General features: G+C 37.3%; 1 protein-coding gene across 1 annotated transcript; it reads left to right on the plus strand.

The window, feature by feature from the left end:
- Nucleotides 1–26,875: 26,875 nt before the first annotated feature.
- Nucleotides 26,876–106,948, plus strand: LOC131042139 (probable sodium/metabolite cotransporter BASS2, chloroplastic). Its single transcript, XM_057975458.1, has 12 exons — nucleotides 26,876–27,143; nucleotides 30,035–30,134; nucleotides 43,519–43,645; nucleotides 43,875–43,916; nucleotides 44,153–44,266; nucleotides 44,398–44,460; nucleotides 44,741–44,868; nucleotides 105,525–105,606; nucleotides 106,023–106,074; nucleotides 106,201–106,298; nucleotides 106,454–106,615; nucleotides 106,910–106,948. Exons 1-12 carry the CDS (start codon nucleotides 27,005–27,007, stop codon nucleotides 106,946–106,948), a joined length of 1,146 nt encoding a protein of 381 aa, XP_057831441.1. The 5' UTR covers nucleotides 26,876–27,004.
- The last annotated feature ends 37,231 nt before the right edge of the window (nucleotides 106,949–144,179 follow it).

Raw genomic sequence — 144,179 nt, forward strand, 5'->3', positions numbered from 1 at the left:
GTCCTTTCATCACATTTTTCCTAAGTCTTTTCATCACAAATATCATGTATGGTCGCAACTCGATCCCAAAAGAAAAAGATGGTTGAACAACAATATGGCATGCCAGACATTAGTGTCCTATATGAAGATCCCACGCAAGATCATACACAAAGTGGGCAACCTAGCGATCAATATCAAAGTCAAAATCTTGACATGGTTAACCAAGATGAACTTTGTCTGGAAGTGCAAACTTTCCTAGTGGATTCTTATAACCAAGAGACGATGGAAAAGTTTATTAAGCACAACCCTACTGCACTTCTGAAAACTCTCCTTGAACATGGAGCTCAACATCCACCTGAATTTAATAGATCTGCTCTCACCCAATAACCACAAGGAGACCTCGCTCACACACAAAGTGTTGCACCTACTATTCAAACTCAATCAATTGCAGCCCCATCAAACATCCAGGCTCAATCAATGTCACCCGCGGTACCTCCCACCGTGGTCTCCATCCCACCTTCTTCCTCCTTACCATCCATACCACTATCAAATCTGATCTCATCCATTCTCCAACAAACTTCTATACCACCTCCTTCTATTCAACCACAAATTTCTATTCCACAAACTTCCCTTCCTCCCAACAATGTCGCAAATTTTATCCCAACCGTATTCAATCCCGTCACAATAGTTGGCGGACCGCAACCAACTGTCCCTCAAACCCTAGTGACATCGGTCATCACATCCCACATTCCCACCTCCTCATCATATCAATATATTGGTGGTGGTGCACCTTCTTTGGTTCATCCAATTCTTGGGGCAAATACACTTCATCATTATCAAAGCCCACAACAAGACCTCATCAAAGAAATTCAAGACATGAAGAATATCATCAAGGACATGAAACAAAGGACTAATAAAAGGAAAACTTACTCGTTCGAAGAGTTTTTCCCTTGTCCTTATGATCCGTCTATATCAGTTGCACCATATCCCCTGGGATTTGAAATTCCTAAATTCACCAAGTATGAAGGCAAAGGAGACCCCCGCGATCATGTTTGAGAATTCCACATCTTATTCTAGGAAGTCTCCTATAGTGACCTTTATCTTCGCAGACTCTTTCCCAAGAGTCTCGTGGGAGATGCCTTGGCATGGTTCTCATCTTTACCACGAGGTTCCATTGTCTCTTTTCCAGACTTGGCAGAAAAATTTGTGGCCCACTATGCATACAACATGGGTAATGATGTTTCTATGATGGACCTATGTAATACAAAACAAAGGCCCAGAGAAACCTTCGCCAATTTCCTACAAAGATGGCAACATCTTATCAAGAAATTCCAGTGGGACATGCCAGAAAAACATCAAATTGAGCTATTCCAAAAGAACTTGGTGCTTGAACTTTCAAGACCTTTAGTATCCCAATGCATCAAATCCTTCAAAAAATTGATTGATAAGGGCCTCGCCCTCGAACGTGTCTTGTTGGAAGAAGGAACCTTGAAACATTACCAGAAGTTGACACAAAGTTCTTCCTCTTATTATAACGACAAGCCAAAATTCTAGTCCAAAAACAAAAATGTGGTCAATGATGGTATAACTGACGCAAAGCAGGTCCAAACTGTGGCCGCTCCCCCAAAATCCACCACCAACAATCATCAATTCAACAACCAAAATCAATCCCAAAAACCTCACAACAATGTCTCAATCCAGGGACGACCACCCCGATCAAATAACAGGACTCCAAGAGATTTCACTCCTCTAGCTAAGCCTATTGAAGTGGTGTTTCAAAAACTTGTCCAAGCAGGTGTAGTGGTTTTTCCATTCACTCGCCCATTTGACCCCAATCAACCTAAATCGAGATGGTATAATGAAAATGAGTATTGTGAATACCATCGTATCAAGGGACATGATACATGAAAGTGTATGAAACTGGAGATCTACATACAAGATCTCATTAATAGAGGTGAGATTGAAGTGGCAAATGCAAAACCTGGTAATAACAATGACAAACTCAAAATGTACCAGGAACCCTTCCCGAAGCATGATAAAGGAAAAGGCTCATTATCTAACACAATGGGTTATGACTACGCTAATCACATAACCGGTTTTGATTTTTTAGTAGGTCGCATTGAACCTGCAGACAATCATGTCAATGTCATAACCATCCAAGGAGTCAATTCTCCTTCTTCCCAAAGTAGACCAAATCCTGCTAGGATAGTCATTCAAGGCGCCATGCCTTCCACCTCCCATTTCTAGAATGACTGCAATGTAGCTACATGCCAAGGAAGAGTCACCATCCAAGGAGTTCCTCCCCCACCAAACCCCCACCCATGTCTTCCACTCGCCGATATGACCTCCTTGATCAACTTGGGAAGACACCTGCGCAAATCTCCATTTTGGAACTTCTCAAGACCTCCCCGATCCATAAAGAAATTTTGGAACAAGCCCTTCTCCAATCACACGTTCCAGATAACATCAACACCACCCAATTTCAAGACCTCATTGGAAACCTTGCTGCCCAACAGCACATTGTATTTAACTCCAAAGATGCTCCCGCAAATGAAGACCATAACAAACCTTTGCACATTGAAGCTCTTATCCACAAGCACAAGGTCAAACGTATCCTAATCGACGGTGGATCCGGGCTTAATCTATGTACATACAAATTAATAAAACAATTAGGACTTTCTGAGGATCTGATAGACACATCAGGAAGGATCACAATAAAGGCATATGACGATGTAGAAAGAATTTCAAAGGGCATGGTCACCTTACCTCTTCAAGTGGGCTCCATTACAATTGAAACCCCTTGCCAAGTACTAGATCTTGACCTCCCCTACAACATTCTCCTCGGGAGGCCATGGATTCATTCTTTGCAGGTCGTACCCTCCACCTATCACCAATGCATCAAATTCCCCTATAATGGAAGAGAGATCACTATCAAAGGTGATCCCCAACCTTTTCAATATTGCAAACTATTAGAGGGGAAGCATCTGTATCATTGTCCACTAAATAGACCCTCGCCTATGCCTCCATCTAACACATCAAATGTTGCCTCCACATCATCCCAACCAGATAATCAAATCAAGATCTTGGACAATGGCTGTGGAGAATACAAATTGGAGGATGTCTTATTAATAGGCAACCTCCCTCTCTCTCCTAAGTCATTTGACAAACCAAAAGAGATAAAAAAAAAAGGACCCAAAACCAGTCATGCAATGCCAAAACACCACCTTCCAGCAATGGGGCCCACTTGATAATGAGAGCCTCGAAGCAGATATCTCTTCATGGCTATACCAGGAAGAAGATGAAGATCCAACAAGAATATCCAAAGAAATGTACCCAAAAGCATCTACCATAGTTGAAAAAATGGGTTACAAAGGACATGGCCTGGAACTAGAGGAGAAAGGAAGAAAAACACCCATAAATCCTATCTCCTACAGATACAACAGAGGCTTGGGGTACACCCCGGTGCCTAAGATTACTATCGTTGGTGCTCCTTCTAGTCCTTCTTCGGATATCGAAAGCACTGACGAAGAGGAATTCCACGAAATGCCTTGTGAATATGAGAAAGATATCTTCTTGGACGCTTACATCAATACCATCACCCCCATAACCCCTCCCACTTCACATGAGCTACATCTTGTCCATCCTGAACTCATTGACTGGGGCCAACGAGACAAACCCACTTTAGATATCTGCGCCGACGATAATGCTCTCATTGCTCTCCTAACAACGCAAAATATGGAAGATTGTAGCAGAATCGAGGGTATTAAACTACACGAAAAGGGATACTTTGGTAGTTAGGTCAATTCCCTTAGCCACAAAAAAGATAATAAAAGAAAAAGATATGATTCCCTAGGTGAAAACGTCCCTGAGGCACCTTTGGATGAACAAGAAATAAAAACAAAGGGCGTATTTGAAAGTGAAAACCTGGAAAAGGCACTTGATGATGAGGGATTTGACCTCCCTACCATTGGTTACCTTCCATAGGACAAATCAAATTTGTTGATAGAAGAAACAGACAACATCAACATGGGCACCGAGGTCATTCTGAAAAATGTGCTCATTGCCAAATCCCTCACAGAAATCGAGAAACAAGACTTCATCAACTTCCTGACAGAGGTAAAAATCAATTTTGCATGGTCCTATTCTGATATGCCAGGGTTGGACCCTGCCTTGGTGGTTCACAATCTCGTCGTCTGCCCAGATGCAAAACCTGTAAAACAAAAATTGCGCAAAATGCACCCACATATTGTACTCCTGGTCAAGGAAGAACTCCAAAAGTTGTTAGACGCAGAATTTATCAAACCAATAGAATATGCTGAATGGGTCTCCAACATTGTACCTGTCGGCAAACCTGTTGGGGGCATCCGCATATACACAGATTTTTGAGATCTAAATATAGCTTGTCCTAAAGATGATTTCCTGCTCCCCAATATAGACATGATTGTGGACCTTACAGCAGGACATGAAATGTTATCGCTAATGGATGGGTTTTCTGGATACAACCAAATCAGGATAGCAGATGAGGATCAACATAAAACTGCATTCACAACACCATGGGGTACCTTCTATTACCGGGTCATGCCTTTTGGCCTTAAAAATGCTGGAGCTACGTATCAACGGGCAATGACAACAATTTTTCATGACCTCTTGCACAAAATTATGGAGGACTACGTGGATGATTTGGTAGGAAAATCCAAGACAAGACAAGAACACATCCCCATTCTAAAACAGATCTTTGAAAGATTAGAAAAATACAAGTTGCGCCTAAATCCCAAAAAGTGTGTGTTTGGCGTCACATCGTGAAAACTACTGGGATTCATTGTTTCCCGTAGAGGCGTCAAGGTTGATCCCACAAAGGTAAAAGCTATTATGGAAATGCCTCAGCCAAAAACTCTCAGACAACTGCACAGTCTCCAGGGAAAACTCCAGTCTATTAGGCGTTTCATTTCACAGCTAGCAGACAAGTGCCATCCATTTGCACACCTATTGCATAAAGACACAAAATTTAAATGGGATTGCCTATGTCAAAAGGCCTTTGAGAAATTAAAAGAATATCTAGCATCACCTCCTGTATTGATGCCTCCTGCTTCTGGAAAACCCCTTATTTTGTATATATGTGCTACTGCAGTGGCATTGGGGGCATTATTGGCGCAAACAGATGATCAAGGGACGTTGGTAGGATATGAACTCAATTACACCCCCATTGAAAGAGCATGTTTGGCATTAGTGTTCAACACATAGAAACTACGACACTATATGTTAAATAATAAGACAAAATTAATTGCTAAAATTGATCCACTTAAATATCTCTTATCCAAAGCTGCTCTCACTTGCAGAACTGCCAAATGGGTCATGCTCTTAAGCGAGTTTGATATTGAATATGTGGACAGAAAGGCAATCAAGGGACAAGTCATTGCAGATCAGTTGGCTGAAGCTCAACTTCCAGGCGACCATCCTCTTCTCATAGAATTACCAGATGAGTTCATTATGACTGTTACCACATCCTCCACATGGAAATTGTATTTTGATGGCTCCTACACTCAAAATGGATCGGGGGTAGGAATATTATTGGTCACACCTCAAGGAGATGGCATCCCCAAATCATACAAGATAGCCTTTGCATGTACCAATAACATAGCAGAATATGAGGCCCTCGTCACAGGTTTACGCTTGGCTATCCACTGGAAAATAAAGGAATTACAAGTCTATGGTGATTCCCAACTCATCATAAAATAAGTCAATGATGAATATCAAACAAAAGATGATAAACTCCTTCCCTACCATACCATGGTTGAAGATCTTAAGCAACATTTCACGACAATCAAGTTTGACCAAATCCCACGAACAAACAACAGGGCTGCAGATGCAATGGCCACCATTGGCTCCCTCCTTCAAATGCCAACACACAATTAGAAGTGCGAGTTCTTGGTCGAGCAATTGTTTATACCGGCATATGACCTACCAAAGTCTGAAATGGTGTGTGTTCTCGTTGGTCCCGATTCCCCTTAGTACCAAGAAACCTTCGTTTTCCTCAAAGACAACACCATTCCCCCACACCTCACCAAAACCCAACAGCAAACCTTCATCCGCCGATGTGCCCATTACACCATCCTTGCAGACACCTTGTTCAGAAGGCATTTTGATGGTTCCCTCCTAAGGTGTTTAGATAAACAAGAAGCAGAATGGGCATTACGTGAAGTACACGAGGGTATCTGTGGGGCACACTCAAGTGGACTCACATTGGCTGAAATTTTTTTGAGAACAGGATACTATTGGCCTAAAATGGAAGAAGATGCATACAATTATGTGAAGAAATGCATCCCTTGCCAGCAGCATGGCGACAAGATTCATGCACCGTCACAAGAATTGCAGCCATTCATTACACCATGGCCCTTCTCGCAGTGGGGGCTCGATCTCATTGGGAAAATCCACCCTTCATCTTCCAATAGACATAAATTCATTATCACCGCCACCGAAAACTTCACCAAGTGGGTAGAGGCTATCCCTCTTACTTTCACCACTAGCAAGCAAATATCCAAATTCATCCTGAACTACCTAATCTACCGATATGGCATCCTAAAAGTTATCATCACAGATAATGGTAAACAATTTAAGAACTAGGATGTCAAAGAACTCTACCAAAAATTCAACATCCAACACCGCTTCTCCACTCCATATTACCCTCAAGGCAATGGCCAAGCTGAGGCTTCTAGTAAAACCCTAATAAAAATCCTGAAAAAGACAGTCAATGAAGCAGGTTGTGATTGGCACCTCCAAATCCATCCTGCATTGTGGGCCTACCGCACCTCCATCCGCACCCCCATAGGTGCCACTCCTTATTCCCTAGTATTTGGTTTCGAAGCCATCCTTCCCCTTGAGATCGAGATCCCCTCTCTAAGGGTATTGCTGCAAAACATCCTACCAGAGGAAGAATACAGAATTGCCTGCTTACAAGAGCTAGAATTGTTAGATGAAAGGCGCCTCAAGGCCTTGAATCATCTTTAGGTATATCAAAACCGTCTGCGCATGAGTTATCATAAAAAAGTCAGAACCCGAGAATTCCAAGTTGGTGATCTTGTCCTCATGGAAAATCAGAAAAATCTACAAGAAAGAGAAAAGAAAGGCAAGTTCAAGCCTCATTGGCTTGGACCATATGTAATCATAGCGAAATATGGATCAGGAGCTTATCAGTTGGCTACTCCTGAAGCCGATCCTTTGGATGATCCAATGAATATCATGCACCTCAAAAGATTTTATGCTTAGTCCTCATAAAGTCTTAAATTGTAAAAAAAAAAATCAAGAATTTTTTTTTTTTTTAAATGAGAAAAAGATCCTGAAAAAATCGTCACTTTGGTGAAAACGTGGCAAACAGGCACCTTATGACACAAAAAAATTAAAAAATCAGAAAAAAGAAAAAAAAAACAAAACAATTCATCCATTAGTGAAAACCACTTAGTGGCGCTATGGACAAGTACCTTGGTGAAAACCTCTATGCAGACGCCAAGGTAAATAACCAGATCCACTGTCTATTATGTTGATACTACAAATCATCTGCCATCTAGCCCACCCATGCACAACATTCCTTCTTTTCCGCCTCCCAATAAAACATGTGTATGATGATGAAGTCTTCGCCTGAGTCATGAACAAGGAATGTCCCATTGAAACTGAGATTTTATGCCTTTGTGTGTAAGCTTCAAGAAGTCTTGAGAAACAATCCCAAGTCCATCCTAGTTCTACTCTTGGCAAGAGGTATCATGTGGTCGCAAGGAAGAGACTCGTTAGATTTTGTTAGATCTTTTCATATAGGCTTGCATCTTTTGCCCTATGACTGCCACTATTTACGACTGCCTGGGTTCTTCCATATCTAGGTACGTTATGATAGGTGCATATTGGGGCATATTTCATAGTATGGCATGTTTTGGATCCTTCTTGTATAAATCGGTGACCTGGTACTAGTGTTTATCAACACTTACCTTCTCATGTATAAGAGGTATCGGTGTGTTTGAGGGTTTCCTTGCACGAACCCACAACTCTGTATTAGTGTTTCTCAATACTTGCATTGTTGTGTGCAAGAAATTCCCGTTTGTCTACAGAGTCAGTCCACACCCTGCATTTCTCATGGCATCCTGATTTTTATAATCAATGGTGCAAGTCACTCAGGGCAACATCAAACTAGGTTGGCTCTCCACATTTGTTGTGCACAAAATCTCACCATCATTCCATCAAATCCCAAACTCAATAATCCCATGGAGTTCTCAATTGCCCCCATTTTCCTCCGCGGTCTCGCATCTCGTATTCTTCTTTCCAAATACCTCACGACTGCTTCATATTTGTTCCTCATCTATCCCTTCCACCTTAATTTTTCTTCCTCTATTTTTTTTCCTCACATAATCAATTTTGATTCTAATTCATTTCTTATACAGGATGTACCCTTCCTGAAACCAGATGCTCTGATCACGTCTTATATAGGATGAATCCTTCCTGAAACCAGACGTTGTGATCTAATCATGTCTTATACAGGATGAATCCTTCTTGAAACCAGACGTTGTGATCAATCATGTCTTATACATAATGTATCCTTCCTGAAACTAGACACTCCGATCATGTCTTATACAGGATGAATCCTTCCTGAAACCAGATGTTGTGATCAGTCATGTCTTATACAGGATGTATCCTTCCTGAAACTAGACAATCTGATCATGTCTTATATAAGATGAATCCTTCCTGAAACTAGATATTGTGATCAATCATGTCTTATATAGGATGAATCCTTCCTAAAACCAGACACTTTGATCATCTTTGTCTTATACAGGATGAATTCTTCTTGAAACCAAACTGAATCTAGATCTTATCAATCGAATCAAATCAAATCTATCGGGATATCAATTTCACAAAACTCCAAAGATCAAATACCTCAATTGATCTCCCAAGGGGGCATCACCATACCATAATCTATCAATCAAGAGTCGGGGCATCCTATCAAACCAATATCAGCATCAAAACAAGATTATTCTTTGAATCAATGTGTCATCACACCTCGCTTCAAAGAGGGGCAAAATGTAGACACTTAAAAAAAAATTATTTTAATTATTCCTCGCATAATTAATTAATTAATTATGTTAATTCAAATTCCTCTCAATATTAATTAAATATAATTAATATTGTCACTATAGCATATGATTGATTTATTTAATAAATCAATCCCTTTCTTTATTCTTCTAAAAAAATCAAATCCTCACAAATCTTCCTCTTAGCTAATTAATTTCAATTAATTAGTTAACCTACATGATTCCTACAAATCATCTTCTTAATTCATTCTTCTAGAAACTCCCTAAACTCACTTTATATTATTCTTCTAATTTTTTATTCCCTCCACTCATTCTCTCTCCTAGTCAAATTCTCCTACAAATATTAATCCCACCTAACATTTCCTCTAATCCCCCTCCTAATGAGTCGTTAATGGTTAATCATCATGATTAGCCACAAAGTCAACTCTTTGTCGTTTTCATCCAGCCACTAGCTTTAAATGCTCTTTTCCTAGGTGAATGTAAGATTTTTGAAATCACACATTCCTCTAGGCATCCCCTCTCCCAAGGAATTTTTAATTCCTTTTTATTCCTCCAATCCCCATGATATCTTTTTTTGGAGAATTTTTAATTCCTCCAATGCATCTTGTGGAGTGTGGAGATACGAACTGCCTTTAAGGCATATTTCTTGGTCTCCACACCCTCTCTTGGACCTTGTGTGAGCTCACAAGTAAATCTTAGCCCTTCATCTCGAATTCATCCTAGCCATTCGTTTTCCTCTCCTTTTCCTATAAAATAGGGGTCCATCCCTTCATTCAAAACATCTTGAAATCCAGTAAGTTTATGCTGCCCTTTTGAGCTCAAGAAATCATCTTGGCAACTTGATCATCTCATCCTTATCATTTTTCAAATCCATTCCATGTGTGCACAACATTGGAGAGCCATCCACATCCAGCAATCAAAGGAGCACATCAAGTGGAGCATTATCAAGGGGCGCCTTCACTTCATCAAGCTCAATCCGAAGGAGAAGGTAAAATAGCAAGGTGAAATGGTCTTTTAATGACATTTTATCATTCTGCATGTTTATTTTGTTATGTTTTGATCATTTGACCTTCAAATATGTTTTCCCCTCTTCATTACCCGCCCACAAAAATTTCCTGAAGAGGGCATCAAATTATTTAATAAAACTTGCCTAAACAATCTATAGAAAACATCTATAAATAGGGAGAGCCTGAACCACATAATTTAAGAGTGTCACTCTCCCAATAGTTGAGAGCCATCTATAGGTCTAATGACTAACCTTCCTATGAAGTTTATCCAAAATATCCCGCCACAACTTGCTAGGCAAAGAACAAACTGAAAGAGGAACTCCTGTTGGTAAGAGACATTGCATAGGGTGTCAAATGTTTCCATTGATGGCAACCAAAGTCAAATATCTCATCTATAGTGTGTGATATGATCCTATCGGAAGTTAGAATGAATATTTGGTTAGGTCTGATGAGCTAGAACAGTGCATCCGACATAATGTAGTATTTTGGTTAGCATTTCATTTCGATTGAATATTCTGTGTTGCGGAGCTAGAGGAAGATAGTTAGATATCTGGAGTACCTTATTCCAAAATCTTAGCCTCTGGTGATGGTTTCCGTGTGAGTTAGAAGATCTCATGTATAGGTTTTTGTGTTGAATCGTGTGGTATGACCATCTTGGATAGTTGATTATTGTGTGAAATTGATGGAGTAATTTTGGTGATTGTTTTTATGATCAAGGATGTTTAACCGACATTTGGGAAGCGTGTGGAAAATTCTTTTTGTTTCGCATATGCATTGAAGTTCGGATTGAGCCAACTGTGTATGCACATTTCATTATATTTTATGTGTTCTTGAAGCCGACATGTAGAAGACCTAATTTCATGTTGCAGATATATAAGTCTGATGGATATGAACATTTTGGATATCGGTGTTTGTGCAGAAAGCATTTGTCATCGATTGTGCGCAGTTTCACACGTACAAGTGAAAGATTTGTGCTTCGGTATATTGCAGAACAATGGAGCAGAGAAGTGTAAGCTAAAGTATGTGTAGTACGTATAATAAGGTTAAACAAAACTACAAAACTATAATTTGGCATTGGTAGATGCTATTCATTAGTTCATTTCACTCTTGTGATCTTTGTAATTGTTTGCACGGCAGTGAGCCTTCCTAAGGGTTGTAGCCCTCCTTTTGTAACTTGAGGAGTGAGCTCTAGGCACTATGCCCAAATGCATGTGCATTCCCTTATAATACTTGTAACAGAGTATTTATATTGTGGGTCTCATCCCCACCATAGTTTTTCCCTTGACCAGGTTTTCCACATACAAAATCTTGGTGTTATGGTGTTGTTGCTGATTACTTTGTGTTTTTGTATATTTCCTTTGTTCATATGCATTAAGTGCCTGAAAGAACAAGTAACTAATAAGGTTAAAAAATTGCAGAACACTGATTCACACCCCCCCCCCCTCTCAATGTTCCTTGATTCCAACAACTCCAAGATAAACAAAAGGAAGTGCGCCAACTTGAAACCCCAAAATTTGAGTGAACCTGGCTTGAATGAGTAAAGGAAAAAGAAGATAAAAATATTTATCTTCATTAATATTTTGTCCTAAAGTTGCCAAATAAATATCCAGATTTTTTCTAAAGTTAGAAAACTCATCAATTCTAACAACACCTATCAAAGTAGTTTCATCCACAAACTGAAGATAAGAATGAGGAGGAAGACCATTACCCCAATTCCAACCTTAAATCAATCCTTGTCTTACATGATACTTGATAAATCTTCCCAATCCTTCTATCATTAACATGAACAATGGGAGTTGGGATCACCTTTCTGAAGGACTCTAGAAGCACCAGATAGCTCTATGGACTCACTATTAATAAGAACAACAAAATAAGATGAAGTGATACAACTCATAACCTAATTGATCCACTCATTTCCAAAACTCTAGATTGTAAGCACTTTTTATGGGAAATTCTAGTTGACTTTATCATAGGCTTTGGCCATGTCCAATTTTATAAACATAGCCTCCTCCTTAGAAACTTCCATAAAATGAATATTTTTCATTGCTATGATAATCCCATCCAAAATTTATCTCCCAACAAAAAAACCTCCTTTCTCTTCAGAGATTGATTTGTTGAGCCATGGTTTAAGCCTTCCTGCAATCGAATTTGTGATTATTTTATAGATCACATTACACAAAGGTATAGGTTGAAAGGTTTCAAGAGAGTTAGCTCCTTGATTTTTAGGAATGAGAAAAAGGAATGTATTATTCACGACCCTTAGCATCTATTTGTTTCTATAAGACTCTTGCACCACCTCTAAGAGATCAAACTTAATTATTTCACAAAATTCTTGCTAAAATTCTATAGGAAAGCCATCTAGAATAGGAGCTTTACCCTTCTTCATTCCAAACACAAATTCTTCAACTTCAAGTAAAGAGATAGGTCTAAGTACATCTTCATTCATCTCATTAGAAACAATAGAGGGAATTCAATCAAGCACAAGACCTTCCTCCAAACTAGTAAAGGTATAATCGTCAATAAACAAAGCTGCAAATGATCTAGTGACCTCTTGAGAAAACCCCCTATAAAAAGATAGATGAATTCCCTCTGAAGAAATGAGAGAAGTGATTGAATTCCTAAATATTCTATCCTTCATTGAGTTGTGAAATAAATTTTTGTTCCTATCACCTTCTTGGAATCAATCAACTCATGACTTTTGCTTCCAATAAATCTCCTCACAAAGCTCCCATTCCTCCAATTCCTTCACTGGACATCAAAATCCTCTATATACAAATCCTCTAATAAGCCTTGAACTTTGATTTTATGAGTAATGACATCTACCTGAGATTGAGCATTCAACTTTCCCAAGAAGATATTACCAACACATTGCCTCTTTACCTTTTAAACTCAGACTTGACAAATTTTAGTTGATTGACAAAGGAGTACATTGCAGTATTGTATGTAGGATTCCCCTCATTCCACCAATATAGAACAAGGTCATGAAGGGAATTTTATTGAAGCCACGTCAATTAAAATTTAAAAAAAGGCTTTTTTGAGACTCAAAAATAACTAGCGGTAAATTTGATCAACCAATGGCCATATCCTCTCGAATCTAAAATCTTCAATCTAGTCACCCAATTATCACCCATCTAATAGTAAGAGATCAAAACTTTGTCTAATCTCTCTTCTATTTCCTCTACTCCAAATATTTTATTATTGCAAGTAAACAATCCATTGGTAGGTTTAACATACTACCTTCAAGATGCAATATTGTCCCTCAACGAACTTGCTAAAGGATGAAGCTTGATTTTGCCTTCCCTTTTATCATTCAAACTTGAGATCACATTGAAACCCCTTGCCAAAATACAAGGGAATAAAGGAGAAAGAGAGTGAACATATCTCATATGAGACCATGACAAGGATTTTCTCATAATATCAGTTGGAGCATAAACATTAGAGAAAATAAGATTCTCACCAGGTTCACAACTTACATCTACCATAAAGATAGAAGACCTACTATAAATACACCAAAGTGGGACAAGATTACATGGGTCCCAAAGGAAAGCCATACCCCCTTAACTTTCTCGAGCCCCAATAAAATAGAAATGACTTCCAGCAGAAATTTTAGATGCCTTATTTATCAGACCATCAATTGATAACTTGGTTTCATGAATAAAAACCACTTCAAGAGAATGAGATCAAATAAACTCTCGAATAACTTTTTGTCTGGGGATTCTATTCAACCCCCTTACATTCCTTAATAGGACAATCATTTCTGAGATGTAGAGAAATGTGAATCAATAGTCTTCAAAAAGCCAGACTCAACCAATGTCTCACTGATTAACTATCTTTCTTCCTACCCACCTTAGGAGGCTTCTTAGAATCATCCTTTTTGAGAGCTTTTTGATGAAGTACCAAAATAGGTGGGGTTACCTTACTTTTACTGCCATCCTGAGAATATTTCTCCAAATGGTTTTTAAATTCATGAAACCTATACAATTTTTCACTTCTTTAAAACAACTTGTCGCCAACTCACCAGAGGTCAACAAGGGGGTATCTGTTTTCATTTTAGCACCTAAACTTCCCTCTTATGAACCATTAAGAATAGTACTAGCCTTTTCTATTGGCATATGTGCAGAGTATGATGACATGATAGTATTGTATGTTGTAATTGATGTCAATACGCTAAAGTATGAATTGGTATACTGAAGTAAGCAATCTGGCAAGTGAACCGGTATGATGGTACAAGTGAAGCGGTATGATGAAGTGTGAACCGGTATGATGGAATGAACTGGTATATGCAGAAAGTGAACCGGTATATGGAAAGTTTGTATCAGGGTTTCTGGTTGATGCATTCCAAGTCTGTGTGATTCGACCGACGACATCTTGTGATGAGTTAGCATTGAAATGAAGAAGAGATCGTGTTGCCACGTCAGCCTTGTGTACATGAAGAATCTTCTTAAGGATCTTGCATGAAGAAGGTTGATTCCATCCACCTCAAGAATGTGCAAAATCTCAGTAAACAGTGGAGAGCATGTGATGGGCTATCAGCCTCCAGAAGCGGTGAAGAACGGACGATGGAGAATGTCTTGAGATTTGTTCAAGATTGTTTTACTCTATGCAATGTGATTAAATGGTTAGGATTGGACCGACTGTATTGATAACCTAGATGCTTAGGGTTTAGGGCTTATGCTACCGACCTAATTGTTATCTATGAGGTCGATGATGATTTGTATTGTGAAGTTGTTGGCAAATGTTATGTGTGTATCCAAGTGAAGAGATACTTGATTCTTGCCAGACCGGAGTAGTCAGTAGAGATTTGCAGAGTGTGATTGCAGAAGTATAAGAACTGAAGTGGATCTGCCTTAGCATTGAGTGTTGTTATCAGATCAGTGTATTGCCTATTGACTTCTAATCATTTCAACAGTTGGAAAATCCCTTTATCGAGTAGCTTTAACAGGCTTTTTGTAAATCCTTTAATAGGGTGACTCAAAATCATTGAGTTCTTCAAATCCTCTTGTGAGGTAACCTTTAACAGGGTTGTAACCTTTAACCGGGTATTTAGCCATCCCTTAACCGGGTGATCCCTAGCAGGATCGGTTCCTAACAGGACCTGTTGTAAAGTCCTTAACCAGACTAGGCTCCTAACAGAGCAGACGTCAGAAGAGTTCAAGAATAACTTGTGGGTATTCATCCCCACCGTGGTTTTTCCCAGTTGGGTTTCCACGTGAAAAATCAGTGTGTCATGTGTGATGCTTTTTCATGTGATGTTTTAGTGTTTTCTGTTAAGCGGCAATGCATGTTGATCCAGTGGTCATTATATTTCTGATGTATTACCTGTTTAAGCATATGGGTGAAGTGGAAATGAGATATTGGGTTTTAAGCATATGTGTGAAGTGGAAATGAGATATTAGGTTTTGTGAAGATCTAAGTGTTACCGGTTTATGACTTTTATAGTCACTGTGTTTTACCAGTATTGCCTTGATTTAGATCAGTGATGTTGTTCACTGGTTAGTGCAGTCTTTGCAGTTTAAGTTGTTAATGAAGTTTTTGTCCATACTGATTCACCCCCCCTCTCAGTATCTGTTGAGTATTTACTATTCATAATTATTCATCATTTTCAACATTTATTTGGCCTATCCCCATAAGTACCCGTCTAATGAAAATCCTATAATGGCCCCATCAAACTAATCTAGATCGTATAGAGTATCATACTTATTAAACATCTCATCAGACTGCTTATCTTTTAGAGTTCTCTTATGTCCTCTTTGTTTTATTATGGGTTTTGATTGATATGAAACCCTCTTTATCCTCGATCATAGGAGCTTTCTCTTTATCATGTTTAGGTAATGAACAAGCTATCCCATTACTAGAGGCCCCTATAGAGTTATATTTAGACCAAATCTACTGCAAACGCCCATATCTGTGACATATTTGATAGCGAAATGGAAAAGTTTCAGAGTTAATTTGTTGGATCCATGAATTTGATGCCAAACGAATTTCCATGGAATCAGGTAAAGGCTTACTCAATTAAATTTTAACATAAACGCGAGCACAAGTGATTACCTTTTTGTCCATAGTTTGTTAGAAAGGGCCCACTCGCTTGCCAAGTTGTGATGCAACCAAGTTGAAAATATCATTTCTCCAAAATTTCAGTGGGAACCACGAAAGATGCACCTAGATTGGAACCCTTGATTAAAGATCTTCTATAGGGTTAAACCTAACAAGCCATTAGCTTAATGAAGATACCAACTTGATTGTAAAAATAAGGCCCCCTTCAAAAGACTTATTTATGCTTAATATGAATGAAAAAACTGCCAAAAAATAACTATTGGCAGCCAACATCACTTCTATTTCCCCCTCCGAATTCCATGTGCAATGAGCCCATTATTCCAAAATGGGAAATGACACCCAAATCTTCAAGAACTTGCAAATCAATGCATGATTTGTCAAATAATTAATATCTTCATTAACAAAATCAGGTTGAATCACAAGAACAGACTTGTTATCACTCCTTGCAAGGCATCCATTTACCTTTGTAGGCCTAAAACCTCTAATTTATGAAGAATCTTCTCTCGTTATTCACAACAAAAATAGGATTTTCATGCATGATCGATGATGGACTTCTTCCAATCATGACATCTTAAAAGGCATGCACTCGTCCCCACATAAGATTCTCCTAACATGGTCATGCAAGGCCCGCACAAGAAAAAAACAAATATTAAGAGCACCACACAAAAACCCAAATGGATACCATTTGAGGGAACCAAAAAATGAAGGGGCATGAAGAGAAACAAACACCACACTCCACCAGTACACTCCTTGCACCAACTAAAGCACACAATCAACCTTCCAACTTAGGAGAGGAACACCAAAAAATAGAGTTTGTAGGAAAAAACGGAGCACAACAACCCATAAGAACCAACCAGAGGAACACCAAACCAAAGCCCCAAACTTCCCAGAACACTCTCTTACCCCACTCACCGACCCCCAAATGCAGCAATAAATAGAGAAAGATCACAAGCTAGTAAATCCTAGCCTACGCGGAAGAAGCACACACAACTCCGCATCATTCTGTCACCTTGTCACTTGTCACATTTTAGTTATATTATTATAAAGTTACAATCCTAAAAAAAATTCTAAATATTTTCTCAAAGAATTGGTTTTGTGAAATATGGCTTATAAGAGTCAAATTCTTTTAGCCAATGAAATAGTCATATATTATATTTGATAATTTAAACACTTAACAAATATGCATTTATACTATAGAAAATTCAATCTTATAATAAAAAAGAAAAATACAATATTCGAATTGGCCAAAACAAAATTGTTCAATCACTAGTAAAAAAAAACTCATTGCAATAGTACAAATCTAATGAATGGTACTAATAACATATACAACTATTGAAACAGTTTGTTTTCATTAAATTTTAATACTATTGATGGTTACACGTTTCAAATATGAAGTGAATAATCTTTTGAAATTGTAGAAACATATCTTAAATGCATCTATCTAAAAACACTAAACTTAAAGAGAGAGAGTTTGCTGATATAAATAGATGTTGACCATTAAAATTATTTCTTTTATTTAACTAAATATAATTAAAAGAATAATTTATCTTCTTTTTTTTTTAATTGGATATATCAAGTTTTTAATTTTTGTATTATTTTAGTTTTAAAGATTGTAAAAATGTATTAATATTGTATTGTCTACAACAAATAAAAAACACGTGCAATTGAAAAAAATGTTAAAGAACTTTAAAATTATAGGAAAATTAAATGGGTCTCCAAGTGTTATAATATAGTTTGTTAGATTAAATTTTGTGTACTATTTATTTATTTAGATTATACATCTTCTACTAAAAGTTTGCATTTATTTTAGGGATTGTATAATTTTTATTTAACTCTCTATGTATTATAATAATTAGAGCTATAACATTATTAAAAGTAGTAATAATATTATTATGATCAACATATTTATATTGTTGACTTTTGAATTACAATTCAAGGTTATCACAAATTTACAAGAACCTCAAGGCTTTATTACCATATGAAGAAGTCCTAATGAACCCTCAAAATCATCAAAAACAAATGAAACAACTTTGTCAATAGTTGACTTGACGTTCGTGAATTGGTTGGGACTTTATCAAAGTAGTATTGAAGTTTTTAAAACAAAATTCTGATAAATTGTCACGACACTATTGAAGAAGCTAAGAAAACAAATAAAGAAGCATGTCATGTGCAAAACTATGAAATTGAAATGATGTAAGAAATAGTGCAAAAATTTCACAGAGTATGTGGGGTCCTAGAGGCTTATTGTAATCTTCTACAAGAATTAAGATATGATGAATATTATGGAATGGGCAATGCTTTTGGTCTAGAACGTATATTTCATAATTTCTTGAATGACATATGGTACACAAACTCCACCTAACTTGTTGGAAGTTAGTTGCTTTTTGTGAAGTTGAACGAGAATATTGAAATGGTGAACATTAGTTGCTTTTGTAATGCTGAACAAAATGACTAAAATGATGAACATTAGTTACTTGTTTGTGTTCCCGAACAAGATTAGTGAACCAATGAACATTATGTCAAGCGATATGCTTTTTAAGCAAATGTATATGGAAAGGCTAAGTTGTTATTTATTAGATATTCATTGCACTATCATTGTACAAATCCACTTACAATATTAAATTTTAATTAACAGTAATCAAATTAATATTTATGTCTCCTTAACTTGAACATTATGTTGGACTATATGTTTTTTTGGAGCAAATATATATGGCAAGACAACCATTATTTACTACATACTTGTTGCACTTACAATATAGATTCTCCCTTACATCATTACATGTATATATAATAATTCTCAATCTAGTATTTGTGTCTTCTCAATTTTATGGCAAAAAAAACTTGATATGAGCAAAAAGGCATCATCCATTAAATCGGTTATGTAGTCTTACATATATGACATTTTGAAATTTTTATAGAATCAATTCCTTGTTGGAATCAAGGAACACTGAGAGGGGGTGAGGGGGGGTGAATCAATGTTCTGCAATTTTTAACTTTGTCAATTTGTCCTTTAAACCACTTAATGCATGTGAGGGAAATTAAAGTAAAGATCATCAACACCATAACACCAAGATTTTTACGTGGAAACTTGGTTAAGGGAAAAACCACGGTGGATTCAAACCCACGATATTAATATACTCTGATAGAAGTATAAAAATATTACATAAGGGAATGCACATGCATTTAGGCATTTTGTCTAGAGCTCACTGCTCAATGTTTACAATAAGGGCTACAACTCGAAAGGCTCAATGCCTTACAAAATGATTATAAGAGATATAGGAGTGCTTGAAACATTTAATAGCATCAACAAATGCCTGATTATAGTTTCGGTTAATCACAAAAACATATTCTTACTCTGCTCTGCAATACTACTCTGTTCTGATATTCTACAACATACCAGAGCACAAATCTTCACCTTGCACACATGAAACTACACACAATCGATCATTCACACATCCCATATAACCATCGATATAAAAAATGATCAAATAAATTCACCTTATATATCCACATCACAAATTTTAGGTCAATTCCATGTCGGCCCAAAAACCGCATAACACACAACATGAAACGTGTTACCCAAGTCGGCTCAAAACGATCAAAAATCAACTAAGCAGACCAAAACAAAATGTCCACACGCTTCCCACATGTCGGCGCACCAACCTTAAGCACACAAAAAACCACAAAAATTGATCTACAAGATCCGCATACTGAATTTCCACATGTTATCACCGATAGCCACCGTTCTAGCCAAAAACCAATCCACTGGATCTTACCAACCAACACAAAACTTAACATCAAAGGCCACAAACCTGGAATAAGGTAAATTGCATAACCATAATACATCTCCCAAATCCACAAAGCAAAATACTCAACCAAAATAATCCGCCAACCAACAAACTGTATATTCTGTCAGATACACTGTTTAACTCACCGACCATACAAATACTTGATCAATCTTCAATCAATCTCCCGAAATGATGAAAAAATGAACTGCGGATGCTAAATCTGATATGAGTTGTCATAAATGACAACATCTCAACATACATGTAGTGTCTCTTGCCAATAATCTCCCCCTTTAGCATTGATGGCAACACTTAGTGGAAAATGACCAAGTGTCTAACCAAAACCAAAGTACTATACACTCTGCAACCAAGAATCTAATCACCAGATTCCAAAGAATCAAAGAATCAAATAACTCTCCCCTAAGATCAACATTTTTCACTTCTCTTATGTCCCCCTTTGACGTTAATGGCAAAGGTAGGATACCATAAATTAAAAACTAAAGCCAAAAATGCTATACACATATGTACATACAGACTTCACAAAAACTTGAAAATATCTGCATACATATTCTTCAAAGAGTCCAAGTGACTATCCCAACCCTTTTACAGATTCTAAATTTTTTTATAAACCCACTGAAAAAGATAAGACTGCACTTCTATTGTCTTGAGATCATTTGCCTTGAGAAAATTCTGAGCATCTTGAAGAGCATTTAGCATTATATCCAATTTAGAGACAATATGTCTCCTAAGTTCTCCAACTCTGTCAATTAACCTTTCTCGATCATAGCTCAAATTCCTAATCTTCTCAAGCAATGAAATTACCCGATTTTCGTGATGGCTCAATGAATTTTACAAAGGATCAACTGACTTAGATATGCTTTCCAACTGATGCTTGTACTCTTGAGACTTTTTCTCAATATCTGCAGTGAACTTGTTTAGGGATAGGCATGATTTATTCAAGTTTCCACTTTCAGACATTGCATCCTGCATGCTCTTGACACAACCACCTAATGTGGCTCTATATTTTGGGATCAGTTTCTTCAAGGTGCAGAGCCTTTTGGCATTAAACTCATTTTGAGCTTTCTCCTCGACGGATTTCTCAAAATATTTAAAATGTGTATTTACATAATTAATTAAACCTTTTAATTGGCCAACTGGGGTATCAGATGGATCTTTCTAGAATGATGGCATGAGCTTCACCAAAATGTCGGATGTCATAGTCAACAACAAACTATCCTTGGTATGAGATTTTAAAAGATCCCCATTGGCTTTTGCTTGAGAGAGTGATGTCAGTTGAAGCTTTTGGATGAGAGACAAGGAGGCAATATTGATTGGTCCTTGAATGAATTCAGGATCATCTATTACCTGTTTCCCATTTTGTGCCTCTGCAATGTCTCTTACTTTGGATTCTTCATCAACTTTAACCTTCACCTTCCCTGTATATGTTTTCTGGGGTTTTCAGTCTTATCCATATCCACATCTACTTCCCCTGCATCATTTTCACCCTTATTCCCCGCAGTATCCTCAACTGTAACCTTTTCAAGAGCATTATCCTTTGATTGGTCTACTAGCACATTCAGAACATAAGTAGTCCGATCTGCCGGAGCACTTGCATCACCTAGATTGTCAACTTGTACTTCTAGAATAGATGTGTCCTTCATTGTTTTAGCTAATTACTCATATGGAGCATTAACTTCTGGAGTATTTACCAAATTATTATCTTTAGTTTCCTTAGCTTCTAGATTGTCTTGAGTTCTCTTAGGGACAACTTCATACTAGATCTTCGGCAAAACTTTTTGCAAAATTTTCTTAGTCTCTTTTGCAACTTTATCAATTTTACCAACCATAATCTTATTAACTCTAGTCTTACCTCGAATTTCAGGTTTAGCTAGGTTAATAATTCTAGCTATCTCTACCTTAGCTATTACCGAACATAGCTCTACCAAAACATACTCATTTAGCCTTCTTCTTTAATAGTCGTAAGTGTTCTTGCATCCAAAATTTCATATAAGCTCTTCGGGATTGCTGACAATAGTTCTATCAAAGCTTTACTAGATACATTCATATATTCTACAACTTCTTCCTCTAGGGTTCTCTTTCTCGATTTATAAAAGTTTCAAATTACCATCCTTAACAACTGCTTTTACAATTTGATCTAATGTGATAGGAGGTATAATAGTATAATTACCTTGTTTCAATCCCTAAAAAATTTCTGACTTTTGTTTCTTGTTGGATCTAGTTCTATCGAAAGGCTTCTCCTTTGTGATTTTAGTGGCTTTGACTCCTTTTGCCTTAAATTCTTTGGTAGCTTCATATGATTCGGTTTCTTCTTCATCAATAGTCACAAATCTGACTTGCTTTCTTTTCTTCTCTGCTCCACTGGATGACTCGACTGATGGTTTAGGCTGGCTTGTTGGCTTAGTAGGACCGAAGGAGGGGGTTGTGCTTCTAGTTTGTTTTGACTTAGGCTTAGTAGCTTCCACCTTGATAGTCAACTCCTCATAAAGGATATTCTCCTCTCTATCTTTTTTGACAACTTCCTTGGTTATCCCTATGCTTTTGGCAAAAGCTTCAACCTCTTCCTGGACTTTCTTCTAAATGACCAATTTCTTGAACTATTGATGTAGCTTTAGGCTCTTCTCCTTATAGGTTCCGAATATTTCTTCATTGGGGTCCACCGGTTGACTCACCAAATGTTGAGCATATAGTTCCAAAATCTATTCATCAACCTCATAGCCCATTGGTAGAATCTAAGAAGTTCGGGACTCCATTGCTTCCATCAAGCATTGGTCGGTATCAACCATGAAACATATGGTGTCTGCATATTTCTCCATGATGGTTTTTGGGATTGTCTCCCTCTCGTGCATCTCCTCCTGAAAGTTCTTAAAGTAACCCCATAAATTCTTGTTTTGGGCTTTGGAGTCACCAGAATTGTATAAATACTCTTGGATCTGCACTCCTACTAGCCTATGAAATGTCCATTATATGAGACCAACTCCAAAATCTCATTCTTGAAGTAGAAGAATATGCACAGAAGTAGGGTATCGTATTTGAAGGGGTTCTTCTTGTTCTCTTTTATTTTCTTGAAGTTTTTGATAAGCTCACTCCAGAGCAACTCACAAAGATCATATTTCTTATTCTCCCTTAACATCTCATATGTAGCGTATACTGCAGTACTAGAGACAAAGTTCATTCGATTGGAGTAGTAAATATTATAGCCTATCACCATAGATGCAAATCGGATATCATCCTCCAAGATGTCATCAATATTCATCGTTCATTTATCAAACTTAGACCCAGTTGTGTTGGTTACAATATCATTCTTTACCGTTTTCAGAGATGGCAATGCACCAGATGCACACAACCCTGTTACTTCCTGAATCACACCTTTAATGATCTTATGCAGCTTATCCAACCACATGAATTCATCGTGAACACGACTCAGGATGTATTGGATCCACTCCTATTCGTACGCCATCAGAAAGTTCACAAATTGAGCAAAACCCTTGCTTTCCAATCCTTGAAATTCAGATTTCAATATGGAGATTTGGTCAAATAACATGTTATTGAAAAGATTCATCATTTGGGAGATTCCCAATTATTCAATCAGACAATGTGTGGAAACCCTTATGTCTTCATTATGCAGGACTCCATAGGGCACAAATGAAAATGCACTCTTAGGGTCATCCCCCATTGAAATAAATGGATGATTTTTAAAGTTGGGACAAGAACACTCAGTGATATTTACAACTAGAGGGGTGGTGGTACCATATGCAGCCATTCTTATAGATTCAAATTTTAAACTTCAATCGAAAGAGGGTTTTCACCGATAAATACCTGTGGTACTGGATTAGGTCTTCTCACCAGATCACTTTGGAAATTGGTAGCACTAAATTTTGCTTGATCGCCTTCTTCGTAGAGCTCTCTAAGCTTCTTCTCCTCAATCACAAAGTGAGAAATGAAGAGGAAAAGTTACTTTTTATTCACCGTGGACCTAATTCTGCATTGTAATAAATGCACTATGTCCTAATTCTTCTGGATGATCTATATCTGTCAGGAATTCTTCTTTGGCTCTTCAGATCGGCTCAATTCTTCCAAAGATCCACCATAAATGTTTGCAATCATCATAAACACTTTTGCAACCTGTCGGAAATAGGCACAGATCTCAAACAGAGGGTTTGAAAGATTTGCATTATAACTCCCCCAAGGCCGAATGCCTAGGTTCAATTACCGGATGTAGTTTTAGCACTGGAATCGGGTGCGGACCCACTTCCTGTCTCTGAATCAGTCTTCTTAACCCATGTCTTCTTCATCTGATCTCTGATTTCTTCAACTTTTGCTTTTCCCTTCTCATCAGACTTCACATTCTTGTTCTTGTCTTCCGGACCTGTCTTATCCATATTTCTGCTTCTGCAATACTCAGCAATGTGACCGGATTTGTTGCAAGCATAGCAAACAACATTTCCTTGCATAGGCCTGAAATTCATCTGATTTCTTCTTGTTCTACATTGATTAGCAACATGTCCAAACATAGCACATGTATAACATCTGACATTTCTCCTATTCTGAAAGTTATTCATCACAGTTTTGCATACATTTGCCTTATGACCATAATTGTTGCATTGGAAACATTGACTGGTAAAAGATGAATCATTATTGATGATCCTATTACTGTACTGATGAGCCATATGACCAAATTTATTGCAAACAAAACAATTATCATTGAATTTGTGAGTATTAGGTTGTCTTACTGGAGGCCTTCTTGAGTTGTCGAGTCTTAGGATTGCTTTGACCGTATCTAGAGCTTTCTCCTTTCTCATATCCAAGAGCTTGAGTATCATTAGGATTCTTTTGACTGGCAAGCATTTCATCAAGCATGGCTGAACTGATCTAGAACTTCTCCTTGTATTCATTTGCAACAACAAGATCATATCTAATATGAATGATCTGCCTTTCAAGATCTTCCTCATGTTGTCTAGCATCTTGCAGGTCAAGCTTCGATTGTCCATTCTCACTCTCAAGTTTGCAATATTCTTCTAATTTGTCTTTCAAGGACTGAGCAAGCTTTTCTTCATTTTTCTTCCTTTCTTCAATCTCTTTTGTTAATCTCATCACAATAGCTTCTATTCCATTCATTTGGATTGTATTAGCTCTAGCAAGTCTATCACATTCTTGTGTCTTTTCCCTCAAGGCTTCTTCATCAATGCTTTGACTTTCTTTCTGCTTAAGCTGATCAACAATCTCCTTTCTCTTTTCCCTTGCTTTGTTTAACTGACCTTTCAATGTATTCTTCAACATCTTTGATATTTTCTTTCACTTGTCGATTCTCATCTTGTGCATGATCAAGATCCTCAAGAGGAACAACCAACTGCTTTCTAAGACTACCAGAATCCATTGATTTACCTTCTCGGATCTTCCTCAAGCTGTTAGGCTTCCTCCAAGGAGCTAGGCTCTGATACAATGTGTTGGAATCAAAGAGCACTGATTCACCCCACCGCCCCCCCTCTTAGTGTTCCTTGATTCCAACATTCTCTACTATTCAAAGAAATAAATATAGTTAGTGATGTCATTCCCAAAATAGCTTACATGCAAATATAATTTTGCAAGAACATTTAAGCTCCCTAAACCGTGACTACATTATTAACGGTGAATGATATTAGACTTATGTATGATGGGACTGTGGGCTTGAATCCTAATGTTTAAATATTATCTATCTCAAACTTTGGGCATAGACTTGAGCAGAATAATTGATATAAAGTAGAAATATTTGGTGGAGCACATAGACACAAATTATTCACACTACATGAATTTCACTTTTACAAATTTTTGTTTTGCAAAATCTACTCCATGGTACAACAAACTCATCTACGAGGAGGCAAAATGAAGAATGAATAATGCATGTCAATGGACAACATTAACTACACTCTACTCAATGACAAAGAAGACATCTTAGCAACCAACGATGAATATATTTCTTAAGAGTTCCAAAGAGAACACATAGGAATTAATCAACCTAATCCTACTTTTTTGGCCTCGCCGCTACACAAAGATTGTCCTATTTTATATACATACCGCAAAGTTCTTGGGCACACCAATCACTGTCATTATCAATGATCACAATATTGATTCTATTACAAAAAGGGTTGCCCATCAGTAGACTTGTTTTGAATTATAGTGAAGTGTTTGTTCAACATTTTGAAATGAAAAGGCCTAGATGATTGGAGGATAAGAAAGAGGATGATTAAGTGTACATATCATTGAAGTTACCAATACAAGATTTTGTATGTTTTTTGACTTGTGATAGTTGTAAAAAGGATATCTCAACGATTAAAGCAAATGCATTCGATGTAATTGATCTCTTAAGTTAACGGTATCTATGTATTATAAATAACTCTGTATTATAATTTTTTTTTTTCTACAACTTAACAATTTAAATTAACTTGCATTCATTCTTATTGACTTTCCTACATTTCAAAATCAATCTATTTATATTATAATTAATTAGTATCAAAAAATGCACTTTCACTTTTGTACGTACCCTCCAATATATCATTCAAAGTATTTTTTACTATCACCATAAACATTGCACCTCTTTTTTAGTGTAAGTGCTAATGATTTTAAATTCTATAATAAAACTTTAAATTTTTTCCATTTTGACATTTCAAATTTTTAAATACTTTATTAAAATCCTCCATTTCATTTCATATTTTGGGTGACATACCTTTTGAAAAGGCAAACAAGTGGCACATCCCCGCCACGTGGAGCAGCAGAAAATGGTAATGGTCACATTTCCAAAAGTAGAAATAGAATTTGGCTCCTGTGACTACTTTTTGGAGTCCCTCCACACCCATCGTAATGGCCTCCGACGTCCAAAATAATTGAGAAATGAGACCTTTACTAGGTACATTTTGTCGCTTATCCATTAATTTTCGATACAAACTCGCCCTGGCGGATATCCCGAGCAGAGCCTCCCCTCGTAAGAAAAACTGTCTTATGTTTCTCACTTCCATTTCCCCTAGGTTATATATTGCACGTCGAGAATGTAATATCTGTTTTGATTAACTGTGTTTTCGTGCGGTGACATTAGAGAAGATTGCACAGGGAGAACTACATGGCTTCAATGGCAGTTTCATACACACCTATTTCCTTCCCACTTCAGCAAAGCGGCAGAAAGCTTTTACCTTCATTTTCCCACTCAACGAGGATTCTTCTCTCTTCTTCCTCACTTCTCCGCTCACAATCCCCACTAAGTGCGTCTTTTCTATCCTATTTCTACATTTTTTATTTTCCCGTTTATGTAATTAGTCTCATAAACCAGGTATTCATGGTCAAAGTTGAGTATCTTTGCATTTAATAGGTAAATGAGTAAGGTAAGAGTAAAAAGACGGTCAATATTTTTTGATTTGTCAGATTTCCCTTTCGAACTACATTTGGCTTGGTACAGGGGGTTATCTTTTTTGTCAAATTTACCTGGCCTCGTCTATCGAGAGTAAGTTACATCCAGTATTTTGGATGTATAATGAGGTGTTTACCTAATTTCAAATACTATATTACGTCTTCTTGGGGATTTGAGCCTATTACTTGTTTGCTATTTAATTTGTCTTATGCCAAGCAGCACAAAAATAAATAAATAAGTAAATCCTATAACTTGTGAGGTAAATCTCTTTTCAAATGAGAAGGGGAAGTTCTCTTATAACTAGAACTAGTCCTAGACCATGGAATCTGGAGAAAATCTACAAGTATTCACACTGTGCACAATAATTCTTTCGGTATTTTTAAGCAAAATGAAACAAACTAAAGTAAATCTACCCTATCTTTTTGGCCTTGATAATGAGCACAAGATCGAAATCAACTCTTCTATCATGGACGAGATTTTATATTTTATGACACTAAATTGCATGAATCAATAACTAATGTAAACACAACACTGATTTGTGTGATTGGCTAAAAGCAGCAAGTCAATATATACAAAGATCTGCAAAATAAACTATCCAATGTCAACATAATATTTCATAATGAAATAACCTAAGCTAAGTACAAAGCTGCAACCTAGATGAACAATAACACCAATGCAAAGCCTGGCACTATTCTTCACATCACTTCATTAATAAAGTCTAAAACACAGTGATTATAAACACATACAACACAAATTCGACATAATTTGAATAATTTCAGTAGCCTAAGTGTAGCATCAACTATCATTATGTAAATCTTGTGCATATAACACTTATTTATAAATTTTAAAAATGATATTTTTAGGTTTAGGTTAAACATGAAATGATTTCAAAAATCAATTCTTTAAAGTTAGCTAACTAAAATAGTTGAAAATACTGAAAAATAGAGTACTGTAAAGCAATGACTATAGATAAAGCGTCTAGAATTAAGATAACTTAAAATAAGAATTCTACAAAATCTGCTCCAAAAATAGATCAATTGCTCTAAATATAGAATTAGCTAAAATAAGCTAGTTTGGGAGGTCCTTTTATCTACTCATCCATAGCTGAAAATCATTTTTAAATCTTTGGAAAACCTATGAAAATCAATTCCTTATCTCCTCTCACCAAACCTTGCATTTGAAAACTCCTTGCAAAAATTATAAGATGATGGCCTTCCCATATGACATGCAACCGTAACCCCTAAAAACTCCAACAAGAAGCCCTATAGTTTAACTACTTGAGCTCATCCCATTGTCGAATCAATCAATGTTATGTCTTGGTCATTTCATGAATCAGAAATCATGATCACATGCCACCTTGTTGGACATCTATTTCTTTGTATTTCTCATATCAATGACTGCACATTGTACAGTCCTTTTAAGGGGTTAAAAATATTAGTGGTATATCACAATTCTCAAAGTAACCACTACATTGGAATACAAAAATATAGGGATTGACACCTCAAGTATTATTTTTAGTGGATGGTAGATTTGCATTGGAAAGGGATCTTTATGAGTGGTATATTGTCATGAGAAGATGTAACCAGTTTAAACATGAGAGTGAATACAAGTGAGTAGAATTCTTGGAATAATCACGCTATTGGGGTGGGAAACAGGGGAATTAACACTGCGAGTCATTTTGATACTCCTAGCTTCTTAGTGCATGTCAGATGTGATTTGCTTTTAGAGGCATCTATATTGCTGACATATTGTTGTGGGAAGTTACATCCAGTTAAAACAAACCAGTAGTTGGTACACTTATCATAGTAACATACTGTGATGGTTCAGAAAGGTAGGAGTTTGCACCTCAAGTCTTTTGTACACCTGTACATCTCAGATTTCAGTGAAATGAGTCTTTATTGGAGTTAAGATAGCACGAGTTTTCAGGTAAACATGGTATATGAATATGGCACTTTGAGGTATGTCATAGTTCATGTCAGACATGGTTTGTTCAAGAGGATGTATATTAGTGGGATATTGTTATAACTTATGGGAAGATGCAACCAACCAGTTGAATTGTAGGAATGATAGTAAAATTGAAAAGTTCTCAAAGTCACCTCACTACTCGGGTGGAAAATATAGGAAGTAGCATCTCAAGTCTTTTGGGTGCTTCATGTGGCTGTAAACTGATTTAGCAAATCAATAGATCTGTGGATTTGTGTAGGATTCCTTGAGGATTGTGTTAGCTTCTATTTTACAGGATGAAAGATTGTTATTAGCAGCATATCTAATGATATCATTATGGTCTAATTTGATTTCCACATCTTTGCTGTTTGTTGGGTCCATAAATTGCTGGATGCAGATTCATTAGATGATACTTATTAAGGATAACTCATAATTACTTTTGGCCTTGACTTTCTTCTGTATTATAATTTTATACATGTGTGATTATTCAATAGCCATGTTAGCTACATGGCATCACATTGCTCATTTATCCTTGTGTGACCTCACTGTGTAGCTGTGAACTTAAGGATCTCTCTCTCTCTCTCTCTCTCTCTCTCTCTCTCTCTCTCTCTCTCTCTCTCTCTCTCTCTCCCCCCACTACCACAAATGATTGGGATCTTCTGTAATGACATTTTCAAATTACAGTGAGAATCAGATAAAGTTTGTGTATTTGTCCATTTGGAACTTGGAAGCGATCATGTAGTATCTTTTTTGTGTGCTAAGCATCGGGCTATCATTATTAAGATCAATATGATGTAACAGATATGCAAAGCAAGATTTTGGTGCATAACTATGAAATCCGTGAGCTTGGAATTGGAGCAAAAGGACTTGGAAGCTCATTTCTGCTGCAGCAATCCCCAGGGTATGTATTTTAACCATATTTGCTTCATGGATTTTTGTTGGTTTCTACGAGAGACGTAGTGAAAGCTGTACTACTATGTGTTCATGGGGGTTTTGGGATGATAAATGATACAAAAACATTTTTAATCATAACATTTAGTCATTTGTTTCAATTTCATAAAGCACAGATTCATTCCCTGCCTGATGGTACCTTTATTCTTCTTGGACACCAAAAGCCTTAAACTAGACACGGAATGCACTGGATATTGCCCCTTAAAGATAAAAGGAAGGTGCAGCTTGGCAGTTCTCCTGTGATCCAAAGACATGGACGAGGAGAAATGTGCCTGCTAATGAGTAAAATGCAATATGTGAGCTTACAAGGAATTTTCATCATGTGACATCTTTTCACTGGAAGTGACCACTTGTTGACATGAGAACACTGTGAACTCTTTCTTGGGCTCCTTATATATGCTCCTTTCAGCATATTTGAGCACAAAAATGTCTTTAACTTCCGTTTTTTGCATAATTGGATCACTTTCATCCCATTTATCCCTGACTATTTTTCCTTCTTGTCACTTTGCAAAATTTTTGGTGAGAGCTCATTGTCCTTTGTCATAGGTGTTCAATTTGTTAGGGAAAATTGATTTGAAGGATGCTTTTATTTCATACGAATAATCTCAATAAAATTCCATCTTCCATTCCTATTAGTTGATGGTAACCTTTCCATTCTGGGTATTCTAGCACATTTATGTATTCTTCCTGCTCTCCCAAATTAGGATGCTTGTGTCAGCAAATAAAGTAGTCTCTCCTTCTTGTTTGTCCAAAGGAATCTCAATTCCTTATATCTGAATAGACAAGGTTATGTAGTAACCATTTTTGAGGGTTTCTGTTTCTGTGGTTATCTTTTTCAATTTATTTTATTCTTCATATCTTTTTACCAACGATGAAGGTTTTTAGCCCGTTGGTTAACTAGATCCAGAAAAGTGAAGTGAGGGAAAGAGGTATATAAAGACTAAGGATAAAGAACATAAATTCTTTATTGGTGACTATCTCCTATTGAAGACAATTCAAGTTTATGCTGTAAAAGTTGTTTAAATTTTAACTTTTTTATAATCCATTCTTTCAGCTTTTATTTGTATGTAATGATCCTCTTTGTGTTGTTTTTTGGTAAATGTCTATAGAAAGTCTTCTGTGACATGTTCGCTTTTCTTTAAAGGTACTCATTTTAGATGTCTTTTGACCTTTCATCAAACTGCCTCTGCTTCCGTCTTGATATCACACTTGCCTAAACTTGTTTTGAGAAAAAATAGCATGATTGATAGAAATGTCATTGCATCCAAATAATATGATTCCCACAGCATTCCACCAATAGAATTTACATTGTGTTCTACTGACAATTCTCATCATGGTTTAAATTTTGTTTTAGGGAAAAGAAGGCTTTCCAATCTCCTTGAAGCCTTTTTAAATTGTGGGCCTTCAATATCGCCCATCTGTAAATTATATGCCAAAATAAATTGAAACTTCATTTCTTTCTATGGTGGACTGTTGTGGGGCAGGAGGGGTTCAAACCCTTTGTGTGGTGATCCTATGTGAATTATATGTCCAAATAACTGCTATTGCAATCTAGGTTCTTTGTACCATAAAACGGGGGCCTAGCTTGAGTTTATTTTGTCTTAAGGACAAGAGTATCACCTTTTTCCTCAGCATGCCATCTTTTCAATTGAAAGAAACTATGAATTTTTTTATTTTCCTATACTTCACAGCTTATAGCAAACTTGCATGAAGTCATGTTGCATATAGCAGTGAATTAACTGCAAATGTTGGATTTGAAAGACTATTAATCCTCACTCTATTCATTCTTCCGGTAATAGTTCAAGTAGTTTGGATGGAAACAGATGGACTTTCTGTCCTTTATTATGGTTTCTGTATAGCTCAATCTAGGCCTTCTGTTTTCATTTTGGTTCTGACATTGTCATGTATATTATATCTGTATGCTATTGACTTCTACACAATTGCAATACTATGGTCTATAGAAAGGGAGAGGTATAGCCAAAGGGAGACTTTGCTAGTTCAAATCCAATCTGGCTCAATCCATACTGGAATATTGTATATTGTACGTGATGTAAAAATGCCTCTTGTGATCTACCAATAAGAAATTAGGCATTTGAAATTATGTTATATTCATTCATGTTCTATTTTAGACGGTCATCTTTACAAAATGAAGACCGGTGATTAGGAGCACACTTTAAACAAGATCCCATAACTTGCTCACTAGCTTTATTATCATTTAATAACACCTAGAACCTCAAGTTTTTACTATCAGGCTTTGATGGCAATTTTTGTAATATTTATATATTAATATAGGGCGCTATCCCCATAAACGATAGCACTTACCATTAAAAACAAAACAAAACACCTAGAACCTCACTTTTAATATGGTGGAATGGGCAACGATTGTAAAGGGGGCTTTGAAATTGACAAGGATTTCGTAGAGGGTACATAGCATAATTTGTAGGATAGTATTATTTCCAATAGTGTATATGTTTTTGTCATCCCCCTCCTAAAAAGGTTGGCTCCGAGTTCACTCATTGAATAAAGGTGTTTTTTTAAATACCACACCAATACATTATTTAATTAATATTTAAACATGATATATAACTAATAAAATAATAAATATAAAATAAAATAAAATATGAAATATAAATATTAAATTAAAATGTCAAAATTCAAACCAAAAAAAAAGGTGATATTTAGCTTGGTGCCAAAAAGGGAATTCAATTTCAAACAAGTTGGCCTATCTTTTGTTGATTTCAAATATGTATATATGGGGTACTCAAGGCTTATCTTAAAGTGGGGAGTTGAGCTTCTTGCTCCTCACATAAAGGGTATCTTCAATAGGGTCATTCGAGATGGTTTTCCAGCAGATTGGACAACTAGCGTGGTTATCCCTCTCTTTAAGAGTGGGGATATCAACAACCCATCTAACTACCGCACTATTATTGTCAACCCCCTTCTAGGCAAACTTTTTGGGAGCTTGGTGGAGCGTAGAATCAGCAGTTGGGCAGAAGCGGAAGGAAAAAGGGCCAAAGGTCAAGCCGGTTTCAGACCTAGACACTCCACCATTGTCATTGCATCACTCTTCGGTTTGATAGAGAAAATATGGGACAATCAAGGGGAAGAAGCATATTGCTGTTTTGTGGACTTTAAGAAAGCATTTGACACAGTGCCTAGAGACAAACTTTGGAATAGAATGGAAGATTTGGGTGTACCTAACATATATAGAGCGGCAGTCCATAGACTATATGAGAAAGTTAGAGCTAAAATCAGAACTAGTGAAGGAATGTCTAAGTGTTTTGGTAGTGACATTGGCGTTAAGCAGGGGTGCCCTCTATCTCCGACTTTGTTTGGTTTATACATTGATAAATTAGAAACATGGTTAAACATGTCGGAGGGTGAAGGTGTTCATGTTGCAGGCTATGTGGTGAAATTACTTTTATATGCGGATGATCTTATCCTAATATCTAAAACGGCTCATGGTTTGAGAAATCACTTAAGAGCTCTAGAGCACTTTTGCTAGGAGGTAGGGATGGAGGTGAACATTACCAAAACCAAGATCATGATTTTCTCTTTAAAGAGGAAAGATAAGCAAATTACCTTTCTTTTTGAAGGTCGTCTGTTGGAAATTGTGAAAGAATACAAATATCTTGGCATTGAATTCCAAAGTAAACTTAGTTGGGAAACTTGTAGAGCGAAAAGGATACAGGGGGGATGGAAAGCATCATATTTACTTCAAAATAGGTGCAGAAAAGTTGAGTTGTGGGATTGGAAAACCAAGAAAACTCTTTTTGGTTTGCTGGTCACACCATTTGTTCTCTATGGATGCGAGGTTTGGGGAGGCAGCATGTCAAATTGTGGATGGAGACATTTAGAAAGAATTCAAAAACACCTGATCACAAGCAATCTCAAAGTTAAAACATCAGTGCCTTATGAAATCCTTTTAGTAGAAGCAGGTACTTTTCCGTTGGAGGCATCAGCTATAATCCGGTTAATAAGTTATCTAAATAAGGTTGAAAACATGAATAACCAACGGTGGCCCAAGATTGTGATGGAAGAGGGTCTTAATTGTAGGAAGAAAACTTGGATGAAACAAAACAAAAAGTGGTTGAACAAATGGAACATCAAGCTGCACGAGTGTCCTAATAGTAATGGGGAAATAAAGAAGTTCGTCATTGAAAAGTTTCAAACTGCCATGTGGACTAATCACATTGGTCGTAAAAAGGCGTATTACATCAAAGAGTTTAACCCAACTGGAGAACATGGTGAGAAAGCATATTTAGGGACAATTATTAAAGGGAAGGCAAAGCTATTACTTGCTCAATTAAGGACCGGTTCACATCATCTCAGATGTGAAATAGGTAGGTGGCAAAGACCCAAAGAGGTTTGGGAGGAGAGAACTTGCTTGTTTTGCAAGGCGGATGCTATAGAGACTGAACGCCACTTTCTCATTGAGTACACTGCTTACGATGATATTTGTGCTCAATGTGAGTTTATCTTGAAAGCCGACAACATGTATCATTTATTTGATGAGGACAAGATCAACCAAACTGCTAGCTATTTGGTCAAGATTCATAGCAGGAGATCAGACATGGAAAGGAATTCAAAGGGTCTAGTGCTGTGATTTTCTTGGTCCCATAGGCTGACCAGTCTCATGGACGTCACTTTAATCATTTATTCATTCATTCATTATCTTGGGGTATGTAGGAAGTTTGGATACTTTTACCAATTCGGTTACACTTTCAGGAGAAAAACCTTCTTTAGTGTGAGGAGGTTGGACGAAACCCTAACTTGCCTTCATTTACCATTTCCATTCTGCAATGCCCTAGTTTAATCTACTCATATCCTATGCAGGGCTGAAGCAAATTGTAAACAACGTTGAATCAAGGACACAAGCGACGTCCTAGGATTGAATCATTTGTGAGAAGACTTTGTAGATTTGAGCATCTTGTTGGGAAACAAACTCAGATTGAGCAATCCATCACCCAACATTGGTGTCCTTGCCCTTAGATCGCCAATTTGGAGCCATTCTTAATCACAAGAAGGTTGGCAAATCAATTTCCATCACCAGTCTAGAGGTCATGATAGGAATAAATGTAGATTAGATTTAGTAAGGAGACAAGAAACCCTAGGCATTGGTCCAATTTCCAACTTGGTTTCTAGGCAAAGGGCAAACTAAGTTTTAAGGTCAAGCAAGACCAATAACAAACATCACACACCCAAATTCGGGTTTGTTTGGCCTAACGACAACAAACAGTTTTGACTGGATCAACAATAAACTCCAAATTAAGACTCTCCACTTGAAGCATGAAACCCTCAAGCTGCAACGCCAAAAAGTATTAAGGATTAAACCTTTGTTAGGGTCCCCAAGAAAAGTGGTGAAGGTTTGACAAATTTTGTGCTGCCATTCCAATTCCCATTTAGGGAATATGTAACAACAAAACTTGTAAGGGCCTATTGGTTTTAGAATTTATATATAGTTACCTATGATTGTTATCTCTTTGGTTAAACAATTGTTGTTTCATTAATAGTTCAATGGTTTGAAAATTGTTTAGTCAATCCACCAAACCCTAGGACTATAACAATGGTATCAAGCAAAGTGACCACTATGCCAACAGCCTGGAATAATGTTGAATAGCACCCATTGACGTTAAGAGGGGTGTTTTCGTCTCACTAGAGTGCTTGGAGGTGGGCTTCCTTGTGGACATGTGGTTGTTTTGTAGTTTTGAGTCAATCTACATTGACCCATATTTCATAAGTGGTGCTTCACAAGAACACTTCTCTCATGAGCATGAATTGTGGTTGCTTTGTAGTTTTGAGTCAGTCTACATTGACCCATATTTCATAAGTGGTGCTTCACAAGAACACTTCTACTTCTTAAGTTTTAGATTTGTTTACATGGAGTTGATTAGTTGAATGGAAGATCTTATTGTTGGTTAATGGTGAAACCTATATGTTCATTCCATTTGGAATTTGTTGATTGCAAATTGCAGTGCTTGGTTAGTCTAAACTCATATTGAAAGCTTAACTTCAATTGCTTTATGCTCATTGTTCACGGCGTTGATGTGAATAAGTGATTTGAAAATCTTTTGTATACCCCTTGAAGATTGCATCATCTTTGTGTAGTTGTTTCCTCATGGCGAAACAAAGCTTGTTTTGGTTTCACTAAGTCAGCAATCATTTCTTGCATTGTTAGGTTTTAGATTAGATTCTTTATCCCTTTCTTTTTGATCTTTGTTTGGTAGAAGTTAAGTTAGTTCAAGTTCCAGCTAAGCGTAAGTCCCTTTGTGAGAACAACAAAATCACATCATTCACTAAGTCTATCCCACATAAAGTTGCATTGTTCGCATTGTAAACCTTGGGGTTGCTTTATTTGATCACATTGTTTAGCATTTGAGGTTTCCTTGTTCAAGAGAGGATAGAATACTTAGTATTTTATTCTGTGTTCGAGGTGTCATAAAAAACACATCAAAAATACCCTAATAACATTGGACACTAATCATAATACAATGAATACTCATATACAATGCTGATTTGTACATGCATGCTAATGGTGTGATTTCTTTTGTCAGTTGACTCCATGCAATCGTCGAAGTATGAAAAAGTTGGATGGATATAGTGTATATATCATTCTTAATCCCCATCATAATAATACATCCACATGCTAACAGTTATTGCCATAGTAAATATATATAGTCATGGGATGTTTCATATACGTATATCCATAATTAATTCTATATAGTTGCATGGGAATGCATGTTAGTATTATAATACCCTTGATCAATAATGATCAATGCATCGATATTGACATTTATTCACAGCTACATCCACAATTATAAACTATGCCATTCCATTTTACCATAGACAAGGGTAGCATTATACAACTACTAGTTAATCTTTTTTATTAGGGTTGAATAATCAGAAATCTTCCTCAAAGTTCACTCACAAAGAATCCCAACCAATAATTTATAAGACATTTCATAGCATAAAGGGAAGAGGAATTTTGTAAAATGTTTTAGTTGCACGTGCCCTTGTAGACATGTCTGCAAAATGTGGAAACATAGACAAGGCTCAAGAACTGTTGGCTATTATGCTTCAAAGAAAAGTTGTGGATTATGCACAATATGGATTTGTTGAAAAAGGCTTAAAAACCTTACAAGCAAAAGCTATTGGTGGTAAATGGCAGATTCCACAATCCATGCTGGTATATAACACATGTTATAATCCTTTTCTTATCTATAACTCATTTTTTGCGTATAACACTTACATGCTTTTTTAACGAAATTCAGGGTGTTGTTCTTATAATATCTGTAGGGATCCAAATCAAAGAGTAACTCTTGATTTGATTTGCTTATGAAAGAAGAATATGGACATATTTGGGATGGCCATAAAACTCATTATACAGAAACAGAAGTGAAGCATACAGCCAAGATTGGCAAAAAATAAAACTATACAACTGATCTTCACATTGATATAAAGTTATGACAGTCACGATAAACTTCTTTTCATATAGTACACACCATACACAGTCAACAGTGTCATATGCTCAAATTATACAAGATACAAGATGTTGATCTGAGGTTTTAAATTCTCTAAATAATGAATATCTCCTACAGTATGTAGAGTCATATGTGTACTGTCTTATGAAAATGACTGGAAATTTAAATAAATTGATAAATACATATATACAGATGTCTATTTGTATATATAATCCTATCTATAAATACCCATCTATGTACTAGTAACTAGTTTACCCAATGCCCTCTATGACTGGAATTCTCACAGCCCTGTATAAGTATGCAAAAGCTAAAACTGCATTAAATTTAGACTAAATTTATAGTTTACCAGCAACTGACATAAGGAGTTTTCTACTTGAATAAGACATCTGAACTGTTTGACAAAGTAAACATTTTCATGAACAATGATAAACAATAATTCCAGATTTCAAATCGCTCTAGATTTGGAAAAGAGTGAGGACAAAAATCTAAACATAAGAATAAGAAAATCCAACAAAAGCTTAAGTTGATATGGCCCTAGTGGCCATGAATGAAATGTGAAAGATCATAATTTTATATTACAGCTGAGTAATCAAAGATAGGGTATATTTATATACAGATTGACTCCACGCGCCTCCATGGAACCTCAAAGAAAAGTTTAGTTACGAAGATAACAAGTTTGGGCATAGAAAAAGGATATAGACAACTTGCCGATCCACTCTCAGGTCATGGTATTAGGCTCCATGTTTGTGCGTCACCTATAATCATCTTTGTTTAAGACTGAAATATCCCTCAAGTCCCATTTTTGCTGCTGTTGATATTACCTTACTATCTACATCAGTATTACAGTTGGCCTGTTTGGGGCAAGTCCACCTGTTCTTCTAGATAATTGAGATGTGGCCAATTTGGCTTGAGCTATTTGGAGAGATGATATCAGTGTATTGATAGTGCTGACTGCAATAGACCTGAGTCCAAGACTTCTTGACCTGTTGATATGGCCATTCTTGGTTTTTCTTAAACTACCTTACCTGAGTAGCACCTTAGTGGGGCAAGCCAGAGAGAGGAGAGAAAATACATGTACAATAAACTGAGCAGCCTGAGAAGGCAGATGGGGAAAAGGATGAACTGGCTGCTAATAGAGAAGTCACTAGTAATGAGGGTGGTGTTGATGGAGACGTTTTTGATTATAAGGGGTTTGATTGCTCTATAAACTATGACTTTGACTTTGATGAGAGCAGTCAAGGACACACAATTGATCTTATCTTGACCAAAGAAATGCCGTGTTGTAACTTCAGAAGATGGATTGAGTTTCATGTCCATTTTGATGAATTGTTTTTAGGGGCTTAACAAGACTTGAAGGATGCTGATATGCTGGCCTGGCAAGATCAGACAAGTAGGTGGTGAGGTTGAGGTCGTGTATAAGTTTGCTTAGGAGATTGAGAGGAACATTTTCAAGATGATTATGACGTAGAATAGTGTGAGATAATGGAATTTGTCCATTGAAGGTCGAATTGCTTGACCAACACTAAAATCATTTCTTCCTTCCATTTGTCTCATTATTGTTAGGTTATATTTTCTGCCCACATGGAGGCAGCATTATTAAATCATAATGAAGATCCTTGATCATAAAGCCGCTAAGAACAAGTTAGAGAAAGAACAATGGTCCAAGCTGGAGTTGCTGATTGAAAACAAACATTGGCAATCAGAACAAGTGGTGTTTAAGAAGAAGGAACAACTCGAGGCTACCTTTCAGCAATTACATACAGAAAATCAGACTTTATTGGAGAGGATACAGTCTCGACAAAATGTGAAAAATGGAAGGAAAAGAGTAATTTCTAATTGTCATTCTAATATGGACACAGTAGGATACCACAACTAGGAAGGTTAGTCATGGTCTGTGCTTGTGGTTGGCACTTACAGGTGATGAATATTTGTCCAACAAAAATGGCTCCTTGTGTTGACTATATGTTTACAATTGGACACTTTTGAGCTATCTTTCTTCATTATTCTACCTATTTGCATTGTTCTTGGTCATTCTCCCTTGTTATATTGCTATCTGTTTGTAGAGAATTGCACTTTGCATTATTTGTAAATACAAATATCAAGATCTTATTCCTATCTATGAGTTGTTCTGCTTCTATTGAGGAATATATATTCAGTCTGGTTTGATTGTGTATATTGTTTTCATTTCCTATCCGGCAAACGTGATTTCAGATGCTTTGGAAATAAGTTTCTTTTAGATTCAACATTTACGGATGACTAATGTTTTATCAAGACCTAGCAGTCAAAACGAGACAAATGTTTGCATGTCTGATCTGTTATGTGTTGTACGTGTGATTGAAGAATCCATTGATTATGTACACTGGAAACATTCATCTGTGAGGGTCTTTTGAACATGGATGAAGCTGAATTTAGCAATTTATTTATTGGCCTTATATCCTGACAAGATCTTTTGTTAGAACTTAGGGCACATTTTGATGATCAGGGATTGTTGCAAGGAGCTATGGCATACAGTAAGGTTGTAAGCTACAGATTTCCTTGGGAAGAAAAGTGCAAATGTATTAGAATATTTAATTATTATTTAATTAGTATTTTAATGGTCATTAGTGTAATTTTGCTTTATTTAGTTTTCTATTTTTGGCTTCTATTTGTAGAAGCAGTTGTTTCTTTTTAGAAACATCACCGCTTGTAATCGCCTATTTAAACGGCTCTATAATTGAATAAAGTTATCCAATTGTTTATTCAATTAATTTTTCATGGTATCAGAGCGGGTCGATGGGATTTTATAGGATTTGGAGAATTTTTTAATAAAAATTCCAAGCCTTCCTATCTGGATATAATTTCTAGAATTTTTTTTAAAGTGATTTTTTTTTATAAAAAAAATCAGATTGTTGTTTGTAGGCAAATTGTGGGCTTTTGGAAATTTTCACGCTCCTTTTTGGGAAAAATTCTAAATTGCTCTTTTCAGTTTGTGGGCGAAATTTTTTTAGGTCGAGGGTTACTGGTCGTATTTTTGCAGGGTTCAGCTAGGGTTTTTTGCGGGTCTGACACAGAGTATGTGCTAGGCTTTTTTTTTACTGGGTGAAGTTTTTGCTGGAGGGTTCACACAGATTTTTTTGGGCTCCTGCCATTTTTCTTGGCACGTCAAGGATTTTTCAACCCTGTATCCTCCATTTAGTTCATGATTTTTCACCTCCCGGCGCGATTTTTCTTAGTTTTTCATGACCTGCGGAGTTTTTTGGAGCTGATCGGCGTTTTTTTTTGGTGGTTTTTTGAAGTTGAGTGCGATTGTTTGTATAGAATTTTCGCGATTTATTTTTTGCGGGTTTCATACCTCGCGATTTCTACAATTTCCGCGACGGTTTATTCGCGATTTCCGGTGCTTGTGAAGACTTTTCGCGTTTTTTTATGAGGCGCGGTTTTCATTTCGCGATTTTCGTGGATTTGCAATGTTTTTCACAATGAGATTTTCTCGGCAGAGTCGGGATTTTTGCGATTTTTGCAGGTCTTCCTATTCACGATTTTTGTTTGACGGATATTTTCGCGATTTTTCTGCAATTTCATAGTTTTTTTTCTCCGCGATTTGCCACGAGGGTTTTCCATGTGCGATTTTTCATGCTTGCGACGAGAGTGATTTTCTCTGGAATTTGTGGGCATTTCTTATTGATCTGTCAAACCTCCTGCGACTAGGATTTTCAGCAAAACTATTTGGGTGTTTCTGGAAAAAAAATTGCTTATGGTTTTTATAATTTTTATCTATAAAAAAAATTGTTTGCTGGGTTTTAATAGTTTTTTCCACAATTTTTTTTTTTTGGTTTTACTGTTCTTTACAAAAACGATGATTTGTAAATCCAGCTTTTAGGGTTTTCACGATTTTTTCCTAAAAAATTGTCTATGGGTTTTTTGTTTTTACTCCACAAAAATCATGGATAGGTTTTCTGTTTTTTCGCCAGAAAAAATCATGGGAGGGTTTTGCTTGATTTTTCCTCAAAAATCAGGTTTTTATCTCGCGATGTCTGGAATTTTGCCATGTGATGTCTGGTGTTTTACCGCGTGATGTCTGATGTTTTACCACGTGATGTCTGGTGTTTTACCACGTGATGTTTTGGGTCTTGCTGCGTGATGTTTTAGGGTTTTGTTCGATTTTTTCCTCAAAAATCGTTTTAGGGTTTTTTGGTCCTGTTTAGGGCTTTTACCATTTTTTTCCATAAAAAATGATGATTTGTATCTTCAGTTTTGGAGGGTTTGCCGATTCTTCCTCAAAATTGTGGTTTTAGGTTTCAGTTTGGTTACCCAACATCAGGTTGGACGGATTTTGGTATTCTTGGTCATTTACATTTTGCAAATCCTGGGAGGGTCTCCGCCGCAGCAGAGTGTTCTTTGCGTTTGTGATCAAAAGACCTGCAGCGTTTTCTGTAGGGTAGTTCGTTGTTAGAATGACCATTAAGGGAGGGTATTAGAATATTTAATTATTATTCAATTAGTACTTTAATGGTCATTAGTGTAATTTTTGCTAATTTAGTTTTCTATTTTTGGCTTCTATTTTTAGAAGCAGTTGTTTCTTTTTAGAAACATCACCGCTTGTAATTGCCTATTTAAACAGCTCTATAACTGAATAAAGTTATCCAATTGTTTATTCAATTAATTTTTCAAAATGCACTTCCCATGCAGATAGTTGCCCATAAGTGGGGATCTGGTAATGGATGTTAAAACTAGAATTAACTGTTTCCTGCAAGCATGTAGAGCCTTTCTCTAGGGGGCGAAGGCTCAGGAGCTACCATTCTAGCTTTAATAGGATAGGGTCTTTTATGTAATTTTGATGCTTCGCCAATGTACCTTTCATGCTTTCTAGTGTATTATACATCACATCTTTTTTTTTTAAAGAAAATATTGAACACTGCATCCTTTTTATCTACTAGAGTCATTGCCTCACATTTCTTATTCCTGTTCTACGTAGTTGTTGTGCAATTATATTAGCAGTTTGTTTATGCTTTGTACATCTTCAAAAAGAATGCTTTATCTATTAAAAAAAGCTTGCAAGTGGTTTTTGCTCTGCTCTTTTCCTTGGCATGCTACTGGATTAGTTTCATGTAGTCGCTTTTATATTGATTAATTTCTTCTGCTTTTTGCTTTGTTTTCTAGGACATGTCTGCCTTAAATATTCTGAAACCTATGCTGGCATTGTGAATTGCATTTACCTATTTATCTGTTTGCTATAGTACTTTTGATATAATAATAGTTTTTCATTGTCAATTAAACTTAAAAATTATAGCTTTGATTGGGATACCAGTCACAAACATGCAACTTATCTTCACCATTTTGTTAGATTCTTTAATAATCCTATTTGTACTCTAATCCCCTGGAATGTACTCAGATAGTCCATTATATACTGTTCCTTCACATAACCATCTGCTCTGTATTTGTAACTAGTAAAAGCTCATTATTGTTGTTCTATCTGTTAGAAATTTTCCTGATTCTATCTCTAGAACATTGTAATAGATAATCTTTTGGTTCTGGAAGTAATAATGATTAGCGACTTTTACTACTTATAAAATGTTGCTAGAGTAAATTCTTTTCTCTCTACCCTAGACTGTCACTGGAGATAATAAACCAAAACAATTTTATATCATTCCACTTTAGTAGAGGGAGGGAGGATGAGAGATTCCGTTTGCATGATTGATAAACAATCATTAATTCCTCGATATTTTAGCATTCTCATAATTTTTATATAAGGAGGATTTGTTAGGAAAAGAAAATTTGTTCTTGTCACCTTGTGGATTCTTGTTTTTTTAATCTTTGCTGCTCCAAAATTTGGTGATCTTATAGATTATCAAACTAGACTGAAAGCATTGGCAGCCATGGCAGGAGGCAAGTATGCAAAGCTGAAATAAATGCTGCTGGGGATGCTCCTAGTGCAGCTTCTGGGGAGTTAAGTCAATTTGAGAAGGTTGTGGAGTTGTTAACTACTCTTTTTCCTGTATGGGTAAGCATTTGAAGTTTCCTGACTTGTTGCTATATTGCTTCAAGTACCTTTTATTCCGTTCTTCCCTTTTTGGATAATAATGAAGACATTGCCCATGAGTAGAACTTTCTAAATGCTGTCAGTTTGGCAATATGAAATGCCAGTAATCTTTTGACCTGTAGGCCTGTTATGATTATGAGAAATCTTTCAAATTCAACATTGATACTTTCCCATGGTGTCTTGTTTTCAGGTGATAATTGGCACAATAATTGGCATATACAAACCTTCAGCAGTAATTTCATACTTTACTCTTATGATGTCAAAAATTTCTAGTGTTTTCATGTTGAATCATTTTGTTTCATTGTTTCTTTTTTTTTGAATTCATGGTGGTTATTTAGTTTTGAAGAAATTATTGCTGCTATCATATTAAGATATTAATAATATTAAATTGGTTAGATATGCATGTTGACCTATCTTACCATTGCCTGGATAAGAATTTTTTTTTAAAGTCCTTTTATCTACATGCAGGTTACATGGCTACAGACAGATTTGTTCACTGTGGGTCTAGGGTTTCTCATGCTTTCAATGGGGTTGACATTAACATTTGAAGATTTCAGGAGATGCATGAGAAACCCGTGGACGGTTTGATACCATCTTATTTTATGATTTTACTTTTGGAAAATTGGGAATTCCTGTTTTAGGTAGTTACTATAGTTTTGGCAACTTGTAATAATTATGGACTGCTAAGCTGAATATATCAATCTATTGTGTAGGTTGGTGTGGGATTTATAGCACAATACTTTATAAAACCACTTCTAGGATTCATGATTGCTTCGGTAAGCTCTATTCAAATTTGTCAAATATGGACCTAAATTTAACTATAATGGTATTACAATGTCAGTTGAATACATGAATCAACCTCAGTGTTTGTAAATGATAAAGCTGTATATTCTGTTCTTTCCATACTAACAGGAACAACTAGTCTTTCCCATTCAAATGCAGCATGTTTTACTAAAGACATCCCTATGTAGAATTATCTGTTGGCTCATCAAGAATATTTATGTATCAAATAAATATTATTCTCACTTATGCTAGCATTCAATGCATGCATAACAGAGCCTGAAACTTTCTGCTCCTCTTGCAACTGGCCTTATTTTGGTGTCCTGTTGCCCTGGAGGTCAAGCGTCAAATGTTGCAACATACATATCTAAGGGAAATGTAGCACTTTCAGTGCTCATGACAACGTAAGTTTTTTCATATCTCCACTACACTGTTGTCCTTCGGTAAAACCATTTTTAAAAGTTCTATTAGATATTAGTTCCCTTATGCTGATAGATGAGAAATGAATCTATTCTAAATCAAGTTTTGTTAAATTACATGTCGAATGATATGGGTTCTATTCTCCTTTTGATAAATATATGCATATGTTCATATACAAGTATGTGAATGTCTTTAGCAATGTTTATGATTATGGGGTGTAGTCTTCAAATCTTTTATAAGATTTTTTTTTGGGGATCATTACTAATTACACAATAGTGTCTAGCTTGTCTGACTTTTGCCATTGTTACTTTATTCAACTAATGATTGGCTATTATTAGCAATTTGACGATGAATCCCCATGTTTGGATCTTGGTAATTTCTAAGACTGTATTGCCAAAATCAAATTCTTTTTAACCAAATTCTAATATGGGGGCTATCAAAAGGTTCGTTCTATATATTAAAGATTTAAGATATTTGATGATGACTTAAATGTAAAAAGAATAACAAAAGGCCCTTTTATAGTGTTTCTAATTGAAATATATCACTCCTTAGTTTAGTAATCTGTCAAAATGACCCAGGATTTTTGGTAGTACAACTGAATATTTCTGTCTGCTGAAAGATGCCAACTGAGATATTGGCACAATCTGATTTGTTGTTTCAATCAAGTTCTTTGACCAGCGAAAAATGTTTGGTTTTCAATGCATTGTTTTGTGCTTTTTAGATTTTTTGAGGTTTATGCTTGAAACTTTGATAATGTAGAAATGAATACAAGTGCAAATTCATAAAGAATAATTGACTAAAATTAAGTTGCAAACTTCTGATTTTATTTAACAGCAATGAACAAATGGAAATAAATTATTTTTTTTCAACAATCAAAGCCAATAATGGCCTACCGGGCATCTAGCGCTAGAATTGAAGGAGAATTATTGGCCTGAATAGGTAGAAAGAATGATAGAAGCCCTTCCAACTGCAACTAATAACTCCAATGAGCCTTATTCACCTCCAGATAATTACCAAAAACAGATCTATGAAGAAATCTCAGGTTCAGTGCAATTTCTAGAATCTTGCCAGGCAAGATCTCTAGGAATAACCAATTTTCCTCATTGTTTTGCTCACATAGCTCCAGAATGATGTAATATCACCAAACAAACCTTTGATATCTTCTTATTAACTGCTGACAATAATTTTTGAACAAAAACCCAGCTGCAAACCCCTCTATTTATTTTTATTGAAACCCTAGGCAAGCTGAAATGGTACGGCTAGCTGGGAACTGTACGATTGGCTCCAAAATGGCACAATTTTCAATGAAATCTCTTATTCCTGCTCAGATCTGAAAATCAGACCCTAATGATGCTGTATTACTCCAATTAGCTCTTGAATTTGGTTTTAATAACCTGATAAGAGCTTCCTTTGTTGAACAAATTGCTGATTGGTGCAAGGGATTTCGTCCTAACACCCTGGAATGGAGGTTTTCGTCCCCAAACTTGCTCCAAAATTCTGCCCAAGTGCTGTAGACCTGTTGAAGATGAAGAATTCTCCAAAATTCACCACAACCTAATGCCAAAATGAGCCTCCAAAATGTCTTTTTAACATGCCTCAAACCCTAATTCGAATTTGGGCTTAGGGTTGTACTTTTGGCATCATAAACCATGTTAAAATGTTTCTTTTTAAAAAAGAAAAACTTCCCCTAAGTGGTTTGACCCATTGAGGGTCTAATTCCTCATTAAAAGTGGCCATATTATTAAGTTATAACTTCTAGGAAAATGTGCCAAGGGGCCACTTTATTATAATATAAAGTGATTATATTATTTCACTTTATTATTATTTATTTAATCCAACTTAAGAAATATTAAATATTTCCCAAATAATTCAAAAACTGCTCATCTGGACTTTGAATCGAATTTTGACCGAAGCCACCTGTCCATGGATGAACTCTGAGTGTTGCAGGCTAATTAGCAGTGATCCCCCCTAAAACTAGGAATCCTCTTAGAAAGTAGGAAACTGTCTCCAAACATCTGGGAATGCTCAAAAGTGAACCAGCTCTGCTTCGTGGCCCTCCGGGTGGTCAACTAGTCAACTAGTAGTCTTCCCTAAAAAATAGGACCCCTCCCTAAAATTTAGGATATGGTCTCAAATGATCCCAAATGGTTCCTAGACACCCTGTAACCAACTCTTAGTCATTCTCTAAAAATAAGGATCCCTCCTAAAAACTAGGAACAGTCGTTTGAATGTCTGAATTGGCTCACAAAGCCCTCTGCAAGGCTCCATGACTCTTGAATGGGTTCCCTCTTCACTCCATTGGCCTACGGGAACCAAATGATAGGCCAATCCTTGCTCAATTGCATGTCACCTAGGAAGGGGACATTACATCTGCATATAAAGACGTTGGATCAGGATCATACTCTCAGATTTATAGCAGTGTAGGAAAATGGCCAATAACTTCATCCTGATTGTATGGACATCCTCCCTCCAATTTGTTTTAGGCCATACATGGCAGTGGAGGGGATTGATGTTTCTTTTATAGTTCTCATCATTTTGATTTTAATTATGTACTTGCTTTTGTCTCTTGGAAGTTATATGCTCATGTTTTAATACTGGCTAAACGTTTAATATTTAATATGACATTTATGGCATATTGATGTTTGTTTGAAAATAATATTGATTGTAGTTTTTATTTCATTTCGGATACTTTTCTATTAAATTTAAGTAATTTAAATGAATATTTTAGTTTGCTTCTCAATTGCCAATTATTTTCTGAAACTTTCCTGAGCTGTAAATTTAGGGGACTTTTGCTGAGTTTTTTTGTCATTATTTTGGTTAACTTTTTTGGTGGGGACAAGAATAGAAATGAACAAAAGTTGGTGTAAGTTCTTTTGTATCTTCATAATCTAATGGAAGTGGGGTTTGTGTTGATTTAGAATGTGCAAGCGTAATATAGATTTGCTTAGGAAGGTTGGTTCAAGAGGCTTCCAAAATGTTAAAGAATGTGCTTGGCAGTTTTTCCATAAAATATCAATAAACTAGCTGCATATGATAAGAGTTAGAAACAAGCAGGCAGCTCGAAGTATTTCTTATAAGTAATTGCAACTGTAGCACAGAAGAACCTATATTAAGGAGTCCTCCTACCTATACATTTTTTTTTGATAAGTCAAAATGAGGCAGGCTTTTGGGACCCCGTTGTCTATCCAAAAGCCAGCTTTATATAGTGCATTTCAAGAATTGAAGTGTCCTCTGGTCCTATGTGTTATTTAGAGTGTGAAAAATCATTTAGCTTAGGAAGGTTGGTGCAAGAAGCCTTGTGTGTATTAAAGGACATGCCTGATAATGTTTGTATAAAACATCAATAAACTAGCAGTACATCATAAAGAATTAGGAACAAATAGGCTGCTTGTAAAATGCCTTATCAGCATCTGCAGATGTAACACAGAGTTACTCATTATTAAGGAGTCCTAGCCATACGTCATTTTTTTGATAAGTCAAATGCAAGTCTATTAGGGCCCCTGCCACCTATCCATGAACTGAAGCAGGATAACTATACACTCACCCTTTGTTCTCTGCCTGCTTGACAAAACTGAGAAGAAACCAGCATTATTCTGAACAGGTTGCATAAGTTGAACTACATTAAAGTTTAAACAGACTTACATATTCCTATGTATGCATCAATTTTCTGAAACTGAAGTGGAAGAGACAAAACTAATAAAGACAATATTGTTATTATATACTGAAAGCATGGTATGTCTAAGAAAAACACTAAAGCACACCCTAAGAAACATCAGTAGGGAAGTTGAGGATACATGAGAAGTAAGTTAAGGCCACCAAATTGCTAGATTACACATTGAACTGGGGAGCATTGACAACATAAATGGAAGTGGATGGTGAACTTGGTGTAAGTTTGCAGAAATGAACTATGCTGATGGTTGTGCCGAGTTACGAATTTGTGGAGGCGTATCAATTGTTGCTTGGTTTTCCAACATAAGTCTTTAGTTTCTCAGGATACATTTCATGTAAACAAGAATTGTAAAAGATTTGTATAATGGTTGATGCTTTGTCAGTTCTTGCAACTTTTCTCACCTGCTAATCGTGCTTCGCCAAATGAGAATATATTAAGATATCATCCAAAATGCCTCAAGAAGAGAAACTTCTCCAGTTGCTTGTTGAGGAGACTGTTAATAAAACACATGAATGAAAGTGGTATTCCTTCGCTTAAACATTGCCTCTACAAATTTGTAGTGCATTTATTGCAAAATGCAGTTTTTATAACTGCCTTGGAAATATTTGGTCAAGGTTTGTTCGAGTGAATAACTTGGCACCGGTGCTATTACTCATTTGATCAAAGAAAGTAGTATTCCTTAGTTTGAACATTGCCACTAGAAATTTGTAGTGCATTCATTGCATCATGCAATTTTAGTACTTGTTTTGGTAGTATTTTGCTCCAAATATGCTTGAGTGAATAATTGCTACAAGTAAACCTGGAACACAAATAAAAGGAATCGAATCATTATTTCAAATGCTATTCTATATCTAATTGTAAACCTTTGATTAAGCTATAAGAGATTATGCGTAAAAGATGAAAGACAATACGAATCCGTCACCAAGAAGTCTCTTGTTGCACCTCAAGGGTGGATGTGCTCAAGATGAATTGGTGTTTGAGATAGGATGTAAGGTTAATGATATCAAATTTTCACAATCCATAATGCTCTTCATTATTGTTTCTGGATTCAATTGTGTTGGAGCTGTTCTATAATGTTTCGGGTCACACTCTGTGATCTCAATGCTCTTCATCATTAATTTTGGATTCTATTGTGTTGGACTTTTCATATAATGTTTCGGATCATACTCTGTGATACATCATTAGGATAATTGAGAGCTAGAGGAGAAGAAATGGTTTGTTATAGAATAAGATAAGGTAAAAAGAGGGGGAGTGTAAATGTTGCACATGGTTTGAGGAGAAAGTCAATAATTTGCAAAATAAATTAAGAGCCAAAAAATGTAGTAGAATTATTGAATCAAATACCTACTTTATGATTTTTGGTTGAGGTTGGTTTGAGCTGCAAGAGGCTTGAAATTTTACCTTGAATACTATAGCGATATAATCACACATCGCCCCATTGCAAATGGGGACACCTCACATTTTGCTTTTCTGCTCGGGGTTTCTAGTTAGGTGTCAGTCCTTAGTCTTTAGCCTTTTGATGAGAGGAGTTGAGGTCAGGTTGCTAGGAGATGTCGAAGTGGCAAAGTTGCAAATGTTGTTAGGAAGCAAGTTGTCAAGTTGCAAGGAAAGAGGTTAAATTACTAGGGTTTGTCATGGTCAGTGTGTCTATATGAGGTCAAGTAACCCAACAATCATTGAAAGCTTAACAGGCAAGATTGTCTAGGTGAGCATGTCATTTGACATTTTGTTCAAAGGAGGCTAGATGTTGCGCCCTGGGAAGTGGGACCTCAGGCTTACAAAATTGCCTTCCAATGATGAAATACATCCAAATAGTGAAGAACGAAGGCAATGGACTCATGGAAGTTTGAAGAAGAAAAAATTGACTAAGTCAAAATTTTTCTTAAATCATGGTCCTGATCCTAGCTTGCTCACCAAGAGCAATTTGTGCGAATGGACCCTAAAAGTGCACCCGTGCTAGAGAGGCAAGGATCACAAGATAATCTAAGGCAATGGTAGTAAGGGATCAAGATTGAAAAATTCGGGTGCGAAGACAAAATTTGGCTAAGATTTTTCTCAAGCCAAGGACCTTGCCCTGAGCAATGAATTTGTGCAAATGAAGCATGAAAATGCGCCCAAGCAAGAGAGGATTTGAGTAACATCAATATGGACATTTAAATCAATGATTTAGGCAAATAAGGGAGAAAAATGGTGATCATTTTGTGCAAATGACCCCCAATTTTGCGCCCAAGTTGTGTGAATACATGGTCAAATTGTGCCTTCACTAGCATTTGTGTAATTGACCATAGAAAATGTGCCCTCCTTTAAAATTTTGTGCAATTGAGCATCAAAAAAGTGTTCAAGCAAGCAAGATTGTGCAAATGGACACTAAATTTGCACCCTCACCTTAAGTCCTATCAAGCATTATAGTTATTAATTTTATGCAAATGAGAGGGCAAAGTGCACCCATTTTGTGCAATTGAAGGGGTGAAATGCACCCTAGCAAGAGCAACAATTTTGTGCAAACTAATCACGTTGGTTGAAAATTTTGTACACCTGGGGGATGTTCAAAATTGTGGTTTCAGCCATAGTGTGTGAGTATGATACTCTCCTAATTTAGGGAAGGCTCCCCCTATTTACAGACTAAACTAATCTAATATGGGTGAGACAACAGTCTTTCTTCTTCTTTCAAGAAAAAACTATACTCTTTTCTCTTCACAGAAAAGTAATAGCAATTGGAAATAAATAACAACAAATATAGAAATGAGACTTTTTTGTAGGATTTTTGGAACATAAAGGGAAGCAAAGTTTCCATGAAAGCACAAAGACCTCCGTTACTTCCCCGGGACAGGAAAACAGAAATGAAAGCACAAAGTCTTCAACACTTCTACTGTCCTATCAACCTTCTCAAAATGATAACAATGTACAACACATAGCAGCTCAAAGTTTGTCTATATGATGCACTTCACCTTACATGCACAAGTCTTAAAAATAAAAGTAGCACAAAGTCTACAAGTTATCTCCTTACTTGAGCTTTCCACACTAGCTTCAAATATGATAAGCAGCTCAAAGTTTGCAAGACCAAATCTGAAAACCAAACATATAACTCTAAATACAATTAGCAGCTCAAACTGTGCAAGATTGAATTTAAATCCCTCTTGAACAATAAAACAAAAATCACAATCAACTCCAGAAAATGTCGTCACATAACAACTTGAATTGGCACAAAGTCTCAACACAACTTGCCTCTTTTATTGAAAGCAATTTGATATACATCTAAGCTCAAAGTCTTAGAGTGCACATACAAACTGGCAGAATTTTGTTGCATTGCCAAAAGATAAAAATTACAATAGATCCCCTCAAGCATTTATAGGAGAGGAGCCTTGAGAAAAAGGTGGGAGGATCCTAACCAACTTGAGAAATTCTCTCAACCACCATGACTTATTCCAACTACAGTCCTTATCCAATTCAACTTGTAGTTGCCTTACATGTAATTACATTTTGACAAAAATGCAAGTAAAGTGACACTTGCAATTACAAATTTGACATTGCATGTAATTTGTCAAAACAAAATTACAAATGCATAATTAAGATTATTCTATGTGTCTGAAGACACGACTCTAACTACAGCATCCTTTGTCTGTGATGATCTTCATGTTGCTTCAGGATGTTAGAACTTGAAGTATTTTGGATCGGTGAAGACATCTTGAACCGAAAATGGGAATTTGCATCCTTAATGATCTTTGTGTCCTTGGCCAACGAACTTCAACCTTATCTTCTTGCTTGGGGTAGTACTAGCTTTTTAGGAGGGAAATCCTTTGCAAGGCTGAAGTAAGAAGCCTATCTTTGTCTTGAAAGCATTCTATAATTTGCATCCATGAATTGTTGTTGTATCTCTTCTTTGTATCATCCTCCAATCTTGAAATCTGCTTGCAAAATAAAGCCCATGCCTTAATTTATTGATTTGGTAGGTCGTGTGTGCAAACAAGACTGACAAGGGAAGGGATAAATTGATGCAAAAATGGGCTCACAAGGGAATTTTGGGTTCTGGAAACTGCATTACATGTGTGGAAAAACAAGAGCATTAACTTGCAATTGTGGAGAACAAACATGCAACTTCATATGTGTAATGGGTAACCACAAGTTTGCACTTGTAATTGGACCTTAGAGACTCATTTTCAAGTGTTTTTGAGTGCATTTTGGACCAATTTCGGGTTTTGGAAGGCTGACTGCAAGTGAAGATACAACTGCAGTTGGGTTTTAAAGTTCCGGTTGCAAGTGGACTTGTAATGGGAAAATTGATACCAACCGGTAATGGCAAACTTTATGTGACCATGGATAGATATGGAGAGGGACATTTTCATCTTGGCAACTTGGAAAATGGGAAAAACTCTCAACATTGTAATTTTTGTAAAAAGAAGGTTAACTCTTTTTACCAAAGGGAAGGACAACATAACCAAAGCTACTTGTAATCGGGTTTTGAAATCCCGAATACAAGTAAAAATGAAAAGGGGGAAAATCTTGCACATTCACAAATTGCTTTGCAGATAACTTATCAATTTGGGGAAGATCTTGAAGAAACCCGAAATCTGAGCAAGAGCAAATGCCCTAGATCAAAGCAATTGGACTTGAAAGAAACTGAAATGCTCTTTAAATAGGTAAGGAAGCCACCACATTATGATTGCAACCAACAAACCAAATCGGTTTTGCCTTCAAACCCTTTCCAACAAAAACGGCTTAAAAGGAGAGGTATTCTTGACTTCAAACACTCATTAATGGAGGACGTGTTTGCAATGTGGCAAGAAGGCAATTCTCATTCTCCAAAACGTGGCAATAATCAGCAAAGGTGTCTTCCAAAAGCGTGTCTAAAAACAGCTACAAAAATGCAAAATGTGTTTGCCCAATCCGTTTTTGGTGAAAAATGTGGCAATAAACATTGATTTCCAACGATTTTGCATGAATATATGACGGATTTAGTGGAGAAATGCCACAAGAAATGGATTTGGGAGAACAAATGTGCAGGTCGGGTTCTTCCTTTCCAACTCCAAGTAAAATGTGCCCTCCAAAAGATGCATTCGAGTTTCTAAAACCCCTTTACAAGTTTTAAATTACATCATTTTTTCCTTCAAAGGCAAATTCAGGTTTTAAAAAAAGAAGAACACAAAAATAAAGAGCAAAACAACTTGTAATAGGGAAATAAAATCCCTATTACAAGTTTTAAAAACATAAAGGAACAAAAAAACTTGTAATAGAGAAAAAGAATCCCTACAACTTAAAATCACCTAAATAGGAACTTCTAAAAGAAATTATAAGTTCTTTTTAAACTTATAATTTTAATTTCACTTGCAATTTGTCCAAAAAGTTCCTACAATGACTTAAAAGACATAAAAAGCAAGGGGGAAATAAAAAGTAAGTTACAAGTGACAAGATTAAATAAAGTGCACTTGTAATTGTTTTAAAATTTTCCTACAACACTAAAACAAGAGAAAATTAAAACTTGCAATCAAAGGAAAATTTCTCACTTGCAGTCATGAAGAAAAAACCCGAAATTGAAGAAAAAACATAGCAAACGAACTCGAAACGCGATGAAATTTGAAACGTGAATCGAGGATGGACCGAAGATTAGTCCAGTTCACCAAGGAGCAAATTTTTTGCCTCAGGAAGCATGCCGTAAGAGTAAAATCTTCAACCTACAGTAACTGCTCTGAAACCCGAAATTGCACAAAGAGCTAGGAAAATGAAGACTAAAACTCACCAAAATTTGGACAATGATGGCAAAGACACCCCCCAATGATTTGACACTAACAAATATGAGTTTCGCACCTCGTAAAACGTGCCTTGGAGACAAAAATGACACATTTTAAGCAAAAATTTGTAGGGGTTATCACATTTTTGAAAATTAAAAAATGAGGACAACAAATCAAAATGTGTGCACAACCAAGTAACTTCAAGTGAACGAATTGTGCAATTGATCATACAAATTATACCAACTTGTGCAAATGGTAAGACAATTTGCGCATTGCATTTTGTGCAAATGAGCATAGGATTTGCACCTTGCTTTGTGCAAATGGAGCATAAAAATGTGCCCAAGTAAGGAGGTGAAGGCAGGTTGAAATGTTCAGACCTTGATGAAAACGTAAGCAGGATTAAGCATAAGACTTCTCAGACCTAAATGGATGGGAAATCAGACCTAGACATCTGAAAGTTGACCTAAAATTGATCCTAAATTCGTCAATAAGCAGAGCAACATCAAAAGTCATTACTAAACAAGCCTGAATCAGACCTGCAAATTAGAAATCAGACCTAAGGCTTATATGTAGAGCAGAGCCGTTAATTTGGTGTGAGAGGTGATGAATGATGTCGAGTAGGGGGGTTCTTAACCATTCATGGGTAAACTTTTTACTCAGCCGAGTTAAAGGAAAAAGGTATTGATACTTAGGTGCTGACATGTTTTATGCAAGCTTATCAGCTATTTGCGCTCAATGAGTTAGGTGCTGACATGTTTTATGCAAGCTTATCAGCTATTTGCGCTCAATGAGCTGGGCAAATCCTCACTTAAATCCTGCTTAAGGAGAATCAAGCCCTAGATCGGCCTTATTGAGAAAGAAAATATAAATTTTGAAGGGTAAAGAATAAGTGTTGTGGCCTGCTGGCCTAATGGGGTATTGGATTAATTTGTTTTCCAAATCACTAATAATGCAAGCTGGCTAGAAGGGAGGAAAGATTAGTGTAAAGAGAGGGAAGCCTATAAAGAGGAGCGAATTATTTGTTTCAAACATCAAATCATTCACAGTGAATCTGGAGCAGAGGAGCAGACCAGTAGACCCAAGCAAATTTGTAGCAGAAATAAGGGTTAATTCCAGAAAGAGGAAGATCAATTTTAGAACTATGAGAAGACCTGATTCAAGGCAGATTTCAAATCAGAGATCAAGGGCGGAGAGGAAGTCAAATCAAATCATGACAGAATTCTCACAAAACAAGGAAACACCTCAAAATTTGACTAAGTCTAGACAGGAGTGCATTGTGCATGCACAACTGCATTTTCCGCCCTAAGTTGTGCAGCCCAATGTGTACAATGTGCTCACCTCAATGAAATGACAGATGCAGTGCTATACCTCACATGCACTCATACCTAGCTTCTTTGTGCACAGGTCCCCTTCAAATGTTCCCAGTAAGGTATAGGTAGTCAATCCTTGAAGGAGATAAATCAGACCTTAAGCAAGTGTACATCAAGACCTAAAATGGGAAACTCAGACTTGCAATCAGCAAATCAGACCTAGAAGCAAAATTCGAACATCAAGGAGGGAAAATCAGTCAAAATCAGATAGAAAACAGATTTGCAGAGTTTGAGACACACTTAAATCAGACTTGAAGGACTCAGAAATCAGAGATCAGACCTGAAACATAAGGAGATCAGACCTAGAGTAGTGAATTTTGACCTAGAGTCCTGAAGATCAGACTTGATTTACAGCCATGAATTAAGCAGTAGTTGTTTTGTATAAACATGCTCCTTAGGTTTACCTTCATGATGCAAATACTGGCCAAAATAATATCAGAGTTGTACATACACACATGCAAAACCTGCCTAGCTATGACTTATACAGAACAACATCAAAGACGCATCTTAGTTGTGCAATAAGATGCTTAAAATGTGTCTTTACATGTTGCAATGGCTACAAACTTACAAACAGTATCTAACAAGTGTAGAGAGCTTTATTCATTTTGTAAATGTTCTCATTCATACTTGTCTTTTAGAGCCCTGAAAGTCAATAGGGCATGTTTAAATGTTGCCCAAGTCTAAAGCCCTAAACCCCTTGTCTTTTACATCGAAAGTTTATAATTCTTCAGTGACCTGTTCAGCCCATAAAAACCTCCTGTTAAGTCATGACTTGAGTGTGTTCAATCGTTTGCCCACTGGTCTCGTTTGTTAGCCCCTTATATTTTGGCCAGTTTCCATGATTTCTTTTAAGTCTAAGTGTCGGGTAAATATTTTTATGTTCTATTATAATGACCCCTTGAGCCTTTCCATGTCCTAGTAAGCATGAAGTCTTCACGTGTGTTTTAAAGTCTTAGGTATGGTCACCTTGTGCTTCCACGGGGGTGACCCTTAACTGCTTGGACCCCTATGGGATTGCAGGTTGACATTTTAAAGAGAAGCAATAGACCATCAAGTGTTACCTCGCACCCCCGTGTGGTTGTGAATAACTTTGTAAGCCCAACCATGAGGTGGCGGGGTAAGGATTACGAGATGAGGAGTGAGACTGCTAATGGTCTACCTTGTGCCCCTGTACGGTGATGAGTATTGTTGCGAGCTTGATTGTGGGTTGGCGCGGTAAAAAGTAAATGTTAAGTGCATGCTACCCCGTGCCCCCACGCAGTCGTTGGCGGCTTCAGGATGAAGACTGTGGGCATGCGGGGTGATAAAGGTAGATGGTGGGACCGATGAACAGGAAAGATAGTCACACCCCACGCCCTCACAAGGAGATGGACTATAGGATAGCGAAATGTTGACACGTGTGCACATGGGCTTGACCTTAGAGATAAGAAGTGCAAAGACTACCACGGTGGGAGACTGCCATCTCGTACGGACAAACAAGATGTGATCAATCTCAGTCGTTTGCTAAATAAAGATCAACGGTTTAGACTCAAATTCAAACATGGCTACCAAATTGAAAGTGTTCTCATGATTCAAATTTATTGTGACAAGACTATGGTGATGTGCAGTTTGAGGACAATAAGTTTGCATGCTTGTGGTTTTATTATTCATTTTGCATTCGATAAATGCAAGTGAATAGAGCTCTGCAACAATGAAGGAGATATAAGTGACCAGCTAGGGTTTTCAGAAAGCGCTCGAACTAGGAAGTTGCTCTATCTTTTTTGTGGTGTTATAAGGTGAAATTGCTGGTTTCTTGATTAGTGCTATGCTTTGAAATTTTTGAGTCAATTAAAAGCAAAACCTAGTCTGTTCTAATTGTATACACTTAGTCAAAATGCCTAGAAGAAGCGAATCTTCACATAAGAAGAATGAACCCTTGAGTAGTAAGGATAAAGCCTTCGGTGAAAAGGAGGAGAAGAGGCCATTCCACCAAAACATATTGGACGTTTTGCCTGATTCAGGTATGGAATTAGGAGCTAAGGGGGTTTTCAAAGACAATTGTGCTAAGTATGGAGATGCTGTCATACCTATCTCGGGGTGAAATTTGTTTTCCTACTTTTACAAGATTAGGAATATGCCTATTCCTCTGTCAAACTGGTTCTTTGATTTGGCCAAACTAATTGTCCCAAATGTATTTGTCAAGATGGATTTACTTAGGGTTTTAGTAGGAAAGTATGACCATCTAACCAAAACTATTAGGAAAGTGACAGCTCAATTTTGGTGGTTACAAATAGGATGGCAATTATTGAGAGTTTTCAGCTAAATAGGCAAGCTTTAACTAGAATTGTCATAGGGAAGTTTGAGCAAGATTATAACTTGCACAAAAAAACTCTCAGGAGAGATGAAGTGCCCCATTACAAAAAGAAGATATGGAATAACAAAAAGTCACCAATATTTGATTTAGAGTGAACCTTTTGAGCTCATCTCATTTGAGGGGTATTTTGTTGTATCTTACTATGCCCTATTTCAAGTCCTAGGAAAAGATGCCTAAGATAGGATGCCAATCAGTTTGATGGTGATGGTCACGAGGATACAAAATTTAGTTGTTAATATGGGGTATGACTTTGCCTCATACATTTAGAAAGAGATTCATGAAGGTTTAATGAAGATGTAATGTCCCCTTCTAGTTAGACATCAGTTTCAGCAGGATTAGCCTATTAGTTGACACTCGTAGGCTAGTGAGATTGGATATGAGGCAGATATCTTGTCAGTGGTCAGTTAATTATTGCTCAGGATTTCTGTTGGTTCAGGTTTTGGCCTTCGTTTGGTTCAGTTTCACACACTATTTATAGTAAGTCATCTAGTCAGAGTTTCTATTTATATCCGGGCACTTGAACGGGTTTGGGTTGGCAGTATTGATCTCCAGTTTCAATGGCACGGAGAAATAAGGAGAAATGCCTAAGTTATAATATTTAATTATTATTAAAGGTAACTTTAATAATAATTAATGTTTTACGTTATAATATAATGTTATAATTGCACTTTTTTTTTGATAGGTAATGGGCCGAAGCCGATAAGGTGTACATACCCTACCCCCTTTGTGAGATTTGAACTCATGACCTCTATTTCAAGAGCACAAGTTCTCCACCACTAGGCCAACTCAGGTTGTACATGTTATAATTGCACTTTTAGTGAAGGGTCAAATCATCATTAAAAGGGGGCCATATGATTTAATTAATCTTGGGTGCCTATCCCAAGGTAATATCATTAAGTTATTAAAGTGCAAGTTTTTATAACATTAAAAGGTTTAATGGTGCTTTTTGGAGAAATTCGACCCCCTTCTTGGAAGTTATAAAATATTGCTGAAGAAGTTATTCATTTCATTCTTTTGGCATTTGATAAACTCATTCATGAATTCGTTGAGCATTGGAGAACAAAGACAAGGGTTTCTGAAAATCCAAATCTTTCTGGCATTGGAGAGCATAGCTTCTTCCGTGTAACAGCTTTCTGAAGGTGTGAGACTATCACCTTAAGTTTGCTCTTCTGTTGGCTTCATTCAGGAGTCAAGATTGTGCAGATTGGAGGAAGAATTTCAGGGGGTTTCACTCAAATCAAAGGTTCTATCTTAAGGAGGATTTAAGTCTGCGTTGGGGTGAACATTTGCACATTTTTCAAGGCCGTACGACCTGCCTTTTGCAGCCATTTATTGCAGCAAGGAAGGCGCTATTGGCTGGAGGGCGATTTTGATCAATAAAGACACAATAAATTCCAAGAAAGTTCCAGAAAGGGCGCTGGACCTTAGGAAAGACATTGGCATCAGTTTTGAAGGAATTCATTCCTGAATTTGGGAGAATCGAACCAATTAGAGGCTGCTTTATACCAGCTGAAGCACAGAAGTATTCTGTTCATCCTTTATCGGGTATGCATGTGTGTGTAAAGGTTTCAAAAATTATTGAATAATGAATATATATGGTTGCAGCAATCAATTCCTTCTGTATCTCCTTAGTTTTCAGTTTTGAGTATTCCTATGTATTTATTTGCATTGCTTTTTATGTCAAAAACACAAAAAAAGTTCAAAATTCGAAAAACTAAAACAAAACTTCAGCAGTTTCCATCATAGATTTAGAGCATCACCGTTTGAGAGGACTTGGAGTCTTTACAGAAGATAAGAGACAATATTAGAGTGATTATCTTTAACCACTACTCTCTTTTGTGTTAATTGATATTGCACTAGAACAGGTTAGAATGGAGTCAAAAGATGAGGATGAAATATGTTGATGATGATGGTAGGCCGTTACAAGTGCAATGTTGGAATTATGTGTGGGACAATAGATGGACAACAACAGACTATGTGACATTCCATGAATGCTTTGTGACAAAGGTGATAAACTGATGTGGGTTCGTTTTTGACAGATTACCACCAAAGATCATGCAAGTGCTGAGACCAAAAGCTGAAAGGCCTGATTTGTATAAATTTTGGTGACTGGTTCTTGTTTTCTGATTACACTATTATTAGAGTATATGGGTGCCCCCAAGCACCACATTTGTTGCCAAGAATCGTGTCTCCTCGATTAGCATTCTTGGAATTCATGTGGCAATTCATGTGGATGGAGAAGGATATTATGGAAGGTCAGAGAAAGGGCATCCAGATGCCTCATTCTAGATATTACGATTTTCCAATTGGATCAGAAGCTTTGCAAGCAGTTCAGGATCATTTGAGGAGCAAATATAGTTTAGGATGTGGAAAGCTGAGGGAATCTAACCTTGAAGGATTTATAAATTGGTTGAAAAATGAGCATGTGAAAAGAGGTCCATATTTCCATGAAATTTACTATGAAGAAGATATAATAAGAAACTGCCCTAGTTTTTCAAAAGTGGTACAAAAATGAAAGAAGTGGGCAATATTGTTTAGTATTGAATTAGAGAGGAGGAAATGGGATCCAACCCTCTTGTGTTTCTACCTTGAAGAAACAAATGAATTTAAAGGAATAGAGCTCATGCTGAGCAATTTTGAGCATATATATGGGAGAAACATTGCAGCCAAAGAGAAGAGACCTGTGGTAGGAGAAACACCAGAATATGTGCCTCCTAGATTAGAGGAGTTGAAGGCTAAAGGCATTAAGATTGTTGAACCTGATGATCAACTAGCACAAGAACCACCACAAAAAAGAGAAAGGACTGAAGCTGAACCTCCCATTGTGCCTTATGAGATTACTGAAGAGGTGGGAGAAATTGAGGAAGCTACCCAAACAATTTATGAGATGGCTATGGAAGAAGAGGTTAATTTACCTCTGAAATCACCTCCAAGAGAGTATGTCATAGCACAGGTACCTCAAGTTCGAGTAGATGTTCATGCATCGGTCCCCTTTGATTAGATTGATGATGAAAGAGTGGTGGCATCTACTCAATTTCTAGCAAATGATGAATTTATCAAGCTCTTGAATTCAAAGGCTTTTGGATAAAGATGAAGATGAAGGAACAAAGTGAGAAAGCGAAAACAAGCAAACAGGGATCAAAAGAACCAAAGCATGATGAAATGGTCACTCACTGAAATGAATCTTGATGATATTGATGTGATTCCTAAAGAAGCAAGAAAGATGGTGTAGGGGAGTGGTATGCTATTGATTCCAAATTGGAATTTAGAATGTTTTCTTGTTGGATCAAATCAGATAGCAAAAAGACCTATCGTTTGTTGCACAATTTGATAGTGAAAGAGGTGTTAGTGGAATAGGGTATTGTTGACGTGCAGTTTGTGACCACGACCAACATTGAATAAAGTTTCCCAATGGCTACTTTAGCCTCTCTTGATCAAAATTAGATGTATGCTATAAGATTGTAGGAAGATCATACATTGACTCCAAGTTTCCAACTGTGTACTAGCAACTTTACCGCGGATATAGACTCGTTTGGATTTGATGTTTGCTAGTAATCCAAGGGGACTTACGTTTGAATCATTCTTTCACTTTTTTGCTGTGGCTGGAACTTCATCATCGGATATAGCAATTCTGTGATGCTTCTGTTTCAAACGAACTGAACTGGACTGAACTGAAATTAATGGGGAAAGGGTTTAGGAAGACTAAGCTAAATGTAAGAATTCAATAGATGGCAATGCTTCGGATGAGATCAACCACACTTCACTTCGCCACTAGGAGACAACTACATGAAGCGGGTGCAATCTTCAAAGGTTGTGCTTGAAGTATTTTAAACCATTGATGAACACCATCAGAGAACAATGTTCATCCCAGGATTCAAATTCAGTGCACACATAAAATAGCTTAGTCCAACCTTGCACTGTTGATAAAAGTCATGTATCAAAAAAAGGTATGAGCAAGCGATTTTCACCTTAAAACACTGCAATCAACCTTGTTCATATAAATGCTTGAAAAAGAAAATTCTACTCTAAGTGAGGAAGGTGAAACCATGCAAGTTTGGAAAAATAACTTAAGCGAACACCATCAGAGAACAATGTATCATTGTGATTATCTCAATAACTTATCGCAACAATTTCATACAAATCTCCCTACCCTACAAATGAAGGGGTCACCCCCTTATATAGGCCTCCAACTTTGGTTACATGCAAGCCCTAATTAGGGTTTGAACCATAGGATTCCACACACATGATGCAACAAGGTGGGAATAAACATTAATGACCCATTATGCCCATTATCAATAAGTTACATTCTTGCCTAAAATGGCATCCATTGTGCATTAAATGCATCACTTCTTTCAAATTCGCCCAATGTGTAATAAATGCCCCCATCAAGCTAGATATCGTCCATTATGCTTTGAATGCTCCACCATCTCCAAAATCAGCTACATGCAATAAATGCTCCATTATGCAAAGTTCACCCAACATGCAAAAGATGCTTCATCATTTCATTAAGTATAACGACTGCCATGTATTGAATCAACCGCTGCCCGCCAACAGTAAATGCGCCATCATGCTGCCATGAATTCAATAGATCCTCGACATGCAAGCGGGCTCCATTGTCATAGAAACTTCTATAATTTTCTAGGTTGTGCTTCATTAATACGGAATATTCTCTTTGCATGTCGCCAACTCACTGATTGTGAAATTTTTTCCATTTTGGATTCAAAAGGATATTTTGAAAGATTTTCCTTTCCTGAAGGAATTTTGTCAATTTTGTCCACATGGAAATAAATCCTGTTCGTCTGGATTTTTGGAGAGAGGAAATTCTTGGAGAGAATTTTTTATTTGGAAGAAATTTCTTCGTGTTTTTGAGTTCATCTTGTTTTGTAGAAGATTTTTGATCAATTCATCACCTCTACTATTTTTTTAGGAATTTTCTTTGTTCCGAGCTCTGGAATTCAAGAGGGAGAAATTCTCTCCCTTGGCCAATTTTTTTCTCATCTTGAAATTTTTTCATCTTGGGCGAATTTTCTTCCTTGTGGAGGAATTTTGAAAAAAATCTTTGAATTTCTTGATCTTTGAATTTGCCTCCTGAACCTTGTTTCAATGCCCATTTCTAGCCTTGGGTGGAATTTGCACTTGGAGGAGGAATTTATGTCATGGAGAGAAATTCCTCCATAACCCCTTTCTAGCGCTCCCCTCCTGGGTGCAAATTAACTGTGAATGAGGAATTATAACTTGGAGGGAAAAAATTCTCCACAACATGCCTTTGGCCTTCTTCATGACTTTGGGCGCTATTCCACTATAGAGGAGGAATTTCTTGTTTGGGAGGAAATTCCTCCTGACCCCCATTTTGGCACCCATACTTCTCCGTGAGTGCATTTTCTACCTCATGCAGGAATTCTTTGCCTAGGAAATTTTCCTTCTCCACCCTCTTCTAGCGCTCTGATCCATACTTGGGTGAGATTTTCATGGTGTGCAGGAATGCTAACTTGGAAGGAAAAATCCTTTCTTACCTCTGTTTGGTGCCCACATTCATGCTTGGGCGGAAATTTCATCATGTGGAGGAATTTTGGACTTGGACAAAAATTCCTCCACACCCCTTGTTTGGCGCCCTCTACCTTTGCCTAGGCGCTAAAACTACCCTATGTGGGAATTCTTTATATGGAGGACAATTCCTCCTCTAGCTTTGTCTAGTGCCATGATTCCAACTTGGGCACTATTTGCATATGGTGGAGGAAATTTTGACTTGGAGGAAGAATCCTCCACAATCCCAATTTGACGCTCATCCTTCAACCTTGGGTGCAATTTCCATAGCCTTCAAGAATTTAGTTTTGGAAGGAAAAATCCTTCATGCCCTTTGTTTGGCTCTCTTGCTCAGGACTGGGTGAGATTTTGATGCTGAGGAGGAATATTTGCCTTGGAGGAAAATTCCCCCATAACCCTACTTTGGCGCTCATGTTCCTAGGCTGGGTGTTGATTCCTTGTGATGGAGGATTTTGACCTTGGAAGGAAAATTCCTTCCTTACCTTGTTTTGGCGCCCTCCATCCAGTTTGGGCAGAATTTTGCAATGGAGGAATATTGTCTTGGAGGAAGAATCCTTCACTACCCATTTCTAGCGCTCCTTTTCAACCCTGGGCGCCATTTGGACCTTGTGGAGGAATTTTTGCAATTCATTAACTTTCCTCCATAACCTAGTTTTAGCGCCCATCCTAGGCAATTGGGCAAAATTCATACCATGTGGAGAAATTTAGTCTTGGAAGGAAAATTCCTCCAAGACCTTCATTTGGTGCCCATCTATTTTTGGAACCCATTTTTGCCAAGGTAAAGGATTTTTCTTGATTTTCTTCCTTGACTTAGCCATTTTTCACCTTTCTAGATTGGGAGGCCATTTTTGGATTTCAAGTGGATTTTCGTGCCTTAAGAGATTTTTTGTGCTTTTCCACTTTAGGAAGGAATTCTAGACTTAGCCGTTTTTGATCAACTGTCTACTTTTTCAACTTTCCAGATTTAGAAAAATACTCTCAGGAATGCTTCGTCCTCAGAGAGTCAGGACATCTGCCTGTGATGAACCTGCCAAAAATAGACTCCTAAAAATAGTAAGTACTTCAAAATGTCAAAATTAGGGAAAATCGGGACAAGGTGACACAAAAAATAGAAACTGCTAAAAATAGCAAGTTTGATTTTTGGCCAAATAAAGACAATTCGGGACATAGTGAAACTTACTAAAAATAGTAAGTGCTTAGGATTCACTCAAATTTCATTGGTAGCTTCCTTGAAGGGTTTTGATTTCATTGCAACGCTCAAATTTTCCAAAACCCTAAGGAAAAGACCTTTAACCTAAGTCAGAAGGGCAAAACCCTAAAATAGACCAAACGAGTTCCAGACTTGGCCAAATTTGCTCAAATGACTTGCAGACTTGATCAAATTTCATCTAAACATTTGCAGATCGGGGAGACCAAAGGGATCGTTGGGGAAAGACCCAAAGAACCAAAACCAAAAGACCACAAGGACCTAAAAGTAGGAGGTCCCCATTTGCAATGGGGCGATGTGTGAAAACATCACAATAGGTATCACCCTAAGCTTAAAGCTTATCTCAATGGGTAAGGGCCCCAAGGATAGAGAAGCCAACATTGTTACTAGGTGTGCAAGAGACGAGACAATGCTATCATTAGGACGTTAAAGGATATCACAACTGTGGAAGTCACCAATATCACCATGCACTCAATAGTGTTTGCTAGGGATGTAGTGAAGTGTAATTTTGTGCCCTAGATTAGTAATCAGATTTATGTCCTTTAATTATGCCCTAGTTTGTTAATCAGATTTGTAACATTTTAGTAAATCATAATTCAGTAAACTCAGAAATGAAGGAAGTAAACAAGAGACAAACACAAATACCTTGGGAAAACCTCCAAGGAGGAAAAACCCAGCATTAAAGACCCACAGGTCAGATTATATATTCTCCCTTAATATCACAAGTACAATACTTATCTTCCTTGTCAGATCTGATCCCTTCTTGTATGACAGATTTGCACTTCTAAGCTCTTCAAGTCTGCACCAAAGATTGCCTTTGTCCTATTGGACAAGTTCGCACAAGTTCGCACCCTCCTAGTGTAAATTCGCACTTTTCATGCAGAGCTGATTCGCTGAATGCTTGAGATTGAAATTAATGTGTTTGACTTGTGAAATGTCTTTTATTTATATGCACCTTTAACCCTTATTTGCAAGTCGGCCTCCTTTAAGTTTTGGCGCCAATATTATTATGGCATGTGTATTTAGGATAGCGTGAGGAATAGGGCAGGGCCTAGACTTGGGGCACGTTACCCTTTAGGGCCCAGACCTAAAAGGGTTCGGATGTTGCCTTAAGGCAATCCGAACCCTATATAGCCCTAGTTACAAACAACAATCCAACAAAAGGAATTGGAAGGGATGAAGAAAGGGCCGATTGAAACGAATGAAGCCTATAACAAGTTATATATGGAGAATATAAGGTTAAAACATGCATTAGGAATCAAGGACCCCTCTCCAATTCCCTCAAATGCAATGGTTAGATATCAAACCCCAGTTGCTAAAGGAGATGCTTCTTTTGTTGATGAGGTAACTAAGCTCAAAGCCAAATTGGAAGATTATGTAGGTAGGTTAGAGCTTTTAGATGAGTTATTGATTAAGGCTAGAGCAATGGCCAAGGACAAAGCCTCAAATGTCATGAAACTCACACTCATGCATTTGTTGAAGAAATTTGTAAGCAAATTAGATGATGTGCACAACTATTAGCAATCTCTACTGCAAGACCTGCAACAATGTAAAACCTTGTTGCCTGTTCTTCAGCCAATGTATGACAGATGGTGACCACAAGCTCACACTATTAATAATTTAGTTATAGCCACCCAACATGTAGACTGCTCCACCTCAGATCATGCCTACTAGAAAGATGGTCAAAATGTTAATTGAAGAAGTCAAATTTATAGAGGGAAAGGTCCATACATTTAAGCATTAGTCAATTCTTGACCTATTGAATGAGCAAGACGAATTGAAGAGCTTGGAGGAGTGGAGGGCAGAATTTGATATGAGTGTGCCCACAATTCTTTTAGCAATTGATAATGGAAAGAAGTGGTAAATGGATACATATCACACTACTTTTAACACGATCATTGCAAGTGACATTGGGTACGAAAAATTTATAGTGGAAACCAAAGGCCACACTTGACACAATAAGTGCAGAGATAGCCCAGCTCGAGTACAACAGTTGCAGAATTACAAATGGCCTTCATAATTTTCTATAGCACAGTGGCACAAAAAATATGGTGTTATTGAGGATTAAGATAGGCACTACATGGTAGGAGGGAATGACTACATCTTCAATTACGTATCAGTTATCTACACAAGGACCTTGCTAGATCATCAGATCATGGGTACTTTACAATAATTGAATGAGGCTAAATGTTTTTGATGTGTAGGATCAATCGGTCATTAGATTTCAGTGCCTTGATCTTTCAAGTTTCCAATTGCCATGTTTGAGGGCTACAACAATTTTGTCTTCTTCAACATTTTTTAGTTCAAAGAACATCCACATCAGCACAAGCAATTCGAAGGAGTCCAATCAGCATCAAATGAATCATATATTCATAACAAGTAGAATTTCCCCCTTTTGAATGCAAATAATTTTTGTCCTCTATGCAATTGTAAAGATGCCTTTGGCATATTCTGAGATGGATCAACAAAATTTTGAGACATGTACAAATGATCTGAAACTTGTTTGCTCTCTTATTTTTCTATAAAAGGGAATTCAAGATCATTTGTACGAGGTTCTGAAATAATGTTTTGGGTGGATAGATGATCTAGTGTCCAGTCTTTTGAGTAATAGAAGAAAAGTTGCAAAATTCTTGTGTTTGTGAACAATGTCAGCCATTCTGAGCAACTAAATGAAAAATACCTTGAGATAGTCTCCTATTGTATTCTCAATTTTCAAATGAATCAATATATCAAGGGTATTTTGATTTGTCTTTGCAATTTTATTGTGGATGTTTACCATGTTTTATAGGCTTCTTTTCTGTTAAGAATTAAATTCTGTAAACATGTTGTTTTGAATTTGGGAATGCAATAGTGATCATTAAGTAGAATCTTGAATGTATTTCAGTCAGATGTTCATGTAATGCATGGAGATCCAGGATTTTACGGTTGGAATGAATTTTTTTTCATAAATATGAGATTCAATGTAAATGGACTCCTCTACCTTGGGATTTAGGCACTGATCAGTTTAGGAAGCTCAAATTGGTTTCAGAAACGACTCATTATTATCAAAATCCTTTCAATTTCATGTTTGTAGATGTCGCTTAGTGCAAGATCTATTCTCAATTGTGCTAGTATAGATAAGATAACCATGAATGCAACCAATTCAAGGTTAAATGTAAAGGCCATGGTTAAAATCCATTGAGAACTATTTGTTTAATTACAACATTAGTCAGTAATGGCTTTAAATCTTTAAATGTTTTAAAGGTTCGCCCGCCTAGGTCTAGCAGAGCCCAAAGTGCAGAGGATTACAATCTTTGTGGTTGAATCTTGTTTGTTGGCCATTGATCCAGAAACTTGTTGATAGAATTTGGATTTTTCTTCGGTGTTTTTGGGCAATTAGTTGGAAACACCAACAATGCCCACATGACAAGGAAATGGAGAATGTGTGACTGTACGCCAAAGTATAAGATTGGGCCGTACGATGAAGTCTTCCATTTTGTGGCACATATGGTAGGAGTTAAAATATTTTTTTTACTGTATAGTGAAATAATTCCCAATGGCTAGTTGTATAATGGGATTTGTTTTTAATTTCTTTTCTAGCCATTGTACTTTAAGACCTTTCCTTTTTGTTTTGTTATTTTAATTTTTCCCTTGTGGACTTATGTTGTAGTTCACTTTTAGATTTCATTCATTTGCCATGTATTTCCCTTTCCAACTTTATTAATTTTCTATATTTGCTGATATACGTAATATGGATTGTGCACCTTATAACATTCGTTAGCACATGTATTAATGGGCTTGAGAAAAAAAAAAAAAAGTTAAAAATATTTTTACTCATACCAATGCCCGATGATTAATTTGGACATATTTGTTGGGTCGATATAATCAATAGCTTCCAGCCTTTGATAATAAACTTTTAGCTTTGAACCATTTATACCATCCAACACAAGTTGTCAAGTTTTCTTAATCGTTCCCTTGGTTTTCCTCAACTTTAAATGCTTTCTTTATTTGCATCCTGTTATCTCGTAATCCATATTTATCTTCATTAATTCATGTGGCTTCAATAAAATTGAAGTTCGATAGAAATACCTAATAGTCCTTCAATTGCTAATGGAACAAACCACTAAGGAAACTTGTTTCATCTTTCGAACATGATAGCAATTCCAAGATTCCTTTGATGTTTAGTTGCATGGGACCCTAATGATGCTTCTTTGTTCATTCATTTTTGGAATTAAAATTTGATAAATCCATGGAAGTTGCTTCCTCACTCAATGGCTTATTCTTTAGATCAATTATATACATATGGTCTCTGTTTTGAATGGAGTTATGTTCTTTTTGCAATTCTAGTTGGCTTTGGCTACTATCAACCATCCCCAATCCAACAATGCATTGTATGCTCCATGTGTAACAAGATGACAATGCAGTTAAGTACAAATGCTTGAGTACAAAAAATTGCCTTTTGCTACGTGAGGACTTCAAGTACTTTTATTCCTTGTTGATCTGCTCCTCCCAATTGGAATTTGGTAAAAAAATAGTCAGCTTACCAAAACTTGGCCAAGGATCATCTAGAAGAACATTCACACCAGACTTGCTATTAATAATTATATTTGTTTGATTCTTTGTGAGAATCTCCATATGTATGTTTGTTGGTTTCTTTGCCAAATTCATTGTAAGAAGCATGGGATCAATTACTTGGTCTCTCAACAATGGAGATTCAATTATTTCCATATTCTAAATAGGTGATACTTGATAGCATGCACCATTGCATCCCTCTTAGATACAATATTAGTTATGGCATTTCTAAAATTGGGAATACTTCCAATAAATCCATTTTGCAATAATTTTACCTAGTTTCAATAAATTTGTTACTGTACTGCATGTGCATTTGAATGGTGACATTCATCGTCCATAGCATGCTCACCTTGGTTCTTGCTTCACAAAGTATTTCTTTTTCTGTACATGGATCTTGATATGTGACTTTCTCCTCCCAGGCTTTTATGACAGTCGACAGTTCTTCATTCTTGGTTACATCAATCATGTTAATCCTCACCTTCTACCTTGGACATCCATCACCATCATGATCATTGGTTCAACACCATCTATACTGTAGTCCTATACTATCATGACTAGGCAGTTTCTTGCAAAGTGGCTCCATTAGCCGCAACCTTGACAATCTTAATAGGCTGACCTTTGGAGTCATTGGATTCGATTTCTACTTCCTACCCTCTCCTTATGTCCTACTATTATTATTATTACCTTTTCGATTCTAATAACTGCCAAGAGATGCATTCTTGTTGTTTTGCATTTTCAGCAGTGTGTTAGGTGGAGTAGACTACTTTCCTTGGGTAAAGAGTACTTGTTTGTTGTTTTCAAATTATAGGGCACTCTTTGATAGAATGGCAAATATCATAGAATGTATTCTTAGTGCAGTTCATAGTTTTCCAATTTGTTGAGTCAGTGAGTACTCATGCAATTTTTTTGTTGGTGGGTTTTTATAAGTTTAACTCACTGAGTCTAGGTATCAATTTTTTTGAAAAGCTTGAGATTTTTGTTTGAGTGTTTTATCGGCCACTCCAATAAATATGCCAAAAATGCAGAAAAAAGTGCTATATAGATGTGGTTTTTTGCCTATACAAGCCCTGAACTCAATAAATACATATCAGCACAAAACAAATTGAAATTTTGTCAAGCAATTAGAAAAATGAAGTTCAGCTCATTACATGATTTATTAATATTCAATTACTGATATATTGATATAATATTAATATACAGATTGATTAAAGGATTAACCAATTTCATATGCTAATATATATTGCTTAGATACAACTATTATGTCATTATTACATTGTGCAGAATATATAACCCATTGCATAGTATCTAAACAGTTATGATTTATCTTTTTATGCATGTATACAATGTGCAAATAATAAACCTTTATATTCTCATATTTTATTTTCTAGGAATAGAAGAATGTGATTCAATAATGCAATTATATCCCATACATTACTATTAAGCCTTGAAATCATTAAATAATGATAGTTTTAGCTAGCGTCAGTAAAACAGCGATAACTTTTTTATTTTTTAATGAAAGATGAAAAGAAGCGCAATAAAATCTAGAAATGATTTTGAGAACACACACACACACACACACATACACATACACATACACATACACATACAATAACCCCTACGGTATCACGAGATATAAAATCACTTGTGCAGATTAATTAAATCAGGTTATTGTAAATAAATCATTAAAATAATAATCTAAGTAATCTATGAAAGAATAAAGGAAATATATTTAATTGTTTTAATAAAGGAAACATTATTTAAATAATTAATATCTATTTAAATGGAAAGATATTTAAATATATTTTTGACATGTAATATTTAATATATTTTAATGAAATGTTATATTTAATATATTTAAAAGGAAATAATATTAAATATTTAATATAGTTTTTGATTAGGGGAAAAACAGGTTTTGAGGGGACCCGAAACCCCATACAATAGGTTTTGGAGGGACCCGAAACCCAATAGATTTTACTGGGATCTAGAACCCAACAAAGTAGGCTGCTAAAAGAAATAAACTATGAAAAACCGCAGCCAAAATCCAGTAAAGATGACTAAAACCAGCAACAACCAGCATAGTCACGCCACACCCAACAAAGCTACAACTCCAAACTATAGCACGAAACAGTAATAATCAAGGGTATATCAAGCACCCTCAGCCAACTATCAGGGTTTTGAAAGGTACCCCTAACCTTCAATAACAACACCAGATTACAACAGATATTCATACAATTTGAATCTGGCTAGTAGGGGTTTTGAAAGGCTCTCTCAACCTTCAAACTGGGTTTTAAAATGGAAACCAAAACCAACAACCAAGGGTTTTTCCAGGCACCCTCAACCTTAAATGATGAGCTCAGAACTCCAAACACAGGATTTTCCCCAAACCAAAGACAACAGAAAGACAGACTATGCCCTTTAAAACTATTAGCAACCGTCCTGCCTATACGATAAACCAGGAACCCACAAATAGAAAGAGGGGAAACAAAGACCCCAAAAACCAGAAGGAAGGAGGCCGAACCAAGAAACAACAAAAAGGAACCAGTCCAGGAGACAAGCTGGGAGACTGGAAAAAAGAACTTCCAGCCCCACCCAAGGAGACTCCCAAGAGAGAAGAAACCGACATCCATAGCTAGCAGCAAGAGGAGCACTAAAAGTTGAAAATCCCCAACATTCCATCTCTCCACCTCAATAGGAAAGATCTCCACCTCTACAGGACGAAGAATGAAGCAGAAAGACAACAACCAACACTCTCCAGCAGCAAGCAAAAACCAGCCCTTTCCCCTCCACCAAATATCCACCTCCATAGGAAATATGGTCACCTCTAACAGACAAGGAGGGGAAGAGAGCAAGAGCCAAGAAACCCCTCTCAAAGGTTCACACCAAAGACAACTCTGCAAGAGGAGCACCAAAAGTTGAAAATCCCCAACATTCCATCTCTCCACCTCCATAGGAAAGAGCTCCACCTCTACAGGACGAAGAATGAAGCAGAAAGACAACAACTAGCACTCTCTAGCAGCAAGCAAAAACCAGCCCTTTCCCCTCCACCAAATATCCACCTCCATAGGAAATATGGTCACCTCTAACAGACAGGGAGGGGAAGAGAGCAAGAGCCGAGAAACCCCTCTCAAAGGTTCACACCAAAGCCAACTCTCCACTTCCATAGGAGGGTAGCCTAACAAAGAAGAACCGAAAAAGGAAGCTCCTTTGAAGAACCAGAGCGCCAAAGGCCAGAACAACAACAAATCCTCAGCACAAAGGAGAGGAGAGAACACATAGAGCCTCTCCACAAGAGATCCGCTAGGGTCCTAGATCTGCCCAAACACCATCAGGATAACATCCCCCACCAAAGAAAGAGCAGAAAAAAGGCCAATGACAGGAACCACCGCACACCCCTGATGACCAGAAACAGAGGCCACTAAAAACCCTTGCCAAAACGCCTCCATTGCTGATGCAGCCTCCACTCCTTCCTCGGTGCAAAACTCCTCCACCCACCATTCCAGCAAAGAAGAGCCACGAAGAGCCCCATCAGACAGCTTAGAAGGTGAAAGGAGGAGAGGGATGAGAACATCCTCATCCGCAGCATCGTCTTCCCCATCTTCTGCAACTCCTACACAGGAAACCGCTCCCGCTCCCGCTCCCGCTCCCGCTCTCCCGCTCTCCATCTTGTTATTCAATTTTTTCATTTAATATAGTTAAATGAAATGTATTTAATATTTAATATATTTTAAAAAGGGAAACAATATATTTAATATCTTGTAAAAGCATGGCTTAAACAATTAAATTGAGCCTGGGAACTCCCGCACGAAGTGGTGCGTGGGTAAGCTGCGGTTACCCCCGCACCCCTTCTGCGGAAGGGGCTCGTGGAGGGGCACAACCCCTCACGGGCTATATAGAGAAGCAGCGGTAGAGAAGAAAAGGGGAAGGAGGAGGCAGCGAGGTGGAGAGAAGTCCATTGTAGACGGAAGGTAAGAATGCTGCGTATTAATGTTCATGATTATTAATTAATATATAACGTTCATTATTAATTAATTAGTATTCAGTATTAATAATTAATATGTAATGTTCATTATTAACTAATTAGTATTCAGTATTAATAATTAATATGTAATGCTCATTATTAATTAATTAGTATTCAGTATTAATAATTAATATGTAATGTTCATTAACAATAGTTAATGGGTAATGTGGAATGCTCGTAAATATGTGATGTTAATTATTGTCCAAGTACATATATATATTAATTGCTGTATAATATTCAGTGGTCATTAAATATAGGTAAAAGATATAATCATGTTAATTATTGTATTCACAAGTTTACACATTAGGAAGTATTGTGTAATACAAAGGTATTTAATGAAACTTAGTGCATATGTTAAAAATGGTAAAGTACATTGATATATATATGTTAAGAATATATTAGGAATCCATGTTAACACAAAGGGATAGGTTATGAATTGAAACTGATATGCATATGTATGGCTTGTTTGACTAAAACTCAACCAAGAAGAGAAGGATCTGGTCGATCCCCTTTGAGGACTTTGGATGATGGAGGCATCACCCAAGACAAGGAATAGACAAGGGTCTTCCTTGGCTTGCTTGGGTATAAGAGGTTACACCCAAGACAGGACTCGACGGATTTGGCCGATCCCCTTTGAGGACTTGGGTGATGGCGGCATCACCCAAGACAAGGAATAGACAAGGGTCTTCCTTGGATGGCTTGGGTGTAAGAGGGAGGATTCGAACTCATCTTCGAATTCCTGGAGGGCTTGGGACCAAGGGGTTCGAAGAAGGCGAGCCTCATGGCCGCCTAAGGACATACTTTCGTATGGCATTGTATCCTTTTTTATTTGAAAATTATGATTAAAGTTAGATCGCAATTTAGAGTACTTATATATATATGTTTGTTGTGTTCTAACAATCTGTTTTGCAGGTTAATGATCTCTAACTAGTAGGGACATTACAGTGGTATCAGAGCATAATCCTGCCATCCTGTGGGAAAGATTCTTAGTTTATGATCACATATCAGAGGAAGAAAGGAGCAAAAGCAATGGCTAATCAATTAGCCAAACAGTTCCAGACTTTCATGGAGCAAACCAATGAGAAATTCAAAAGAATGAGCCAGTTAATCCTCCAAAGTACCAACAACAACAATAGAGATATGTCAAACCCTAGAAGAGAGACACACTCTAATCACGCTGACAACGAATGGTCGCCTTAGAGCTCTAGGCAAACAATTCCCGAATTTCTTCCTAGAGAAGAACATGTGAGGGAGGAGGAGGAACCGGTCACACTTGGGGTGGAAGAAATCGCCCAAATTTATGCTAGATTGGATCCAGAAGTTTAGAGGGTGGTGTCCTTCAGGGGCTTCTGTGAGTCCAAGACTAATGAGAGTAGGAGGAAACCTATGGGTAACGACCTCAAGGCTAAAGTCAACAAAATGTCCCTACCTTGTTTTGATGGGGCAGGGAAGGATGTCGCCCAAGATTGGGTACAAAAATTAGACACCTACCTTTCATACAGCCCAATGATCGAAGGAGATGCTATAAAATTTGCCATACTACATTTAACTGGAAATGCCCATAATTGGTGGCATAACGGTCTCATTACCCTAGGACACAAAAACGTCTCCACCTACAATGAGTTTACCCAAAGGCTCATCAGTCGATTTGACCAGAAAGACTCGGAATGGTACTTCCAAGAGCTATCACGCCTTAGGCAAGTAGGAACCATTGAAGATTATATAGATCAATTCCAAAACTTGTCAGTAATGGTCCCCGACCTATCCCAGAAAAGGCTTACCTACATGTTCTTAGAAGGTTTGAAGGACCCCATTAAGAACTTTGTTAAACCCCTGGAACCACAAAACTTAGGGGTAGCCATTAAGAAAACTAGGATGGTCGAATTTAATGCCCCCAAGAATACCCCCACCAAAACTCCACATAGGAATGAGGGACACCAGAGGGACCGCCGGGAAAAGCCTTGCCACTTGTGCAAAAAACCCTGGAGCTTTAACCACCAATGCAAGGAAAGAGATGAGCTCATGGAGAAAGGGTTATGCTTCAAATGTAAGGCCCCATGGGTGAGAGGCCATGAATGCAAAAGAGGACAGTTGAATAACACAGAATAAATAGAGGATGAGGAAAGACCTTATAAAAGAACCAGATTTGAAAACAATGCACCAAGTACCTTGGCAGCCATCACTCAAGGAAGTGAGAATAGATGTTTCAAACTCAAAGGGACTATCAAGGGGCAGAAAGTAATCGCATTAGTGGACACTGGAGCTTCACATGACTTCATTAGCAAACATCTAGCAGCAAAGAGACGATTAAAAACCCAAGAATTTGGAGGATTTGAAGTGATCATGGGCAACGGAGTCTTAGACAGGTGCACTAAAATTATACCCCAATTGGAAGTCACCCTGGGAGGACATACCATTACAAGGAACTTCTTTGTGGTAAACCTAGAGAATGATATCATTTTGGGAATGCCATGGATAAATTCATTGGGACGATTTACCATGGATAGTCCAAATTGGGAGATATGCTTTCAACATGAAGGAAGAGAGATAACGTTGAAGGGAATTCCCGACGGCTCTCCAAAGATAGTATCATGCAACAAAATGGAGAAAATCCTTAGACACGATCAAGGAGAGTGGGTCGCCCAATGTATGATCTTGGATAAATCTCCTACCGAAGACCAAGTCATTCAAAGGGATATACAACCTATCCTTAGAAGACACAAAAAGGTCTTCGAGGACATTCCCTCGGGTTTACCCCCAAAAAGGGGATTTGAGCATTCCATTGAATTAGAGGAAGGAGCAAAACCTGTCATTACAACTCCTTACCGCCACCCCCACAAGTTCAAAGAGGAGATTGAAAAAACCATAAAAGAATTAATAGAATTGGGGCACATCCAACCAAGCAGCAGCCCTTTTGCTTCATCAGTAGCATTGGTTAAGAAGAAAGACGGAACTATGAGAATATGCATAGATTACCGGGCCTTGAATAAAAAGACTATAAAAAACAAATACCCTATCCCAAGAATTGATGAACTAATGGATGAACTTCATGGAGCAAAATACCTCTGCAAAATTGATCTAAGGTCAGGATATCATTAGATTAGAATGAGGGAAGAGGATATTCCCAAAACAACATTCAGATGTCACTATGGACATTTCGAGTTTTTGGTCATGCCGTTTGGTCTCACTAACGCCCCGACCACCTTTCAGTCATGTATGAATCATACATTCAGGCAACAGTTGAGGAAATTTCTTCTAATATTCTTTGATGATATACTCATTTACAGTAAGACATGGGAAGAACATCTCTTGCACATTGAAGAGTTATTAACCATTCTGGAGTCTAAATCATTATATGCTAAAGCTTCCAAGTGTGAATTTGGGATGAGAGAAATCATTTACCTAGGACACAAAATTAGTGAAGCAGGAGTAAGTGTGGATGAAGAGAAGATCAAAGCCATCAAGGAATGGCTCACCCCTAGAACCTTAACCCTGTTAAGGGGATTTGTGGGACTATGCAGCTACTATAGATGCTTTGTAAAAGGGTTCTCCAAAATTGCAGCACCCCTTATTGACCTAACTAAGAAAGGGGCTTTCGCATGGAATGACCAGGCCCAACAGGCCTTTGAACAACTTAAAATAACCATGAGTACTTGTCCAGTATTAGCCATCCCTAACTTCTCTATACCGTTCGAACTACAATGTGATGCATCAGGGGAGGGAATTGGGGCCATACTCATGCAAAAGAAACACCCCATAGCTTTTGAGAGCTGTAAACTTACCGTAGCAGAAAGACACTATTCTATCTATGACAAAGAAATGCTAGCCATAATGCATGCCTTGGCCAAATTTTGCCAATACCTTGTTTGTGGGAGGTTTGGTGTGAAAACTGATCATAATAGTCTACGCTTCTTCTTGAGCCAAAAGGACCTTAATGATAGGCAACAAAAATGGGTGAGCAAAATACAAGTCTACGACTTTGATATAGAATATGTAAAAGGGGTGAACAACGGGGCAGCAGATGCACTATCCCGAAGGGCTCATCTTAATATCATCACCAGTATCTCAAAAAACTGGAAGGAAGAAATCTTAATGAATATGACCAAGATCCACAAACAAAGGAAATCTTGGCGGGAAATCTTCCAAACGAAGATTTTAAAGTTAAAGGAAATCTCATCTTGTATAAAGGAAGGATATATTTGAGCCCTCAGACCAGATTCAAAGGCAAAATTCTCAAAGAATTTCATGATAACCCCTTAGCAGGACACCTGGGGCACGACAAAACTTATAAACACATTAGGGAACGATATGCATGGAAAGACCAAAAAAGAGATATCCAAAAATATGTACAAGAATGCCTAACATGTCAGCGCAATAAAGCTGAACTTACCCACCCCGCTGGGTTGCTTCAGCCACTACCTATTCCTAATCAAAAGTGGGAGAGTATTTCTATGGATTTCATAACTGGGTTGCCAAGGACACAAGGGAAGGATAGCATTTTTGTGGTGGTAGATAGACTCACAAAGTATGCCCATTTCCTTGTAGTCTCCACTGAATACAAAGCCTACCAAATAGCAGATCTATTCTTCAGGGAAATTTTCAGGCTCCATGGACTCCTTATAAATATTGTCAGTGACAGAGATAGCAAGTTTATTAGCCAATTTTGGCAGGTACTCTTTAGAATGGCAGGAACATACTTGACCCCTAGTACCAGTTACCATCCTCAAACCGATGGGCAAACTGAAATAGTAAACAAATGGATAGAGGGCTACCTAAGGAATTATGTTACAGGGCAACAGACTGCTTGGGTTAAGTGGCTACACTTAGGAGAACATTGCTACAACATGACACACCACATGTCAATAGGGATGAGTCCTTTCCAAGCCTTGTATGGCTATGAGGTCACAAGTTTTGGGGAATTAATAACCCAAGAGAGCAAAGTACCAAAAGCACAAGATTTTGTGCAGTAGAGTAGGGACATCATGAAGACCTTGAAGGAGAATTTACATCAAGCTCAAAACCAACAAAAGATCTATGTCGACAAGAAGCGTATAGAACGGTCATTTGAGGTCGGAGATCTGGTGTTTCTAAGATTTCAACCCTATAAGCAATCATCCCTCAAAAAGAATGGGACGGAAAAATTGAAACCCCGATTCTATGGACCCTACAAGATAATTTGGAGGATTGGAGAAGTAGCTTATGAGATTGAACTTCCCAAGAGCAGTAAAATACATAATGTGCTCCACGTTTCCCGACTTAAGAAGGTTCTAGGACAACACTTGGTTCCTTGCAGGGAACTACCCCCTCTAGATGATGAAGGGAAACTCACATTGTACCCAGAGATCATTCTGGATACACGGAAAAGAGAACTCAGGAACCGGACCATTATCGAACACCTGATAAAATGGAGGAATCTCCCAGATGAGGATGCTACTTGGGAGAGGGAGGAAGATCTAAAGATGCTTGAGGACAAGCAAAATTGAGACGGAGGGATTGTGATAACCCCTACGGTATCATGAGATATAAAATCACTTGTGCAGATTAATTAAATAAGGTTATTGTAAATAAATCATTAAAATAATAATCTAAGTAATCTATGAAAGAATAAAGGAAATATATTTAATTGTTTTAATAAAGGAAACATTATTTAAATAATTAGTATCTATTTAAATGGAAAGATATTTAAATATATTTTTGACATGTAATATTTAATGTATTTTAATGAAATGTTATATTTAATATATTTAAAAGGAAATAATATTAAATATTTAATATAGTTAAATGAAATGTATTTAATATTTAATATATTTTAAAAAGGGAAACAATATATTTAATATCTTGTAAAAGCATGGCTTAAACAATTAAATTGAGCCTGGTTACTCCCACACGAAGTGGTGCGTGGGTAAGGGGCTTGTGGAGGGGCACAACCCCTCACGGGCTATATAGAGAAGCAGTGGTAGAGAAGAAAAGGGGAAGGAGGAGGCAGCGAGGTGGAGAGAAGTCCGTTGCAGACGAAAGGTAAGAATGCTGCGTATTAATGTTCATGATTATTAATTAATATATAATGTTCATTATTAATTAATTAGTATTCAGTATTAATAATTAATATGTAATGTTCATTATTAACTAATTAGTATTCAGTATTAATAATTAATATGCAATGTTCATTAACAGTAGTTAATGGGTAATGTGGAATACTCGTAAATATGTGATGTTAATTATTGTCCAAGTGCATATATATATATTAATTGCTATATAATATTCAGTGGTCATTAAATATATGTAAAAGATATAATCATGTGAATTATTGTATTCACAAGTTTACACATTAGAAAGGATTGTGTAATACAAAGGTATTTAATGAAACTTAGTGCATATGTTAAAAATGGTAAAGTACATTGATATATATATGTTAAGAATATATTAGGAATCCATGTTAACACAAAGGGATAGGTTATGAACTGAAACTGATATGTATATGTATGGCTTGGTTGACTAAAACTCAACCAAGAAGAGAAGGATCTGGTCGATCCCCTTTGAGGACTTTGGATGATGGAGGCATCACCCAAGACAAGGAATAGACAAGGGTCTTCCTTGGTTGGCTTGGGTATAAGAGGTTACACCCAAGATAAGACTCGACGGATCTGGCCGATCCCCTCTGAGGACTTGGGTGATGGAGGCATCACCCAAGGCAAGGACATTGATGAAGCGAGGACTTACTATTTTTAGTAAGTCAGGGAATGACTATTTTGATGACACTGTCCTATTGAGCTCTCCATGCTCTGTCACTGGGCGCGAAGATCATGCTTTTCGGAGCATTAGTTCTTGACTTACTATTTTTAGTGAGTGGCAGTATGGCATAATTCTATTTCTGGCAGTGGACAGGTTCCTGATCCTGCAGCTGTTCAGTGGTCATCCTGGCTCAGTTTCATCCTGGTTTTGACAGTAATCAGTACGGGAGTCATATGTAACGCAATTAAATATTATTTCCTTATCCTAAGGTTTAATATTTAATTAATATGATTAATTGCTACTGATTTATGGAATTTGGGATTAATGTCTATTATCTCCTAAGTTTGGCGAAATTCATGTGTAATAAGGGATGTCGAAATTACTTAGAGGAATATTATTTTTATTACATCTCTAATATTTGCCAAAGTGTTTAACGTGGGTCCATGCTTTTGGCGTGAAGTTTGACTTGTGGGAAATGGCGCTACACTTGGGGTCCACATGTGGTGAAATGAAATGCAAATGAAAGGAGTTGAGTTTGAAGGAATTCGCATTTGGATTTGAGGTGTGTGAAGTTATAAATAAGACCCTTGGGCTCCCATTTGGATCATCTTGAAAAAATTGTAATGTTATGTTGCCGATTTGGCGATAGAACTTGAGGCTTTGGAGTGCGTCTACCTAGTGTTTCCCGGTTTCGTACTTGAAAAATAGTACCTAGCTGCATGCTGTATTCTACTTCTCAAAGCTTGCCTTAGACATTTTTGGTGTTGAAGTGATGCTGGAGACTTTCTGGTTTGCCTATGGCTGAAGTACCTTTTCGATCATACCTCTTTGTTGAAGTGACTGACGGTTATGGGTATCATCTCCTACTTCCTTCCCAGCACTGACGATAAACTTTGTGAGTTTATAGCATGTTTGTTTGAGTTTTGAATTTATTATGCTAAATCGAAATTTCCAGGTATAGCGTGGTTTTCTATTTTGCATTGGGATGCGTGCAAAATCAATAAGGGTTTGTTTGGGTTGTGGCTTTGATTGGTTGTTGTTGCACGGGATATATTGTGGGTTTGGGACTGGTTTGAAGTGATTTGAAGGTATGAGGGAGTTATGAGCATTTTTGCATTTTCTTAGGCTGCTGATTTGTAATTTCAGCCTGCAGATTGGTTGTAACAGAAATTTATGTTCTTATTGTGAAAATCTGCATTACTGTCCTTCTCTTATCTCTAGTTTTGTAAGGTTAAGTAGTAGTACTACTAACCAGTTCTGCTTTGTAACTCTCATCCCACTAAAAAAGTGGAAGAGGTTGGCTTGCCGCCTACTATCAAGCAACTTGTAATTTTCAGTCCTCACACTGCATAATTGGTTGAGTGATAGTTATGTGTAATGGTCCTCCCGCTGCATAAGCGGTTGAGTTGAGGTTGCTATGTAATTGCAGTCCTCCCGTTGAAATATTGCGGTTGAGTGATTCTTATTTTTGTGTATCTGTCATGCCCAAACTTTTGGGCACAAACGAAATAATTTTTTTTTTAAAAATAACAACCTAATAATATTAAATTTGCTAATATGAAACGCACTAACAAGTTTTGTCTTAACTATGTTTTGAGTTAACTCTAACCACTAACTCAAGTAAGCAAAAATAATTTAAATTAAATGCGGAATATTAACTCTCCAAAAGAATTTATTATCTCATCAATTAATAAATAATAAAATCATTTAAGCAAAAACCCCTAAATTAATTGACAAGGGATATTATTAATCTCAATTATTCTTTTTAAGCATTAGTTATATCAAATCTATTTTTTTTTATTGACTATTTACAACTTAATATTTTATGAGCGTAAATATAAAGTGTTTTAAAATTCGACTAAAGGGCTAAATAAATCTATAATAAAAATTTCCCTATAAAGTTTAATCTTGACAAGCCTAAATTTAGGTGGACTAAAAATATTCCCCTATGGCCAAATAGCTTACAAAAATCGTTTTAAATTCCTAAAAGATTAAACTCCAAAAGAATTTAAAAATTAAAAACAAAACATCATATTCAAATGTTTATATAAACATACATAGAATATGAAAGTTTAAATAAAATAATTAATCTAAAGTTAGATTTATACCTTCATATATAAACTTATTCATATATATATACATATAAAGTTATAGGATCCCTTTAAACAAAGGAAACTCACATATATTACTAAATTAGAATGATGGGGAAATTCCCTATTCGAAATTCAAATGGGATTCCCCCCCGTTTTATTTCTTTAAAGATTCTAACCCTAACAATATAAAAATTCCCATGCTAACCCCTTTTTTTTTTTCTTTCTAACTTTATTGGCTTGCCCTAACCCAACTTTCGGGCTAGGGCTTAACTGTGTTATCCATGTTTGTTTGCAGGGTTGAGGGAGAGCGGGCGGAGGTGGAAAGAGGCGGCCGCAGGGTTTAATGGAGGTGCGGTGGTGGTGGAGACCATGGGGGCTCCTCACAGGGACGGCCGCAGCCGTGCCTGTGGGTCACGGCCCACAGAGGTGGCCTTGGCCGCCGCTGTGGGTCGCGGTCCGCAGCACGGCTGCTGCCGCCGCTGTGGGGCGCCGCCCACGGGGGGGCCGAAGCCACCCCGTTTGTGGGTTGCGGCCGCCGCTGGGGGTTGCTGCTCACAGCGCGGGGGGGGCAGGCTCCCTTTTTTTTTTTTTTTTTTTGTTAAAAAAAATAAAATTTAAATCTCTTTTTTTTGGTATATTTTTAAAATACTATATATATATATATATATATATATATATCTCTCTCTCTGTGGTTAAAAAGTTGAAAAATAAAAATAAAAAAATAGAAGTTTCACAAACAGAGAAATATTGTTAAATAAAATATGTAGTCTTATATATATATATATACACACACACAAGCAATCTCTCTCTCTCTCTCTTTCTCTCTCTCTCTCTCTCTCTCTATATATATATATATATATATAAACCTTTTTAAATCATGCAGCAATTAATAAAATATTGACAACATGATAATAGGGGCAAAATTTCTTTTATTTACTTTAAACAATCTGTTTATATATATATATTTTTTTTCCTAAAATCACTTAAAGCAGATTTTCAAAACTAACAGATTTAAATAAAGCATTTCTTTTTCTATTGACAATCTATTTGCTAACTTTAGAGATGGATTATTAATTCTAGATTTATTTATTGCAAATAAATAAAGTGACAGAATTTAATAAATTTTAACAGCAACTATATTAGATTAGAAATCGTTTAAATTAACCTTAGAGATAGACATGTTAAATCTATTAAATCATGATTTGTATTTGGAAATAAATAATTAGGACTAAATGCTTAATATTCTCTTACTAACATGCAAGTTTATTACTTTACTCATTTCCATTATTTTACTATGCATAAGGAGATAAAATGAACTTTTATTTTCAAAATAACATGTATACAACCAATATTATTTCAAGAACAATACATAACTTAAAATCCAACATAAACATTTCATTTTGTGACAAAATAATACTTTTCTTTCAAAGAATACTTAGAATACAAGATAGTCAACATTACATAGGGGTGAGATACCCATCTAGTCTCTCATTTCTATTAAATGAGGACTTTAACAAATTGAATACATTTCTTTTTCAAATAAATACAACATATAGCTTTCCTTTTACATTGCTGCAACTAAAATATACTATCCCATTCCCAAATCTTTTTCTGCAAATCAAGTAAAACCAGCAACTTTCAAACTTGTCTTTTTCTTTTCTTTCCAAGTAGTCTTGCAAATAAATCATAAGGCTTTGACCATGGAGTGCTCACCTCCCAGCCTAGGCTTACTAGAAGCCACCCCCGAGCTTGGAGAACCAAGCCCTAGACAGGTTACACACATGCAAACACAACAAGCAAAAGAAAAACACACAACACTTTCCCAACCAAGGCTACACTTCATCACAAAATGTGATGTTTTTACATGGGTGGCAGTGGACCAAATACCCTGAGGAGACTGCAAGAATGGTAGATCACAAAGCCACCTCATAGCAAACAAAGATATATCATAAGTTTATTAACCCCACATCCTTATGCCCCCCCAGGCATTCATTCCATACTTTCTCTCCTTATGACCCCCAAATGCATAAACCAGGCCATGCAGCAAGGGTCACATATACACCCCTTGAGTTCACTCTCATAATGAGAGCCTCTCACTCGAGGGCTATCAATCTTCTACCACCCGCAAGACCATTCTACTCTCCCAAAAGTAGAAGGCTTTGGTTACTCCCAAATCACAGGAAATGCATAAAAGAATAAAAGATAGGTCGCATAATAATTTTCACAAAAGAAAATACAAGAAAACAACTTTTACATACAAAAAATCTTTCCAACATAAACATGCAACGTAAAAAGAAACAAAAGGAGAAGATGAACCAACCTTCAATCTGCCCAAAGGTTTGCTAGAACTAGTTTGAAGATGAGCAGCCCAATTCCACAATTCGACCTTCTACACTTAGCCAAAATTCTATCCCAAAACTATTCTTTTCAAAATTGCATGATCTCCAAAGATGGAGAGTGGGTGATTACCCACAAAATCTCTAATCCTTGCCTAAAAAGACCTCAGTGAGAGTTCTCACAGGTTTCTAAAACTGAAAAAGGAAAAAGTAAGAGAAAGTGGAAAAAGGATCTCACATCAAAAAGGAAGGTTATCTAACCTAGATGGCACCTTCTAATTTGAATTTTCGCTCACCTTAGGAAACCCACTTTTTGAGGTGACTAAACAGTCACATGGGAGTAGACACATGCCTAAAAATGCTCCTAACCCATAGGTATACCTTATGGACTTTAGGAAATACCTTTAAACTACCCCTAGGAGTCCATTTGACCCCTTATAAACCTATCTGAAGTTAACTTTCGGGTCAAACCTGAGTTGACCACTCCAAAGACTCTCTACCCAAGGAAAATTTAGAACCACATTCAAATGTTTGAAAAAGCTATGGTTGAAACAACTCTCTCCAAGAGACAAGTCAAAAATCAAGACATAAATCAACACGTGTCAAGTGACACAATAAAATACTTTACAAAATTGCACATGAAATTTGTCTCTTGTTGGATTTACACAAATTAATAATTCAATTTAACACACATGCAACATTTACTTTCACAAATAAAATACGATACATACGGGGTGTTGTCTCTCCAAATAGACAACCCCTGGTTTTACGAATGTACATAGGTCTAGGTTTGGTTCTCCATAATGTTTCCATGGTCACATGGATAATTTTCCTGCACATCTCAATTACACATTAGTAATTCCAAATAACCTCATATAGAATTAAACACATGAATAAGAATACACATCAAACACTCTGCATACAAATGATATTAAACAAATTAATATATCTTATATCCAAATAAATCCATATAAGTAATTATCATAATCCTCATAATTTTGCTCCATACATAAAACATGCATCCTATTTCTATCATCATAGCAAAGTCCTGCAAATCCAATAATGACATACATCATCCCAAATTTATCCTATTCTAGAATCATATAGAGTTCTATATCTATAATGCATAGAAATAAAGCATCAATATATATCAATGTTATCCAAATCATGGAATCATATAAGTTTTAAATCCATAATGCATAAAAATAAAGCATCCATAATAGTCTCAACATGAAAATCACTGAAATGCTAGGATGAGTTGGGATAGGGCCTCACAGTATCTCACTTGGCTGGTTTACTGCTAAGTTCCCTTGTTTCCTCGCTGGATAAGCGGAAGGGGCTGGCTTGCCGCCCAAACATTTTATTTTATTTCAGTTTCTTAAGCTAATGATCCCCTCAATATCGTATGCTCTCACCTTCCCACATTGGGCACTTGGTGATCAGAAAGTGGAAGGGTTACTTTCCCAACATGGTTTAAGTTTATGATTTCTAACCTTAACGGGTTATTTTCTTGTTGATGTTATTGTTGGCCTTAAAAAATAAAATAAAAAAATAACTGGGATATTACAAAATCTTATCACTTATGTGATTTCTTATCTTTGAGCAAAAACATTTCCATCCCCATGTTAAAGTTTAAAGATATATAAACTAACAGGTTATTATTTTAAATTTTAACCATCAAATAATAAATACATAACCAACAATAAATAATATTATTAGTTTGTAGTATTATTATTACATACCCTATGACTATTTGAACTTCATAAAATAATTGTAATTATTCCATTTAAAGGTATGAGAAAATAGGAATATTTACAATTTTAATTATTCCATTTAAAGGTATGAGAAAATAGGAATATTTACAATTTTAATTAGAAACTAAAACTAGACCTAGGCGTCTCATTTTCAAATTTGAAAATCAAATAACTATAATCAAGTAATGAGTTAAATAACAATCAACTTACAATAGGTGGTGTTTATCATTTAGATTTACCCTTTAAATGTATGGCAATCCTAGTGTTCCAACTAGAATTGTAACGTAGGAAAACCAAAAAAAGAATCATTAATCTTTAAAGTGAAATACTATAACCAAAACATCTATTATCATGTAATATTCAAGAAGAATCTACCATTAGTGTATTTGATCAACATTTCTGAAATCAAATCAAAACAATTATTTATGCAAGAGCATTTGGGTTAATAGGCAATGTTTCTTAGCACAGAAAAAATGTTATTTCATTTAATCTTGGTTTATTTGGGTTTCTTTGTGTTTTATAGGCAAGGTTCCTAATGCTTGACAAACACATCAAGATCAAAGAGATAAAATATAGAACTTGATCAATTTAATGGTGCCCAAGTTTTGAAAATTATTGAATTTAATGCATATTCAAATTGTGTTATGACTTAAATGTGAGAAAGAGGAAATCCAACGACCAAGCAAGGAGTTGAGTTTTTTATTGCTGATTTGGACTTCATGCATAAAATTCCAGCACCCTTATTTGGCAAAGCATTATTCCAAGTGCTTAGTGCTTGCAGGAGAATGAGGAGTTACAAAAATAGATTCTTGCATGGGAGTTAAATTTGTTGGAGTGCTAGATTGCGGAAGGGGGTTACCAAATCACTTTAAATGCCCAAAGAGAGTGAAATCAGCTAGAAGAAAGAGGATTCAGGATGGAAAATCCAATGGCCAAAGGAGGGGAGTTGAAGGTAGTTGGAGATGGTTGGATGTTAAAATTATCAAAGAGGATTGAAATGAAAGGCTTAATTGCCTAGATAGGGTTTCGTGTGGATTTTAGCTTGAAATAGAGCATGTTGCTGATAGGATTTCTTTTTTGATTATGCATTCCTACAGATGAATATTGGAAGTTTGCCAAATTTTTAGAAGAAAATGGTTTGTTTTGCTATTTCAAAATGCTTTTCAAAAAGTGGTTTTTGAACGAGTTTTACAGTACAAGTTTTTGAGGAATAATGAAATAAATTTCTTTCCATTGAAATTCTATTTGATTTGATTTGTAAGTGTTTATTTTAGTGAAGGAGTTGGGATTTGCTTTGTGGCTATGAAGGTCAACACTCCAATTTGGAGCTCTTGATCTTCAATCTGCATCAATTATACCTTTCAGTTCTCTCTTAAATGCAAATTTGTAATTAGATAATGCAAAATTAAAGAACAATTATCCTTTTTCTCATAAAACACTTGGTTAATTATTTATTACCCATTAATTATTGATATTATCTAAATTAATTATTCACATCACCATTTAATGTCCACCATTTAATGATAGTGAACAACTCCAATGCCAAGTTCTAGTTCATCCTCCCTCATCACAAAATCCTAGCAGCTTTGTTAGTCCAAAATAATTTCGATTAACATCTTTATGTAGTAGTTCTAAATTTCTAATAATATTTTTTCTATATTTTAATGATTGCAAAAGTAATTATCCTTTGCAAATATTCACATGGCACTTGAAAATGCATCAAATAGGCAATACACCAAAAAGTAAAATGTAATAACCACTCTATACGGGCATTTTTTATCACCAAAATATTGCAATTTCCGCTAGTTTTGATACACAGGCATTTTGTCAAACAGTTTGCATTTAGCTGGTCTGAGATTATTTTTCAACTTGATTTGCAAGAACATCATAAATAACCATCATAACATTGAATTCGAATTTCCAAACATTGATATTATTGCATAATATAATTAACAGGGATTTTTTTTCTGTAATACCATGTGTTGATACGGAACAATATGCTCAAAAATTACAACAATAATATCACTAATTAAATTTCAATTTCTTTTTATATTCCAAATGCTTGAGCTGCTTGACTAGCTTCACAAGATTGAGTTGCTTGACCTGCTCGAGTAGTTTGACCTACTTGGGCAGCTTGATCTGCTTGAGTTGCTTGACCAGTTTGACCTACTTGAGCAGCTTGACCTGCTCGACAATTATTTTTGACCACCCTTGAAGAAGTACGACACATTATCAATGACATGGCAAGGTCAAAGTTTGGTGTATGACAACAAGGAATGTAGTTTGATTCCCTTATGTAGGCTGTGCTAGCTTGGATGAAACCAATTGAAAGCTGCGATTTCACTTGCTGGACTTCTGTTGACCACCATATGCTGTGTTGAAGTCTGGTTACTCCTTATGCTTCCCAAATATACCACATCATCCTCTTATTGGCTCTAAGGAGTGGTATGGTTCCCTTTAGCATGATACAACACTCATGTAAGGTGTACAACAGCTTATAATGTTCCTCTTTGAACAACTACGATTAGTATTTGGAGTGTTATGCAGACCTTAGGCATCCCTTTAAAAGTTGCACCAAAAAGTAAATGAGGCTATAAGCCTTCAATATGAATTGCCCTATCCTTGTAAACATTCATAAAGTATACGGCTCACCTTGAGGGAGTTGGAAAAAGGTACGACTCCTATGGGCTAAATATGAGGAATGGTTATGTAAAATAACTCAACAAATAAAATATATTTTCTATACTGTTTTTCTCACAACACCCATTGTACAATAATCTCTATTTTTTTTCTCTTTTGCACAAACAAAGCAAAATTTTTGTAATTTGTATTTGCTATCGAATTTCACAGATTATCTAAAACTCCTTTTCCATAAGCAAATACCTGAACCTATTAAAATGATTACCTTCATCACATACCCGTGATCTGGAAATCTTCGGTACACGCATGAAATCTGCATCATTCCATCTACAAATTGGCTATGGCAGATTTCTCACTACTGAAACCAATTTCCCTTAGTGTTTCCAACCTAGGGGTTGAAAAGCTGAACAACTCAAACTCCCCAAAAGGGTTTCATCAAAATGATCAATCAAGAATGCACAAATGAGTCTCTTTAGCATCTTTTATAGCCTTTTGGGGAACTTTTCAGAAATTATATTTTTAAATAATAAACCTTTTTTGCTCTATAAAGTGAATCATATTTTATTTTTACTTTTTCGACACTTAAGTCACTTGAAATTCACCTTAATAAATAATTAAAGTTTTCCTTTTAATTCATTTTTTGACAACTTATATTAAATATTAATTATTCAATATTTTAATTAATTTCCACACATCCTCCCAAGATTGTGGAAATTACAAAATTAGGCCGAAAGTGAATTGTAAATGCATCAACATACTTCAAAGCTCATTGGCGATCCAACACAATAAAAAATGATACTTTCCAATAATAAAATATTCCTCCAAGAAGTATGGAATACACTTGGAATGACAAAACTAGCCCCAAAAAGTATCAACAGACTCATCCCGATCCCCTGAACACAATGCTATTGATTGAACTCCATTTCAAAAAGGTTGACCCTCTCCAAGAAAGTTGGAGCTTACACAAATGTTGGAATTACGAAAAATGGGGACATTACATAGAACATGAATATAACAAAAGCAATTCTAGGACAATTGCCCCAAAATATTAACCAAGGAGGGATGCTACACTATAATATTTCAAGGAAGAATCCAATAAGATTTGTGTTAAGTGATATTGATGTTTGAATCTATGAAACAACTTTGAATGTTTTGTGATAATTAATTACCTTCATCCATTATTCTTCTTGGTGTTTTGAGACTGTTCCCCAAATTGAAAGAAAGTTATTAAATGAAATAACCCTTCAGAATTAAAAGGGAGATAAAGAATAAAGAATATTACGATCCTTGTAAAAAAAGGGACTAATAAAGAATATTTACAACAACTCTTTTAAGAAGAAAGAATAATTATATTTATTACAATCAAGCTTGAAAAACTCGGATTTTGCAATAACTCGGCAAGGCAAATTTTTTTAAAAACTCGGGACTCACCAAAACTCGGCAACTTTATCGAACATTTGAAAACACATTTTTTTTATATATAATTCAAAAACACACATTTACACCAAATTTGTATAGCATATATGATTTCCATGATATATAAATCAAAGTTTTTTGGTAATACATAGCAACAAATGCAAGTATCATAGCATAAACCAAAAACCAAGTGCAACATATGAATAAGAGTTCAATACATATCAACGTATCATAGTGACATAGACTCATAGAGTCAGAGAGCACAAAAAAAGAACCTCTGAAATTCTGATTACATATCAAGTTCAAAGTTTGGTATCAATGAAAATAAGAAATCATAAATTGCGTCTATGACAAAGCTCAAAACAAATTGTGGGCGCTGGGTGGGTGGTGCTGAAGTAGTGGAACATCCTCAACACTAATAGGTGCCTCAATAGATGCCTCTTTTGCATGATCAACCTCCTGCTCCTCCTCCTCACGTGCTACCACTTCCGCATCCCATTCCTCTCCTGCCCTCTCCAACTCACTTAGCTGCTCATTAGTAAGGAATGGATCCAAATCATTATCAACATCATCAGGAGAAGCAACCTATTCTGCTGCATATGGATCAATGTCATCCAAGTCAAGTGCTTCATGTGAATCTTGCCCTTGCACCTTCTTCTCATGCAATCGAATGTTGTACCGCACATAGACAAGATCATTCAAGCGTTGTTGAGTCAACCTATTGCGCTTTTTTGTGAGGATGTTCTCAAAAACACTCTAGTTGCGCTCACAACCAGAAGCACTACAAGGCTGCGAAAATATGCGGATGACAAGCTTTTGAAGATTAGGCGTTGTGGCACCAAAATCTTCCCACCACAAATCTGCAAGGATACAAAATGTCATTTATAACTTGTAAAGATTTCAATAATCTTAAAGAGAGAAATAAATGGTAAAAATTAAACATATATTTTTTTTACTTGGTCGTAAGGTGGCTCTCCTACGTTTGCAATCAGGTGAAGAAAACAATTCCCCTAAGGCCTTCTTATAGTTCTGCAACTCATCAAGTATCAGGTCTCGAAGGTTCTCATCATCAACTAATCTCCAAATGCATGTGTCAAGGCCAATTCTAACCTTTGCATCTGCTTCGAAACTCGGGGAGTAAAAAAACTTGGTATTCAAGAAGTAGGCAGCAGCATGAATATGTTGGTGGAGTTGATGGTTCCACCTCCGATCAATTATGCGCCATATGGGTTCATACTTGGTCTTGTTTGACCCATACAAGTGTTTAATTGCCTCTTTGGCCTTATCCATGGCCTTGTATACATACCCCATGGAGTTATGATCCCCATCCACCATTCGTAGCACCCTCACCAACAGTTCCGACACCTAGATATAAAAAATTTAACAAAATCAGCAGATTGAAATATTAGAAAATTAAATAATAAATCATCAATTAAAGTTTGAAAACTTACATTGATGATCTCCTCCACTATCTTGGCAAAATTAGTATAAAAAATGGCAATCAGAACCTTCTCTGCTTTAGGCTTTGTAGCATAAGGACTCCCCAACCATCTTTCACTCATGAACATCCGCTTTAGGTTGGGCAATGTAGCAAGTATGCTCTGCAAGGCGAGGAAATTGGTAGCAAAACGTGTGACCCCCGATCACACAAAATCCTTACCTTCAGTGTGCTCTCTCATAAGATTCAGGACCCATGTGTGATTGTAGATGTATTTTGGTGATATTCCTTCCATCTTCAACCACTTTCTTTACCCAACTTAGTTTCCCTATGTCCTCATGGAGCAAGTCAAGACAATGGGCAGCACAAGGGCCCAAAATAATGTCGGATGTCTAGTCATTAGAAGTTTGCCGACTGCCACATATGCAGCTGCATTATCAGTCACAACCTGGATGACATTCTGCACTCCCACATCCATCACCACCTCATCCAACATGTTACACAAGGTCTCCGCATTCTTCACTTCATTGGAGGTATCAATTGATTTTAAAAATACTAACTGTCCCCCTGAAGCAACTAGAAAGTTGATGAGTGTCCTATTCCTACCATCCGTCCACCCATCAGAAAAAATGGTGCAGCCATTCTTTTCCCAAATAGTCCTTTGCTCTTCCACTAATGCATGAGTGTTTTGGACCTCATCCTTCAATAACGGTCCACTTACCTCGTAACGGCTTGGGGACTTGAACCCCTTACCTGCCACAGTCAACGTGGTGACCAATTGGTCCCAAGATGGACTAGAAATAGCATTGAACGAAATATTGTTGTAGATAAAAAATCTAGCACATGCCACCTTGGCTTGTTGGTGAGTCTCTTTATTCCATGCAGTGCCGAGCAATCCAGGTTGTGCACCGGGAGTGTTACGTGGAATAAAGAAGTTTTCCATATTGCTGTCCAAAGTTCCCTTTGCTCGTATCCGTGGCCTAAGGGAAGAACTAGATGTCCCCACATCTGTATGTGACCCTATGCAACTCAAATCTGCCCTTGGGCTGCCATTGCCTCTGCTGTTCTCTTTTTTGTTGCCTTCCTTTGATCATATGCTTCAAGCATTGCTATTGCATCTCTCGTAGCCTCTTCAGTACATTTCATATAGCTTGTGGTATCTCGGCATTGAATTTTTGCAAGGTGATATTTGAACCTATTAATGCCACCTTTTACAATTTTTGCAATGGTTGCAAAAGACATCTCCTCGTCCTGGTCTCCCATGTTTCCAACAAGGGTCTCTCTTTTTGCCACCAACTTTAACTTTAGAAGTTGAATCCATTTTCTTTCAAAAAGATGTGGAAAAGAACCTAGCAAAAGAGAGACAACATTTAGAGATCAATAACATTGTTAACAAAAAAAATCACGAAAATCCAAAAATTACAGTGACTGTATAACTGTATTTTATTTACAGTCATCTATTAATAGATGACTATCTAAAATTAAAAATTTTAATTGGTTTTGTATTTTTTTAAGTTTTTAACTTCAAATTTAAATTAAAATGAAATACACATTGACATTACACAGTTGACAGTCATTTCAAATTTGAAATGACTATGTATTACATAGTCATTTCAAATTTGAAATGACTATGTATTACATAGTCATTTCACAATTGACTGTGTAATACACAGTCATTAATTACAATGTACATTATTACATAGTCATTTAAAATTTTAAAACACGGTCATTTTAATTGACTGTGAATACACAGTCGATTAAAATGACTGTGAATTCACAGCCAGTGAAAATGACTGTAATTGTATATAGTTGCACAATTATCAACCATTTAAAATTTTAAAATTTAAATCTAAAGTTAAAATAAAAAAATACAATCAATTAAAATTAATAGTAATAGTGTAATACTGTAATACATATTAGCTATTACATACAAACTTCATGAGATAGTTTTTTACAAATCATACAAAAATGAAAAAACAAATACAAAATCACAATAGTTTTTTACAAAATACAAATCATACAAAAATTAAAAACAAATACAAAATCACAGATTCACAAATACAAATTCGAATCTTGCTGCAAATGCAAAAGCATCTAAGAAAAATCGCGAATAAAAACCTGGTCGTGCATGCAAATGCAAACCCTATTGGAAATCGCGTGGCGTTTTTTGCCTTCCAGAGTTGCGTGAAATGGAATAAAGACTTAGGTTTTTTTTTTTGCCTGCGACTTAAGTCACATTTTTCTCGCGTTTTGTGTCACGTTTTTAGGCAGGTTTTGGCGATTAACGGCGAGTATTTGCCAAAAAAATCGCAGCGACTATATGTAAAACTCGTGCCGAGTTTTTCTGTGAGTAACTCGCGCGCCCTTAGGGCTCGCAATTACTCGCGATTTTTCTAATGGCTCGCCGAGTTTTGCATCTTTGATTACAATAATTAAAGGCAACTTTTGTGAAAGGGTGTGATGGTTTGCAAACCACCCCATAAAAGGTTATATAGAGCATTTATGTGAGACTTGGAGAGGGAATGGATATCACTCAAGGAAGGTGGTGGTTTTGGTAGGCTATGACCATTGGAGAAGGGGCACACAAAGTGTATACAACCCGGGGTATAGAGTAAAAAATTGTTGAGCAGTTGCTATGTTATGCATATTTTACATGTTGTGCCTCAAATAAGAGTCGTTTCCTCTTAGAGTGTATCATAGTGACAAGGGCCAAGACCATTGAAATCATCCTAGGGTGAGAGTAGAGAAACAAGACTCGCACAGACTCGGCGAGTTGCGAGTTGAGTCAGTCCTAGTGAGTCTCAAGGGTTGGGACTCGGACTTGTTGAGCCTAGGTGAGTCTCGCCTGGACTCGACCAACGTCATGCAAACGAAAACTCAAAAAAAAACAAAAGTGTTTTAAGTTGCTTTTTTTTCACTTATGTTTGCTCCTCTAGCTCAAAAGCATTGTCATTTCATTTTGTTGACAAAGTAGAAGGAGAAAAAAAAGATGTGAGTACAAGTTAGAGTACATTGTAGGGCAACCAACAAGGAGGTAGAGCAAAAATCCATCATTGAGTTGCATTTGGGCAATTTCATACTTATGTATGGTGCATCTAGAGGCGTCTACTAGCTATTGAAAGGAGTTTTTGTTTGATTTAAGAGGTAAGCTTGATTACTTTTTTTTTTAAATCAAACATTGCATTGTTTTTTTACATTTCAATTCTTTTTCTATTTTATTTTACTAGATCAGAGAAAGAACAAACCCTACATTATTTTTGTATTAGTTTAATAATTTTAAATGACAATTCACAAATGTTCACTTTTTTGTATTTATGTGTTATTGCAGCAGCCTGGAGCTTTTCAAATCATTTTTTTCACAGCGTCTAGAACTCCAATTAGAAAGGACTTGGCTTGGAAACATGTTGAAATTTTTCCTGGGCAAACAAAAGTAGAGGTGAAATGTGCATATTGCAAAACATTTTATCATGGAGGCATTAATAGATTGAAATACCATCTTGCACACATATGGTGCCCATGATGTTGTGGGATGTGGAAAGGCACCTCCTGAGGTTGCTCGTGAGGTGCAAGTTCAATTAGAAACATTTGAGATGCAAAAAGAAATGAAAAAGTGCATTGGTGGTATTGGAGAGGTTTCTTCCATGCCTTTATTTCGTCCTAGTGCTAGTAGCGTTAGTGGTAGTGGGAGTGTTAGCCTTGGTCCTAGAATTCGTAAATCTAGGATGGATTCATTTTTTTTTCCACTTACTACTCCTAGTTGCCAATTGTCGCTTGAGAGCTTGGGTTGGAAAAAGGACGCTCATGGTGCAACTAGACGTGCAATTGGAGATTTTTGTTACTATTGTACCATTTCATTCCATGCAATTGGGTAATCCTTTTTTGTTTGATTGTTTTAAAATTTATAGTTTGATTCTTTGTCTCTTAAATTTTTATTATTAGACATATGTCGAATTCAAAGTTAAAGTTAAACTCTCCATTTTACAATACTTATTTAAATTATTTGTAATAACTATTTGTGGGGTGGGGTTCAAAGGCCCTAGTGAAGATGACTTAAAGGGCCCAATTTTGACACAAAAGGTGGTTGATGTAAAAGCCACAATAGATGATCAACGGTTGATATGGAGGAAGAAGGGTTGCACCATCATGACCGATGGTTAGACTGATAGAAGAAATAGGACACTGCTGAATTTTCTTGTTTCTTCCTCAGGTGATTGTACTTCCCTCAATGCATTGATTTAGTGATTAATATTTTTAATTTATGCTTTATTGAATCATTGGTTTTTTTTTTAGGTGGTACCGTATTCATCAAATCAATTGATCCTTCAGGACAGGCAAAAAATGCCACATACCTTTTTGAGGCTTTAAAGGAAGTCCTAGTTGAGGTGGGCAAGAAGAATGTGGTGCAAGTGGTAATGGATAATGCAACAAATTATGTTTCTGTAGGTAGACTTTTGATGGAGAGGCACCCAACATTGTTTTGGACTCCATGTGCTGCCCATTGCCTTGACCCTCATATTGGAGGATCTTGGCAAGCTTCTGTAGATCAAAACATGTGTGGATTCAGCCAAAAATATTTGTAAATTTGTGTACAATCACACATGGGTGCTTAGCCTAATGAGGCAGTACTCAGGGTAGGAGTTGGCTCGTCTTGGAATAACTAGATTTGTTACTAACTTTCATCACATTACAATCCTTGATTTAGTCAAAGGCAACTTTGAGCTGTATGTTTTTTGGTGAGGAGTGGACTTCTTCATCCTATGCTACAACCACTGTAGGGATTGATATGGCAGATTGCATTTTTGATGAACTAGGCTTTTGGATACTTGCTATAGAGATTGTGAAGGTAAAATTTAATTCTACATTATGTTTTAATTTTTATTCATATTTTTCTTTTATTTGCTAATTTTCATTCACACTTAAGTTAATGTTTCACAATAATTGCAGTTCATTGAGCCCTTGGTAGTTCTCCTACGAGTAGCTGATGGGGAGAAGTCCACAATGGGCTACATATATGAAGGCATGGATAGGGCCAAGGAAGCCATTAGATCTATCTATGATGGAGTTGAGGATAAGTATCGTCCCATTTAGGAGATTATTGATAGGAGATGGCACCTCCAGCTTCGTAGGCCCCTCCATGTAGTTGCTTATTTTCTCAATTTGGCATTCCAATACTGCCCTGATTTCAAGATGGATGAGGAGGTTCTAAATGGGCTCTACTTAGTGATAGAGTGAATGTCGCTTGGTGATACCGTACAGATAATCCACAAATTCGAAACCTTTACTCATGCACAAGGAGAGCTATTTTCTCATCTAATGTGCAAAGAAAGTCAGATGACATTGTAGCAAGGTAAAAATATATTTAAGAGGATGGTTTAAGTTAAAAAACTTAATAAAATTTTCCTCTTTTTTATATTATTATCAAATGTGAAAACAAGTTGGATAATGAGGTTGATTTTTTTCTTTTTCTCATCTTAGACAAATGGTGGGAAATTTTTGGTGCTAAAGCACCAAATCTTTAGAGGATTGCCATTTGCATATTGAGTCATCCATGCAGTGCTTTTTGTTGTGAGCGTAGTTGGAGTATGTTTGAGCACATACACTCCAAGAGGCGCAATCGACTGTTCGTGGAGAGGTTGAATGATCTAGTCTATGTTCATTACAACCCTTGTCTTAGCCACAAACAGTTTTTGGGCACTGACTCTAGCCCCATCATGCTAAAGAAGGTCGATCCACGATTTGAGTGGATTGTTGGGGCTGAGGATCCTATCCTTAGTGATGAGGACCTTGATTGGGTCGACTAGATAGATAGACAGGCTGAGGTTATAGCCATGGTGAGGAGGAGGATAGAGCGCAAGCAGACATAGGCACAATTGATGTTGGTGTGGGTGGCATGGGGTCACAGACAAAGATTATGGCTGTTGCATCATCCAGGACCTGCCTTAGATGCCTTCGTAGGAAGGATGTAGCTTTGAGCCATAGACTTCTAGTTATTGTTTTGATATTTGTTTGGAACATTTGATGTCATGGATTTCATATTCTACGAGTTTTGTATGCATTTGACAATGTTTATATATCTAAGTGTGTTATTTCCTTTAGCTACAATTTGTGCTTATACTTATGTGATCGATGTATATTTGTGTATGTGATCAAGTTAGCTTCTATTAGATGATGTTATTGTGTCTTTGAGGTTTATTTAGTAAAGGGTGCATGAAACAAGTTTTAAATTCTTAAAAATCTCTAAATTTCTTGGGTATTTCACTTTGTTGAGTCTTTGCCAAATTGTTTTGCCAAGTCCTGAGTCCAAGTCTGAGTCATGATTTCCGGGTGCGAACTGAGTCCAAGTCTTGTAACTTTGGCTGAGAGTGACCTTTCCACATGCTCTAATTCAAATAACTACTGAACTTATTATTATTCAAAGACATTGAAAATTATAAATAAATGGTATGGAATTTTGAGAAAACTTTATAATCTTTAAACTTAGATGATGACATTAAGGAATTTGCTTTCATACAAAATTAACTTTGATATATGAAATCTATCTAATTTTATGCTTTGGAGAAAAATAGTATTACACTAGGCATTATTTCCTTGTGTTATGTTTTCATCAAGACCAAATTAATCATTGGTACAATTCCAAATATCTTTGTTTTAGTCTTTGGATAGTATATTTGTTTATGTTTTAGTTGTCATAACTTGAGTAAATTCATTGTTCAGAAAGGGAGTTCACCAAAGTATCTTGCTTGAGCCTATGGGATAAAAAAATAGATAAGTCAAATTTGCTTATTTATTTTATCCTAATTGAAAACCCCAGAAAACAAACTGTTCAGTGTTCATATTTGCAGATATGTTTTTGTTTTAGATTTTAGAGCAGATTAAATTAGGGAGCTTCCCTTTAACGTCCTCTTTTTGAGGTGTAAGTGTGTGGCGAGGAACCTTAGCCTATTTATGATTCCCGTAGGCTAATCAGGCTTATGATAAGGGACTGATAATTTTTTTTGTAAAGTTGAATATTTTATGTTAAAGAGACTTAATCACCTTATTAAAGAAATAATAAAGTCACTTTATTGGAGAAATAATATATAAAATCTTGAATATTCGAAAAGGCAGTATATAAGGGAATTGTAAAAGGGAAATTCAGATCTTTTGGCAAATTCCTCTTGTGGAGTTTGGGCATTTGCTCAAATTGAAACCCCAGGACAAAAACTCTAAGGGAAAATTGGTTTCAGAGAAGGATTTCTTCCTAGCCAGTTCTGAGTGGATTCATTTAGAGTTCACCAATGTACAAAAAATTGAAGATTTCAATTTTGGAAGTTTATTGATTCAGATTAAAGGTTTATTGAGTTGGTTCGAGGCATGTCGTGACAAGGTAAGGATGAGACTATAATCATGTGGGTTTGCTGAAGGGGAAAACATCAATGGATTAGGAAGAAAATAATATGGAGTTGCAGTTTTCATTCTTTTGAGGATTTAAATCCCCTAAGTCAGGTTGTGAGAAATTGTTTAGTGCTCTCTGACACCCTTAGACATGTGAGAATCTTAGATTCTTTTGGAGACTTCAGCGTTCCATACACTTGTATCATCCTTAGACTCTCTTTTCTCCACACCAATCCTTTGTTTTGGAGTTTTTGGCTCACTTTCCTCTTCTATCAACAAATCTTTGATGCCTTGAAGGTTTCTATCAAAAGCACCCCTTTTTGTATATGAAGAAGTTCTTGGACTTGGTCATAATGAAGACTTTATTTGTCTAGAGGAGGCTCTATTGATTCCTTGTAACAAAATTGGTAGGCAAGGTTCACACACCCATTTTAGGAAGGGGAAGATGTTCGATCTGAACCCACTCTTCCTCCATATGTGTAGGCCATTGCTAATAGTTGGTTGAATGTTCTGACTTTTGTGTTCTTGACTACAATTTTGGCTTCTACTTTGGTTCTCACTTTGACTTTTACTATGATTTTCACTTTGACTGATGCTTTTATGGAATTGGCTGCTTCTTGGAGCCTCCTTGTTCTCCATTCTTGTTGTTCTACTAGTTGGAGGGATCACCTAATTTCATGGTCTGCCCGTGGACAAAGCTTTGATCTTCACTCACCTTTATTTGAGCTTAAGGGCATAATTTTCGTTGGTCTTCATTGTAATGGTCAGTTGTTGATCAATATTGGTTCTTTTTGAATCAATCATGACTTCGTAAGGGCAATGACAACAAATGTTTACAAACAAATTATAACTTTAGCAATTGCAATATAAATGAAATATAACAGCTCAACCAAATAATATGATAATTTTAGATGAAACCAATGATACTTTATTTCAAGGTAGTGCTTGTACAACCCAAGTGTAGACTTGGGAGGATCACATATACAATCAGACTGCCTACCTTGAATATGAGAAGCATATTTAAAGTACTTGATGGATGCCAAGTAGAACATAACTATCAACAATTACTGACATTAACTCCTAGCAATTACCCACAAGTTGAGAAGTAATAAATACATACTTAGGTGCAAACATATAAACAAAACATCCCAAAATTAGTTTACACTAACTATACCACCAATGTTGTTTCCCAAATCAATAATAAATACAAGCATACACACATTGAAATGTGTGCCATCAAATTCTTTCAAACTCCATATATTCATACTTTCAAGTTCCAACAAATACTATAGTGGAACATGATGCATACCCAGGCCTAAACAGGCAGGTTGGGAGCCTCATTTTTGCATCCATTTGTGAGGCTTGAAATTATAATTTGTTTCTATTATGTACTTGTTGTGACCTAATTCACACATTGCCCCATTGCAGATGGGGACCCCCAGTTTTTCGCTTTTTAGGTTTTGTCCTAGCTCTGCAGTTTCGTAAATCTATGTTCTTTGAGAGTTTTGAGTTAGAGTTTTGAAGTCATCTCGAGCCCAATAGCAAAATCATGCTCAGAATCATGTATGAATGTTGTCAAAGTGCTTAGAAGGTCCGAAGGACGAGGATCACAATTGCTTTGGGTCATTTCTGACAACTTTCTATTTTTAGAAATTTTTTTTTTTTGCTTTTTTTTTGCTTTTTTGTAAGTGGCATATGGGTTTTGTTACTCAGGTCATGTCATCTCTCCCCATGTCGTCGGAATTTGAAAAGCTTGTCTCTAGGTATAAAAAGTAGGGCTTCGAATCCAAGGAAGGCAACGATTAGAGTAAATAGTCTTGTGAGTTTTGGATACTCATCGCCACTTCATTATTAATCAATGCAGCCCCTAAGTCTTCCTAAAGCTGACATAGCATCATATTGTTTGATGCAAGTCCAAAGGAACCAAATCTGACACTTTTTTGACATCCTCTAAGGGTTGTCAAAAAAGTGTCATCAAAGTATGAGGCACTGCAGGTTGCAGAGTTGTTTTTTAAGGAGGTGTTTAGAATCCATGGGTTGCCAAGAAATATTGTTAGTGATAGGGATAGTAGGTTTCTCAACACCTTTTGGTAGGAGCTATTCAGATTAGTTGGCACTAAGTTGACCCCCAACACTAGTTACCACCTCAAGATGGATGTCCAAATAGAGATCGTAAAGAAATGGATTGAGGGATATTTACGCAACTATGTTGCTGGGCAATAGAAGGCTCGGATTAGATGGTTACATTTAGGCGAACACTATTACAACACCACCTATCACATGTTGATCGGGATCTCCTTTTAGAGCCTTATTTGGATATGATGCTCCATCATTTTTGGATCTAGCTTTGGTGATAGTAGGGCTCCCAAAGCTATGGATTGGATCTAGGTTAGTCAGGACATCCTTAAGACAATTAAGGATAATTGTGCCTAGAACCAGCAAAAAATTATGCAAATAGGCACAAGGGTTAAGTGAAGCTTTGAGATGGGAGACTTGGTTTTCTTGCACCTACAACAATGCAGGTAGTCTTCCTTGGAAAAAAGTGGTGCAAAAAAATCAAAACCTCACTTCTATGGCCCCTACAGGATTGTTTGAGGGGTGGGGGAAGTAGCATATCAACTTTAGGTGCCAGAGAATAGTAGGATCCATAATATGTTTCATGTATCATTCCTCAAGAAGGCATTAGAGCAGCATATTATCTTCACCGGAGCTTCCACCGTTGGATGAGGAGGGCATATTGGTTTTGGTACTTGATGAGATTCTGGATGTTAGAGAGAGGAGATTAAGGAGAAAAGTAATCAAGGAGTATCTTATCAGATGGAGGGACTTGCCCATGGAGGATGCCACTTGGTAGGGTGAATAGATTCTTCAACATCCTAATTTGCAATTGCTTGAGGACAAGCAATTTTGAGAAGGGAGGACTGTAATGTTCCTTTTCGTAGAGTAGTGTAGGATGACTAGTTAGCCTATTTAATTCTTGTAGGCTAAAGTCAAATAAAAGGGAATAATTTAATTATTCTATATTATCCGACAAAGTTTATTTTATGGGTAATATTTTTATTATTTTAATAAGATTTATATAGTGACTTAGTGGATTATTAAAGGAGAATTAATGAAGTCATTTTATATCCTGGGTATAATTAAAATATTTAAAGAGTCGGAGTTTGAAAAGTCTTTCTAGAGGCTTTCGAGAATTATTATAAAAAGGATGTTTTGAGGCTCATTTTGGGGTGCTTGGATTACTTTTTTTCCTTTTGGATTTTGGTGAGCTTCTTTGAATTGGAAACCCTAGGATGTAAACCCCGAGGGTAACTGGATTCAGTCTTGCAACTAATCTGCCCTAACCAAGTTGTTGGAGATTTCATACAGGGGTATCAAAGAGATTTTAATGATTGAATATTATGAAATTGATGAAGTCTTTTGCAAAGATCAATTTGTAAGTGCATTCTTGGAGATTTGCAGACTTCATATCTTGAGTTGCCATTTTGAATTTTGAATGTGGTAAATAAAATGGTGGAGGTTGTGGGTAATTGAAGCACTTTTTAGAGCGCCTTGCATTTATTTTCCAGGCTATATGCTGATGGTGAAATGAGGGGCGATTGAAAGTATTTTAAATGGGAGCCTTTTTGCCAGCCGCCAAGCTTAGAGAAGAGGCCTGAGAATAAAAGGAAAAGGTCGAGTTTTTTTTTTAAAGAGCTAAGGCAGGGTTACCAAGTGCATTGAGGTAGAGAAGAGAACTGCTCCTTCCTGTATGCGAGTATATGCTTCTTGTGTATGAAAATGTGGTCATTATTATTGACTAAATATCAGTTCGACTGGGTCTTTTCCTTATTTCCCTAGTCTTAGATATTGCTTGATGCTGGACATGTCTCTCAAGGGTGCTGCTGAAGCTTGCACAGAGGTTATAAGAGATCAAATGATATCTTACTTGAAATGTGAGGAAAAGAACTGCTGTGAGAAGGTTTGGGTTGACCACGTGGGGCAGTTTGACAGTGTACGTACTCACAGAGGGGGTCGAACTGGAAATTTATTTGACTAGCAAATTCATTCCTAGCTGGGAATCTTCATATTTTCTAATCGCTGCTGCACAAACTTGCTTCTTATTGCTGCACGTGGAGTTAAGGAGAGGGAGAATACCTTCAGCTCTGCATTAGACTAAAGGAGTATTGCTTCTGCTGCAACAAATTAAGTGGACCTGTGCATAGGAGAATGCCAATCAGCTGGTTGTGATTAATTTAATGTGAAAAATATTGTTGAATGCTCTGCTATGTTGAATCGATACTATGGTCAGGCATGATAACTTGTTCTATGAATTTTTGTGATATGTAATAATGTTCAAATAAGATTATTTTCTGATTTCAATAGCAGAAATTAGTGCAGTTGTCAATTTACATTTGAATAAGTATGAATGTTTATTAAATTCTGGCATTTCATAAACTTGCAAACTGTGCAAAACACCAATCTACTGAATGGTAAGAAGAGGAGAAGTTTGGGCAAAAAATTAAAATAAAAAGGGGATTTTACACTGATCCTTTGGCACCAGGGATAACAGCTGGAGAAAAAACATGTCTTTTTTCTGCCACCATTTACTGCTGCTTTCTAATATCCAGCTTTGCTTTTCACACCTCCAAGCTACAGCCCCTCTACAGTCACCTTCTCGTCATATTTTTTATCCTCATGGCCCACGTCATCCTCATCTTGAACACCTCCAGGATCTCTGCAATTCTACATCTGACAGAATATATTTCTGGTCAGCTGGTCTCTGGAAAGAAGACCCTTGTAAATGGAAGAAAGGTCTCTCCGGGTACAACCTGAGCTGCTCTGCCTTGGCTCTTCTGGAAGTGCCTTGGAGTTCATTAGAAATCTCCACCTATTCGCTTGTTTCCAGGTCATGAATGTTCTTGGTGAGCTCCTACAATGCTATCTCAGAGCCTCAAATTCTTCTGCCAATGAAGTCAGCTTTTTCCTGAGAGCAGTTTCCTTAATTAAATATTACAACACCTTTTGGTTGTATTTTCTTTTGAGGCTTGACATTTGATGAGTCTAAGCTTTTACTAGGAGCACCTTAGTAGCAGTGTAGAAGTTGAGAACGAGAAAGCTTTATCAAATCAGGGTATGGCATCCTCTTAGAAGCAAAAACTTCTGCATTAATATTTTAAATTGTCAAAAGCACAGCTGTGGAAAACTTCCTTCAGTAACTGATTAAACACTTAAACCCTTAACAAATACAAATATTCATGTTTGCCTTGGGCTATGTTATAACAATTACATGATATAATTTGGATGTATACAAAGTGGACTATGGTTCTCAAATTTCAATAATTAGTAATAGAAAGATGGGTTTAGCCAATGATCCATGCACCAGAGATTTCTTAAATAGTCTACCTTGAATTTATAGCTAGTTTCATGTTCATCACATGCTTTTGTCTAAAGCATATATGGTTGAGACTTCAATCTGCACTTATATGAGACAAATAATTTGTATTAAGTAACCTAACCAGGCATAGCTAAGCTAGACACTCAAAGAGGTGGTTTCAGGCATGCTTTGACTTCTGTATTATATGTTGGCAGTGATGGACGATAAATACCATAATGGACTTAATGAAATGAAGCATTGGGGAATTTCTTTGACTGCTATTATTGATCTTCGCAATGGTGAATTATATATAACATAACGGATTCCTAAGTGTTGGATCTCCAGAGTTCAATAATATGCCCATCAATCAGAGTTTGATCAGCAGCAAAAAATGTTTCCATTTGAACTATGAAGTCTATCTTTACTTCAGGGTGTGTTGATGATACCAAAGCATTTATTGATAATGAGTAGGAATGATAGACAAATACAAGTTCACTGACTTCATGGTAATGGTTGCGGTGAGAAGTGACTGAGTGCTGAATTCTGGAAAAGGTCTTCTAAAGTTCTGATAAGTGATAACAATAATTACAATATTACATAACAACTGCTGAGGAAACTTGCAAATGTAAATTCTAAGCCTGTTCACTTGTATGCTGTATCATCTTCCTTGAGTGCTCTGCTGTTCCATGTGAATGCATTAAGAGTTCATTCATCATGTATAGAATGGCCACTACACACATCCGATTATCATACCCTACAATTCTGCCATTTGTTTCATATAGTATAAGGTGATTACTCTTTCTTGTTATTTCAGAAGTCATTTCAATTTTTTTTCAAATTTGGATAAATTCTTTTGAGCATGATCTTCAATAATTTCGTCTCCTTAATAATAATAGGATAGAGAGTAGTAGAATAGCATGGGATAGATTGGATAGCTCAGTTGTATACTATGATTCATCCTTTAAATTTTTTTTTTAAAAAAAAAATATTAGTGGAATGTCTTTGAATCTAATCTGGTGGAAGTCATTGTTCACATCTTGCCTCTTAGTTGCCTTTTTACAGTTGTTCAACCATTGGTGCTATTGTCATGACTCCACTCCTTACCAAGCTTCTTGCAGGCCAGCTAGTTCCAGTTGATGCAGCGGTAAGAAAAAACATTTATTGTGTGGACCATAATAATCAACTACGATTTCCTTTTAGGATTTAGAAGAATGATTAATTCTTTACTTGTAGGGGATCATGCCAATGAATAAATTATCATGTTGAATAGAAGCTCATTTGACTTTTCTCCCTTTCACCAATTTCATATAGGTGCAGTGTTCAGATTCACACTTCACAGGACATTGTGTATGGGACACAATGCTCATCTTTGATTTTCTTTTGGGATTTTGGATAATGATTAATTGTTACTTATAGGTTATCTGTTATCATAACAATGAATATATTATCATGTTGGATATAAATTTGTTTGAAACTCACCCATTTCATCAATTTCAGTATTTATTTGAAATTTTGGTGCTTTTATTTTATTGTTGGATATTCTTTTCTTTGTTGGGACAGGGTCTGGCCCTTAGCACATTCCAGGTCGTCTTGTTGCCCACTATAATTGGAGGTTAGATGTTTCTTTGACACACTTTTTATAGCTTAATAGTCTTCTTTCTTTGGATGAGAGAGATTGTTTTGTGAAGTTAATTATGCTGGCTGGGGTAATTTAACTCATCGAATTACTTCTCTCCAGTACTGTCACATGAATACTTTCCAAATTTCACAGAGAAGATAACAACTTTCACACCATTGGTTGGTGTTATTCTGACAACTCTACTCTGTGCTAGTCCTGTAAGTACCCAGCTGTAAAATATCTTTCAAATGATCAAAACAAATGCAAAAAGAAATTTCATAGAAGTAAACAACTTATTTAGGATATTTCTTAGTGTTACTTTTGTCTGAATTGTTCAATATTGTTTGAAGATATTTCTTACTATAATTGGCAGATTGGACAAGTGTCAGATGTATTAAAGGCTCAAGGAGGACAACTTATATTTCCAGTTGCAATTCTACATGCAGTTGCATTTGGCCTTGGCTATTGGATTTCAAAATTGTCATCATTTGGAGAATCCACTTCCCGAACAATATCTATAGAAACTGGCATGCAGGTATTTTCTATTCTCTAGCAATCGATTGTAATGGCATTGGCTATTGTTTAATAGATTTTAAATAAAAGTTTTTACTAGTTTGAGTTTGAGAATCGAGTTGTCAGGCACAGGAAAATTTGGATTCATTTACATGGATTTTTACAAGTTTGAATATTTAAAACTCTGCCAGAATTATCAAAGAAAATTACAGTGGTTAAAATGTAAAAATGCTTGACGTGGTCATGGAAAAGCACTCTGAATGTAGAAATTTGAATTATCTGTTTTCTTTTTATTTCTTACTCTTGGTTGCTTTAGATTCTTATGATCAAAAGTACATTAAATTCAGAATGTTAACATTAATTTTCGACCAATGAATAATATAAGGCTCATAATTGGGTTAAGGATGCCAAGAAATAATTTTTTTGTTTGGAATATTGACCAACACAACATTGATTGCAAATTTTAATAAAGAAGACATTCATAGACATAATTGAATGTTTTTTCAAGAACTCGGTTCTGTGATATGGATAGCTGCTGGTTAGTTTAGAAGAACAAAATATGATTTGTTGTCCACTCAGTGACCAATACTAGTGAGAGTGGATTAATCTCCCAGAAGAGAGTGATAGTCGATCTCAGTAATTAGATAATACATGCATGTAATACTGTTGTATCTTTAGGATTCTGTCATAGGCACTGTCTCAGCATGAACTAATTGCAATTTTTCTTTCTGAGTTCCTTGTGTGTTCTCTTTTGGGTGCAAATAACTTATTTCTATGAAAACATTACGCGAATGGCATTTGAATTGAGCAATTGGGAAAAGAACTATTGTGCTAAGCACTATTAAATCCTGTTGTGAGAAATTACTAGACAGATTTTAAGGGCAAACATCTGGACAAATCTGAACTAAAATTGAGAAATTGTGAGTCTAACAAGTAATAATTTGAGTTATGATAGGTGGCAAACATAGTACCAACTGGTGGTTCACAGAAGATAATCAAAAGTTGTAGCTAGCTAGGGTCAGACATGCATAGATGCATTAAGAAACTATTCAGCAAGATTTACTGGTTAATAAGTGGTTGTTTCTTGTATATCTCCTCAAGTTCTTCGTGAAGAAATCCACACCTTACACCCATTTGATGAACCTCTTAGTGATTTTCTGTAGTGATAGCAAGTGCGAGTCAAATGGAGTTTATCTTTGCAACGAGTGTAAAGGTCTTAGAGTAATCAACACTAGGAGTCTAGGAAAAACCTTGTGCAATCAATTATGTTTTGAATTTATTCACTGACCCATCTGCTATGAATTTTTTTGATAGGTTAATTTGCATCGAACAATTTTCCGTCCTTTAGGAAGTGGGTCAAGATCCCAAGTGTGGTTCCTAACCAAGGCATTGTACACTTGAATGGAAATGTCCCACTCAGGAATGCCAAATACTTTTTGAAAAGGTTGTGGATTGGAGGTAGAAGCAATGTAATCACGTGGAAGTCTTTAAAATTGTGAATGTGTACACCTAGTGTCTAATGGATCCCCAACCCAATTGTATGTCAAATGCATGTTTGTCAAGGAAAAGTGGACTTGAAGTTAGAGAATCATGAAGAAAATTCCCATTCTCTAAATGATTAGAAGAGGGAGGAAGTGAATCCTCATCATCACCCTCAAACTCTAAAGTGGAGGAAGTCTATTGTGACCATTTTACACATCGCCCCATCACAAATGGGAACTCCCTCCTTTGCTTTCAGTTTTAGGACTTAGATAGGTTTGGCAGCACCCATATCCTTTAGATTGAATGAGGTTGATTTGATTTAGTCCTCAACACCTTGGCAATGAACAATATATGATGATCATTTTATTTGATCATCATCATTAGAGATGGAAACAATGAATGCAAGTGTGAAGGTCAGTCATAAGAATTGAGATGTTAGATGCGAGACAATCAAGATGAAGGCCTAAACAACCATGGAAAGGCTTTGTTGATGATAAAAGACCCTTAGAGTGAGTGAGGTGATTGCCACTACTCACAAAATTAAGCAAGTGAGGTCACTGTCAGTGACCCCCCCCCAAAACCCTGCCATGCCTCATCCTACTGTCAATGACCCTCCAAAGTCTGACCAGCTCAATGGGCAATTCTTGTGTCCCATCAAAAGCCTGATCAAGATGTGGAAGTCTTTGCACTTGGTGAGATGAAGATTTCTTGAAGTAGATGCTTGATGTTTTAAGAGATAGTGATGATTGACATGGATAAAATCTTCTAGCAATGACTTGAAATGCTTTAAACAAGGTGATTGAGCAAGTAAAATTGACATCTTTAAGTCATTGTTAGTGCACCCTAAGATCCAGGACCGCTGTCAGTGAGGGGTGAAAACCCCGATCATTGTCAGTGCACCATCAAATCCATGATCTTATTGTATGACTTCCAGTTCAGGGTCAAACCCACGACCACTGTTAGTGAGGGCTTGAATCCACGACCTGTCACTTCCACTGTCAGTGCACTTCAAAAGTCTGACCACTGCTAGTTGGGGTCAGAAAGTCGGACCTTGCTGAATGCACTACCAGTTGGGCTTGAGAAGTCCGATCTAAGGTGAAAGAGAGAGCAATTTTTCAAGTTTATCAAGTGAAAGATCAAAGGACAATAATTAAAGCATGTAGAAGGCAAGAGTAGGAGTCTTCACTTCCACCTAAGGGCTATACCCACAAACAAGGCATTGTCAATGCCTACCTAAAAGCTTGACCTTCCTAAGTGTTACTGCTGGTGAAGGGCAAAAAGCCCGATCATTTTTTGATGATAGCAAGCACCCCCAAATTCCACAAACTTCTAGTCAGGGGCAAAATCCGTGAATTTCCGATGCCTACCCAAAAGTCCGATCACCTGTAATCATCAAGATTCACGACCAAGGGGAGAGAGATATGTTTGAGCACTAATATTAGAGGAGGGGCCTGTGTAGGGGATAGACGTTTCATTTCAAACTTCAAGGATATAACAAGTCGGCCTTGAAATGAAAAGATGCACCCCCTTGAGGTCTATAAAGAGATAGATTGATCATTTCATTTGATCAATAAACGTTTTTGTCTTCTAAAGGCAGCGATTCCATTCAAGCATAAGGCGACTTCATCAAACAACAGTGAATTGCTATGCACTCAGCCATTTCACCATTGTTGCAGTGACTTATCTCTCAATTAGGAACAATGAATTCATCATCAAAAGCAGTGATCGGCACCTTCAAGACAGCGATCTTCAACACCAGAAACAGCGAATTCAAGATTCAGTATCAGCGATCAGCATAAAAAAATCAGCTAATTTTGTCATTCAACTGACAAACAAGGTCCAAATTCACAGAGAATTAAGGATAATTTTGCCTAATTGAGGGCAATTCTGAGACAACCAGCCAGTTGGAAATCCATGTACAGGTCTGAATTAAGTTATTATGATAATTTTTATTAAGGATCAGCCCTAAATTTGATGGTGACACATCTGTAAGGCTAGAGTTCTAAGGAATTTCAGTCATAAGATCTCCTCTACATTATACTTGAAAACACTTGAATTGATCATTTGACAAGTTTTAAGGCAAAATTCATGATGATTTGATGATTACATTCAAGTAGGATCAGATTTAACAAGCTAAGGTTTTAGCATGAAAACCTAGGGTTTTAGCAATTTGAGGATTTTAAGGAATTATCAGCCTTAGGCAACGGAATTGCTAACTTGGATGATTAATTTCAGCATGTAAACATTGATATCATAATTAAAAACCCTAACTTAGACAATTCTTGCAGGTAGAGCATGGCAGCCCCGAAGGCAACAATAGTCACAAGACAAATCCTCATCAAGGAGGACTCGAAGGGAGTGATGTTTGAATCAAAGATCACATCATTGTGGAGCAATGTAGGAGATACCAATGTAGGCCAAATCAACATGAAAAAGTTCCAGGGTCCCCTATACACAAGCAAGCCTTTTGGATTTTCAAAGAAGTTGATAGAGAGCGGGATAATACAAGCAGCAGATCCAATGCAGTGAGTTGATAGTTGAGTGTGCCAAACACTATGATGTCGACACTAGAATGATAGCAGCACCTGATGGCAAAGTACTTGCCTACCTATCAGAGATAGCCATCGACGAAGCCTTCCACATACCGGATCACAAAGGCATGGTCTACAAGAGCAAAGGAGCACAAGCATTCTATGAAGATGATCTCGACAAATGCCTTGGTATAATCAACAAGCATTGGTTGTTGAAGAGAAGACTCGACATATCCAAGAAACCCAACAAGCTTCACAGGATTGATTTTAAGGAAGAATTCGGTGATTGATCACTTTGATCAACCGAGTTATGGGAATCTCTCAAGCATCTCAGTTTGAGAATCGGATGTTCTACTTTATGGAAGTAGTGTCAACCAGTGGAGAAAAGATCAATTGGGCGAGAATCATAAGCAACGACCTTGATCTACAGTTGAAGAGGCTCATGCGTACTAAGACATTCTACATGAGTTCATACTTCATATATTCACTTTCTAGAGCTCATGAATACGCGGGATTGATGTATAGAGGCCTAGTTGGAATTGGAGTTGGAGAGATGAGAGCATGTGAATCCTGCATAGTTGCATTAACCTAGCAAGGCACATTTTAGAAGGGCGAATGATTCTTTCACCATGCACTTGACAAGAACATTACAAGGCGGCATCCATCAAAGATTATCTCTGTAGGCGAAAGAGTTAGTAAAGAAATTCGGTGCTTGGTATATCCAATTTCCCAAGTTCACCTATATAAGAGTTCAAGGATGCTCTTGTCCACTGTACATGCTACCACGCTATCCTACTAACAAGATGGTACTACTAGAGTTGGTAAGACAGTTGATAACCTATGACCAAGTCCAGAAAAACAGACACAAGACATGGATTGCTTTTCCCCATTTCAATTGGGCAATCAATAGAAGCGTGTCCATCCCTATAGGCAGCTAAGAAATCGGAGGAAGAATTGAGATCCTATTCCTTTATTCCCTACTTTTCCATTGAAAACTTTGATCCTTATGGCAACATGAGAAGAGCTAACAGAAGAAGGCACAAGCACAAGCTGCAATTAGAAGACTATTGGATGAATGCCCAAGATGATTTAGAGATAAGAAGGAAGATGTGTTCAAGACTACCAATTGACATCATTAGGATGTGTAATGTTTTTGACATTCAAGATCAAGCACAAGATAGTGGAAAATGCTTCCAGTCTTTCTACGAATGAGAGAAAGACAAGAAGGTAGAGGTCAATTAGATTGATGTTGAGATCCCAGATTTGAAAGACTATGAAACTAGTCTTGGCATACACACGACGATGGGTAGACATCCAAACTCAGAAGTTGAAGAGCTAGAATGCACAACTAATATTTGATTTGATGGGAGATTCAAACTCATTTGATGAAGAGACAAAAGTATGTGTGAGTGAACGTGCTACCTAGTCGACTCACTCCAGAGGCTCAAAGAGGAAAGAAAGTCATAAGGATCATCACATAAGAGGCATAAATCAAATTCAGGCCATCCTTCTACTAGTACCTCATCCATACATGAAGTAGAGATGAATCAGATAGCCACCAAGGAGAGTCAACCACCCAGGGGAAGCATAGATCATTGTGTGAACGGATCCATGGAGTCTACAATCCAAGACAACGGATGTGAAAAGACAGATAAAGGGAAGCAATTCTAGGTGCAAGATAATTCAGCCCCATAGGAGCAAGCTAGCAATAAGGCAGCCAAAGATGAGTATGTTGAAATAGAGAAAGAAGATGATGAAGTAACCTCTCCACCCCGAGAAGATCAACAACTTAAGGAGGTACAAGTGGGAGAAGAAATATCCACTATCCCAGCATGGCTTAAGGAGAGACTAGCAAAGGAATTTATAATAGTAGAAAAGGAGCCTATAGATGATTTGGACAACTTCCTAAATAAAGCTCAAGAGACAGTTGAATAGAAGAAAGCCACCAAGATGTCAAAAATTACAAAGGATAATGCAGGATCTTGAGTGATACAGTGCATGTGAAGTGTTCGATAAAATGCCTTAATGAAGTATGCTTGCATTAATACAGAACATGGAAGCATCAACAATGCACATACTTGGGTGTCAAATGGTTTGAAAGGGGAAACTTACATTGTGTTCTATAATTTAGGCTCCAATACAATTATGCAGATGGAGGACCTGATTTGCCCACATTGAATGATTAAGTTTATAGTGAGCAAAGCACAGTCAAGCACATCTTCTATCAACCGGTTTTCAAAATTCACTAAGTTCCCAATATTTCAGGCAATTTGAAGTATAAGTGCCAAGGGCAAGAACCAGTTTCCATACTCAAAAGCACACTCCTGGATTTTAATTTTGACTTTCTTTATGTTAAAGTTAGGATTTTGATTTTGATTTTGTAAAAGTTAGAGTTGGTTATGAAAGCATGAATAAATTCTTTGCTCTAACTTAGTTGGTTGCAAACCCGAAAAAGGTAGTTATGACTAGAAGCCTATAAATACAAGAGGAATAGCAATGTAAAAGGACTTTTTTTGGCATTTTAACAATTGTGACTCAAAGATATTGTGGAATTGTGTAACTCCTCAAGATGAATACAAACCACTTTTTGAAGTGTTTCATAAATTGATTTGTTTTCAAATTTTATTGGTCCATCGTATGTTGTTGCTAATAGCAGTCTTTGAGTTTCTTGAGTTAAATTGCAAGTATTAAAGTAAATTTAAGAGAGCTTTTGGTGTGTTTCTTTCTTGGTACATGTTGTGACGTATTCACACATCGCCACATTGCAAATGGGGACCCTTGCTTTTTCCTTTCTAAGTTAGTTTTCTTTGCTTGGTCGTCTAGTCTTGGCTATTTATTTTTGCATTAGAGAGTTTCTAGAGAGCTCATTGGGATAGCAGGATCCACTTGAATTGAAGTGGGTCAGTAGGTGGTCCAGGTCAGGGTCTCTTTGAAAGCCTCCCCTTGGTTAGGCCTGGGTCTTGTTTCTAGGGTCGAGTCTTGATTGAGTTTAAGGAAGTCTTTGTGTCATGCTAGGAGTCTTGATTTTTGAGACCTATGTCATTGAGTTAAGGAAGTGAATGGAGGTCTGTGAGTATGTGTTCTCAAGGATTCTTCCCTTTGAGGGTTTGAGATTGGTCCAGTTAATGAATGATGAAGTTCTTTTACTTCTAGGCATTGATTGATGTGAAATTGACGTAGTTATCCTTAGAAAATGCCTAACGACCAAGCCTAGACTTGAAAACTTGAGAGTTGAATGAGGAATTTGAGTGATAGTGTCAATTTTGCTCCTGACCCTTCCAAAGGGACAAGAGCGAATCCTTCCTTAGTTCTCTTTGCCCTCCTATTTTGGACAAAACCTTGCTTTCTAGTCATGATTGATGAGAGGATCATCTATCTAGGCCTTGAGAATGAATTGAAACCTAGCCGAATGCACTTAGCCTTGGAAAGATAAGAATTTGAGCTTCAGAAGCAAAATTCGCTCCTGACCCTTCCAAAGGGTCCAAAGCGAATTTCCTTAGATCTCCTAACTTAGATCAAAAAAGCTTGCTCCTATGCCTTGACCTAGAGAGGAATGACCTATCTATGCCTTGTGAGCAAGTTGGAACGAGATGGGATGAGGAAATGGAGCCTAAAACATCAATTTTGCTCTTGACCCTTCCAAAGGGTCTAGAGCGAAATCCTTCAAGGAACCTCTTATCTCACTCAAACAGTTGAATGAATCCTATTTCAATTAGATTTGAGGGCGAATAGACTTGATTGAGATGGAGAAAAGGATTCAAAAGCCAAGTCTAAGAGCAAGGATGATGGGAAAATTGGAGAATTTGAGCAAAGAAGCAAATTTCGTTCCTGACCCTTCCAAAGAGTCCATAGTGAATTTCTCTAAAAACCTCTCCTGCTTCTAACATGGGTTAGAATCCTTGATTCCACGCCCTGAGTGAATGAAAAATGATCTATCCATGCCTTTGGAAGTGAGTTGCAACCAAGTGAGATGAGGAAAATTGGAGAATTTGAGCAAAGAAGCAAATTTCGCTCCTGACCCTTCCAAAGGGTCCAAAGTGAAATTCCTCTTTAGGTCCTGTCCTTCCAAAGGTACCTAAGCAAAATTGTCAGGATGTGCTTTTGATCCAACATTTTGAACTAGGCGCCTCCTTAAGGTGATTTGTTAGCATGTTCTAAGGCCAGAGCAACGTGAGTGAAGGTGAAGTTTGAATGTTTGATTGACATCCAAGACTAATCCCTCAAATTCGCTCCTGACACTTCCTAAGGGTCTAGAGTGAAATACTCTAAAAGACTTAATTCCTCACCAAAAGCATTGAGTGGAAATCACTTTGAAAGCGAATTGGCGTGAGTATGATAAGGTAAGGGTGGAAAAGACAAGGCCAAGGCAAGTTGAGTGTGAGTAGAGTCTAGAAAAGCAGATTTCGCTCTTGACCCTTCCAAAGGGTCCAAAGCGAAATTCTCCAAACGACCTAATTCCTTAATAGAAGCATTGAATGGTGGTCATGCATGCCAAGAAAAGGATTCAAAAGGACAAGTCTAAAGCAAGATGAGTGAAAAGAAAGAAGAATTGGGCCCTATAGGAACAAATTCGCTCTTGACCCTTCCAAAGGTACAAGAGCGAATTTCTCAAAAACATGTATTTTCCTTGCAATTTTAAAGAAAATTGCCTTTAAGGTCTTTTCCTAAGATGGTTTGAAGCTAAACAAGCAAGCTAAGAGGAAACTTTATCAATGCCTAAGCCCTATTTATCAATTTCGCTTTTGACCCTTCCAAAGGTTCTAGAGCGAAATTCATCTAAGCTCTTGACCCTTCCAAAGGGTCAAAAGCTAAATTCCTAGGGCTCCCTATTTTGCCTAATGCACCCAAAACATCTTGTTTTAAGCTAAATTGAGGGCGAATTGACTTGATGGTGATAGAAGGAGGTTTGAAAAATTGAGTTCAAGGCAAAGTAATGATGAATGGAAGATGAATGGCATCAAAGGAAGAATTTCGCTCTTGACCCTCCCAAAGGGTCGAGCGAAATTTCCTAAACCTCTATTTTGCTCCTTGTTTGGGGTTGAAATCTTGGTTCCCAAGGCATGGTTGAGAGAGGATTGATGTATACTTGCCTTGAGAAGTGGATTGGAGCAAAGGAAATGATGGAATTGAGACTAAATGACAAATTTCCCTCCTGACCCTTCCAAATGGTCTAGAGCAAATTTCACTTAAACTCCTGACCCTTCCAAAGGGTTCAGAGCGAATTCTCTTGAAACCTCCTTTTGCTCTCAATTTTGTATCAAGCCTAACGTTGATTGAGGTTGATTGAACTTAGAGGCATCCTTAGGCATGCATTTGAGTGAGTTATGGTCACAAAGTGTGAAGAATTTGTCCAAAAATGCCAATTTCACTCGTGACCCTTCTAAAGGGTCCAGAGCAAAATTCCTAGGAGGTCTAGTGTTTTGCCTAGGCCCTTGAGCGAAACCTATTCTTAAGTATTTTTGGAGGCGAATGATTTGATCTTGGTAAGGTAAGGTTGAAAATGAAGTCTATGTAAGGCAAATTGAGCAACTTTGTCAAATTTCGCTCCTAGCCCTTGGAGAGGGTCCAGAGCGAAATTCCTCTTTAGGGCTTGTCCTTGGAGAGGGTCTAGAGTGAATTTCAGTATAGGGCTTGTCCTTGGAGAGGATCCAAAGCGAATTTTATTATAGGGCTTGTCCTTGGAGAGGGTCCAGAGCGAAATTAATCCTAATGCCTTCTTGTTGATGATTTAAGGTAAGAAATGTTATGTTAGAATGAATATATTATGTATACTTAATCATCTTTTGTTTGTTTTGCAGATCAACAAGACCAAGTTGGAGGAAGATCACGCGAGGACAAGGAGGACTTCTTCAAGCTTCATCCACATTAAGGACGCCTTAGATGCATAAGGAGGTACCCAAGGTGTTGCTAAAATCAAAGGACTTCAAGTGTTAGAACTATCTTCAAGGACCTCATTCTACCACATTAAGAGATCACAAAATGTCAGAGGAAGGATCATACGAACATTTCAAGGTGATATGAGCTACTAGAGGAGTGACTTGACTGTGAAGTCAAGAAGAGGCTTCATCAAATACAAGAGAGTCAAGGAGAGGTACATTGTTCATCAAGTACATCAAGGACGAAAGAGGATCAACCAAAGTCAGTGCAGGGGTACATTGAGGAAGCAAATAGTTTCAGAAGAGTTAATCAAAGTTAGCTTCTCAGCATCACCAAATTGAGTATCAAAAGAGATGCAAGCAAGTCCCAGACAAGGTGGCATCCTAGTCATTATTCCTCCAGTTAGATAGGTCCACATCAGCATGTCCAGATTCAATGTACCTGACTCACCAGTGATGGCACAAACTTCGAGGCACCTACCCCGGTTTCCTATTAGTTCACAAGCATTGAATTAATTTTCTCATTGTCCAAGGGAAGTTTGTTCTAACAAACCCTAATTAGGGTTTTCATCTTGTAATCCTAGCCATTGATTGTAAATCAATTAGAGCCATTGAAATGTAAAGAGCTCTCTATATAAAGCTATGGCTCTTCATTTGTAAAGATTAATAGTTGATAAATAGTTAGTAGAATAGTTAGTAGCAAAGAGATAGTGAATAGATAGCAATTAGAGTAGATTAGGAAGAGAAGGCAAGAGATTTTTGCCTTGATTGCAAATGAACTCCATTTTCATTGAAGTTATGGTGAAGTGTGTTGTTTCTTTGCAATATGCATGGTTTCTTGTTGAATCTTCATGTTAGATGGTAAATGATTAGATTGAATGAAGGAGGTTACTGAATGCACTCGCATGGAATCCGTCTAGTCCATACCACTAGCCTCTTATTGATTGTAAGTGTGCCTTGTGTGGTCAACTGGCATTGAATGAGCTTAATCCCGAATTGTTATGCGTCTATTGTTCATGCATTAACTTGAATGGTGATCAGTGTCTGATGGTGTAACGATTTGAACATATTCGAAGCATCCCTTAGAAGATTGCACTGAGTTGGTGTCGAATTGTTCAATCTGATGGTGAGACCCAGCCTAGTAGGACTCCATCTAGTCATTCATCTATCTTCTGACATTCTAGGTCTTAGATTAGACTCTCTAAACCCTACATCTTTTTCTATTTCTTTATTCTCCCTGGTGAGTAGATAGAACTCAAGTTCTAGCAAATCAAGCAATCCAGCGTACAAACGTAAGTCCCCTTGTGATTCCAGCATAATCACATTGGACCAAATTGAGCTTATCCACACGTAGAGACCCTACATATAAGAACCTTGGAGTTATTTCGACTGATCCTTAGGCAAATCTTCAACATTCGAATAACTTTGTTCAAGAGAGGATAAGATACCTTGGTATTTTATTCTGTGGTCGCATGTGCATAAAAAACACATCAAGAGTACCTTGAAGCAAATATACCAAAGATCATATATATTTTCATTGTTGAGAGTCTTATGTCTACACTCTGGCCTTCACAGTGGACAAAATTGATATACTTTTCATGAAGCTTGCACGACATTTGTATATTTGCTGTTAACAGTTTCTTCAATAAGTGTTTGTTATACATACATATATCCCGAAAAACATTATAATACATCATACGAGGGAGTTGCCCCTCTCAAACGCAAAGGAAGGTTGTATTTAAGAAACGATCTCTCCAACTGTTGTGAGCAATTTGTCACTCCACCGTTGGGCACTTTGTCAAGAAATTCAAAGTGACAAATCTATTTACCAACACATTGCTAGTGTTAGTCTAGCATTCCTAAACCTTCATCCCCTTTTTTATTTATTTTTATCAAGAGATCATTAGTAGTAGTAGAAAAGAACTTCATTGCAATATCATTCGTAAGAATAGCATTCCTTGTGATTAAGAATTTTCATCTCTTTGAAGAACAATTACTTAAGTCCCTTCGGAGGAGTAGAAACACATCAACCATTGAAGCTATCCAACACATCAAGACCTGACATTGTTAACCTTGGAGTCATCTCAAGTGATCCTAGCAGCACTAGAGAGGTCTTTGTTCAAGAGAGGATAGAGTATTCAATACTTTATTTTGTGTTCTATATTGCATAAAACACACATCAACAGAGTCCTCATCATCAAGGATCTGCTTAGGTGGATCTAAATCCCCCAAAGAATTATCATCTAACAATAGTGACTCCAATGTGCATGTAGAAGGAAAAGTGTCAAGAGTGGAATTCAAAGAGCCCTCCTCAAAGCAAACACTCCTCTTAATGAACAACTCATGTAGTAGGGTGTAGTCCAGAATCCTTACCACGATTTGGATAACCTACAAATATACAAGGTTTGTTGTGTAGATCCATGGGCTTACATTTCTCTACAGGAATGTGGGCCCACTAGGAGAACCAACAAATTTAAAGTGCTTAACTATTGGTTTTGAACTACTCCTAGTGTTGAAAGATGGGACTCCTTTAAAGGCTTGATGAAAATGTGGTCCTAGATCTAACATGCTTACTTAATGGGCTCTTTGGCTCGGAGGTGTAAGAGATCTAGAGTGTATCATATAGTTTGTCATTTCCTTCAAGGACTTGTTCATTTGTTTCTCCATTTCATTCTATTGAGGACTGTAAGGAACCATGTGCTATAAATCCATCCCCTTTGTGGTGCAAAACTACTCAAAACAATGATTTACATTCTACCTATAATGTCTCCAATTATGGAGCTAAGAACGTTGAACCAATTGGAGGCAAGAAATGTGCAAAATTGAAGTCCTTTGTGAAGGAACAATGAAACTTTCTATTTTTAGAAAGTTATTTAAGGAAAGAAAGTCACTTTATATATAAAAGTGAAAATTCCTTAAATAACTTTCTAAAAATAGAAAGTTTCCTTTTTCCTTCACAGAGGACTTCAATTTTGCACATTTCTTGCCTTCAATTGGCTCAAACTTCTTAGCTCCATATTTGGGGATATCACAAGTCCTCCCACCCCAAGATTGTTTGTCCTCAAGCAATCACATGTATTGAATCTGTATTAAGCTCAAATGTTCCAACCAATACTTGGATCCCAAATTAATCTAGTAACTTGGTATGTCTTCTCATGTGTTATGCTATGCTGCACAAGGTTTGCAAAGGATAGATTATGCAACCTTCTCTCTAAAAGTGATATGATCATTTGCATGTAGTTGGCTAATTTTCCAAAGTTATGCAAATCTCCATGAAGCTTCCACTGCTCCACTCTGATATAAACAACACTATGCCCAGAGTTGTGAAGCAACTCATCATGATCCCACTGAAGTAATGCACTAAATGCAATGCCCCGCTAGAGAATCCCAGAGGACAACACAACTAACTAACCAACCACAAGGAGACGAACATATTTTTTTTAAAGAGATATACATTAATTGAATAAATTCTAATAATGAATAACATAATATTTAACACGAGAACAACTTATCTAAGCACAAGTGGAAACAAATTAAAACAATAACACCTACGTCCTCTAAGGTTCCCTAACGTCGCTACAAAGCAACGCTATAACATACTAAGGTGTGCAAATAGAAGCTATTCTATCCATTACATAACATAATGCCTCAACATAAATATATGAAAATTAAACATAGCACTGATATCATAAATGAACTAAGTATCATGATTACTCCTAGGAACTAGGTTCATTTTAAATCCCAAATCCAAATATTTCTAAGATTACTTTCCCCATTATCATATAACCATAGCAACTGAACTTAGATAAATGAAACTATGCTCATGAAATATCATTTTATGTATTACAACTAACATCTACTCACTAAGAACCTTATCATTCATAAGCGATAGATGGTATTGATACCGTACTATCTAAACTCACAAAACAACGATATAGTTAACATCATTACATTAAATTTACATTACATCTTCCTCTCAAGGAGAGTGTTCATATAACATAATGAATATAAATGGATAGCTATTCTAAATACATGAATGAATCATTACATAAGAGGATACAACTTGCATCTTGATTCTAAAGCACTTGTAACTGAAGAAGACACAGTCAATCCATGAAGCTCACAAACATAACACCAAAATTCCCAATGGAAGAAAGCATCAACCACCCGACCATGTGTAATCGAAAGGTCCACCCCCCGTGCTCTCGAGAACGACATAAGGCCCCACACATCGGACATAACACTAAGGCTGACATTAACACAACCATGGAAATGCAATGAACATATGTATGCAACAATCACAAAAACTAGAACAATGCATAAAACTGACTATCAAAGGCTTATGCACATCACCACATAGTCTAGGGTACCATGCTACAACTAGGGAAGAGTGTCATCACATGGCATCAACATGGGTTTCCATGTTAGTCCAACCCTCTCCAAACTTCAGACCTCGACGCCCATTTGACTGTACATGTGGAACCGAACAATCCTTCCATGGAGGCAAGGAAGTTTGATCAGCCAGCCATACAACCCTTCCCAATCTCATCCTAAGCCTATATGAGCACTCGAAGCGATGAGATCTCATCCTCTGTCTATACAAGCACACGAGGCATGAGTGGGGCACCAACAATTATCTTATTAATGTGCGTACAACCTATCTCTTAATACATTTAATTTAATGTTATCACTTGATTAATCCAACTCTCAATGAGATATCGTGGCAGCCACTTTAGGGCCTTGGCACTCACTTGAGAGCGACTCCCCCTAACTTACATCTAGACACCACTAACCTATGGGTACAACAAAAGGATCACAACAACCTCATACAAATCCTAGGTACATATAATGATTCATCACAATCTCTCTCATAAAATAAAATAAGACTTCCAAAAGACCCCAATCAACAAAAAGGGTTAAGTTCTGAATCCACAGATTTATAATCATCAAAGCATGGGATTGGGCCTATTATCACCAATCCAAATCCAAGTATCCATACATAAATCAGACCATATAATTCACATCACATTGGCTCTATATCAAAAACTAAACCATAATTCACTTTCTGAACCACATAACATTCTTTTATCCAAAAGTACTCAAGACACCTTTAGAAATGCAGAATCAACAAACCATAATGAATGAATGTATAGAGCTGAAAGGAGAAACATGAATCCATTTCAAACCACCCACTTAGCCTTTGGAAAATGCATATCAAAAGTTACAAACCCAAGAACAAACCCCTGGACAAATTCGGACTGAAACGGGTTCCAAAAACTGAATCAGGAAGCCAAACTAGGCTGACTTTGGGCTCAAAATTCAACAAACAGACCAACCCAAAAGAAAATTATAACTGAAACCCATTTGAGAGGGGCGAAGCCTCTTTCCATAAATGCATTTAGATCACCCCCAAGACAAATAATAAATCTGCACGAAACCAAACACTAAAAACAGTCCAAAAATACACTACATAGAGAACACATACTTAATTTTTCAATCAAACAAATAGCAATGAATGCATTAAACTTTAAGAATGAAACCATGGCATAGAAAACACAGAGAAGATAGTCCTTTGAAATCCACAAATCATTTTTATGCATAAAAAATAATCAGCACAAGAATCCCAACCTGTAAGTAGAAGAAAATGGACAAGTAAGCTGAAAGGCCAACCTCTGTACGTTCAACTCCACATGAACAAAAATTTCAGCAAATCAAGAAAGCACTTAGGTCACAAAAATCATAGCAACCAATCTTCAATAAACCACACAAAACCCTCTTCCAAGTCTTCACAAAAACTCTCACCAAAATCCCTTCAATTCAATGCAAATATTGCTCTCCAATGCCACACACAAATATCTTCTCAAACTCCAATTTTTTCCAGCAATTATTCAAGAATTCTCCAGCATCCACACACAGAAAAAACATGTTATTTCCAGCAAAAAAACATTCCCCAATAATGGGAGTTGGTGTTTGTATGTGAAACAACCAAATTTTCCAACCAATAACAACTAAAAACATTAATAACATACCCAAACTCATATAATCATAAACATAGAATATATATTATCTCCCTTATAATATTTTATGCATATCAATATTCATTTGGCGCCAGTAAAACCTAATTATTAACCAAATAATTCCACCTAGAAAGTACGAAGGAAAATAGGGAAAACAATTTCCTTAAGTATTTGATCCCACTTAATCAAAACACACACATAAATAATATCATTATAACTCGCACCTTATCTTATATAAATAGAATGTAATTTATTTAGTAAATCAATATTAATAATAATTAACCTAATATCATAATAAATCTCAAATAAATTAAATAAATTAAAATAGAATAAAAGGAAATAAAACATGACTATACACATATTAAATGCAAAGAGTGACATCTTAGTCCAATCATTTTCTTGTCTCAAAGCAAGATAGTAGCAGCAAGAGTTCTCCTTTACATTCTTCAATTATTCAAATTTAATGCACTATGTAAGAGATTAAACAAGATACATTACTTTTTATAGACTATAATAAGTATACTAATTTACTCAAGTACCTTCAAGAGACCATCGTTTCTACAACATTCTTGCAGGATATAATTTGCAATCATAATCCCAATCACCAGGTTGGTATCCATAAAACACAAAACACAACAACTCACACTTTACAAGCATGGCAATACTTCTTGAACATCTATATACACAATAAGGAGGATAGATATACATTTTACACGACATTTAACACATACACACTTCTCTATATTACTCAAGAAGACACAACACACATCTATATGAGAGGAATGTTTCTTAGAATAAGTTTCTCAAAATCGATTGCAATTAAGATATCATACACTATCCACAATCTGTAGTCCATGCTCATAAAAGAAAACAAGACTCACGGCATATAAAACATCTCAACATCCACACCAAAAGTGCTAAGCATGAAGCACAACATAGTCTCAACTAAAGAGAAGGAGAGAATCTCAATACATGTTACAAACATTTGATGCATTCCTCACCCAGTAAATTATTCATAGGCATCCTTATTCAACAGTTATACATGAAACATACATAAGCATTCATAGGGAATCTGCAGTTCATTAACATTTAACTATAACATAATATTCAAATTTCTTTAATCCAAACACGCTTTTCTCTAACATTTCATATAATCTAGAAAATTACCAATGCATTTCATCTCGGAAAACATACATCATTTCCTCAACTAACATTAGTATTATCTAATTGCCCACCATGCCTAGTGCACTTCTCCGCGGTGTCCTCCCTTAGAAACACTATTAAAGGTTCGAAAATGAACATGATAGAAACAACATTTAACACATAACCAGAGCCCTCAATACTAAACATTCGGAATGACCACCATTGACATCAAAAGAGAAGCCCAAATGGGAAAATTATCAAATTCAACATTAAATCACAAAAAAATGCCAGCAATATCAACAATAAATAAAGTGTGAGAAGTGCCACAAAATAGATAGAAAGAAGAGTTTAGTGGCCAGTCCTAGCATAAGGGAATCCAAAAATCAGGCCAGACCAACGACACCAGGTACAAATAACAAATAACTCACGGCAAATCAACCAACGCATATGGAACCACATAAGGAGGTTACTATTATCAGCCACACTAGAGGGAGTAAATATTGCATGACACCCAAGGACACAATGTCCTGAATGCATTAGAGAATGTACACCAGACGCATTAGGCCATATTTATTTATATCTTTCTTAAGAAGATTTTATGCAACAATAAGAGCAATCATGGTTTCTACTTGCACCCATTTACCATCATTAATGCAATGCAATCTTTTCCTTACACACGAGAATTAATGCAATCATCCTTTATGTAAGAAGATATATACAAGGGAGAGATATAATGTCTCATGCATGTTTTGCCAATAAAGTGTAATTCAATGCATTGCAGAAATAATAGACATGACAGAATACAACATGACAGAATATAAAGAAACTCTGATCTTCATTGATTCATAATAATGTCAGTACAATGACAATGACCATACTAACCCCGTCCCGATGACCCCATGACCAAGGACTCGCTAATATATAAAGGTGACTGGTCAGTTACCCGGTGTCAATTGTCGACAACCGACGGGTTAACTGCCGTCATTAACTCTAATTACATTAAATGTCTTATTGCTTAATTACTCGACAACATCATCCCCCCAAAAAAGAAATGTCGTCTCCGGACGACAGACAACAAAATGGGAATGATATGCCTACAACAGATAACAACTACGAACCCCACAAAATAACAACTACACACAAACTACTGAGGGGGTAAGGGAGGCGTCCCTGATGGTGGAGTGGCTGGGGCTACTATTGCCAACTGCTCCCGAAGCTGTACCACCTGGTCGGTCCGGTATCGGAGGTCCTACTCAGCCTGCAATTGCCGCTCCCGGGAACTCCTCACTCGAAACACTGCCTCCATCAATTCCTGATGCTTCGCCTCCAACTCGGCTGCCAGGGTAGCAACACTCGATTCTGTTGAGGCTCTCTCATTTGACTACACTGCCAACTCTGCCTTCACGACACTCAATTCTCCTCTCACGGTGGCAAGGATCTCATCTGTACTCCTAGCATGGGTGCGATGCTGCTCTAACTCTGTCTCCAATGCAGGGATGCGAGTGGCCAACTCCTCCTGAGCCCTATCCGCCCTGAGCTCAGTCTCTCGAAGCTCGAGATACCTATCTTGTACAGCCTGCTCAATCCGTTTGACCACAGACTGTGTCTGACTCCCTCCGGCCACCTCTTGGCTCTGCCACTCTGCTCGCATCTCTGGAAGATCAAGCGTCGGCCATCCATGCTACTCAAAACACTGCTGAAATGCCACTGCTACTCCAGATGTAGCAAATGCAAGGAGTCTCCGCAAATTGAGCTGTCCAACAGACTCCTCTACCGTCGAGGCAACCAGTAACTGAACCTCCTCCTCCATCCTGGCTAAGAACTGCACCATGGCAGTAGGTCTCCCCTCTCCAATCCGTCCAACCTGATGCTGCTGCTGTGGTGATACCGCCCCCTCCTCCACCAGCAGTGTCTTTCTATCGCCCTGCTTTCTAGTGCCACTGTCCAAGTCGATAACCCTTGGAGGTGAAGGAATACAAGGGTAGGAAGGTGTGGGTGGTGCTTGCCTGCGTGGGGATGAAGGTAGAGCCGCATATCTGTCTAGCCATGAATCGACATCGTCCCCTGCCGGCCTCTCCTCGACCGTCCTCTGGGCCTCCTCTATCCTAGGTTCCGTCAGGATGACGGGCATGCGTACTGGTGCACTCGCTGGTGTTGTCATCTTGGCTGTGACTGGCGATGGCTGGACTGGTGGAGGTCGAGGATGCATCTGACCAAACCTAGGTATGAGGATGGTAGAGATGGTACCCACTGTGACTCCAGATGATGCCATTGGTCCTCCCTCTCCTCCGACAGTCAGGAATGCTGGAGTAAATACCACCTGGCCGGTCCTGCTAGCTCCCCCTCTAGGCATTCCACGATGCCCCCTCGGTACACTTGCCAACGATACTGTCTGAGTGGTGGGGGTCTCTTGCGACGGTACTGGCTGCTCGGTCTATGAAAGCCTGAAGGTGCTATGTTCCTCTGAATCATCTGACACTTTCCTCCTCACTAGTGCCATGTCGTCTTGAATTCGTGTCACTGGCCGACGCCACTACGTGGACCTGTCTCCTCCTCTTCCTGCTAGTCTGTCCCTCGACGGTAGTCAAAATATCCAGCTCTGACCAATAAGATATAGCTGGCTTAAGGGAGTCGATGCCATCCCGCGGCTGCCATCCTCTACAGTGTGGTGGCACCTGTACCCGCACGAAATCCAAAAATAATCTGATAGCGTGATGTGACATATAAAATACTTTATGTTTCAGCATCATACAGTCGTGGGCTCTGTTTGACAGTAGATTGGCCCAATCATACACCGTGCCCTTTCTGAGTCTTGCCATCAATGCGATCATAGGTACTGCCGCATCCGACGCTCTGCTGGTGCCAGTCAGCTTGCTCTGTACTACGTCAAGTAAACATTGCCAGATGCCAGATTTTAAAAATGTCTTCTTCAGACCTCTTCCCTTCGGATCCAGGATGCGACTCCATTCTTCTGTAGTCAAGTTGTCCCTACACATTTCTTTTAATAGCTGGGTTCTTCTTTCCTCGGACAACTTTGTTACCTTTTTGTCAATCTTTTCACCCTTGTCAGGAATGCCAAATACTCTCTCAAAATCATCAGAGTTAAATGAAACAATGATGTCAGTGTGCTGGAAATTGAATGACGATGTGCGAAGTTCAAGATCATATGTTTTAATCATTTGTCGTAGGCAGGGTTCGAATTCCTTAATATTAAAAATGGGCATCTGAATAGCATCATGGACCCTAGCTTTTGCTAATTCAATTTTTACCTCAATATCTAACGGGCTCGTGGCATTTTCCCACCATTGCCTGCACACCGTTCTAGCCAAACCCTCGAATAGAATTGTATTTGCAGTGACCTGCGTAACTCTTCCCTTTCCTGCATCCTGTGCAATTGCTTTGCCCTTGTCTTGGTCGCCCATTGCTACAACAAGTTTCTTTCTGGCCTCCTTCTTGGTTTGCTCTTCTCTTTCTTGCAATTTCTTCCTCTAGTCTAGCTTTTTCAATCCCCTAGGTTTAGTTGCTATTAATCAAAATAAAAATTCCTTGTCTGGGGTTCGATTTGTAACTGTTTTGAGCCTTAACTGTCTTTTGTTTTGTATGGATTTGCCTTGCTAATGTGGTACGGCTGATTTGATTGTACGGCTATCACCCGACAATTTTCTAACTAGCAAGTAGCTGATTTGTCCGTACGGACGTCTTTATAACCCGACAATTTTCTAACTTGGCAATTTCCTGAGTATTCATGCCATATAAAACACTTAATGACAAAAAAAAAACAACTTTAACTTTTTTCTGTACGTCCCTTTTTTCTTTTTTTTTAAAAACTCAAATTCCGTACACTCGTACGGCCTTTTCCGTACGATCGTACGGTTTTCCCCTCTTATTTTAATTTTTTTAAAACCTCAATTCCGTATGCCCGCACGGCCTTTTCCGTACGACCGTACGGATTTTAAAATTTTTTTAAAAGATTTTTTTTCCTTACGGCACCGTACGGGGTCGTACGAACCTACCGTACGATCATTTCCTTACGACCGCACTTACCTGTCTGCCTAGGTGGACCTCGTCTCTTGCCTCCGTTGGTGATAGATTTTCAACTTGGAGCCATTTACAGCATCAGGCACCTCCATCCCGTCCGTCCACAGCTTGATGGCTCCGTTCGCGCCAACTTCGTGAATCTTAAAGTGACCTAGCCATTTTACCATGAACTTGCCTGGCTTAATTTCATTTCGACCATTAAACTTCAATACCAATTGCCTTGGGGTGAACTGCATCCTTCTTAAATGTTTGTCGTGCCAGGCTTTCCGTCGTTGCTGAGCTGTCTCCGTCACCCACTGTGCCATCGTCCGTCTTTCATCCAACTTATTCAGGGCGTATAGTCTCTCTCAGAGGCTTTCCATGTCGCCTAACCTGTTGTCAATGGCAATTCTGAGACTTGGCACCACAAATTCCATTGGCACCACAACCTCTTGGTCGTACGTTAATTGGAATGGTGTCTGCCCAGTGGTTACCTTGTAAGTTGTTTGGTATGCCCAAAGTACCGACGGTAGACGCTCCTCCCAGTCATCCTTCTCAACCCCACAGGACTTATAAATTATTGACACCATGATTTTGTTGGTCGCCTCAGCCTGGTTGTTTGCCCGAGGATAGTACGGACTTGATAGAGAATGGAAAATTTTGAATTCGGTTGTCAACAGCCGGATAATGTGGTTTACGAAGTGCCCTCCTCTATCACTTGTCAACTGTATAGGTATTCCGTACCGGATGATAATCTGTTCATAAATGAATCTCGCCGTACTAACGGCGGAGTTGTCTGCCAAGGCCCTCGCTTCGACCCATTTGGTCAAGTATTCGGTCGCCATGACAATGTATCTACATCGTCGGGCCTGGCTTGGTTTCAACGGACCAATGAAGTCTAACCCCCATCTTTCGAACAACTCTTGAGCATTCGACGGGTTGAGTGGCATAAAATCCCTCTTTAACGGTCGTCCAACGCGTTGACATGTATCACAACTTGTCACCCATTGTAATGTCCCCAATTTTGCGAGCATCAGAGTTCGGTGGATTTAGCCTATTATGCGACCCTCGTAGGCTGATAGGATGGACAGAGGGTCTTGAGGGAGCTTGGCTTGGCTTCAGTTGTCAGATTGTTAGCAGTTGGCTTTTGTTCGGACTCTATTTGCTCGGATTGCTATTTTTAGCAGTATGGTCTGGTCACGTGCAGAATCACTTCCTTCTTCGTCAGCTTCAGACGGTTCGTGCATCGGGCATATATTGAGAGAGATATTAATATTTAATTGATTTAATTAAATATTAATTATTTGGAGCTTATGTTATAAAGTTATAATATTTTAAATATTATAACTTAAGTGATTTTTGCTAAAGGGGTCGCCCATCATTGAAGGGGCCACTTTTAATTATATTTTATAATTAAAAGTGCTTTCGAAAACTATTGAAAAATTAAAAAGGAAAGTTCGAATTTATTTAAATAAAACCTAATTGAGAAAATTCGAACTCTTGAGGAGATATAAGGGTTTCATTGGGATTTGAGATCATTATGTTATGAAATGGATTTTTGATCAAGTCTTCTTCCGGAGAACGAAGCCAAGGGTTTCAGTTGTCTACAGACATTGGAGAACGAGCCATCTTCAGTGTTGCAGTTCAGAGGCTGTGAAATATCAGCTGATCTATTGCATTCAGAGAGATATCTTCATTCAGAAGTTATCACAGAACGTTCACAGAGTTTTCTTTCAGCTTGCTGCAATAATCAGGTTTTTTTCATCAAAATATCGTTGCCTTTTTAGTTGCATGTTATCGGATCTTATTTGTAATCATTGCAGAAGATTAAATAATAGTCTGGCATCAGTATTTGAAATAGATTATGTTGTTTCCAGAGCTGTATTATTTTATTTAAATTTACATGCAATTTCTTTCAAAATCGCACTTCAATGGTTTATTCTATAAAAACGTTCAAAAATAAGCAAAACAGACAGTTTCAGAAAAACAGTGAGAACAGGGGTTTTTACACCCATTCTCTGGCGTCATTATGCACTGTCGACCACCATAAGCCTGCTAGTAAGACTTTCCTTGCCGTCGTGTCCGGTCCCATGTGTCCTCCTGCAACCCCTTCATGTGCTTCTCTCAGGACTTCTGGGATTTCCTCTTCCAAGACGCATCGTCGTAGGATCTGGTCAGGTCCCATCTTGTAGAGAAGGCCATTTATAAGTTGGAACGTTCTGCTTCTTAGTACAAGTTTTCGTCTTTCGCCTGACAACATTTCCTTAGGAAATTTTGAAGTTGACAGTTATTCGCCCACACTTGTGTACCAGGCAGGAAGGATGGCAATGCGGAAGAGATGGGCATCCGGAAAATCCTCGTTAATACCTTCGGTCGGCTCTCCAGACTTGATCCGTGATAGCTGGTCGGCGATGACATGGCTCTTGCCAGGTCTGACAATGATGTTGAATGTAAATTCTTGTAACAACAACAACCATCGGCTAATCCGCCCCTGGATGATTGGCTTGTTCACCAGGTACATCAACGCCTGGTGATCCACATAAAATGTGAATGGTGTCGCCAATAGGTAATGTCGGAATTTCTGGACGGAGTATACCATCCCGAGGGCTTCTCTCTCTGTCGTGCTGTAATTCTTCTCTGCTTTTGACAAGAGTCGGCTTGCAAAATACACTGGGTGGTCCAGCCTGTGGCTGCCAACTTGTGCCAGTGTGGCCCCTATGGCAAAGTTGGATGCATTGACATGTACATGGAACTCTTTGTCCCAGTTTGGATATGTCAGGATTGGCGCACCTACCAACCGTGACTTTAACTCCTGGAAAGCCTCTTCTTGGGCCGTCCCCTTGATGTACGTCTCCCCCCCTCGTGTCAGCATATCAAGTGGGTATGATACTTGGGCAAAGTTCTTAATAAACCGCCTATAGTACCCAATGTGTCCAAGAAATGACTTGACGCCAGTGACATCGTCGGGCGCCTCCATCTCCACAATGACCCGTACCTTGTCAGGGTCAGTCTTCAGTTCGGCCTTGCAGACGATGTGCCCTAGTAACTTGCCTTGAGGCACCATAAATCTGCATTTCTTGGGATTTAGGGCGAGGCGGGCTTGTCGGCATCTTTCCATGCATTCGCCAAGTGCGGCGAGATGTGCCTCTTTCGTGCTGTAAATGGACCAGTTGTCCAAGAATGCTTTGAAGTTTCCTAGGGTCATTTTGTCGAAAATATGGAGGATTATCCGTTGGAAGGTAGTTGGCGTGTTGCACAACCCGAATGCAATCCGATTGTATGCATAGACGCCATCTTCTATGACAAAGGTGGTCTTCAATTTGTCCTCCTCTGCAATGGAAATTTGATTATATCCGGAGAATCCATCCATAAATGAATAAATTTCATGGCCCGCCACTTCCTCGAGGATGGTGTCTGTGAATGGTATGGGAAATGGATTTTTAATTGTGACAGCATTCAAACACCTGAAGTCTACATAGATTCTTATCTGATCGGCCTCATTTTTCAAGGATATCACAATGGGTGATACCCATTCGCTGGTCTGGACCTTGAAGATGATTCCTGCTTCGAGCATGCGGTCAATTTCGTCATTTAACCTAGCGGCATAATTTTTGTTCATCCTGTATGGCCACTTCCGTACAGGCACGGCTCCGGGAACCAGAGGGATCCGGTGTACACAAAGTTCTTGTGGTACCCCTTTGAGGTCTTTATACGTCCAGGCGAACACATCCTTGTACTTTGTGAAAATTTTGAACGCCACCGTCTTCAAGATCGGATTCCAGTCGTCGCCGACCAGAATATTTTTCTGTTCTGAAGTTCCTCCAAGATTTGTAATTTTAAGTGCGGATTCCTCGTACCTTATGGGCTTACTCTTGTCGAACTAGTGTGCTGGTGCGTCATCCACAGGGGCATCCCCTTCCTTGTATTGTCTGTACTTTGGCGGGAACTCGTTCTCATCAGGTTCTTCTTCGATCTCTAGCACATTGCACCCATACAATAATTCATAGTCTTCCATTTTCCTATGGAAGAGCCCTCTCAAAGAATCCGTCTCGTCCTCAGAACAGACTTGAATTCCTAAGATGCCTTCGTCATTTGGTTCCCTGCCATCCTTACCTTCGTCCGTACCGTCGTCCCCGTCGGACTCTGACTCTGATGCCAACTCTTCACTGACCAGTTGGGTTTTGAGGTCAATGATATATCTTCAACCGGCCTTTTCCATGGACAAGGTGTTCTTTATCCAATTGTGGTTTGCTTTTGCCGCCACCAGCCAGCCTCTGCCAAGGATGGCATCATATCCCTTCTTCAATGGGATGACCACAAAGTTCAAGACGAACGGTTGTGTTTCGAAAATCACTGGCTGCGCCATGAGTGTACCAAGCGGCTTGATGCTGTGTTGGTTTGCTCCCAATAAATTAAAGGTGGACGGCCAGAGAGTAGGTTTGCCCAATTTTTTCCATGTTTCCTTTGGCAAGACATTTACTCCCGACCCGCCGTCGACAATGGTGTCGGTCAAGATGGTGCCCAGTATACCCATTTCCACCACTGCTGGGTGTCTACCATTGTTGATCGTCAGGGCTAATGGGTCTGCTGCTGTCTTGCCAAGGTTGTACCTTCCATGTGTTGGTCGGCCGACTGGGGTTATCAGTACGGATTGCAGAAGTGCCGTCTAGAAGTGTGGCATACTTTCGAGGAGATCCTTCATTTTGACGGGTATCTCGACCTGTAGCAGTTGGTTTATAATATTTGTTTCTGCTTCAGAGCGAGAAGTACCTGCAAGCCTGTGTGCGTCCTTGTTTGTCGACATCTCCTTCTTCAGTTCCGCTCGTGCCTCCAGTGCCTTTCGTTTTTCCGTACGAGGATCTGGGTAAGTGGCCGCTTTTGTCTTGGATCTTGTTATGGCGAGCACATCCTCTGTTTCTACATTCAACAAATTCACTCTAGATTTCGGATAGTTGCCATCGTCATGGTCCCCCGGACCGCACCACTTGCAAAGTTTTTGTGGCACTTCCTCCGCCGTACAGTCCCTGGCAAAATGCCCCTATTGGTTGCAAGCCCGACATTGTAACATCGGCTGCCCTTTAGCGTCGTATTGGATTCGGCTTCTATTATTAGTATTATTATTATTGCCTCTTCCTCCTTGCTTGTTGTTCCGATAGTCACCAGACGACGTGTTGTTGATCACAGGCTGGGACGTGCCGGCTGGCGCAGACGGTTCCGTAAAGAGAACCTGTTGGTTACGGGTCCTCATATTGTATGGACACTCCTTGGTAAGGTGTCCGGCAATCTGACAAATATCACAAAATGCTTTCTTCGGACAAGACCCCTTGGTGTGTCCGTCGCTGCGGCAGTCTGTGCACCATAAATCCCCTTCGTCGGCTCTGCTTGTGCTTCCTTTGGTCGCCTTCATATCTCTCATCATTCGCTCCATATCTTTCTGGAGAGCCCGTACCTTCCGATTAGACTCGTCATCACTGCTACTGCTTTTGTCAGAAGAGGAATCGTCGTCTGACGAGGATTTATTTTTCTTTTTCTTGGACGTCTTCTGCTCACTTTCTAAATCCATTGCCCTATTATAGGCGTCGATATATGAAGAGGGAGGTATGATCTTCATTTTCTGTCTAAGAGACGTCTTCAGACCTTCCACGAACTGCCATTTTTTCAGTCCGTCTGCGGGCTGGTTCTCCATTTTTCCTAGCAGCTCTTTGAGCCGTCGGCTGTAGGTTCGAACCGTCTCGTTCTTCCTTTGTTTCGTGCCGTAAGTTTCGGCTACGATCTCATTATCGTCTCTTAGGAGACGAAACTCCGCTTGAAATTCCTTCTTCAAGTCAGGCCATGTGCTAATTTTAGCCTTCTCCGTATCGGAGAACCAGTCGATGGCCACGCCCCTTAGGGTTGCGGGAAACTGTGTTACCCACTCGTCCTGATCGGTAACACCATTCGCTCCCCAAATTGTTTCACAAGTGCGACAGTGGCGGACAGGGTCTTCTTTCCCGTCCCCATGGAACTTTGGAAGATTTTGTTTTTGCGCCATGCCTTGTTTTTTTACTACTGGTGGCTGCTGTCCTACTCCGGATGGGTTAGATCCTGTAAGAGGTGCTTGACTGCCGTGCCCCGGTGTCCCTCCGACACTCCTAGCAGCCCTGGTGTCTTCTCCCTCCCTTGCCTCCTCCCCACTCCGTGGAGTTTTCCTAGCCTCTGGTGTGCGTGACAAGTCCCTCAAGTCCCTCAACTGAGTTTTAGTACACTCTATCCTGCGACAGGTTTTTGCAAGTAACTCCTCCCGACTCCGTGGGTGGCCGTCGGCCTCGCTGTCCCCTTCGGAGCGTTCCTCCTCCCTTCGCTTATACCTCTGTCGCCTTTCCGCTTGCTGTTCAAGGATCAAGGCACGTTGGGCTACTACACATTCATCTATATACTCTTGCTTATTTTTGTCTTTATTCAATGTATTGGGCATTAATTCCCGTACGGCTTTATATATAACAACGACATATAAAAAGTAGAACACTTTTATTCATTCATCCTGTGGGATACAAGTCTATGTCAACAATATGACATAATTATTACAATGAGTGTTTTTTATTCCGTCCCGTACGGCTCAAGGTTCAAGTGTCTCGTCGCATGCCATCCTCCAGGCGAGGCCGTTGTGTGAGTGAAGCCTGTGCGAGCAATCGGGGGAGGTGGTTCATCAACTGATTCACCGCAGGGCTAACTTCTAGTGCGGTCCACATGACACTTGCTGGAACTTCCGCCTCCGTGGCCTCTCTTCGGACATAGGTTTCGATGGCCACTTGAAGCAGGATTGAAAATTCCCCCGTTGTAGTATCTTTTCTGTCGTAGAGCTCTGTTCGTGCGTCGTCCACCTTAGGGTTAATCTCGCTCGCGGGTAGGCCCATCGTGTCCGTACGCCATCCGCTCCTTTTCTCGAGTCTGTCCTCGGCAGCGGCGCCAAATGTTTTGCCAATAAAGTGTAATTCAATGCATTGCAGAAATAATAGACATGACAAAATACAACATGACAGAATATAAAGAAACTCAGATCTTCATTGATTCATAATAATGTCAGTACAATGACAATGACCATACTAACCCCGTCCCCATGACCAAGGACTCGCTAATATATAAAGGTGACCGGTCAGTTACCCGGTGTCAACTGTCGACAACCGACGGGTTAACTGCCGTCATTAACTCTAATTACATTAAATGTCTTATTGCTTAATTACCCGACAACAATGCACACATAAGGAATACACTCATTACATGACCAATGTTCATTTAAGATATCTCATTCACAAGATAATCACATTCACTAGATTATGACTATAATGGAAATAGACATCAGATTCACAATTAATCACTTGATGACATACTACAACATACACCATTGCTCACGATGCACAATAAATATCATGCAAGCAATTAGAATACCCTTCATGTTGCTATTAGACAATTTAGTCATTTAAATACTCACACATACATCGCATCATTACTTTTAAGAGACAAATCTCATTACTTCAATGATAAACAAAATTTATTATCATATTTCAATAACAATCACTCCTATCATCTATGATAACTTTCCTGACAAATCACTAACCAATCAATTTGCTTATTTAATCATGGAACTAATTACCACAACCTTACTTGTAACAATTTCATTTTCACTTACATGCACGTCATACTAATTCAAATATATATATACTCTTATCAAACTCGCTTCCTATCAACACTTAAATATGATCATTCAAAAACTTAATGTCTTTGAATATGATCATTCAATACTTTTATACTGCTACTCAAGGAAAATTGTCAGTTATTAGCAAGTTATAACATCATTCATCTCATGATTAATCCATTCTGCTAAAGTTCATTGAAATTCAAATAAAGTAAGAAGATAACACCATTGCTTAACCCATTCATTTGATCAAACACACCATTTCATCAAAACCTTGTAGACTTTTCACGAAGCTAAAGACTTTTATCTATCCAAATCAAATAGGAACACAAAGGAATGATTTCAAATTACCTATACACACTTTACATGCAATGCACCAACTTTACTTTTTCAACACTTATACTATAACATGATCTATTAATCTAACATTTGCAAAAGATATTCTATCTAACTTATTCATTTTTAAATGTGGTCATCGATGCAATGCACTAATTTAGGCCCTCAATGCAAAATTTATTCTAACCAAACATTTTCCTTTTATACATGTCAAATCACATTCATCAATAAGCTTTCAATACTTCTATTTGATATCAAATACACCCTTAAGTAGCATCCTTATGAATCTTATATCCAGATAGAGAGAATAAGGAGAGAGTTGTCAATCAATCATTATATGCATATATATATACCAGATCACGCAAGCTCATGCAAGGATAATTAATTTTTTTAGACACATCACCTTAATTGTCCAATGCAGCTACTTACCACATACTCCGAGACATGCAAATCTAACCTTTCATAAGGTCTCCTAACATTACAAATGCAAATAGAAGTCTCTTAAATCCTTACTAAAAGGTGAGATCTATATAAACAATCTTTTTCTTACATACAGGATCACTTATATAAACACTAAATAGTTCTAATCGGTACAAATACATCACTAGTTAACATCCTTATATTTCATATCAAGATAGGAGAAGAAGGGGAGAGAGAATATCATTCAACCACTATATAAATGTATATAAATACTTTCCATGCAAGTTCTTCACATACGCATCATGATCTATACTAAATCAAATTCGTAAGAACACAAGCACGTCATCTTACTAGTCATAGAGAAAGCAATGCATTATTCCAACATGATAAGCTAGTCATAAGAACACAACATCAGTTAAGGGGATATTTCCTCTATAATATGATCAATTATAACCTAAACCACCTTTAGCATTCGAGTAAGCACTAGAAATTATGAGGCAAACCAAAGGCACATAGCATCATATAACAATTATTTGCATCAAGGAGGTAAGCACAAGAAATGAATACATATGATGCACACAATTATAATTTAATGTGAGAGAGAGAGAGCACAAAGCATATACATCTAAACCTCCAAGGTCCTAATTATATCAAAATTTCCTTTGCCTCCCTGTCATCATGTGGTGGTGGACTATTATCTCTCCTATCACCCATTCTGCTAGCTGACCCAATCTCAATATGGTGCTTTCTTGCAGCTATTGCAGCTGATAATGTGTCCAGTTCTGGATAGGGATGAGCCCATTGAATTTGTTTCCTTGCTTCCCTAGCAACGTACCTCTTATACCTGTCACTTGATTGCATGAAAAAAGTCTGAAATAGAACCCAAATGCTAGCAGATCCACGTTCTAATACCACTGTAAGAGCCCTTACTAAATCTGCCCTGTTTTTTTTTTTTGATCTGATATTTTGTCAATCACTTTGCATGCAAGTGACCTATTTCTGATTTCTGATTTATTCTCTTTTGTTGAATGTTGTATGATTGCTTTCTGTTGGGTTTTGCATAAACAAGTGTATATAATGACAACAAATAATATAGAATACAGAACAATGAAGGAACACATAGTAAACTTATTATTTCTCCTCAAATGTCAATGAAGGTGCAATGATATTAGATCTGATATAGGTCTGATATAATTACAACAGCAAGATATTTCCTTCAATAATGTAATCTATATTGATTCCAAATGAAATACAAACATACCCGGTTCATACGAATGATGAAGTAACACAATAGGATGCCATATGATCAATTTGTCAAGGAAGAAGGTGGTGCTCAGCTGGAAGAGGTACAGCTATAGATGATAATTCCAAATCAGCGATAAACACTTGGAAAGAAGCTGGAAATCTCTCGCATAAATCTGCAATATCAATTATGCATTCAAACCCTAGGTGTGCTTGGACTGAAATGATAATTTCCTCTTCGATCTTCACAAATACCAATCACCCATACACAAATAATTTTATAAATTATTTCCCAGCTGATATAAACCTGAAACCTTCATCAAATGCTTTCGAAAATTCTCCAAATCAGTCTCCCCTATGTAGAAATTTATTATAAAATGTTTTGATCACAAAATTATCAAAATATATCAAAATAAGGGTCTAAAACCCTAGCGCCCAGCTATGCAAGCTTAAACTAGCAACAAAAACTTCATCAAATATATCAAAATGATTGCCATAATGCTGTCATGAAACCCTTTTGGTTGAATCTTCAATATCTCACAAAATCTCAAATACCCAACTTGGAATTTTGCTTGCAAATCTCTTCCCAGTTGCTCCAAACCCTAGCCGCCAAAGAATGATGTAAAAAAATGCAATACAAATCCTCTTTATTGCTGCCAAACATAAAAAACCTGCAATTTATCCACAATAGTGAACCTTGGATGTATCCACCAAACCCTAGTCAAAATTATATCAAACCCTAGCAGCTGTAAGCCTGCAAATAAAATACCATTTGCAGCTCCTCAATGCCAAATACCTGCAATAAGCTCAATGTAAAACCCTAGGTGGATTTACCTCTCCAAATGGTGTTGGGTTTTCATCCAAACCACTAAATTCTAAGGGTTTTCTTCCTTAGAACCAGCTGTACCCAATAGTTACAATAAAATATGGAAATTCTCCAGCAATAGCAAAATACTCAAATGATGCCTCTAAAGTGAAGTTGATATTCCTTATAAAGTCTTTTTGGAAGTTTCTCCTTTCTCCAACTTTTCGTCTTTTTATTAATTTATTCCTTCCTCAAGTTGGCCACTCCATATGAGGGAAATATATTTAATTTTTGTTTTATTTTATTTTCCCACTTTATTTCTTATAAAGTCACTTTTATAATATTTTAGTTTTTACTTTTTAATTAAAAAGTAATATTTTCAGTTTTATAAGTCAAGTGACTAAGCTGCCGGTCCCGGTTTGGGCTTGGGCTTGGGTTCGAGGTTCAGGTTCGTGGGTTCGACCAAAATTTGTTTTGAGGTTTTGGGTTCGTTTTGGGTTTGTTAGTACAAAAACATATAAAAATAAAAAATATATGCATATATGCAGCAGTAGTTAAGTTCAAAATACTCCATTATGCTAATAGTCAAATAACATAGCAAAATACACCATCATATATTAAAGTTTTAGTTCAAATAACATAGCAAAATAGTAAATACACCACCATATTAATGTTTTAGTTTAAAAATAATAATGTCAAGCTACAACAATCAGCCATCACTGATCAAATATCATATGGGTTATTAAAAATATCATCATCATCCTCCATAAGCAACAATCAATCTAAAACTCTCCTTGAGCAATGGAAAACAAAAAACAAAGTTCAGCAATGGAGCAAAGAAGTTATGTTTTTCATTCTATTGTGCAAAAATGAAGTAGGTTTTACCTTTTTAGTGTTTCAAGAGGTCAAATTAAGGTTGGGGGGGTCGGATTTGCCTTTTTGGCATTAAAAAACAATTAAAAAAAGTCAACAAAACCAATTTTTCTGTCAAATTCCTGACGGGTTCTGCGAAATACTTCAAAATTTATCTCGGGTTCTTCTGGGTTCAACAGGGATGAACCTGCAGTGTTTGGACAGGACCCTATCCAAATCTAGGGAGAACTGGACCCGAACTAGGACCTAGGGGGAACCAGACTGGGACCCAAGGGTTCCTAAGGAAGAACCCAATAACTTAGTCAAGTGACTTTCTTTCCTTAAATAACTTTCTAAAAGTAGGAAGTTTCTTTGTTCCTTTACAAATGACTTCAATGTTGCACATTTCTTACCTCCAATTGGCTCAACATTCTTAGCTCCATATTTGGGGACATTACACTACCATCATTATTTGTGCATAAAACCTTGTTAGATTTCTTTGATTGTTTCTTCACGTGAGATTTGAAGTGCTCCAATACCTTAGACTTTTGTTGAAGAAAGCACACCCAAGTATACTGAAAAATGTCACTGATAAATATCAAAATATGACTTGCTAACGGATGTGGAAATGACCCAACCAAATCACTGTGAACTAACTCTAGAATTTAGTTTGTCGTTTTTTTCAAGGGCTTGTTCATTTGTTTTTCCATGCCCTTCTATTGAGGACTGTAAGGAACTATGTGTTATAAATCAATCCTCTTTGTCTTGCAAAACTACTCAAAACAATGCTTTACATTCTACCATCGTTGTTTGTGCATAAAACCTTGATGGATTTCTTTGAATGTTTCTTGACCAAAGATTTGAAGTCTTGAAAGTGCTCAAATACCTTAGAGTTTTGTTGAAGAAAGAACACCCAAGTATACTTAAAAAGGTCATTGATAAATATCGAAACACACCTAGCCTTTCTAAAGGATATGGAAATGGCCCAGCCAAATCACTATGAACTAACTCTAGAATTTATGAAGCTCTCCATGCCTTACCCTTGCCAAATTTTTCTTCAAGATGTTTACTAAGGATGTAGCCTTGGCAAAGATCATCAAAACAATGAACAAAAGACAGCCCTATAACTGTGTCTTGCTAGCTAAGTTGTTGCAAGTGGTAGTAATTGATATGGTAGAACGGCTCATGCCATAATTTCAATAGCATTAGTGAGTAGAATAGCCGAAGGAGGATCAAGAACAACATGAGAAAAGAGATAAAATTGAGATTGATGATTTGCTCTTCCCATTGCAATGAAATATACTAGTATATAAAGTTTGAAATTCTCAATTGTATTTTGACAAACAACAATATGAAATAAATGCTTCGCAATTTCAAAGTTAACTTCTCAGAATAAACATAAACATATCGACTTAGAATAAACATCTTCTTCAGTTTATATGCTCATAGAAGGTATTAGAGTTCATAATATATATTATAGACAACACCTCGGAATCATTAAACTAGCTCAATACACACTTGTATTCATGCTTACAAGAAAGTTCTTGATTGAATAACAAACTAATACACCAATAGTATGAAGTCATAAGGAACCAAACAAATTGACATGAATAATCTACATTTGGATCTTTATTGACTACAAAAATGCCTACTTGTCTAATCATTGTATATGGCTGGGTATGACCAATCTAGAAGACTTCTGATCTCCCAGGTTGAATGACTCCTCCTTGAAGCACTAAATCTCCCTTGTTTGATCAAATGCAGCCCCTGTATGCAGATGCAGCCTTGTATTGGACATGGACCCCTTGGACGGCCATTTAGGCGCTTTGAAGTGGCACAGAGCTCCTCAATGGTGAATCCCTACTGCAGCGGTGTGAACTGATATGATTCCTCTGTTTGTGTCTTAGAGCTGACTCCCTATTAGCTGTGTGATTCCTCTTTCTTTGATATTAAACACCTACAAGTGAATTGGATGGATTAGAGTCAATATTTGCTAACTTAGCGCTTATTAATTTGTTGTGCAATGGCAAGGATTTTGTCCTACCTTGCAGGGTCCCTTAGGATTTTGTCCTAGATGATCTTCATGCACAAAGGCATTAATAACAGAGGTAAGCATGGAAGCATTCGAATCCTTTTGCTCCTTAAGACAATAATCATAAAATTATTATAATATCTAATACTTTATTAATATTATTATTTATTAAATAAATAGTGTTAACAAAACGCTTTATTTAAGGCTGCAAATTGTCAAACTGCTTATTTTTGTTGGGGACATGACAATCCTCCCCTCCAAGATGTTTCTTGTCCTCAAGCAACTTCAAATTCGGATGCTTAAAGATCTCTACACCTTGCCATGCTCATGCTGCATCCTCTTATAATGTGCCCAAATTTTTATAAAGTGACTTAATTAAATTAATTGATTAAGTTGTAGAAATATTGATATTATTTCAAAAGGGATGACTTTAATTAATTAATTTAATTAAAAATAAAGTGAAAATAATAAATTAAAAAATAAGTCACTTTATTAAATATATTTCTCTTGCTGTGACAAATATTAAATGTAACCTAATCTTCTAGATGTTTCTTGGAGGACTTTATTAGAAGGTTCCTGGTGCTATAGTAAGGCATGCTTATGGATTTGATATGATGAATTTGTGTGATGGTTCATGAGAAGCTGAGGATGGAGACCTTCAGTTGATCAACAAGAGTTGGACAAAAACCTAACTCTTCCTAAGAGTGGATTCACAATGGAGTTCACAGCTGGGCCAAATTTGTGAAGTTTCCAATGGAGACAAATTTGCAAAGGTTTATTGTTTGTCTCAAAAATAAAAAATGGATGTTTTATTAGGAGATGTTATTATGGCGAATAGTTGGCTATATGCCTAAAAAGTAATATTATTGTTGGATATACCCATATTGTAAGTTGATTGCACTTTTCAATACAAACGCTCCATTTTGTAAAGTCATGGGGTTTAATTATTTGGATGAAGCTTTTATAAAGGTTGGGCATAATACTCGTGGGACCCGATCCTTATCTGGCTCTACATTATCGAGAACAATAAGGTTTATATCTACCATGGCTAATATGGGAGATTTAATTCTCAAATGATAATATTTAAGTTTTCCCCCAAATCATGAGTCTTGGGTGTATAAGGCAGTCTTTTTATTGTTATTTTAGCCAGCATGAAGAAAATAAAGGAAATCATTTTATTCAAGCTGAACTCAATGAAGAGAAAATATTAAAGTTGTGGGCTATTGTTTTTGATATATTAAGCAGCAAAACAAGGGTGCTGACCCTTTTAAAACAGACAACCCATAGGTAGCATAAACAAGCTATTAACAACAAATTAACTACACCCTAATATAAAACCCATATAAAAACATATAGTAACGTTATAGCAAATCGAGTTTAGAGCAGTATTAGTGTTTATAAGATTACAACTGAAACTGACAGAACAGAACAACGGGCAATTAAGCAAACAATTTGCCCCAGCCTTTAGTAAGGAATTTAAAGAGCTCCTTTTAGTTTCCCTCATTAGCAGCATCATCACCCTGGACCTTCTTCTGCAGTAAACACAGTGTCATTGCCGAGCTGTGCATAAATTTGGAATTGAACCTTGAGATGCTAATCTTCAAGGGTGTAAAACTTCATGATCATGAGGCATACCTAGTCCCAAGGGGTTGGGAGCATTTCCCGGTCAAAGCCACCGTGCAGTTTGACAGTTTTTTCCCCATCCTTGAAGAATAGGGCCATGCTTTTGTTGTCTGTGACAGGGCTTTGTTTTCTCCAATTCCTCCCCTTAGTAGGAAGAACAGTGGCCTTGGCAATTACATCCTCATTAACTTCAAAGGAGATACCCCCAACTTTCACCCGACTGTTTTTCCAGGAAGTAGCAAATTGGATGGATAGTTGTGGCCTATTGTTTATTGGGTGCAAGGTTCGATTAATTTTGTTGAATCTGTGAAGACTCAGCTCAGCGAAACAATGCTCTCACCTCATGGGAAGGGAGAATAAGGGAGTTGCATCGTAGCTTTTTTTGTAGCTGCGGACAACGAAAGGAAGAATTTACGAATTAAATCTTTCTAAGCATAATACTTCAAGGAGAGCTTGAATCTATTAAGATGCAAACTTTGCTGTTTGTCACAGCTTGGGAAAGGTCTGAATTGTAGTTTGTACAAGCAGGAATGATATGTAGTTTGAAAGTTATCTTCACCATAGCAGATTCATTGATAGTGCATGAGCAATCTTCAACACAGGCTCAGGGCAAGAAGAGGTTCTTCTCTCTGAGGCACGACTACCAGTCAGTTTTGTGTGCTTTATCAGCCATAGCCTTTCTTCAACGTAGCCTCAAAATATAGATGGGCTATTGGTGATACCACTTTTCCTTGTCCACGCACAAGAGTTATATCTTCATTGCTACATTGAACTGGTTTGTTAAATGTGGTGTCATCAATATGAAGGGGTCAGAATTTATATTAGAATGATTTCATTGCTGCATTTTGAATATTGAGATTGCATGATCATTATGAACTTCTGTTATTAATGTTAGCTATTCCTAATGCTAAACATTAATGTTTCCATTATCTATTGTAAACATGCTTCAATACAAATTAGTTTGTTGAAAAGCTCGGTCTTCCTTATCTCTGAGTATTTGTTTATGCTATTCAATAATCATTATATTATTGCAAGATTTGTGTTAAAGCATTCACAAACAAGTATATCAGACCTGAAGCAACAACAATAGTGGTACTCATCAAGAACACAAACAAGCATTTTATGTTGAGAAAAGTAGTAGTTTTAGTTAGGGGTCTTCACACCTTTGTTTAAGATTTTCCCATTTGACCAAGTATTTTGGAATGACCTTGTTACCCAACTTCTTCTCCCTCAGACCCAAGATAGTTTCAGGTTCTAGGATGAATTTTCCTTCATCATCAAGGGGTGGTAACTCAGCTGATGGAATGATTTTCTGCCCAAGAACTTTCTTAAGGCATGAGACATGGTAAAATATTATGTATTTTTCTATTGGCTAGAAGTTCCAGCTCATAGGATGCCTCACCAACCCTTCTCAACACCTTGTATGGGCCATAATCGTGGTTTCAGCTTCTCAGCTCCAGTTCCTTTGAGGGTAGACTACCTATAAGGTTGCAACCTCAAGAACACCATGTCACAACCTCAAGAACCCTCTCAGTTTG

Source organism: Cryptomeria japonica, chromosome 9 (assembly GCF_030272615.1).
Source record: "Cryptomeria japonica chromosome 9, Sugi_1.0, whole genome shotgun sequence".
Classification (NCBI taxonomy): domain Eukaryota; kingdom Viridiplantae; phylum Streptophyta; class Pinopsida; order Cupressales; family Cupressaceae; genus Cryptomeria; species Cryptomeria japonica.

Coding starts and splice junctions, on each gene's coding strand:
- LOC131042139 (XM_057975458.1), top strand. CDS start 27,005: ATGGCTTCAATGGCAGTTTCATACACACCTATTTCCTTCCCACTTCAG. Junction 43,646..43,874: donor CTACTCTTTTTCCTGTATGG/GTAAGCATTTGA, acceptor TCTTGTTTTCAG/GTGATAATTGGCACAATAAT. Junction 44,869..105,524: donor CTTTCAGTGCTCATGACAAC/GTAAGTTTTTTC, acceptor GCCTTTTTACAG/TTGTTCAACCATTGGTGCTA.